Raw genomic sequence first — 117500 nt, 5'->3', positions numbered from 1 at the left:
GGTAAAGGATTGGAGCATCTGCAGATTTTGGTAGCTGGGAGTTAGGGGATGGTTGTGTGTGTGTGTGTGTGCGCACACACGCACTCGCCAGCGTGCATGTGCGCATACATGCATGCGTGCATGTACACTTGTAGAAAGAGAAAAATTGTTGGCCAGAACTATGAGGAAAGTTTCTGAACTTTTGAGTTCCTAAAGACTAGTAGCCCAATATCAACACACAGAGTAAACCTTTTGATCTATTGAGTAATGCTCAGAATTGTAGGGAATTAGGCAAAGGAGACATAAATCACCTAAAGGACATTGTCATGATGCATACATTTGTATCTCAAAAACTTGTACATTGAGATCTTTACTAGCCATACAACGGACAAGGGTCTCATATCTAAAATATACCTGAAACTCAAAAAATTAAGTCCCCCAACAACAAATCTTCAAAGAAACAACTGCTCAATAAATAAGTGGGCTAAAGACTTAAAGAGAAACCTCTCTGAAGAGGAAAGAAGGATGGCCAATAGACACATAAAGAAATGTTCAACCTCCCTAGCCATAAAAGAAATGCAAATCAAAACAACATTGAGATACCACCTCACCCCAGTTAGAATGGCTAAAATCAAGAACTCTAATAACAACAGATGCTGGAGGGGATGTGGACAGAAGGGAACCTTACTGCATTGTTGGTGGGAATGTAAACTTGTTCAACCACTTTGGAAAACAGTATGGAGGTTCCTCAAAAGACTCCACATAGAGCTCCCCTATGACCCAGCAATCCCACTTTTGGGCATTTACCCAAATGTTCACAAACAAGACCACACTAAAGCTACCAGCACGACTATGTTTATTGCAGCATTATTTACTATAGCTAAGATATGGAACCAACCCAGATGCCCCTCAGTAGATGAATGGATCAAGAAAATGTGGTATATATACCCAATGGAATTCTATGCCTCCATCAGAAAGAATGACATTGCCCCATTTGTTAGGAAATGGAAAGGCTTGGAAAAAATTATATTAAGTGAAGTAATCCAGACCCAAAGAAACATAGGTCTCATGGTTTCCCTTATTTGCAATAACTAGTATATGTCTGAGTCAAGCAGAAAAGGTCAGATAAGTGATGTTAGGGAAATGAACCCTAAGATATGTATTCAAATGTTTTATTTTTCTTTCATGTGATTGTTTGTAACACATTTATAAGATTATTTCTTTGTTGCTTTGTATGTCCCTCCTCCACAGTATAACCCCTGCTTTCACTGTATTTGATGTAGGTATAATTTGTGGAGGGGAAGGGGAAATATAAATCGTTTAAATAGGGATACAGGTGGACCCATTGGCACAATGAGATGTACGCGTTGTTATGTTGAAAAAGAACTTTACAACTTTGGTGGGGAGGGGGAGAATTGGGTGGGGGGCAGGGAGAGGATGGGAATGGATGGGAAGGGGAAACAAAGGAGGAGGCTACAATGCTTGATAAGAAATGTACTCCTTATCTTGTCCATGTAATTGTAACCCCTCTGTTCAGTATTTTCACAATAAAAAAATTGTACATTGTACAATGACAGAATGTTCCATTCTGTCAAATTCTGAGGAAGGAAGAATAAAGAGATATAGTATCTCAAGTATATTTTGTTATTATTATTATTATTTTGTCAGTCATGGGACTTGAACTCTGGGCCTGAGCGCTGTCCCTGAGCTCTTGAGTTCAAGGCTAACACTCTACCACTTGAGCTACAGCATCACTTCCAGTTTTCTGGTGGTTTTTAGAGGTAAGAGTTTCAGGGACTATCCTGCGTGAGCTGGCTTTGAATCATGATCATCAGATCTCAGCTTCCTGAGTAGTTAAGATTACAGGTGTGAGCCACCGGTGCCCAGCTAGTATCTCGAGTATATTTTATAAAGCCTAGACTTTTCTGATCAGAGGCCATTGTATTTTGGATCAAATGGGATGGGTTTAGGGTTGGGGCTGTAACCCAGTGGTAGAGCTCTTGCCTAGGATATACAAAATCCTGGTTTCAATCCCTAGCACTGCAAACCAAAACAAATAGGATATGTTTGTAGATCTAAAATCTAGACTATATTTTAAAAATAAAAGGGATTTATTGATATATCCTAAGTTACTGTTTCTCTCTCTCTCTCTCTTTCTCTCTCTCTCTCATCATGAGGCTTGAACTCAGGGCCTAGGTACTGTCCCTGAGCTTTTTTGCTCAAGGCTAGCACTCTACCACTTGAACCACAACACCACTACTGGCTTTTTCTGAATAGTTTATTGGAGATAGGAGTCTTACAGATTTTCCTGCCTGGGCTGGCTTTGAACCTGGCTCATCAGGTCTCAGCCTCCTGAGTAGCTAGGATTACAGGCATGACCCACTGGTATCCAGCTGCTTATTAGGCTTGAATTTAAATGAACAAGTAGGTTAATATTGTTCTTCCTGCCAGGGGCAGGTGGCTCATGCCTGTAATCCTAGCTACTCCGGAGGCTGAGATCTGAGTATCATAGTTCAAAGCTAGCCCAGGCAGAAAAGTCCCTGTGAAACTCTTATCTCCCTTAGCCACTCAAAAACCAGAGATGTAGCTGTGGCTCAAAGTGATAGAGTGCTAGCTGTGAGCAAAAGAGCTCAGGGACAGAGCCAGACCCTGCGCTCAAGCCTCACACCCGAAAAAATAAAATTGTTCTTTCCATTGATTTTGAAGCAATATAAACAAAAGTGTATCCTTTCTTGGAACTCCCACAAACTATAAAAATTGTTAGGCTATATTTTCAAGTAAGTATTACAGTGTTATCAGGAACTTCAAACTATTTAGAGGTGGCTCAGGCTTGTGATCCTAGCACTCAGGAGGCTGAGGTTGGACAATGTCCAGTTTGAGGCTACCCTAAGCCATGTCTGAAAAACCCTATCTGAAATAGTTTTAAAGATCCACTTTGACAGGGAACTAATGGTATGAAAAGAGTCCTGAACTAGAAGATAAAGGGTGCAATGGCTTTAGCTCTGGCTCCTTCCATTACAAGCTGTCATCAGGCAATTGCCTAACTCTTTGATCTTCAGTTTTCCTTGTCCATAATGCTGAGCGTTGTGAAGAGTAATTGAGATAACACATGGTCAGGGTCTTGCAAACCATAAAACTCAACACAATTGCTGGGTTGTGAGGCAGCCTTGTCTAAATCCCTGCTGCTGTGGGAAGACTGAAAACAAATGACACCATTTTTCTATTACTAGCCCTGTGCAATGAATAGGAGACTACAGGGACATTGAACAAGGTAGAGACTTCATCGTCGAGATATGGCTGAAAGAAGGAGGGCTGGCAATGAGTACACTTCATTTTGGACAATATCACCCCTTCCCTTGCTCTCTCCCATTTGCTCTCCTCCCATCCCCACCCACAAGTTGTGTAGTTCACTCTCAACAGAGTGTCTAGTGAGTACCACTGCTGCATTTGTTCATTACCTGACTTTAGTAACTGTAACCCCTGTGTATATCACTGTCGTAATAAAAACTAAAAAAATAAAAATTTAAAAAAGAAAAGAGGGCTGACACTTCACCACTTGAGCCACAGCTCTACTCTTATCTTTTTGCTTGTTAATTGGAAATAGGAGTCTCATGGAGGGGCTAGGAAGGTAGCTCAGTGGTAGAGTGCTTGCCTTGCATACATGAGGCCCTGGGTTTGATTCCTCAGCACCACATAAGTAGAAAAAGCCGGAAGTGGTGCTGTGGCTCAAGTGGTAGAGCGCTAGCCTTGAGCTGAAGAGCTTAGGGACAGCACCCAGGCCCAGAGTTCAGGCCCACAACCGACCAAAAAAAAAAAAATCTCATGGATTTTTCTTTCTGGGATGACTTTGAACCTCAATTTTCAGATCTCAACCTACTGAGTAGCTAGTATTACAGGCGTGAGCCACCAGTGTCCAGTGATTATCTAATATTTGTGTGTGTGGTTGGTCCTGGAGCTTGAACTCAGGACTTGGGTGCTGTCCCTGATCTTTTTTGCTCAAGGTTAGCACCCTACCACTTGAACCACAGCACCATTTCTTTTGGTGCTTAATTGGAAATCAGTCTCACAAACTTTCCTGCCCAGGCTGGCTTCAAACCTTGATCTTCAGAATACAGGCTTTAGCCCCTGGCATCTGACTAGTGTCCAATTTTAAACAAAATTTCCACTCAATTCACAAATGAATCATTGCTTCCCATCTAACCATTCCCTTAATAAATCTAGAGAGCAGAAAGAGTGAAGGGCTATGACTAGAGAGATCCAAGCTAGTGTGTTGATATGCATGTTCTCTCCCTCCTTTCAATGACAGAAGAAAGCTGGGTGGCATTCAGTCAGTATGCACATCTGGAGGAAGAGCTGAATGGAATGGAGATGCCACAGGAGGACAGTAGAAACAAAGGTTTGCCCTTTGAAGCCTGTGTAGACTGGAAGATTCATTTCATTCATTTCATTTTTGTGCTAGTACTGAGACCTGAAGTCAGGCCTAGACACTGTTTGTTTTTTTTTTTAACTCACTTAAGTCACAGGTCTACTTCCAGCTTTTTGGTAGTTAATTGGAGATAAGAGTCTCACTGACTCTCTTTCTTTCTCTCTTTTCTTTCTTTTTCTTTTTCTTTTTTTGCTTGGGTTGGCTTTGAATGACAGACCTCAGATCTCAGCCTCCTACATAGCTAGGATTATAAGTATGAGCCACAGGCATCAGGATAAGAGTCTGTCTTTCTACCTGTGTTTTGTTCAAGCAGGTAAGTCACAGTGAGGTTAAAGAGGTTTGATTTCTCCCTCTTGGAAAGACTTGTCAATATTTCATAGACAAGCAAAACAAGGCACTAATAGGGTCCTATTAAAATATTTTAATTACTTCTGAAAATCCAAAGACAGCTTCTTTTTCTTTTTTTGCAAAGCTTTATTCTCTTTTTATGAATTCCTTTCTTCTGATTTGTCTTTTGTGATTAATCTAAAGATTCAGGAGCTTAGACGTCCGACAGTCCGCTTTGTGGATCTGGCAAGGTAGCCTGCTGGTTTCCCTTCCCAGCTGTCAACCAGCAATTAAGTTGTCACACATTTTCAGCTAGCTACTTATTTTCAATATAAACAATTGGTTGTTGGTATCAAGCTATTTGTGAATACAGAGATTAAAATACACACACACACATATACACACACACACACATCTTTGGCTAAAGCAGCATCCTTAAAAGGAAATTTACAAAACAGTGAGGATTCATTAGAGATATGAAGATTTAATCTGAGTTATAATTTTGGACATATGAGCCAGACAGAGATTTGGAAAGGTCTGGGCGATTACATTGTGTTAACTGATGGATATGGGCATGATTGTATAACATCACCATCTCCCTAGATGTGGCTTCATGGAACAGAGCACTGAATGCCTTTTTGTATCACTGGAAGCTGCTAATCTGAGGCTTCTTCATTGGGTACCGCAGGTGAACAAATCCTGGGACTCTACCACTCTCAGAATCGCCCCTAAACACCTTCACTCTATGGAGAAATGTGCCCCACCCTTTTTTGTCAGTTCTGGAGTTTGAACTCAGGGTCTTGTGCTTTCTTGGTTGGCACTCGATCATTTGAACCATGCCTCTAGCCCTACTTTTTGCTGATTATTTTTGGAGCTGAAGTCTGATAGAGTTTTCTGCCTGGGCTGACTTCCAACCACAATGTTTCTGATTTCAGCCTCCTGAGTAGTTAAAGTTACAGATGTGAGCCGCCTGAGCTTGGCTTTTTTCTTTTTCTTTTTCAGCTCACATTTTCAGAGGTTTCAGTCCATGGCTGTCTGTCTGTCTGGGTTGGTTCTAGGTGAAGCAAAGCATCATGGGACAGGGAGCATGTGCTTGTCTCATGCTTGTAGCTGGGAGGAGGGAGACAGAGAGGATGAGAGGAAAATGGAGAATGAGAAGGATGAAGGGGGAAAGAAAGGGAGAGAGGGATAAGAGGTACTCTTCAAAGCCCTACCTCAGTGACCTTCCTCCACTCCAGTGTGCACCATCTCCTAATAGCCCAGCAGCTGTGAACTCATGAATGAATTCATCCATTCATGAGACTGGTGCCCTCAGGATCCAACCAGCTCTCAATAGTGCCTCCATCTGGGGGACCAAGCCTTCAGCTCACGAGTCTTTTTTGTATGGGGGTGTGAGTATGGAGGACTTCAGATCTAAACAGTTGGTCTGTAATCCCAGGACTCAGGAAGCTAGGTATGGTCCTAAAAAATCAAGAGTGATATAGACTGCTTTTTGTGTTTTTATTTTTTGGTGGCCCTGGAGTTTGAGCTCTGTGTCTTGTGCTTCCTAAGCAGGTACTCTATATCCTGGGTCTTTCAGTCCCACCCTCCCTTTTGAGAGATAGGCTCACTTCTAGCTCACTGTGTGGCTCAGGTTGGCTTGAACTCTTATTAGGACCACTTGTTGGTGTCAGGGCAGAACCATCTCTATCATACCCCCACCTCCTACCAGAGAGACCAAGATGTAGATACACTCATAGCACATAAAATCAGCACTTTAAAATGAGCAGCCCATAGCTTAGTCTCCTCCCAATGTTGTGTGACCACCATCTTTCTACCTCCACTATTGCCATGCCTCTTGGGTGATGGAGTTTCTCTTGGCTCTTCCTTCTCCCAGCCTCTGGCAGGACTTGTGACATGGAAGCAAGCTTTTGTTCCCACTATATGCCCTTCAGCCAATCTGCCAGGTCACAGCTCCATCCTGACAGAGGTGACAATGGGCCACTCATGGTCTTTTTCTGTCAGGTAGGAGGTGGGGTGTGATGGCAGGCAGTTCTGCACTCAGATTGTGTGTGTGTGTGTGTGTGTGTGTGTGTGTGTGTGTGTGTGTGTGTGTGTGTGTGTGTGTGTGTGTGGTATCCGGTGTTCCTCTCAGTCCTGAGTTACCATCAGTAGGTGGGGGCTGGGTTGGCACAACAGGGCTCACAGCACTGCAGCCTGGCTAGGAGATGAGATATCACAGCTTGTCTTTGTTTTCTCATTCTTTCATTTTTCTCTTTCATTCTCATTTCTTCTTTGTTTCCTCTGCTTTTCTTCCTTTCTTTTGGATTTGTTTTGTGGGAGGGGCAAGGGAGATGTGGAAATATATAAAGGCAAGAGAGAAGAAGCTGGCTGTATGAGGAAAAGAGTTGTTTATCAGGGCACAGCACTTCTGCACTGTCTGCACTGGCATGAGCAAAGCCTCATCACTCTCTCAAAATGAACTCTGAGCTGCACACTGGTTTCATAGGTTTAAGTCCTAATCCCCAACATGACTGCCTCTGGAGGTAATTTGGGTAATGAAATAAAACGTGGGGCAGGGGGTATAGTTCAGTGGTAGAGCATATAATCAGCCTGGAGTTCAATCACTAGCAACACACATATGCCCATGTGTGTAGGTATGTGCATGCCTAAACACCATCATCATAAGGATGGGCCTCATCCAACAGGACTGGGGCCTTATAAGAAAAAGACAGATAGAACTCAGTTCTTCTACTTCCCCCCATGAAGGACATAGCCACAAGGTTGCTCTGTGTCAGCCAGGACAAGCCCTTACCAGTAACTGCATGGACTTGCATCCTGATGTCAGGCTTATCAGGTCTTGGGGGACAGAGGTGGCAATGAATAGGTCTGCAGGACCCTTAGGAAGGCCACAGCCCCCATGGGGATGGGTGCAAAAAGAAAACCCCAAAAGCTTGGGATGAAAGACCTTTGCTCATTAGTATCTTTAAGCGTGGTCTGCCTGAGGCTTGCTCACTCTGCATCACTGTGAGCTCCGTTGGATTCCTCAGTCCTCTATATCCATCTGCACAGTTCTCTATCCTTCTTGATGCTACTTCCACTGCTTTTCTTCCTCTTGACCCAAGGTTGGCTCCTCACCTCCAGCAGGGCCTCAGGAAGCCTGTTCATTGGATGCCAGCCTTGACCAGGCCCTGCATTCTCTCATAACTGACCTCCCAACAGCAATGCTCTCTGGCTTCAACAGAGGCCAGATGGGTCTTCTCTCTTCCTGCTTTACCATCTGGTACTTGCTGAGCTTTAAGACCAATGACTGGACTCTGGATTCCTCTTCTCACCTTGTCTTTGTGGCAAATATCATTTTCTGTTTACTCTTACATTTTGAATGTTTATCATGTGTCACACCTATTTGAGTTCTAAGAATTCAAAGAGACAAAACACAAAAATTCCTCTTCTTCTAGAGCTTAATTCGATCAGTTAGAGATAGATAATAAGACAAATACAGTTGGCTAAAATGGAGGGGGGGGGAGAGCAGGGAAGGGAATGAGAAATGCTGAGAGCGCGGAGTTACAAGTTTAAATACAGTGGAAGAGGAATTCCTCACTAAGACCCTCTCTTGAGTATGGAGATAAAGAGTCACCCTGTGAACATCTGAGAGGCAAAAGGAGTCAGTGCAAAGGCAGCTGGGGAGCTGCTGGGAGGTCAGATGGCTACAGAAGTGGAAAAATACCGTCAAGGAAGGTGAGGGCTGCAAGCCTTCCACTGGCCAAGGATGCAACTAGCACAACACACACTGTGCAGGCTGGAGCAGCAGCAGCTCTGCCAGCCCTGCTTCACTGTGAGCAATGAACTGCTGTGGCTTAACACACACACACACACACACACACACACACACACACACACACACACACACACACACACACACACACACACACACCCCAAACACATGATACACACAAGCACAGCAAACCACATACACACCAAACGCAAGCAGCAAACATAAACCCAAATATGACACATACAACACAAAGTTTACCTATACCACATATACCACAATACCACACTACACATAACGTACCATATGCCAAACACAAGATATAACACACAACATATACCACAATACAATACAAACTGCATGCACAAAACATACAACAACACACAATTCACAACTCATTCACAAATACACAACACACCACATCCACCACATACCACACAACCACCCACAACACATACAAACACCACACACACACACCACCAAACACATGATACACACATCACATACTACATATCAAATACAATACACACCATACCACATACCAAACATGATGTACATCATACACACTCTAGCATACACCATAAGGAACCACAGACACACCACACAACCCCATATGGAACATACACAACACACTTATCACATACCACAGACACATCACGCATACCACACGCAACACAAATACCACACACATCAAATATACCATACACCAAAAACATGATGTACACACCACAGAACAAACTACACACACCCCACACACAACCCTGCATGTGACACATACAACACAAATACTACACACAACATACCACACACACTATACATAAACACACACCACATACACAACACGCACACACACTACATACATAGCATACACTCTAGGCTCCGCTCAGTCAGACAAAAAGCAGTAGGGTGCATTCTCTACTTACCCTTCCTGAATTTTCTCATCTTTTCCTTTTTTCATTTACGTCCTACTTCCTCTTCTTTCCCGTCTTCCTTAATTTTTTTTTTTTTTTTTTTTTGTTGTTGTTGTTTCTTGTGCTGTCTTGGGGCTTGAACTCAGGGCTTAGGTACTGACCTTAAGCTTTTTTTTTTTTTTTTTTTTGCTCAAAGTTGCACTCTACCACTTAAACCACTACTCTACTTTTTGCTCTTTTTTTTTTTTTTAATAGTTTATTGGAGTTAAGAGTCTCATGCACTTTCCTGCCTGGCTGGCTTCAAACCATGATCTTTGTGAGTAGCTAGGATTACAAGCATGAGCCTCTGGCCTTAAATTCTTCCTTAAATTCTTAATTTCTTTATCTAATAAGAGTCTTTCTGCTTTCCTCATACATACATTTTGATGTAAAGGGCTCTTGTTCTCACCCTGACTCACCTCCTCCCTAAATTTTCATCTTCATTTTTGTGAGTGTACTGTCAAACACAAAAACATTAAAAAAAAAAAAAAAAAAACAGATCTATGGAAGAGAAATAAACAAATAGCAAATTTTTGCCCTGGACAAAGAATAGTGAATAATATTTTTTTAATGTCTGAGTCCCTCAATGGTTCACAAGTATGCTTTACTTTGGAAATGGCCTGTGAAATATTTTCACACCTAAAGCTTCTTTTTTTTGGGGGGGGGGTTCGGTCGTGGGGCCTGAACTCTGAGCCTGGGCGCTGTCCCTCAGCTCTTCAGCTCAAGGCTAGCGCTCTACCACTTGAGCCACAGCGCCACTTCTGGCTTTTTTCTTTTTGCGTATGTGGTGCTGAGGAATCGAACCCAGGGCCACAGGCATGCAAGGCAAGCGCTCTACCACTGAGCCACCTTCCCAGCCCTTCTTTTGGTTTTTAAGGTTGTATAATGCTGAGGCAGAAATCAAGTTGGAAAAAGGAAATTCTTGCCTGAGTTGAATGTGAACATGAACGGAGACTTCTTTAAATAAGACTATTTCTTGCTTAGTAGCATCTTTAATTTCCCAAACGCTTGTCATCTGAGACCTTCCAATGACTAGCCAATCACATGGCTTCTTTTCAGGGGGCACAGCCTCCTTTTAACTTGCTGTGTAAGGAGTCAGATCTTCTGGGATCAGCCTCGCTCACCCCTGGTCCCTTGAGGCAGGGAGAGGAGTATGCACTTGGGCCAAGAGAACAGTCTTTTACCAACAGTCTGTTGGTAAAAGGAACACACAAATGCTAAGAGGTCAAGTGGCCTGACTATTTCTTAGATAAACAAATGGAGCAGTGGAGACCTCAGAGAAAAGCCCACATTTCCCTTCTGGGATAATTAACCATGAAGGGATTAAAGAAAAGGAAGTCTTAGTTTGTTTGTCCTAAATTGACAAGTTCCTTCATCTCTTAACCTTTCCATCATAGAGAATTATTCCTATTCTCTTCTATTAATTAGGATAAAACCACACAGATTGGTTGGTTCCTAGAGTTAGAATGAGTTTTCTGCCAGATATGGTAGCACATGCCTGTTGATCTCAGCACTCAGAGGCTGAGGAAGGAGGATCTTAAGATCAAGGCAAATTTGAGCTACATAGTGAGACTTAAAAAAAATTGGGTTTCTGAAGGTGTGGTTCAAGCATGTAAAGCACTTCGCTAGCAATCATGAGGTCCCGAGTTCAAACCTTAGTACTGCCAAACATATAAACTTTTCTGGTATAATGGAGAAAGCTATGTAGTGGAAACAGCAGTCAGCAAGGCGTGTTTGAGTCGTGGGGCCTGCCAACAAGCCAGCAGTGTACCCTGGGCCTACTATTGCTTGGTCCTGAGTCAGTTCCCCAACTATCAGAAGAAGAGATGGAGCCAAAAACTGACAAGAAAAGAAAGAATGACACTACTCTTTCGTGCTGTTGTTTGTTGCCAGGTTTATTTTATTTTATTTTATTGTTTTGAATCAAATTCACCATATTGCTCAGGCTGGCCTTCAACTCTTGATCTTTCTGCTTCAGCCTCATGAGTGATGGAATTATAAACAAATACCAATATACCTTTTTCTTTTTTTCTTTTTTTGTTTTTGCCATAGGTTCACAAGGGAAAACAGGGAGAGCTTTCTTTTTGATTTTGGTAGGACAACCAATTGTTCTTTTTTTTTTTTCTTGATTTCATATTTCCATACCAAAGTAGCCATTCAGCAGTCTGGGCCATAGAGAGTACTTCCCCACCCCCACATCCATACTCCACTAATGAGAGGAAATCCTTTACTCAGCAGAACAGAAGTGCTGTCCAGCAGGGCAGAAGCTGAAGGCCCATGTTGTATGTCCTTTCTTCTTCCTTGTTCTTGGCTTACAGAAAGCAGTCTCTGCACCTCCATGTGAGCCACCTTGCTTTGGTTAGGGCTAGAGAAATATGTTGCTTCTCCTCCCAAATTACAGCTTCTCCTCCCCTTTTCTTTCCCTCCTTTGGTTCCTTTGGTTGTGAAGAGCAGAAGACTCTTACACAAATGGCTCTTAGCAAAATGGAAGACTTCTTGATGGTTGTTGTTTTTTCCTGGTCCCGGGGCATGAACTCGGGGTCTGGGTGCTGTCCCTGAGCTTCTTCTACTTAAGGCTAGCGCTCTACCATTTGAACCACAGCACCTCTTCTGGCTTTTTCTGAGTAGTTTATTTGAAATAAGAACCTCATTGACTTTCCTGCCTGAGCTGGCTTTGATCCTCAGCTCTCAGACTCCTGAGTAGCTAGGATTACATGCCTGAGCCACTGGTACCTAGCTTCCTTGGTTGTTAACACTGAATAATTCAAGCATTACTGATTACAGGACTCAAAGATAAAATTGAGGTCAGCCTCCCCCTCCCCCTCCTTTTTTTTGGTGCCAGTATTGGTGCTTGAACTCAGGACCTCTTACTTTTGCCTCACTTTTTCATTCAAAGCTGGGGCTGTACCACTTGAACCATGCTTTTGCTGGTTAATTGGAGATCAGAATTGCTTGGATCCTTGACTGCTGGCTTCAAGCCACAATCCTCAGATCTGAGCCTCTTGACTAGGTAGGATTACAGGCATGAGGTCCCAGTGCCTTGTTGAAAGATCAAAGTTGATATCATACCAACATGCACTTCATTTATATGCAGCAAAAGAACTCTGGTTTCTTTGGCAGAGTGGCTCAGAGTGGGTAAGGTTGGTGGGGTGCCATTCCTGAGCCAGTCACTACAGGCAGGAGTAATCTGATTGACCAGGTCTTGTTAACGGAGGTGACACTGTGATTGCCTTACCCCTCTGAGCTACAGGAGCTGCGTGAGGAGCAGTAATGTTTCCAAGAAAACTGGCCAGGAAAAGCCCACTAGTAGTCACAATGTTCTCCAACATGAATCTTTTCACTCAAAATAATCAAGAGGCTGGGAAGGTGGCTCAGTGGTAGAGTGCTTGCCTAACGTGCATGAAGCCCTGGGTTTGATTCCTCAATACCACATAAACAGAAAAAACTGTAAATGGCACTGTGGCTCAAGTGGTAGAGTGCTAGCTTTGAGCAAAAAGAAGTTCAGGGACAGTACCCAGGTCCTGAGTTCAAGCCCCAGGACTGGCAAAAAAAAAAAATCAAGAGCAGAAGGGGCTCAGGTGGTAAAGTGCCAGCCTTGAACAAAAAAAGCCAAACAAGAACACAAGGCCCTGAGTTCAAGCCCCAGTACTGGTACAAAAACCATAACAAAACAAAACGCCTAACAGCAGGTGGAGGAAGAGATGAGATCAGGCTGGTTTAGGATAGATACTGCACTGACTCGGGGTTATCTTGTGCTGAGGATGAACTAGACCAAGTGCTGTATCTTTGTCCATCTCTGTCATATCTCCATCCAATCACAAGCTAGATTTCTTAGAAAAGCTGTTTCTTACCATGTGTTAGTACATTATTGTCGGAAATGTTGAAAAGCATTTCTCTCTTATCCGTCCTTGCATTTGGTTTTTCATAGTAGGCAATTTGGCTGCATTTATATTCATCACGTATTTTGTTCTGGAAGAATGTATTTTGTTATGAAAGCTTTTCATACCACTAGGAGAATTTTCAGTATCACTATCAATATATCAGCAAAACCTGGGTTGGCTTTTTTATTTTTTTCTGTCCTGAGAATATTTAAAATAAGTGACAAAACTCATATATATATATATATATATGTATATGTATATATACATGTATATGTTCATAATTGTAAACATATATAAATGTATATCAACTGAAAAAGAAAACTGAAACCCGTGGAATTCTCTCAATCAAGAAAACAATTAATTTGTTCATGACAATATTAGAATACTCAGTAATAAAAAAAAAGACTGGGTATATTATTGCTCTCTCTCTTCCTTTTACAAAGTTACAATTTAAATCGAGCTTTGTTTGTGATATAATACATAGAGCTTTTGCACAAAATGAGACAAAACTAACAAGAAGACTTTCTTATGAATAGGATAGAAATGAATGTATTTTTTAATTTAAAGGAAACCGTATTTAAAATGCAATTTTTGGAAAATATAATAAAGTGGAATATAAATATTGTGAGCAGATGTTTCTGAAGGCACGTCTGTGATGAATAGCACCACCTGGATCCATGCACAATGAGAAGAAGGTGAGCGTGCACCTGTTCCTTTCTTTAAGAAGATGTTATCTTTGCACCAAATAATAAACAAGTATGGTCGTTTCCATAAAAATGTAATATTCAATTTGCCAAACTGCTTAGAAAAAGAAATATTGATAAGAAAGTAAATGGCTTAGGATGTAGATGGCTTCTGCAAGGCGTAGTTGGATTTCGGATTTCTTTGTTTACTTGAAATAGTTTAAAGATTAAACTCTTCAGCATGGATTCATGTTTTACATAGTTAAAAGCAGGCACAAAACTGGAATGGACAGGACCACTACCACCATCACTGGCATTTCCAGGCTTCTATTAGCTCTTACCTCACAGACAGTCTCCGTGGGAGACGGGAGCCATGCATCCAGGGTGGGTGGGCGGACTGCCTTCATTCAGTTAATCATCTATCTGTGTCCATGCTCACTGCAGTATGGTTTTGCAGTAACTGGCAGAAGAGGCAGAGCTTCTTTTTCCATTCTCTGCCTGTAGACTGTGGAATAGAGGACAAGGGCTGGACATTGTGGGACAGACCTATTATCCCAGTTACTTGGGAGGAAGAGCACTTGAATCAACGAGTTCAAGACCAGCCTGAGGAAAGCCAAGCAGGAGCATAAGGCCCTGTGTTCAAGCCTCTGGATTGCCACGAAACACAAGCAAATGAACCAACCAGCCTGAGCACAGAACAAGAGCTCTGTCTCAAAATAAAAACAAGCATAAGCAAACAAAAAACAGTTTAAATCCAGGGTTTTATTTTATTTTATTTTTATGGTTCTGGGGCTTACACTCAGGGTCTGGGCACTGAGCCTGAGTGTTTTTGCTCTCAAGACTAGCCCTCTATCACTTGAACCACAGCTCCATTTCTGGTTTTTTTGTTTTGTTTTGTTTTGTTTTGTTTGGTGGTTAATTGGAGGTAAGAGTCTCAAGAACTTTCTTGCAAAGGCTCGCTCTGAACTTTGGTCCACAGATACAACCCCCTGAGTAGCCAGGATTACCAATACTCCCCACAAGTGCCAGGCTTTTATTTGTTTGTTTGTTTTTTGACAGAGTCTGGCTGCACAGTCCAGGCTGGGCCCAAACTAAGGCTCTGTCTTCCTTGGGTTGTTATTATATAGCATGTGATGCTGTGTTCGGCCCCAAATGTATTTCCATTCTCTCTTGTGCAGCATTGTTACTGGCTAGAGAGGTCACAGAGAAAGGAAGGAAGTTCTGGCTGCAAGGGCGTGTTCCTGGCAGCCTGTGGTAACCCACCCCTACTCATGTGAGAGCTACCCAGATCCGCAGAGCTGAGCCTTCCACAGGGGCTCAGCCCTTCACCACCAGCAGGTGGGCTTTGAATAGCTCATCTCAGGACCCATGGAGGGATCCAAGGTATTAAAGGATTTGGGGAACCTCCAGCTGCTGTTCTTGAACTCCTGGGAAACCCATGTGTGGGAAGGGACTTCCTGGAATGGAGGGAGAAGGAGACAAGGAGAACACAGTGGCAGAATGGAAAGGATGGCCAGACAGATAGACCTTTGAGAAGCCCCTGACACAGTGGTGCTGTGGCTCACACCTATAACCCTAGCCTTCAGGAGCCTGAGATCTGAGGGCCATAGTTAGAAGCTAGCCTGGGCAGGAACATCCATGAAACTTATTTTCAATTAACCATTTAAAGGCATAAAGTGGAGGTGTGGCTCAACTGGTAGTACATGAGCCTTGAGGGGGAAAATTAAGGAGCAGCACTTGGGCCCCAAGTTGAAGCCCCGGAAGAAGGAGAGGGAGAAGGGAGAAGAGAGAAGGGAAAAGGTGAGGGAATAGAGGAGAAGAGGAAGAGGAGGGGGAGGGAGGGAGGGAAGCAAGGAGGAGGAGGAGGAGGAGGAGGATAAGCTCCTTAGAAAACAGAAATAGTGGGCCTGGGAGTGTGGCTTAGTGGTAGAGTGCTTGCCTAGCATGCAGGAAGCCCTGGGATGCATTCTTCAGCACCACATAAATAAGAAAAAGCCAGAAATGATGCTGTGGTTCAAGTGGTAGAGTGCTAGCCTTGAGCAAAAGAAGCTCAGGGACAGTGCCTAGGCCCTGAGTTCAAGCCCCAGGACTGACAAAACCAACCAACCAACCAACAACCCCCCCACACACACAAAAACAAAACTAACCCAAAACCAAACACAAGTCTCTGCATCGGGAAGGGGGAAGGGGTGGACCTGCTCTGGTGAGGGGATTACTTTCCAACATTGGCTCTTTCCTTCCTCACCGTCCCTAGACAGGGCACTGTCCTCAGCAGGCTTGCCCCCAGCCGACAAGCCTGTGTGCTGGCCTGTGGCTTCTCTGAGAAGCAGACTTTTGGCTCCATGCTTTGTTGATGTAGTGACTATACCCAGCAAGACTTGTCTTCTGTCATCTGTGTAGAAATTCTGCAGTCCCTGTTCTGAAGGGACCCTGTGGGAGAGGAGAGATTAGGAACAGATGTGATTATCACAGTATGAAAGCAAAAAAGAAAAGAAAAGAAAAAAAATCCAAGGGTGTTAGATACTTTTCTGCACTGGTCAACACCCATGGAAATCAAGCCCGGCTTTTCCAGAGTTTGCCTTCTTGGCATGGGCATTTGGATTGGGGAGTGTCCCAAACAGACAGCAGGGGGCGCTCTTTGATGTTTCTCTTGAAAATAGATTCTGCTAGAACAGACAGTTTGCTGTGCAAAATATGTTGGATGAGTACCTTCTTGACCAGGTGTTTCCCAGACCAGTTCTTTTTTGGTCAGTTGTAGGACTTGAACTCACTGCCTGGGCATTGTCCTTGCTATTGCTTTACTGCTCTGAGCCATAGCTCTACTTCCAGTTTTCTGGTGTTTCAATTGGAGACAACAATCTCAGAGACTTATCTGCTGGGGCTGACTTTGAACTGTGATCTTCCTAGGTAGCTAGGCTCACAGGCATGAGCTACTGGCACCCAGCTAAGACTACTTCTTTTAAGTGTGAATGTCACAGCACAATATTACTGGATTTTTTTTTTAATGCGGTGAACTTGTAATTTTCCATCCTAGTTACAAGCCTTTTTTTAAAAACCAACTCTTGAATACAGCCATGTGGAAAATATTATTCTCCAAATTTCCTCTGCTGCAAAGCTTTAGATGACATTTTCCTTCAACCTAATGGTGTTTATCCTGCAGCCGACAAGGTACCTTGACAGGAGGCTCTGAGAATTCTCTAGAGGCCAAGAGGAAGCCTGGACACCACTGGGGGTGGTCTGAGCACAGGGTGTCCAAAAGCCAACTCTCCCGATCCTGGATCTGAAGGACATATTTTTCATCCTTCAAAGAGCAGTACTGCTGGCTGTGACAGTTTTTCTTCCAGAGCCTGAACTGGAATGTTGGCTTCACGTTCTCATTAAGAAAAGCCATGCCATTGTCACAGGTCTAAAAGGAGTGCTTCAATATTGCTGAAAAGCTTCCAGCTGGTTCCTGTCCTTTCTACAGTCTTCCCTGTTCTTCCCCTTCCAGCAGATGGGTTATGGTAAGTCATAGATAAGATGACTGAAGTGCGTGACTCAGTGACATTGTGAAGTTCTGGAGCGACTCAGTCAGGAGCTCCAAGGTTGGATGTACATTAGTGTGGCCAAGAAATGAGATTTATAGTAACTTTCACAAATTTCATACTCCTTTGCAGACAGGCTCTCCCAGAGGGTCTTATTAAATACATATGCTTATTTTGAAGCAAAGAAACTCAATGGATACAAAAGCAGAGAGAGAGAAAATCTGACCTTTATTTCCAAACATTTATTTAGGTTGCAATTTTTCCTAATAAAATAGCACATAAGTACAAAATTTCATATGCCTTTGTGAGCTTATTTATACTAAATTTTTACATTTAGTGTATTTGCTTTCTTCCCTCCCCTTTCCCTCCTTCCTTTCTTTCTCTTTCTTTCCTCCCTCTTTTCCTCTCTCCATTTCCCTTCTTTCCTTCCCTCTCCCTTTTTTCCTCTTTCTCTCCTCCACTCCTTCCTTCCTCCTTCCCTCCCTCCCTCCCTTCTTTCTTTCTTTCCTTCTTTCTTTCTTCCCTCCCTCCCTCCTTCCCTTCCTTCCTTCCTTTCTTCCTTTCTTCCTCCCTCCCTCCCTCCCTCCTTCCTTCCTTCCTCCCTTCCTTCCTTCCTTCCTTCCTTCCTTCCTTCCTTTCTTTCTTTCTTTCTTTCTTTCTTTCTTTCTTTCTTTCTTTCTTTCTTTCTTTCTTTCTTTCTTTCTTTCCTCCTCCTTCCCTCCTTCCCTCCCTTCCTTCCTTTCCTCCCTCCCTCCCTCCCTCCCTCCCCCCTTTCTCTTTCTTTCCTGACAGCATCTAGTTGTGTAACCCAGGCTGACCTTGAACTCTGTCACCAGGCTGGTTACATGCTCTTGAACCTCTTGCCTCAGCCTCGTACGTGCAGATGTGGGACACCATGCCTGGAGCTGTTTTTCTTAAGTGACAAAAATTGCTTCTATCTGTGGGGCATTCTCTAATCTTTTAAAATTTGGAATGGCTCTATTAGCATGTGCTTTGACTGGGGAGATCCATGTTCAGAGTATGGTGGAGAGACGTCAGAAAGGCCCCCCCGCGGCCCCTGGGAGAGCCATGCCCTGTGTGGCATGGAAGAGCTACTCCCCTCCTAGGGCAGGGGGAATCCTGTGGCGCTTGGGAAATGTGGTCCCCTGGAACACAGTCCAGCAAAGGCAATGGTGGTGTCTGTCACTGGGCAGTGCAGAGTGGAGACAGAGCTGGAACGGGACCCATCCAGGAACAAGCCTAGGACCCTCCCTACACGACATGACATTTATCTATGGATCTTTTGCTGGAGCTGGGGAGGGTGGAGGCTGTGGAAGTCTGGGTGGCTTACCTTTCCCTGCCTCCTTTTTGTCATCTGTAAGACAAAGCAGTGGTCATTCTGCCTAATAACCTGTCACAGGGCTAGAATGAGATAGTTTAAACACCAAAGCATGTGTAAAGCATCTAGCCTGTTCTCTTGTGTGAATTATGAGTTCTCTAAATACTATTATTATTATTTCATGGAAGACCTAAGTAATTTGCATATATGCAAATCATGCCTACTTGGTTATGAGTTCCTTGGGAGGAGGTCTGAGTGTGTTTATGTTTGTCTTTTTTTTTTTTTTGGGTCCGGTCGTGGGGCCTGAACTCTGGGCCTGGGCGCTGTTCCTCAGCTCTTCAGCTCAAGGCTAGCGCTCTACCACTATGAGCCACAGCGCCACTTCCGGCTTTTTTCTTTTTGCTTATGTGGTGCTGAGGAATCGAACCCAGAGCCTCGAGCATGCAAGGCAAGTGCTCTACCACTGAGCCACCTTCCCAGCCCGTCTTTTTTTTTTTTTTTAATGAACTAAAAGCTCCTAGAAGGCAAGGGATGCTTCTTATTCTTCTGCATCTCTGTTCCAAGCAAAGGGAAGAAACTATGAGTAAGTGAATGAGTGACAAAAACACAGAGGAATACAGAAGACAACAACAAAACACACACACACACACACACACACACACACACACACACACACACACGAGGAATGGGTGCATAGTGGCACACACCTGTAATTCCAGCATTCAGGAGGCTGAGGCAGGAGAATCATGAGGTTGAGGCCAGCCTGGGCTACACAGAAAAAGATCTTGGCTCAAAGTAAAATAAAAGAAAACCCAAACAATCACACAATATTCCCCCCCCACCCCTGAAACCATAAAGAAATGAAGAGAATAGAAATGAGATCAGAGTATGATTTCATAAGTCTGCTATGTTTGCACAAAATTCGTTCTCAGATCTTCTCTGCTGGGATCTTGGCTGACATGTATTTGCTGGGGTTGACTGGATTATTTAATTGCTGTTTTCTGTCTCTAGCTGCTGTGATTATGACTCAAGTAGTGGATACATTTCTGGCATTATATAAATAATAATTATTTTAATTACAGTTTGACCTGTACAGTATATGCTAACCACATAGCTGACTGCATTTGTGTATGGATAGTCTTGAGAGCCTTAGAGAACTCTCAGATTGAAAAGATACAGAGGAATCTCTCCTCCAAGCACTTGGTAATTTTAGAATTATAACACAGAGCTGTACAATCCCAGGTAATTATAGCAAGTTTGCAGAAAGAAAAGGCTTGGAGGAAGTATATAATCAAAATGTATTTAGATAATGTAAAATTTAATTTTACAGACAAGGTTTTATTTTTGGTGCCAGGGAAAAAGAAACTGGTATGTGGCAACTTTTCAGGTTTCTTGTGAGAGGGTAAAAGTATCTGGTAGATTTAAATGAGATGTGTGTGTGTGTGTGTGTGTGTGTGTGTGTGCGTGCGTGCATGCATGCGTGCATGCGTGTGTGTGTGTGTGTGTGTGTGTGTGTGTGTGTGTGTGTACACTGGGGCTTGAACTCAAAGCCTCAAACTCTTTATGCTGGTTAATTTGGAAATACGAGTCATAAAGGCTTTTCTATCTGGGCTTTGAATCATGATCCTTAGCTCACAACCTTCTGAGTAGCTAGGATTACAGGCATGAGCCACAGCACCTGGCTTAATATTTTATTTCAGAAAGTCGAATGCAATGAGTCAAGGAAAGAAATTGGTTTCATAGACAGAAAAGGGCCAGAGAAAGTAGAAACACAGGAAAAACTCAAATGGGTTTTTCAAAGTCACCTTCCTTCTTAGGCTAACAGGAAGAAAGGCAACAGAAAGATAAGCTAACAGCAGCTTACTTTAAATTACTTTTTCTTCCTGTATGGATAAGGTAGAAAGAATATCGTGAGCTTGCTGGTTGGTCTGCTCCTGTGGCAAGTGTATCTGTTATCTCTTTAATACTGTTTTCTCTGTGGGTGGTGGCTGTTGTTGGAGGCCAGGTGCTGGGGATGGAAGTTAGGATCTTGCACAAGCTAGGCTAGTGCTCTGTAAGTGACATCCTTAGCCACTTGGCTGTTTTAAGGCAGGGTCTCCCTAGGTAGTCCTTATTGTCCTTCAACTCTGCTTCCTTCTGCCCCTCAATGCAGGGAGTACAGGTGTGCACCACCATACCCACTCTCATGGGTGTGTGTTGGGGCGAGAGTAGAGTTTGAACTCAGGGCCTTAGTTCATGCTTGTCCCCCCCACCCCCCCAGGCTGGCACTCTATGACTTTAGCCACACCTCTACTTTCAGCTTTTTGCTGGTTAACTAGAGATAAGAATCTGTTGTGTTTATCTGCCCAGACTGGTTTTGTATCTTGATCCTCAGCCTCCTGAGTAGTTAGAATTACAGACATGATGAGACATCAGTTAGTGCATGGTCCTGATCTTCGTGTGTGTGTGTGTGTGTGTGTGTGTGTGTGTGCGTGTGTGCGTGTGTGTGTGTGTGTGTGTGTGTGTGTGTGTGTGTGTGTGTGTGTGTGTGTGTGTATTCTGAGGCTTGAACTCAGGGCCTGGGCACTGCCCCTGAGCTTTTGTGTTCAAAAGCTACCACTCTTTAGCCCCAGCCCCACTTTCTGCTTTTTATGGTTAATTGAAGGTAAGAGTCTCTTGGATTTTCCTGCCTGGGCTGGCTACTATCCATGATCTTTAGATCTCAGCCTCCTGAATTGCTATGATTACAAGCATGAGCCATTGGCCCCCAGCTCCTGTCATTTTTTTTTTTTTTTTTGTTAAGTTGTGGGGCTTGAACTCTGGGCCTGGGCGCTGTCCCTCAGCTCTTCAGCTCTAGGTGAGCACTCTAGCACTTGAGCTACAGCGTCACTTCTCATTTTCTGATGATCTATTGGAGAAAAGAGTCTCACAGACTTTCCTGTCAGGGCTGGCTTTGAACTGCGATCCTCAGATCTCAGCCTCCTGAGTAGCTTGGATTACAGGCATGAGCCACCGGTGCCCAGCCTTCCTGTCATTCTTTTAATCAGCAAAGTGAAAGAAATAAGACAATTACAGAGCACTAATAAACCTCTTATTAAGCACCTACTATATGTCAGGCACTATTTCCAGATGTTTTCCTCATTCTAACTCATGTAATTTCAATAGAGGAGGAAGCGAAATAGGGTGTCAGCACTAAGTCTGCCCGCTGTCCATTTTCCCTCCATTACCTTGTGTACATGGAACACCCACACAGAGTATAGATATAATCCAGGGTGGGTAAGAACACCTTTGGGGAGACATTCCAGTTGAGAAGTCCGGAAGACTCTCCAGGGATTTGGCATTGAACTGAACTTGACCAGACAAGAAAAAGAATCTCAATTAAGTGACAATAGCTCCCCAGAGGTTTTGCCTGACTCCTCCATCCAGCCAGGACTGGTTTGGATCCCTCCTTCTGGCTCCCACATCAACTACCATTGACCTAATGTTTAGGACAGAATACAGTTCCCTGTTCATTGGTCTCTGCCCAGTGGCCATCTTTGAATGCTAGGCATCCAGGATATGCCTCAGATTTGCTGACATGATCTGTTACCAATGAATTTGTTCTGAAATCAGCTATTTTATACAATCAAGTGACTACATGTTATTTAAAATACCAGATGTAGCTGTGTGTTGGTGGCTCACGCCTGTAATCCTAGCTACTCAGGAGGCTGAGATCTAAGGATTGAGGTTCAAAGCCAGTCTGGGCAAGAAACTCCCCAATAAACCACCAGAAAACCAGAAGTGGCGCTGTGGCTCAAGTGGTAGAGTGCTAGCGTTAAGCTGAATTGCTGAGGGACAGTGCCTAGGCCCAGAGTTCAAGCCCCACGACCAACAAAATAAATTAAAATAAATAAATAAATAAGCAAATGAACAAAATACCAGATGTCCTACACAAATACTTTTTTTTTGTTTTGCCAGTCTTTGGGCTTGAACTCAGGGCCTGGACACTGTCTCTAAGCTTCTTTTGCTCAAGGCTAGCACTCTACCACTTGAGCCACAGTACCCCTTCTGGCTTTTTCTGTTTATGTGATACTAAGGAATCCAGCCCAGGGCTTCATGCATGCTAGGCAAGCACTCTACCCGTCAGCCACATTCCCAGCCCCACAAACGCACATTTATATAGAGCTATGATACAGCTAGGATTTGAAACGTATTTTTGTAGCTAAATCAGTAGGATTACCAGAGCCACAGTAAACCTTTGAGAAGTGCATGCCTTGTTGGATAATTGCATTCTAATTATCTGCAAAACTGAAGGTGGAATTTCAGATGAAAATGACAATCAGTCCTGCTTTTGCTCTCATGGAAATGCACAGGGTTCTCAGCGAGCAGAGGGCAAGCTTGCTTACTCGGCCTCGGTTCCCACAAGTGACAGGGCAAAGGGCCTGTGATATGCTTGTCAGATGGCACATTTGATGAGACAGACTATATAGAAGGAAGTCTTGTTGGTTGGCACCGGAGAGACTGGCTGTATTTAGGAAATGCCCTCAATGATCCAGTTATGATCATTCATGTGTTCTCACAGCACTACTGTCTGCCTCCTCAAATTCCATCCCCACTGTTATGTAAATGTTAGGATAATTTTAGGAAATTAGGAAGGATTTTCCTTCTCACCTTGAGGTTATTCACTTGACAGCCTGGTAGGGAAATCAGATGGAAGAAAGAACATTCTTCCTGGAAAACACTAGGAAACTTCCTAGAGACATGACTGGAGGACTAGTTGATTGACTGATTGATTGACTGATTTTTCTGTTGTTCCTGCAGCTGGAACTCAGGGCCTAGGCACTGTCTCTGACCTTTTCTGTTCTACCATTTAAGCCACAGCTCTATTTCTGGCTATTTGGTGGTTAATTAGAGATAAGAGTCTCAGGGACTTTTCTGCCCAGGATGGCTTTCAACTGTGGTCCTCAGATCCCAGCCTCCTAGTAGCTAGGATTGCAGGTGTGTGCCACCAGCACCAGCTTACTTTTTTTTGGGAGATCCAGTCGTGGGACTTGAACTCTGGGCCTGGGTGCTGTCCCTCAGCTCTTCAGCTCAAGTCTAGCACTCTACCACTTGAGCCATAGCGCCACTTCCGGCTTTTTTCTTTTTGCTTATATGGTGCTAAGGAATCAAACCCAGGGCCTCTGGCATGCAAGGCATGTGCTCTACCACTGAGCCATCTTCCCAGCCCCTCCCAGCTTACTTTTATATTAAAAAAAAATTCATTTTCTCCAGTTGCATGTGGTGCTGCATTCCTGTAGTCTTAGAACTATGGAAGCTGAAGCAGGAGAATCATCATGAATTCAAGGCTAATCTGGGCTGCATAGAGAAACTATCTTAAAACAAATCACTCATTTTCAACAACAACTTCCAAAGACCCTTGCCCCTCCCCCCAAGTACTTTTCTCACAGCCTCAACTTCCTGAGTACTGGATTACAAGTGTATACTACCATGCCACATTTCTAAGTATATTACTTTTTAAGACTTTCTTTGCCATGCTGGGAATTGAATCTATGGCTTTGTGTATGCTAGGCAAGCATATTACCACTTGAGCCACATCCCCAGCCTAAGCATATTCATATAGAAATTTATACATATGCTCACCTGAAGACAATGGTAAGAATGTTCATGCCACTATTATTCATGATTGCCAAAAAATGCAAGCTACTCAAATATCTAGCAACAGTAGAATGGGTAAATAACTGATGGCGGGTTTTATAAACAGCAACCTGGATGGATTTCATTAACAAAATATTGAATGACATATAGCATGAGTCTGTCTTGGATTTACATAAAGTGGTATTGTAGGCAAACCAAAGAAATCTGGAGTTAGGAATTGGGGAGGGATACTTTGGAAAGGGTAATATGGAAGGTGCAGGAAAGGATTGGGGGACATATTGTTTAAGGTGCTAATCAAATAAGTGTATTCATTTTGTGTGCAATCACAGAGGTATCCACATGCTTCATGTGTCTTTCTGTATGTATGTTCTACTTTGGTCACATATGATTTGCATGAAAAATAAGAGTTTGCATTTCAAGAAGAAAAGCCTGACTTCTGTATGACAATGAACACACAGTAGGTAGGAAGGCAAACCAGCCGAGAGGTTGGATCCCTGGCTAGAGGAATGTTTTGGAACTAGATATCCTGCCATGAAAACACAGGACACTTCGAGAGGGAAAATCAATGACACTCCCTAATGTCTGAATAGAGAGAGAAGACCTTCTGGATTGGGGCAAACGATATCATTACATGAGAGGGGAGAAATTATGAGAAAATCAAGTTTGAGTGAAGATGTAGAGTTTATAACTCCAGCTTTCCTGTCTTGTCTATTGGTGCAAGGCTTGTTTTGGGAAAAGGGAGAAAAAATGATTTAGAGAGCTACAGCATGGTGGCTCATGTTTGTAATCCTAGTTATCTGAGAAGCAGAGATCAGGAGGATAACAGTTTAAAGCCAGTCCAGACAAAACATTGGTGAAACCTCCATTTCAACCAACAGTGAACATGGTTCAAGTAGTAGAGTGCCTACCTGGCAATTACAAGGCCCTGAGTTCAAATCCCAGCACAACAACAACGAAGACTCAGAATACATATAGCCTCATCATTCCTAAAACTGCTTGGACAAAAAGGCAAACATTCACATAAGGGCGCTGTCCCTAAGCTCTTCAGCTAAGGCTAGCACTCTACCACTTGATCCACAGTGCCACTTCCGGTTGTTTATTGGAGATAAGAGTTTCACAGACTTTACTGCCCAGGCTGGCTTTGAATATGATCCTCAGATCTCAGCTTTCTGAGTAGCTAGGATTACAGGCTTGAGCCACCAGCTCCTGGCTTCCCCTGTTTTTTAAGCCCTGGATCTAACAAGCTAGCCCTGGCACCACAAAGGTGGCAAGGATTAGTTTGCATTCCTTTCTTGTGGACAGAAAGAAACAGAACATTTCCATCCCTTCCTCTTAAGAGTGCTGCCCTGGAGGAAAAGAATATTCCTCGGGAGAAAAAAAGAAGGAAAGGAAAACAGCAACAAGAAACAAACACCAACCAAAGAATACAGAAGAGAAAGAATAGCATGTGTTAGAAAAGAATTGTGGGAAGGTACTGATTTGGACTAAGCTCTTGGAGGCTGGAAATATAAATGGAGTCATGTTAAAGCTGTAGGGCATCAAGGTGACACTAAAAATTGTGCATGAGACTTTCAGAGAAATTAGGATTAGAGAGATAACAATTCCCCCGAAAAGGAAGCTTGAATGGGCACCTCTGCTTCAAGCCTCACACAAAAGAAGCACTCAGATAATCTGATGTTAATGAGTGGGTTATTATACTATTGTTCCCTCTTGTAGTCCCTATCTTCCAAGGAAAGTCACTTTGAAATGATCAGTCTGTTCTTTGGTTTTGTTTTTCCTGTCTTCAGATTTTTCTCTGCCTATAATACGAGCAGTTTGCTTAGACAATCAGAAAACTTAAGTTTGTTTTACAGATGGTAAGGTTGCCCAATTCATCCAACCACAGTAAAGCCCACTGAGATAATTAACTCAGTGGTTGTAACTTTCCTTTTGACACACATGGCCAAAAGTTCTGACCCAAACAACAGGATACTGAGAGCTGAGCCTAGCAAGAGAGTGTATCAGGGAGGAATTTTTTTTTTTCTTTTGTCGAGGATTCTAGGACTAACTTGAGCATGAAACAGCTCTGGATTTGCAGAGCTGATGGAACCTTCCGATGGAAGCTTCTGGTGAAGAGCGACAAGGGTGTTACGATTAGAATTGAGAAAAGCAGTTAGAACCACTGCCTGGGCTGGAGCTAGAGAGGATTCCTTTTTGCACTGGAGTCAAGAAGGAAAGAAGAGATAGTGTGGAGAAGGATCCAGAAGATAAGTATGGAAGTCTGGGAACTGAAGAGATCTTGGTGGAGTAGGCAATGGTATAGGCGGGGCGCTCAGGCTAGAGGAGACTTGGAATGTCATCCCAATAACAAATAGAACACAGGAGGAGAAACGAGGTGAGTGGTGAATATTGGGTTAGTTGGGTCGGGGTGAAAGTTCCAGTCCTGCTTCTGACAGGAGTCTTCATACTTCAGGCTAGGGAAACCTACTCGGGCCCTGAGTCATGCCTCCAGTCATTGTTTAAGAGTTTCTTAGCAACTAGATTGTTTGTGCGGAGCAGGGGATTGAACGTAGGGCTTGGCCTGAGCTGGTCCCAATACCCTACCACTACAGTCTTCGTTTTTATTTTATTTTTGCGACTGAGTCTCACACCTACCTTGGCTAGGGCTGGCCTCTAACTCAGAATCCTCTGATTGTAGTTTCCAGGGTTTATTACCACATTCACTTCCCTTCCCCCAAGCACTTAGTCACATACCTTAGTGGCCTGAGGGTGACCTCAAAGGTCACAGCTTACAGTGGAACTTCTGCTAGCTGAAGACCAGGCTGGAACAGTATGCATTTCTAAGGGTGGCTGGGGAGGTTTGAGATTGGAGAGGTCCTTACCTAGGTCCTGGTTAAAACATTTGGGAATGTTTGGCTTGATTTCAGGTACTAATTGTGGGCTCTCCCAGATTCTGAGCTGGCCTTGTGCGCCCTCTGGTGGTACAAAATCACAGCCCTGCAGAAATATAATTTAACACAGAATCCAGTGTTTTTTTCCACCCAGGTTCAGCCCCTGAACATTTTAGACATCTGCTGTATGTGAAGTCAATTCATAAGCACACTTACAGACAATGAAATATTTAACCAAGTACACACAGTAAGAGACTTGGGAGATTATGTTGTGTAATCCTTGAAAAGCTGACTTTTGGTTATCTTATTTTTGTAGTGCAGACTCAAATAGGCTGTAATTACTTAGTGGATAATTGGAAATATACCTTAATCAAAGGCAATCTCTCTGTCATTGTTTGTCAGTGAAACATTAGCTCTTGGAGTTGGAGGACAGCACGAGAATTCCTCTTATCTGGCTAAGATAACTCCACCCCCAGAATGGCAGATTTGAGATGTCTCAGTTACATTCAGATATTTTGATAGCCAATCTTAGGGAATGAATAGGTCTCTCTTGAACAATAACAGGTCTTTAGTCAAGTGTGTTCACTAGTTGTTTGCTTTAATATCATTACTGGCCTTTGAAATCACTAAAACTGGTCCTTTCCAGAGATTGATGGCTTTGTTATCTTCGTACCTGCCCAAATATACACTGTTTATGTGACCTTTATTTAATTTTTTTTGGTAAGTCATGGAGCTTGAACTATGGGCCTGGGTGCTGTCCTTCAGCTCCTCAGCTCAAGGCTAGTGTTCTACCACTTGAGCCACAGCGTCACTTCTGGCTTTTTCTCTTTATGTGGTGCTGAGGAATTGAACCCAGGGCCTCATGCATGTGAGGCAAGCACTCTACCTCTGAGCTAACTTCCCAGCCCCTATTTAAGTTTTTTAAAATTGTTATTATAAAGGTGGGGGTTATAGTTACATAACTCAGGTGAAGGGTGCATTTCTTTTTAGACAATGTCACCCTTTCCCTTGTCTCTCCCAGTTTTTCATTTCCATTCCCACCCATAAGTTATATAGTTCATTTTCAACGTAGTATCCAGTGAATATTATGTGAACTTTGTGAACAACTTAAAAATAATAGTGCATATCAAGATGCTGGTGGCTCACACCAGTAATCCTAGCTACTCCAGAGGCTAAGATCTGAGGACTGAGGATCAAGGTACAAAAAGGCAATCTGGACAGAAAAGGCCACGAGAGTCTTCAACTAATCAGCAGTAAAGCCACAAATGGAGCTATGGTTCTTGTGCTAGAGTGCTGTCTTTGAACAGAAAAGCTAAGCAAAAGCAAGAGGTCCTAAGTTTCAGACCCAGAAGAACTTGCACTCACACATGATAAATAATAACAGCACAGCATGGCTTTTTTTCCTCAGAATGTTATGCATCTCTGAATATTATCTTCTAGAGGAGTAGTTAGGGCTTCCTGTGAAACCTGTGTCTGCACCAGGGTCCACAGAGCACTGGCCGCTCTGCCATTGAATCAGGACCCAGTTTGTTTGCCATCTGTCTCCCACCTCAGAAGCTGAGTTCCTTACAGTAGTTGTCTGTCATGGCCGGTCTAGCACCATTCCCAAACAAGAGGCATTGAATAAACATTTGTCAGCTTGTCCAGGCCAAAGAAGACAACTGACTTCATTCAATTCTTATCATTCAGGCTGGGAAGTAACCCTTTACTCAAATTATGAGCTGAGAAAAATCCAGGCTTAAAGATTCAGGGGTAACTCTGGGTAGAAGGCTGAGAGATTCGTGTTCAGATGGCCAATGTCATATTATTTCTGTGAGAGAGAACCATCGTGTCCCCGCTCAGCTGAAGTGAGCAGGAAACATCACCTCCAGATCACTGGAAGCCCTGTTGCTCTCCCAAGGGCCTGGAGGAAATTGACCTAAGCTTCATGGGGTCATTACCTCACCCAGTGGGGCAAGTTTACTTTTCTGATAGCATTTTTGGCAGGGAGGGTGTGGGGGGCTGTGCTGGGTTTGAATTTAGAATCTCAAGCTTACAGGCTTGATTCCAGCCTCCTGTCCTTCCATAGCCTATTTTGACTAACAGTCAAACAGTAAACAGCTTAAGGTTCTGGAGGCAGTCTTTACAAAAGATCATGGGAAGAGAATAAAGCTGGGAGCTAGAACTCTCAGGTAGAGTGTTTGCCTAGCATGTACAAAGCCCCAGTTCCCATCCCCAACACCACAAAAACAGACAAACAAAAAGTAATGTAAAGGTTTTCAACGCTGAACATTGTTTCCTAACGAAATCTGAGTCTATAGTTCCAGCTATTCCAGAGATTGAAGCAGGAGGATAGTTTGAGCTCCAGAGCTTGGATCAGTCTGGGCAGCCTAGCAAGACCCTGTCTCAAAAAAAAGTTATACACACACATACACACATATAATGAAAATATGAGACTAGAAGAAGAGATATGATCAAGATAACTGCTGTACACCTTCTTGAGTCTCCTTCCACTTCCCTTTTGTGTCACTGACTAGCTGAAGACAAATTTGGGTACCAGGTTTGCTACCTGTATTGCCCTACAGTCCTTGTACTTGAGAGTCTGAAGCAGGAGGATGTTCAGGAATTCTAGCTTAACCTGGGTTTCAGAGTGAAACCCTGCCCTATAAAAGAAAACAACAAAAACAAAACAAAACACACCTCCCTCCCCAAATATACAAACAACAACAAAAAACTCAAACAACAAATGAAGAACATAAGACAAATGGAGTTGGCTTTGCAATATTTGAGTTGGAAGTTGTGAAGCTGCACAGGAAAGGTTTTCTTGGGAGGAGGCCTCCGTGGTCTTTAGGAAGATGTCTCACTGCACTGTGTGTGTGTGTGTGTGTGTGTGTGTGTGTGTTTTCTCAGCCCCTCTGTCCCATTGGTCGGTTTTGAATGAAGGTGGGTTTTGCATTTGTAGTTAGGATGAGTAGGGCATTTCCAACTCTCAGGATTCAAGGCTGGTATAACAGAACCATTCCATGTAAATGTCCTAAGATGGAATTTTATTTCTGTCACCTTTTCAAGAAGGCAAGAGGTAGTCAGAGGAAAGTTTGAGGTGTCAGCTAATCTGGAATCTTCCACTGCCTTGTACCCTAGCACTTGGTGTCCATTTTTCAAGGTAGCCGCATAGTCTATGAGGACTGCTGAATCACATATCCACTTTCCCTGCATTCCCAATAAGAAGACTAGACTAAGAGAATGTCCTGTACTGTTAAGGACCCCTTCTAAAAGTTACAACTACAACTTCTGCTTGTATTCCTTTTGTTTGTTGTTGTCTTTTGTTTGTTGCTGTCTTTGGTTGGTTGTGGGTCTTGAACTCAGGCCTGGGAGCTGTCCCTGAGCTTTTTTGCTCAAGGCTAGCAATCTACCACTTTGAGCCACTTCGGTGGTTAATGGGAGATAAGAGTCTCATGGACTTTCCTGATCCAGCTGGCTTTGAACAGTGATCCTCAGATCTCAGCCTCCTGAGAAGAAAGAGCCACCAGCACCCAGCTTTTGCTTTTAGTCTGTTGGCCAGAACTCTTCTTGGTGACTACCAGTAGCTGAGAGAGAGCATGATAGGAAGATTTTATTCCAGTAAGAAGCGGAAGAAAAGCAGTCTCTAATACTGAGTTGGAAAGGGAGAAAAATACATAACCCCAGTCACTGCAATCCAACACCTATTTTGTTTTGTTCCTGAAAGGTAGCTCTGTCTGAGGCTGGGTGAGTAAGGGCCTGAGAAGTAGAAACATGGTATCTGTTATCCTTAGGGCAAAGACTTAGCTTTAACCCTCCTTTAGGTCAGTGGGTGACCTGAAATCCAAAAGTGGATATAAACATAGAAAGGCAATCCACTTTTGCCTGTCATATTAACTAAAGCTCCCATGTTTTCTTAGAATTTTCATGGTCGTTCATAAATATAACCTCCTCCACAAGTCTGGCTACAGTTTATTCTGCTTCATTTTTGATAGGGGTGGGGGTGGGGAAACCTGCTCTTTACATTCAAATAAGCCCTATTGTATAGGGAAAGCAGAATATTCAGGAGATAAAGATGCCCCTAATTCCTTGTCAACATCTTATCTTCCTAATGGGAAATACAGGACTTACCCAAATTTCTGTTCAGCTTTTTCTTCCAATTTTAATCCTTCCTGTGAGATCCCCGCCCTCCTCCAAATTATCACATTTAAAGTAGTCTTGTCATTTTCCTTCCCAAAACCCTTCCATGTTGCTCAACTAAGTTCAAGGTATCGCCAACAGCCTAGCCTCTGGCCCCCTCCCATAGATTGGGACTTCCCAATCTTCCCAATCTAATCACTTTTTACTTTCTCCAAACCTAGGAACCAATCAGGAGCCAGGGAAAGAAACTGCTTTGCTGGATCCCTCTGGTGGCCTCCACGCTTCTTGTCTAATTTCTACTCTGTGTCTGTCCTGCCATTCCTACTGTCTTGTCCCACATTTCCTTGCAATGCAGGTTGGATTCTTTTGTTGTTGTTGTTGTTATTGATCATGGAGCTTGAACTCAGCCCTGGGCGCTGTCACTGTGCTCTTTGGCTCAAGGATATCACTCTACCACTTTGAGCAGGAGCTCCACTTCCGATTTTCTGGTGGTTAATTTGGAGATAAAAGTCTCATGGACTTTCCTGGCTGGGCTGGGTTTGAACTGTGATCCCTTCAGATCTCAGCCTCCTGAGTAGTGAGGATTACAGGCCTGAGCCACCAGTGCCAGGTAAAGCCTGGATTCTAGAATAGAAGGCCTTCACCACTTCTAGGGTTCTTCCAGACTGGACTGCTGAAAGAGTGAAAGCTGTTATGAATGTCTTTACTTTTGAGAACTTTATATTCTCTCTCATCTGCAACCCCAAGTACAAGAGGAATGTGCTCCTTATTCCTCTTAATTTCTGGGAGAACGCCTCCCTTTTATAAGAAGCCCTTTCCAATGCCTTAGCTGAGGTTTAGCTTCTCCTCTACCCCCAGTTTTGCAACTTTGTTCAGCTGGTCCATTAACCCAAAGAAGCTGGGCTTGGCACTTAGCAGCAATCACCTTGAGCATCATAGGTGGGGCCAGTCTCTAATTCTTTGTGCTGGTATTAGAGCTTGAACTCATGACCTAGACTCAGAACCTGGGTACCATCCTTGGTGCTTTTTTGTTTTTGTTTTGTTCAAGGCTGGCACTCTACCACTTGAGCCTCAGCTCCACTTTGGGCTTTTTGGTGGTTAATTGGACATAAGAGTCTCACAGACTTTCCTGCTCAGGCTGGCCTTTGTACCTTGGATCTCAACCTCCTGAGTAACTAGGATTACAGGTGTGAATCACTGGTGCCTGGTTTCTATTTTGTTTCTATGTACAGTATATTATTGTGAATATAAGCTACATGATTTACTTTGGATATGATTCAGTCTCTGAGATAATACGGAGAGTTCCCTCCCACACACACCCCCTCTCTCCCCCCGGATTTTCTCATTTAAGAGATGAGCAAAGAGCCCAGGTTTCACGGTTGTTGTTGTTTTTTCTCTCTCTTTACAATGTGTCTCTGTAGAAGGTAGAAGACGTAGGGCTCTGCTGTCCTCCAGGGACTTCCGAGGACAAGGCCTTTCTTCAGCAAGTCTGACCTAAACAGAGCCAGCCCTCCAGAGCCCCTGAGCCCCAGCTGTGTGTTGGAAAGCTGGCTGGTAAGGCCCCTAATAAAGAGCAGACCTCCCAACCTCCTCCCCTCCTCCCTCCCCCACCCGCTCCACCGGCTTTTCAAATTAAAAGCAACTAAAACCTAAGGCCCGAAGACAAGGAGAGCGGAGCGCGGGACAACCTATTGTTGGGTGGAGGAAGCCGGGCTCTCTCCCCAGTGAAAGGAAGGGCATCAAAAAGCCAGATTCAGGGCCCTGGCCCTGCCACACCCATCCAGGGTTCCCAGAGAGTGTGTGGGCCACCTGCGCGGCTCGGGGCAAGCTCTGGTCGTCAGCGAGGACTATCCATCACAGGCCCCAGTCTTTGGAACGGAGGGAGCCTCTGATCACCATCGCCGGAAAAGGCTTTTCGGCTGCTCCCTGGGAAGACCCAGGGACCGCGAAGGAGATGCTGCAGCTTTCCCCCCTAGCCAGCAACCACGAGGAAGAGGAGGTGGACACGGAGTCTTGGAGAGAGGCTAAGAGTCACCCCAGACGACACAGGCCTGTTGGACTAACTTAAAAGGAGCGTGCAAAGAGACTTCAACCCTTTGACCCTCGGCTGGGGCAAAGCCCTCCTTCTGTCTTAAAGTGGGGTCCACACCTATGTGCTCGGAACCCACGATCCGTCCCCACCCCCTCCCCCAGTCCCTCAGCTGGGCCCTAAGGGGCGGCTCCAGAGGTAAAGAGGGTGGTGGTGGGGGAGAGGCGGGGGAGGGAAGGGGCCCTCGGCGCCGTGTTCTCTTGCCCACCACCAAACGGCCCCGAGTTTTCAAATTCAGAAGCCCGAAACCCCTTCCCTCCCCCCCCCGCCCCCGTCCCGCCCATCAACTTCATTGAAAAGCAATTCACAAGTTGGTTTGTGCAAAGTGATTTCACAACTGACAGCTTTGAAGGTTGTGAACACCTTTTAAGTCTTCGGCCAAAGGGGCCTTCTGCGTCCCCGCACCCCCCACCCGAGCCGTGGGGAGCGGAGGAGGGAGGGCGCGGAGCTGCTCCCACGCCGTCGGGGGACGCACGCAGCCCGGGGTGCAGGGCGGGAGGTGACCGTGTCGATGCGGTTGTAAGAAGCTGACGGCACCCTCTTTTCGAAGGCCAGCCCACGTACGGCTCCCCCTTACGTTTGGCACCCAAGTTCTTGGGCCCCGCGGGCCTGAAAGCGTAAGGCCCGAACTACCGCCCTTCTGGATCCCACTATTTCGAGGTTGGGCCTCCTTCCCCAGCGGGGTCCTAGACGCCCGGACTCTCCAGGATGTGTGTGTGTGTGTGTGTGTGTGTGTGTGCGCGCGCGCGCGCGCGCGCGTGCGTGCGCGTACGGCAGTGGGGGGCACTAGGTGGTTGAAAATCAAAATCTGGGTGCCAATCGGATCCTTCGCCCAGGAGCCCAGATCCACAGGGCGTCGGGGGTCCCCGAAAGGCGTCGGAGCAGGAGCCCAGCAGCTGATAAAGTCATCCTGCAGCCGGCTTCGCCCAGGCCGCCCAGCATGTCCACTGCAGCGGCCCCAGGACCACCCAGTACCCCGGGCGTCCCGGGAGAAATCTGGAAGGATCTTACAACAACAGGGGCATAGCTCAGCTTCTCCCCCCCCCCCTCCCAGCCCCCGCCCGGCCCCTCGACGCCCAAGAATGAGTGACAGGCGCACAGCCGACCTTTCCCACTGGCCAGGACAGGGGTGGGCGGACGACTCCATTCAAACCCGCCTATGGGCAGGGGTGGGCGGGGGCAGGCCTGGGTTCCAGGTCTCCTGCCTCTAGGTTGCACGGGACCACTTGGGTTTATTTTGCTTTTGCAAGGGAGGCAGATGTTGACCGGTCTCCATCTTTGCTCCGCTCAGACCGGGGGGTGGGGGTGGGGTGGGAGTAGGGGGTGTCTCCCCTCCCCCCCAACCATTTGGTTCTGAGTCACCCTCCCCCCCCCACCGGGGCGCTATCTGCGTAGTCAGCTCCCCCTCCTCACTTCCCCGGCCTTTAAACCTGGGAGAATGTCACACATGGAAACCTTTAGCAAATGTTTGTTAATGATCATAACAAAGGCATCATTCAAATTAGGCAGGTAATTACTACCAGAAGGACAAACTGGGGGCCTGCTGGCTCATCCATTTCTCTCTGCTTCAAACTCCTGAGTTTACCACCCCGGGACACCCTCCCCCCCCTTCCCAGCCCCTTTAAAGCTCTCCAAAATGAATTGTGCAGTTAGCATTTGTGGACCAGGAACGCTGGGGCCTTGGGTGCGGGGTCCCAGGCGGCGGGACAGAGCTGGTGGGGCTGTCTCCCCCACCCCCCCCGCCCAGGCTCCCTGCCTTGTCTCCCTCTCTTGGATAACATATATATATATATATATATATATATATACACACACACACACATATACACACATATATGTGTGTACATGTCTCGATAAATCTATATACATATACATACACGTTAAACGAATATATTCATATATATATATATATATATATACAGGAATATATGTCTATACATACACCCAGCTCAACTGATCTTTAATAACAGCACGAACGCCTGCCCAGCTTGGCCTGTCACTGCGCACACTCTCGACTGTGCGTTGGAGGACCGTGGTTCGCGGCCGTCCCTCATCTACAAGCATTACGGTATCCTGTTAGCATTCCACACAAGGGGCTGTTCATCCATTCGCCCTCAATGATTTCCTGAAGGCACGAACATGTGGAAGTAATAGCTAGCGCGGCAGCAGCCCGAGCCGAGGCAGCACCCGAGACGGGCGCGCGGCAAGGCACCGGGGAAACGAGCTCCCCGGGCCGGCCCACAGGCGCCCTTCCCCGCGCCCGGCACCCTCCCGTCCTTGTCCAAGTCAGGCACGTCCCCGTGCTCTTTAGAGGGCTTCCCTGCGGTCCCCGGCGTCCCCTACCCCGCGACGGTCACTGGAGGTGCCCATCTCAGCCTGCCCCTCCCCCTGCCCATTTTGAGTGGGGTGCGGGCGAGATGGTGGGGGTGGGAGAGGACAGGGGGTAAAGGATAACCCCCCCCCCCACACACACACACTGAAACAAGAGAATTCAAAATTAGAGCGCAGGACGCGAACGCCCGCCCCTCCCCCGCCTTGCTGGGAAGCCCCACGGGCCCAGGTCTGGTTCCTGGAGCGCCAGCGCCCCCTTTCCCTCGCCAGCGGTAGCGTCTCAGCCCAACACTCTTGCTTGGTGTCCTGGGGCCCTTAAGGTTGTGACCCAATTCTCAACTCCCGGGACTTTTGTAGGGTCGGATCCATTCAGGGAGTAGAGCTCAGGGACAGCCAACAGAACCCCCGTTCCTAGGATGCGAGGATACCCGGCGTAGAATCTCCAACCCTCAAGACTGGGCCTTTACGTGAGACAGAAGCCAGAGCGACCCCCCCTCCAAGATGACCCCCGAAAACAGAAGGTACGAGGTAACTAGCTCCTAAAGAGGAAAGGCATTCTGCGAGAGAATGTTCCAAACGTACGCAGACCCTCAGTCCTACTCGTAACCCCCTGTCAGACTCCAGCCAGCCTTTCAAAAACTCACCAAAGTCCTATTAGAATCAACAGTTAACTAATCCCATTAAAGGATTAGCAACGACGCGGCCACTTTCCCCGAGAGATCCCCTAGTTCAAAGACGCGAGGCCGCTGGGGAGATGTCTCCCCCAAATTCTGCTTGGCCCAGGAGTTTCTATCTAGAGAAGGGGCAAGGCTCGGTTCCAGATTTATTTTCTCTACTAGGCATTATCTGCAATTCGACGCGTTGTTTTTCTTCTGTGAAGAAAATACAAACTACAGCGACGTAGGAAAATAGCCCCCAAACTGGGAGGCAAGCTCATTCTGGAAATGATGGGCTATTTGTAGTTTCACGTAACTTCTTTTCCCGGCAGAGCGACAACCCCCGCCTCCACCCCCACCCCCACCACGCCAGCCACCCCCACCCCATCTGGTCTCTTTCTCCCCGCCCCCCAGTTGTTGTTGAAGTTTGGGGGTTGGGACAGGACCCCTTGATTGCATAAGAGCAAAAGGCGAAATCTGGAGGCTTGCGAGATTGAGTGCGCAGTGAGTTCGAGGGTAACTTTTATTTTGAAGAGGCTGAAGGGAGGGGGGGCTTCATTTCCTGACAGCTATTTACTTAGAGCAAATGATTAGTTTTAGAAGGATGGACTATAACATTGAATCAATTACAAAACGCGGGTTTTGAGCCCTTTACAGTTGGAGCTAGTGGGAGAGAAACGGAGACTGGAACTACGGAGAGGATTGGAGGCCTGGGGCGGACGGCTCTACCCCCATGTGTAGGATTTTCCTTGTGGATTGACAGTCGGAGAAGGTAAGGGAGGAAGGAAAAAAATAAATTTTGTTTCGGAGGGAAATCCTTGATCAGATCTTGGAACTGGAAGACACGAATGCTCTTCAAACTTTGAGCAATGAGGGAAAGGGAAAAAAATGGAGCTGATTTCTGTTGTGTTCCCAGAAGAGAAATTTTTTTTCTGGATAAACTTTATTGAGCAGGGGGCATAACCATAGAGTTAGAAAACCTGGAGATTAACACACACACACTCTCTCTCACACACACACATTCCCCAGACCTATTTTTAAAAGTAGTGTTTTTCTAAGAACCCTATGGCCTCCCCAAGAAATTGTTTAGGCTTACATTTTTGAGGTCTCTTTCGAGGTGGGGGTGGATTCTGGCATGAACACCAAGGGGCCCCGGGGAGTGGAGGCAGAGGTGTTCGCCCTCTTCTTGGCAGTGCGTTCTGGAAGCGACAGGTTTTTAATGACTATTTTCATTCCTTGCCCGGCAGTTTGGCGGGACAGCGCTGCAGTCGGTGGGGCTGGTGGGGTGCTGTAGCTCGGCGTTGGTGTCTCGCCGAGTGGGGCGCGGGGAGGGGGTTTGGGAGGCAGAGGAGGTGTGAAGGGCTCAGCTGGAGGAGATCGGACCTTAGGTGCCAGCCGTGTGCACATGGCGCCAGCCAAGCGCGCGTAATTACTGGACGGCACTGCTCCTTGTGCGAGCCCGGGGTGGAGGGGCGGGGGGGTGTGTGGGCAGGCCAGACTCTGCACGGCCGTGGCTGCTGCCAGGCCGGGTAGTGGGGCGCGCGTTGGGGGGGGGGTAGCGGGGAGAATTTGAGGCCCTCCCCGGTGGATAGACAGGGGTCCGGGTAACGGGCGCCCGCCCTGCGGTGCGCTCTGATTGCGCGCCCGTCCCGGAGGCGGCGGCGGCGGCGGCGGGGCGCGGGCGAGCGGTCTCGGGGTAATGACAAACACATTTGGCCCCGAGTGAAGAAGTCGTCGTCGGTGCCTCACATTCCAGCAACTGGGATTTGAGGAATTTGGAGCTGCACGCCAAGGGGCCCTCATTGTGCGCCGTGGTCCCCACCCCCACGCGTCTCCGCTCGCCTGCTTCCTCCGTGGAATCTGTCCCCCCCCCCCTCGCTGAGGGGCCCTGGGGCCGGGTGGCGTCTCGATCGCGGCCCCGAGGCGGAAAGAGGCGAGGTGTTTTGGAAAGCGTTGCCACCGAGAAGTTCGGGACTGTAGGAAACCGACACGCGGGGGGGGGGGGGAAGGTAAGGCAGAGAGGTGAGCGGCAAACGTCGGTCGCCGTCGGCAGGAGAGCCCAGGGCTCTCTTTCTTTCTCCCCCCCCTCCCCCGCCCCGGTGCTTCTCTGGCGCTGGGATGCGTGGCAGTGGCGAGGGCGCGCACCCGCGCTTCTGCCTCCTCCGCCTCTCAGAGGATCCCTGGGTTCATCTTCCCAGCTCCGATCTCGCGGCGGCCTGCCCAGTCGGCTTCCCGGGGGGGGGGTCTCTGCTCCTCTCCCCCCCCCTGCCTCCACCGTCTACCTCGAACGAAATCGGTTTAGACCTGGGAGGGGGAACTGCCCCCCGAAGCGCCCGGGGGCGCGGGCGGGGTCCTCCAGACTCTTGGAGGCCGCGGGATCGAGGTTCTGTTTGGAAAGGGAGTGCGACCGGATCCCAAGAAGCGGTGATCGGAGCCCGAGCGCCCGAGGCCAGGTGTGCGGGAGCTGCCGGGGGCTTGGCGACGCGCCTTGGTCAGAAAGGAAATGCTGTCTGCGCGCTGTGAGTCCCTCCCGCAGCCGGTCCGGCCGGTCCCGCCCCGGGATCCCTCTGCCCGGCGGAGACTCGAGGGTGTGCGGGAGTGCCTGGGGGGAGCCTGTCCCTCAGCTCGTCCCCGAGGACCGGAGTTTGAGAAGCCCGGCTGGGGAGAAAGCCTGGCTGGCTAATCCCCGTCGCGTCTGGCCACTCCGCGCCTCCTGGCTGCCTGGAAAAGCCCGGGACTGGGCGGTGTGGGAAATGGCTTTTTGGCTGCGTGGCCGAATTGCTCAATGTTTTGGATTGACTTGCTCTGTTCCTCTTAGAACCAAGGAACTTTTGGGGGGAGCCAGAGGCGTCCTCTAGGACCCTACATTGCGCCGGACTAACATCCCCAAACTCTGGGAGCCTCTAGAGGAGAGAAAGGGTCGCGCCCGGCCTCTGCACCCCATCTGCCGGGGGCCCCCCGCTGGCTGAGATTTTACACAACTCTTCTCTGGGTGGCAGAACGGGGACCCCGGCGTTTCCTCTCCCTCCCCTCCCCCACCTCCTTTCCACACTCCTTTAATTTGGCGGGGGGGGGGGGTTCACTTCTTTGACGCCTCAACAGGCCAAGGCCTGGCTGATTCCGCTCCGACACTCATCCCGCTTTGCTGTGGAGCGCAGCTATGGATGGTTCTCCTTGGGGGGTTGACTCCAGGACAGCTGGACCCTTGCTAGCCCTGCGGGGGTGAAAGCAAGAGGGGGGTACGCCCGAGTGATCCCGTCGCGCCCCCTGCCCCCCCCACCTCGACGTCCGGGTCCTTAGATCGGCAGGAACGCAGAGCCCAGCTCGGGCTCCGCCGTCGACGCTGAGGCTGCTTGGCTCTCTCGCTGGGGGCGGGTGGGGGGGGGAGTCACGGGGGGCGGGGCCTGGGGCCGGGGCCGTTCCAGCTGCCAAACGCGCCTGGCGCCGAGGCGGGCCGGTTCCTCTGCCTCCTGGGGACCGGCCGTGGGCGGCGCGCGTCCCGGGGACGCGGTGGGCAGCGCCTGCCCGCAGACCTCTGGACAGCGCACGCCCTCTGGCCTCCGGGGAGCTGCGTGCGCCCAGGTCACACGGTGCTGGCGGAAAATCTGGTCCATTCTGGAGAAAGCGTAAACGTTGGCCAGGTGACGGAGAGGTGCGGTTCCCGGTGAGCCTCACGTCCCGTCCCGCGCGCGGATTTACCCGTGTAACGGACTTTGGGGAAGCGCGGCGCAGGGGAATCTTGGGGGATCGCCTCCCGGCGGGGTGTTGCTTTGTCAGGGGGGGTCAATTGCTCCAACCCCCCCCCCCCATTGCACTGTCGTTAGTCCTCGGCTCGGCGGGTCGCCCGTCTTTACCTGAAGTGGCTCGGTGGCATGCTCTTTGTTTTAAACTGCCGGACGGAGTGGAGATGCTACTCGGAGGGGACGGATCAGAGCAAGCCCGGGACTTGGGGCGCCTCCTTCCTGGCCTCCTGCGGTTCCCTCTCCCGAGCGAACCGGGGGTGGAGGGGTAGGGGGCTGGCGGGCGCACAGTGTGCGCGGAGGCCAGGCGGCCGTTGGGTAAGGTGGGCGCCGCAGCACGCACTCTTGGAAAGGTGAAGGAAGGGCGCGCAGGCTGGGCTCGCCCGGGCGGCCCCGCCAGCCCCGGCCCGGGCCGTTGGTGGTGGGACGCAGTGTGACTCTCGGGCCCACAGGAGGCGCTGGCGGGCGCCTGTAACTCTAACCCCTCCACCCCGCCCAGCCCCTCTCAGGTCTCAGCCGAAAACAATGCAAACGCCCTGAGTCCAGCCCAGGGCGCGCCGGGCCTCCGCAGCTCCGCGGCTTCGGGCTCGTTGGGAAAAGAGGGAGTGTGGGGAAGGGAGGGAGGGGGTTCCCGGAGCTGGCCGGCCGGAATCGCCCCAATCTCAGGGCGATCGATCCGCAGAATTCGTGGAGGAGGTGGAAGGGGAGGCAGCCTACGCGGCGTGTATGTGTGTGCGCGCGCGTGTGCGCGCGTGTGCGTGTGACCGGAGGTGCTGGGTGCGGACCGTGGTCGGAGCTGTGGGTGTGGGCGATCCGGAGCCAGAGGTGCGGACCGCAGCCAGCCTGGTAAGATGCGCGGGGCTCCGGCGCCCCCTAGCGAGGTCCCCGGAGCGCTCCCTGCGCCCAGCCGGCCCCGGGCGCGCTCGGGCGCAGCTGTGCGGGAGGAGCGCAGCACCGGTGTCCTGTTGCGGGGCGCAGGGGCGGGGGCTGCTGCCTTAGATGTTCGGCTCATTTGGCTCTCGTTTGCTTTTCTTGGAAGCGTGGAACGGACGCTCTGCAGGCCTGGGTGGGCCTGGGGAGGGGAGGGAAAGGGGGAGACATCGGGTGGGCGAGGGGGGAGGAAGAGGTGGGAAACTTGGCTTTGGGTTGGAGACTTGGGGCCTCCGAGGGGAGCGACACGCACAAGTCCCCTGGCCTCGCCCGCGGCCTGTGTGGCTGTTGGTTTCTTTGTTTTTGTTTGGTTTACGACCCCGCGTGATGGTGCAAGTCGGAACATTTGTTTCCAGTCCGCTGGGCTGCCCCCACCCCCACCCCGGCGGGTGGGTTTAGGAGGGGGTGACCAGGGCGTGCAAACAGACCGGGCATTGCGGTCGAGGAAGGGCGGCGTGACGGAGCCCTGGGGTCGCGTCCCTGCCCGGGAGGGCAGAGACACCAAGCACTAGAGCGTGTGTTCCCCCCAAACCCGAGTGGAGAGTCCTCCATAACCTTCTCGGCCTAGGTGGGCAGCAGTGTTTTCCTGGCTCTCCCGTGGTCCGATTTCCTGGCGCGAGTGATGAGGAGGAGGAGGAGGAGGGTGATAAAGGTGATCTGATGACCGACCTATCTTGGGCCTCATTCTCCAGGGGCTCAAGAGATTTAGGCATTGTTCAACAACAGTTTTGTTATTTCTCCTCCCATGCTGTAGCTTGCAATTGAGGTCACCACGAAAGCTAAAAAGTACCATGGGAGAAAGGAAGAGGTTGTAAATTAAAAGTTAGGACGTTTTAGGTCAGAATTGGTCGCAGTGGCGCTTGCTTGTCGGGATGCTCCTCTTTCCTTAGGCCGACACTGCCATCTGCTGGCCACGCTGAAGAACTGCCATGTCCCCATGGGCTTCCCGGAGATCGCAAACAAGTAGAGACCCATCAGGCAGATGGATTTTTTCACCCACGGGCTTTACTCTCCTGCAACAATCATTGGATAGAAAACGTGTATTTTATGGACTTTTCTGTAATTTTATGCCTTTTTTGGAGGGGTGCTGGACATGAAATATAGGTCCTTGCCCATGCTAGGCAAATGCTGTACTACGGAGCTATATCCCTAGCTCCTTACTTTAATTGTTCATCCTTTTCATTTGTATAATGGACAAAGGGTTTACCTTCCTCCCTCCTCTGCTTATCGGGGCTGATCTGCCAGTAAGATAAGTGGGTATTTAGATGTCTGTTTTTAACTGAGTGGCTATTACATGCTGCTACTCTTAAGGTTGTTCATTTTCAGTTACATCAATTTCGAAACAATCAAAAGGAAGTGTCGTTTTTCTCCTAAGGCTGAATATCTAGTGCAGGGGGGAACGGAAAGGTTTATGGGCGCAGATTGTTCCCATAAAAGTTCTTCAGCCGCCACCCATTCCTGGAATGTGTAATGGGCTCCAGGAGACCAAAACAACAGCAGGGTCTGCTTGGGTGCGGGTCTGGAATCACACTCTGGTCTGGAAAACAGAGCGGTTGCCATTGACACAGACCTGCTTTGGGGTTGCCCAAGGCGGAGTAAAAGGCTTCTGAGAAAAAAAACCAAGATGTGTAATTTTCAGTTAGAATTAACTTTTGGAGAGCTGAAATTAACGCAACCTCGGAAATCTGAGCATTGAGGTCACCATGGCTCTCAAGCTGGGAGAGTCTGCTGTGGTCTTTAATTGTGCCAGGGTGGGGTGAAATTCGATAGGCGCTGGTTCTGCAGTGGGAAGCATTCATTGGTGTGGAAGCTGGTGTAGGAACCAAGTGGAGCCATTGCATTGCTCACCTCTGATATGCTTTTGCCTAACATGTCTTCTTTGTTTATAAAGTCACCAGTTCAGTAGCTCTTCACTTGTTTGCAGGGGAGGAGATGGCATACTTCAAGAGAAAGGGTAGTTGTATATGGTGGTGCTCACCTGTGATCTCAGCACGTAGGCTAAGACAGGAAGATCTCATGTTGGAGGTCAGAAAGAGAGCAAAGGAGAGAGAATAAAAATGAACAGTAGCTGTGATCAGGTTTGTTTCTGTGTATGGGACTGTTGGCTACCCCAAGGTGATCGCTGACACGTAAGAATGAGCTGCTTGCCTGAGGAGAATCAAAACTCAGATCCACTTTCCACAGAGCAAGTTGTGTGGCTTCCAGGGTTTTACTGTCTGTGTGTGTATGTGTGGGTGGGTGCGTGCGTGCATGTGTGTACGTGCATGCTCACACACCTGTGCCAGTGCTAGGGATTAAACTCAGGCCTGGACACTGTCCAGGGACACTGTCCCTTAACCTTCTTGCTCAAGGCTGGCACTCTACCACTTGAGCCACAGTTCTACTTCCAGCTTTCTGCTGGTCAATTAGAGATAAGAGTCTCAAGGGCTTTCCTGCCTGTGCTGGCTTCTCGATCCTCAGCTCTCAGCCTTCTGAGTAGTTAGGAATACAGGGGTGAACCACTAGGACCTGGCAAGGGCTTCGCTTTGTTAGGAAAGAGAGGCTGAAGTAGCCATCTGAAGTCACCATCTTCTAACTCATTTTAGGAACATGCAGAGGAAATCAACATGAAAACTCAAGTATATATGATAAAACCATGCAAGTTCTGCCCTTGCATGGTATGGTGGAGCAGGCAGGCTTCAGGTATCATTAGTTTGGTTTATAGAAGAGAAGTGGTAGATGAATGCCAGATCTATGATCCAATATGGTATCTGTGTGTTTTTCCTGAGAGAAGGAATACAAAGGGAAGAGGAGGGGGAGAAGTCATGCCCCCTGCCGAAGCTGTTTTCCTGACGCTCAGTTTCTCTAACCTCTGGCAATACTTCTTGAGATGTTAAGAGAGGATGCAGTTGGAAACCCCATGTAAATTTGGCATGAGAGGAAATAATATTTCCAAAGAAGATGTATGTGGAGTGCACTGTTCCCCTCTCTGTGGTGGTTTGCTCTTGCTGACTGCAGTACCTGTGTCGCTAGTAGCTCTCTGTACATCTGATTTGTGGCTCTGGGATGGGGGTAACTGACTGAGGATGAGCTACCACTCCCAGGGTAGAAAGGCCCTGAGAATAGCAAGATTCCCTCCCAGAGCTCCTCACTCCAAGCCTTCAGGCTTCTAGCCATCCTGGTACTGGCCAGCACCTCCTCGTGGGCAGACTGCAATTCTTCCTGAGGAAATGCACATGAGTAATGACATGAAACTTCACAAATAACCTGGGTTTCTAGCCAAGGAGCTGCTCTTATCAGAGACAGGAGTTTGAAATCTTTAGCAAACACATGTTGATGCTCAGGATTCATACCACTATTACTTGCTTGGGGGCCCTGTTTCCATTGCCCACTTTGGATGTCAGTAAATAATCCCTTTGGCTTCTGGTCCACTCTATCTGGACACACAGAAGGAAATGTGACAGGGGCCTGGCCAGGATCGCATGGTCTGCAGAGCCTGTTCTGTAAATGCACTGAGCTCAGCAGTACTTGAGAGATGCATCATTGGCTAGCCTCGAGGCAGAAATCCGGATATAAATGTGATAACACACGAGAGAGAGTCAGGCTGGTGCTGCAAGCTTCTTTGAAGTTGGCTAAGTGGATTATCAGCTGATGTGTTTGTGAATAAACTCACCATCTCTACTGCTAATTGAGGTATACCAGGCCACCAGCATGCCTCTGCGACCATAGCAATATGGAAATCCCATGTCCTGACACCTGCCAGGATCCTCAGAAGCCCTACTTCAGTCAGCACCGTGCAAATAGAGCCTGGGTTCACAGCTCTGCCATTGCTTTCTTTGCTCTGGGGTGAGCTGAGAAGGCATGGAGCTCCCGCTGGCATCAGGAAACAGTGGGGCGCAGACAGCAGGACAGGGCTGAAGCAATGACCTTTCCTTAAGCGAGACTCTATAGTAGAGTAGTAACAATATGGCCTTCTCTTCTCCCAGATTTGTGTTGGAATCCTCCCTCTGCCTGAGTTATTTGCTAAACTTCTCTGGGCCCCAATTGCTACTTACAGTCAATTATGTCTCTCTCTCTCTTTCTGTCCTCTCTCTGTCTCTGCCTCTCTCCAATGACCCCCTCCTCCTTCTCAGCATTGCATCTCCAAATAAACTCAGTTCCTTCCGGACTTTTCTGAAGTCAAGATCTGACTTCTGCATCTAAGCCTATGTAAAGCATGGTCAGGTACCATCAAGCCTGCTGAGGCCTCTTCATCAAAAAGAAATAAAGGAACACAAAACAACGTTAGCTAAACAAGGTGGATGTCGAGCCCTTCTTCCCTAATTTAAAGGCTAGTCACTCAAATCATGTGCACATACCTTACTTCTAAAGTCAGTGAGGGATGGGCTGGGTGTCATCAGCTCACTCCATTACATGAACTGACTTGCAACAGGACCTGGGTTCTAGGATGTATGGGTTATCTTTGATTTTGTGCTAGTATTGGGGCTTGAACTCAGGGCTTTTCACTCTTGCTTAGATCTTGGGGGGCTCAAGGTTGGTGTCATGCCTCTACTTCTGACTTTTCTTTTTTTTTTTTTTTTTGCTGGTTAATTGGCGGTAGGAATCTCATGGGCTTTTCTGCCCAGGCTGGCTTTGAATTTCAATCTTCAGATCTCAGACTCCCGAGTAGCTAGCATTTGCAGGTGTGAGCCCCTAGAACCTGGCTTGGATTATCGTCAAGCTTTTGTTTCTGCTCAGGTCCCAATTGTAGAGGAAATGACTCCTGACGAGTTGAAACATGAAGCAAAAACTGCTGCACCTAAAAGCAGAAAATCCATCATGTTGTTTGCATTCTTAATTTAAATTATCTAGAGGAAGAGTTTTTCTGTATCTAGGAGACCCTATGTCAAAAATAACTAACGGCAAGATGACATGCCTTTAATCCTTGTTGGGCAAGAAGCAGAGGACTGGATTCAGGCAAAAATATGAGACCCTATGTCAAAAATAACTAAGCAAAATAGGATAGGAGGCAGGGCTCAAGTGGCAGAGCTACTTGAGTGAGTGGGAGGTCCTCAATTCAAACCCAATGCCACCACCACTAAAAAAGTGTTTAAACTTTAGATCTATTCTGTCTCAAGGCTTCAACTGGGCTATTTGATTCTTTCTGCTTAACATATTAATCGAAGGTCCAATTTTAGACCAAAATGAGGCCAGTAACATTTTCTATTGTGCAAGGTCTGAATAGAACCAACATGAAGGTTCTTTTTTTTTTGGTCGGTTGTGGGGCTTGAACTCTGGGCCTGGGTGCTGTCTCTGAGCTCTTCAGCTCAAGGCAAGTGCTTTACCACTTGAGCCACAGCACCACTTCCGGTTTTTCTGGTGGTTTGTTGGAGATAAGAATTTCACAGACTTTTCCTGCCAGGGCTGGCTGTGAACCGTGATTCTCAGATCTCAGCCTCCTGAGTAGCTAGGATTACAGGCATGAGCCACCAGTGCCCGGCATGAAGGTTCTTTTCTATTGGCTAATTCTGTTTCTGTTTGACATTTGCAGTTTTCCACAGCTATGGGGACTTCCCATCAGGCCTTCCTGGTCTTCGGCTGTCTCCTCACAGGTATGCATCTTGTCCTCTAGGTCTTGGTCCTTGGGATCCTTGCTTCTAAGTTCTGTGACCTGTGGGTCTGTTACCTGCACGGTGAGCACAGGCCAACCCCTGGGGAAGAGAGATAGAAAGTTCTCTGAAACCACTGCAAACTTTCATTTCCCTTTCTATATTGCACTAATTCCATTTCAAAAGAGTGCCCTCTAGTGTCGGTTTGAGGCTATGCATAGTCCTGCCATCGAAACTGTATAAGCCTAAACTTCATAACTACCCTCTTCCCTGCCCATGGCCTGGCCTTCCTGAAGAGGCAGATCAGATCAATTCAAGCATGACCAAAAGAAAAAAGGACAGAACATTCCTGGGTTGAGACGTGGCCGAAGTGGCAGAGTATCTGCCTAGCAGGTGCCAGGCCCTGAATTCAAATTCTTGTATGGCTAAAAAAGAAAGAACAGAGCTCTCTTGTCCTCTCCAGCCTGCTTGCCCCAATGAAGGATGCTTTCTTAAATAAGTTGGTACGTGTCATTGACAGAAGAGTGTTTGGCTCATGGGAAATCTTACCTCTTTCTCTGCCATGCCTATTTGTTAAAACATTTTTCAGATTTTCTAAATTTTCATCCAGGTCTTAACTACAACTACCAATGTTTCCCCTAAACTTGGCTGGGGTCCCCATATTAGGGTCTTAGGAAGAGTGGCGGCCATTAACTAATAATGAATTAAGTCATGCTACTATCTCCTGTTTATTTCCTAGATGAGAAGCGAGACTGAACTTTGAGATTTAGGATGAACTTACAGTTCGGGTTTTACTTACTGTTTGAGAATTAAAATCCATACCTTCCTGCTTTGGTCTCTGAAAGTCATTAAAGAGAGACAGCTTGCTGTGGGCCTGTAAGAAACAGATTTGCCCTTTTTTTTTTTTTTTTTTTTTTTTGCCAATCATGGGGCCTGAACTCTGGGCCTGGGCGCTGTCCCTCAGCTCTTCAGCTCAAGGCTAGCGCTCTACCACTTGAGCCACAGCGCCAATTCTGGCTTTTTTCTTTTTGTTTATGTGGTGCTGAGGAATCGAACCCAGGGCTTCATGCATGCAAAGCAAGCACTCTACCACTGAACCACCTTCCCAGCCCCTGCACTTCTATTCTTGAACACGAATCTGCTTTGTGCCTTCTTCCTCAGCCCCTCTGACTTTATTTTCAGCCCAGACCCCCTGTTGTAAGCCTGGGGAACCCTCTGTAGGGCATGTGCCCAATAAAGACTCCATATGTACTCCAGCCCAGGCCATCTCGAGATATTTTATAGGCACACATAATTGTCTGAAATATGGAATTGGAATCAGACATCCTCTATCCATTTAAGTGTTGGAGGGGTGAATCTGGGGGGGCGGTTGGTGGGGTATCCAGGCCTTTGGAACACTCGTTGTTCTCAGCAGATGCAGCCGCTGTTAGAATGGAGGCCCATTCATGGGCCTCCAGGCTAACGGGCTTTTGCGCAAAAACGGTCGTTGTTCATATAAGGGGCTACTGTAGCTCCTCTCCGGGCTCCACTGAGCCCTCCCTTTCTGATCGCATCCTATTCAGAGCCTGCTTTTCTTTTGCAGGGCCGAGCCTCATCTTCTGCCAGGTTTCATTACCCTCCATCCTTCCAAACGAAAATGAAAAGGTTGTACAGCTGAATTCGTCTTTCACTCTGAGATGTTTTGGGGAGAGTGAAGTGAGCTGGCAGTACCCCATGTTTGAAGAAGAGAACCCCAGCGTGGAGATCCGAAACGAGGAGAACAATAGTGGCCTTTTTGTGACGGTGCTGGAAGTGGTTGGGGCTTCAGCAGCCCACACGGGATTGTACACTTGCTATTATAACCACACTCAGACAGAGGAAAGTGAGATCGAGGGCAGGCACATCTACATCTTTGTGCCGGGTGAGTGGGATGGGCTTCCTGGACACCAAACTTCATCTCTCTTTCTCTCTCTTTTTTTCTCTCTCTTTCTCTCTTCATTAAGATATAAAATTGTAAACCTAATAAATATTTGTGGAGGGGAAATTGGAAAATATTGACCACAGACATTTATTGTTATTTGAGATAAGGTCTCCCTATGAATTCCAGGCAGGCCTTGAACTTGTCATCTTCCTGCCTTAACCTCTTAAGAGTCAGGATTGCAAGTGCACTCCACCATGCCTGGAAGATACAGAATAAAATCAAGATTGTTGGCAAATGTTATTATTTTTATTTTTTTTTGTTGGTTGTGGGGCCCGAACTCTGGGCCTGGGTGCTGTCCCTCAGCTCTTCAGCTCAAGGCTAGCGCTCTACCACTTGAACCACAGTGCCACTTCTGGATTTTTCTGCTTATGTGGTGGCTGAGGAATGGAACCCAGGGTCTCATGCATGCAAGGCAAGCACCCTACCACTGAACCACCTTCCCAGTCCCGGCAATGTTATTATTAAGAAATAGACATGTTTAACATTTCAGAGTTGGACTGAGTTTTGAAAATAATCTTTTTTATAGCATGTTTTTATTGGTGTGCAAAAATGTGAAATATACTCATTCAGGTCAGTCAGGTTCAATAATTTTTATATTAAGTCAGATACTTTACTCAGCGATGGATACAGAAGAATGAATAGGTAGGGTTTGTCTGGGATTACTTTATAGTTCAAGCACAGTAGATCCTAAATAGCCACCTAAATGTTCAGATTTATACAAACCTGCATTTGTGTGTGTGTGTGTGTGTGTGAACACATCACCATACTGTAGCTTGAGCTCAGGGACAAACTCTTGCTTGCCTTTTTGTGCTCAAGGCTGATATTCTACCACCTGAGCCACATCTCCATTTTAGGATTTTCTCTTCCTTCTGGCTTTTTGCTGGTTAATTGGAGATAAGAGTGTCTCAGATTTGTCTGCTAGACTTGCTCTGAACCTTGGTCCTCAGATCTCAGCCTCTTGGGTAGCTAGGATTACCAGCTTGCATTTACTGTTGGTGAATTGGAATAGGTTTCTTTTTGTCTTCTTAATTAAAATTTAAAGAGAAAACCCTATGGGAACAATCCTGTCTTACGTTCTCTGAGTGGTGGATGCAAGATGCCATGAGGTGCACAAGGGTTTATTAGGGGAAGGGCCTGTAGAGTAAGGAGAGAGGAATCCTATGGAGGTGGAAGAGCCACATGACTCCATAGTAACTTGTTGAAGGCATAGATGCCCTTAGACTGCTGTGCTACCTAAGGAAGGTGTTGGATCCCAAGCCTATGGACTCCAGTTCTATTTAGCTATTGGCAGGAAGCATAGCTGGGGAGCATGACCTTAAGCTGAGATGGTTTTCAAGGTCAGACCTTAGTCAGTTAAATCCTTTGTGGTTTATAGGATACATAGGATTAACAGCTACACTAATTTCAGACTTGCCATGATCATGGGAGAATCTGTTCTACCTCCTACCTTGCCTTCACTGTGGACTGTCCTGTAATTCTGTAGTTGGTTTCTATCTGGATGTATTGTCTCTGTGTGGGACATTGTTCATAGGACCCTGACTTACTTAACCACTGTGTGGATAGTGCACGATGACTTAGAAGATTATTATTTTAACGGAATGCCTGGGATGATATGTTAGGAACATCAGGCTCTATATTTGAACTTGAATTAACTGTCAGGTTTGTTGAAATCTTTACTAACACGGTTTACGAATTGGAAAGTGGACCCAAATTTGAGTGATGGCAATTAACCAAACAAACTGTTCACAATGCTTTTTGTCTGTGGTTATCATTGTTATTTTGGCTTAGGGTAAGGTAGGGAGGGCTTACAAAACAACACATGTGCCTTCCTTTCTCAGCTTTGACTCAGCTCCTCCTCGGGAGCTCCGTCACCATGGGCCTCCCCGGCCACACGTGTGTGTGTGTGTGTGTGTGTGTGTGTGTGTGTGTGTGTGTGTGTGTGTGTGTGTGTGTGTGTGTGAAAGCCCTCTCTCAGAAGGGGAAGCGATTTAGAATTTCATCTTAACTTCACCCATAATGCTACACTTAGCTCCCTTCAGTGAAATTCTAATTCTGGACAGCTGTTTTCCTTCCTGTACAAAGAATGGTGGCAATGTGGGCTTCTTATGGGTGAGTCCTCAAGTTCTGAGTCTTCTAAACTAGTCTGAAATGGTTTCCCACTTGACCTGCAACATAAACATCACCCAAGTGGCTCCTGAATTGTCCCACAGGGACCTTTTTGTCAACAGCCATGAAACCCAGGGCACTTTTTGGAGTTTGTGCTTGAAACAAAGTACTACTTACCACAGTGGATTAGGTAGTGAGCTCTTTGGAGAGGCAAAAGTCAGGTTGTGGAATTAAAGCATGCTTGCGGGGGGGTGTCAAACTCAGGGTATTGCACAAACAAGCACGGTCCCTGCCACTGCACTTCGCTCCCAGCTTTATGTTATTACTTGGGAGCTCATTTCCAGTAGATTCCTGGCCTACTTTTTAATAAGACTGGCTATATGCATTAGGGTTTTCTAAAAGCATTTCATAATGTAAGAATTATGACCATGTCCTTTGGAACAGAGTTGAACTCTATTCAATTTTCCATTTTCCTTCTTAATTGCGTACATTTTGACTTGGATTCCTGGCTAATAATTCTCTATTTCTCAGCATTTTTTTTTCATTAGGTATAGGCAGTAGAATATTATTGAGACTTGAAAGGCTCCTGCTAGCTATTTCAAGTTTTCTGCTAGCCGGATGTTGGTAGGGATAGCTCTTCAGGATCTGTATATAAATGTAAAATTCAGCCCAGCAGTGCTGGCTGGGGGGTGGCTCCTTGGTTGAGAGTCTAGCAAGTGGAATCAGCTGCAATCTCCAGCACAGCAAACAATGAACAATAATAATGTCAATGGGATCATCCTTCTGCATGTATATGTGAAGGTGAAATGAATGTCTAATAGAAAGTCTTCTCCTTTTTTGTTTCAAACCAAAACCACAGACCCGGATGTAGCTTTTGTGCCTCTGGGCATGATGGATTCTTTAGTCATTGTGGAAGAGGATGATTCTGCGATCATACCTTGTCGTACCACCGACCCAGAGACTCCAGTGATCTTGCGCAACAATGACGGGCTGGTGCCTGCCTCCTATGATAGCAGACAGGGCTTCAACGGGACTTTCAGCATGGGGCCCTACATCTGTGAGGCCACTGTCCAGGGGAGGACATTCCAGAGCACTCAGTTCAACGTCTATGCTTTGAAAGGTGTGTGCCCCTTCTCTTTCCTTCTTTAAATCAGAGGAACATAGAAACGAGGAATTCTTTTCATTTGAATCACAGTCACTGGAAAGTGGAGGTGTGGAGTTGTATACAGACTAGCTGACCTCTGTGGCTCTAATAATTCTAGGATTAAAGCTTGCTAAAGGCTAAAGCTTGCTTATCCATGTGAGCAAGTTGGTGGGTTGACTTCAAAATACTGTAAGGAATTCTTTGATTGCATAATAAGCCTCTTACTATTGGGCTCATATTTTTGATTACAGAAACCCTGGAAACAAACACACAACCCAGGAGGTCAGATGCCTAGATTATGATCATTAATTTCTTTTTTTAGTAACTTGAAGAATTAAGTGATTGCAATCTGTCATGACCAACTTTGGGCTGTATCTCTTTAATCTGGATGGGAAAGTATGACAGGTGTGGGAGTGGGGCTGGCAGATACCTACAGAGCACTTGCTGTGCATGGAGGAATAACAGCAATACGAGTAGATCATTTAGCTCTTTATTTTATTTTTGGTTAGTCATGGGCTTGGGTTCTGGCCCTCAACTCTTTTTGCTCAGAGCTAGTGCTCCACCGCTTTGAGCCACAGCACCACTTCTGGTTTTCTGGTGGTTAATTGAAGATAAGTCGCCTGGACTTTTCCTGTCCAGGCTGGCTTTGAACCATGATCCTCATATCTCAGCCTCTTGAGTAGCTAGGATTATAGGCATCAACCACCAGTACCCAACTCATTCAGCTCTTAATTAGGGTTTTACTTTATGCCAGACATTGTGTGAGGTACTGAGAAAGTGCTAAGAGTAACTGAAGCAGAGTGGAGGAGAAAAGAAGGTCTGGGCCAGGAGTAAAGGGCCTAAAGTGGTGTTGGCCAGGAGTAGGGGGTGGATAAATACATTATTAAGTATACCATTCCATGAGGAATTCAAATGTGTGGGATTCTGCTATGTTGGAATTCATTTTTATTAGTGTTACCATGTGGTATTCCTGTATGATAGCTCCATGCCAAGTTATGTAGACCAACTCAAAAATCAAGGCTTGATCAGAATGGTTTGCAAAATATTATTTTTTCAGAATTTTCTTAAAAAATACACCCAAACCTTATATGATCCTAACGATATTATTGAGGTCCTTGTATTTTTTTGTTTGTTTTCTAGCCACATCAGAACTGGATCTAGAAATGGAAGCTCTTAAGACTGTGTATAAGTCAGGGGAGACAATTGTGGTCACCTGTGCTGTCTTTAACAATGAAGTGGTTGACCTTCAATGGACGTACCCAGGAGAAGTGGTAGGTACTCTCAGGACTCCAGGGGGCATGGAGCAGGAGTAGCAGGGCTAAGATGACCTTTTGTGTTCAAGGTACCTGTCACTGAGGGGCATGAGCCAGAGCCTCTGCAGACCTCAGCTTCTATCTGTACAAGAGCACACAGACTTTATGGCCTCTTATAGGGACTGTTAAGGCTCCTTGATCAGTGAGACAGTCTGAGATGACCGCAGTGGACTAGGCCTTCAGAAAGACATACAGATCCTTCACTGAGCCTGCTTTTTCACAAGTCAGAAAGGAACAGGAAGGTTTTATGGCTCCAAAACAGCAAGCAAAATGTTAGAAGAGCAAGAAACAATGGAGATGAAACATTTGCCAAGTGCTGAGGCAATCCTTCATTCTCATTTCTGGCTTCCATGCCTTGGGGTTCTGCGGCATAGCATAGTGTTGGTTTTCCATCCTCCTTTCTTCTTTCTTGGTACCCAGAATTCTCTGTCCCTCCTGTTTTGCTTCCTGTGGACCTGGCTCACCTTCAGTGAGCCAGTATCTCTGTTATCATTCAGCAAAGAGGCAGTGTGGATGTGCATCCATGAGAGATAGAAAAACGTTTTCCAGCCCCAAACCCATGCTGTTTGGCCCACAAATATATCATCTTGGTACTATTTTATGAAATTTTTTTCATAACAGCAATGCAAATTTATCATAGAAGCTTCCTAATATCTAGGGAAACAGAGAGAAAGCTGTTTTCCAAAGCATCAATGGTTCTGATTTAAGGAAGATAAATGCTTACCAAATACATACATAAGTGTTTAATAATAGATATTATTCTTTTTAAATACGTTTTTTAGTGTGAAAATACTGTACAGAGGGGTTACAGTTTACATGAGCAAGGTAATGAGTACATTTCTTATCAAGCATTGTTGCCTCCTCCTTTGTTTTTCCCCTACCATCCCTTCCCTCCCACTTGTTGTGATATTATTCTTTAAGGAGTACATTGTTAGGCCTCTTTTTCTTCAGCAATGTAATAGAGGCACCTCACTGATGTCATTCAAAATTTGCTTTCCTTTATTTATTTTCTGATTTAAAATGTTGTCTTTTCAGTGTTGGGGATTGGACCCATGACCTTACATATGTTATGCATGTGCTTTACCACTAAGCTACATTCTCAGTCCATTGTCCTTTTAAAAATTTGGCTTTCTAATGATCTGGATTTTTTTTAGCCCTTTTAGTACTTTAGAGCAGCTGTAGGTTTACAGGAAAATGGAGAGTTTCTGTGATTTTCCCAACTAACTCCTGTCCCTATATACATGAAGCCTCCCCCATTTCTTTTTTTTTTTGGGGTCCGGTTGTGGGGCCTGAACTCTGGGCCTGGGCGCTGTCCCTCAGCTCTTCAGCTCAAGGCTAGCACTCTACCACTTGAGCCACAGCGCCACTTCCGGCTTTTTTCTTATGTGGTGCTGAGGAATCGAACCCAGGGCCTCGAGCATGCAAGGCAAGCGCTCTACCACTGAGCCACCTTCCCAGCCCCCTCCCCCATTTCTGAGTTCCTCCAGCATGGTGTATCTCAGATTGCCCGATCACAATGACAGATCTTTACTCTCCAGAGACCAGTTTCCATTAGGAACCACTCTTTAAAAGACAATTTTCTTCTCCTCTATGTAGAAAGGCAAAGGCATCACGATGCTGGAGGAAATCAAAGTCCCGACCATCAAATTGGTGTACACTTTGACAGTTCCCGACGCCACGGTGAAAGACAGTGGAGATTACGAATGTACTGCCCGCCAGGCTACGAAGGAGGTCAAAGAAATGAAGAAAGTCACCATTTCTGTCCATGGTACATTCTGCTTTCTAAAATGTCAGTCATCCATGCTGCTCGGGATCCGAATGCAGTGATGATTGTGTATAACAGAAACTTCCGTTCTATGCACAGAGAAAGGGTTTGTTGAGATCAAACCCACCTTTGGCCAGTTGGAAGCTGTCAACCTGCATGAAGTCAAACATTTCGTGGTGGAGGTGCAGGCCTACCCCCCTCCCAGGATATCCTGGCTGAAAGACAATTCAACTCTGATTGAAAATCTCACTGAGATCACCACTGATGTGGAAAAGATCCAGGAAATAAGGTAAAGAATGCCTTTCCCAAGACTGCCTTCTTAATGTGTGTCTTCCCAGACAGACTGATGATGGTTATATGCAAAAAGTCTACCTAGAAAACAGCAATCTGGGGCTGGGAAGGTGGCTCAGTGGTAGAGCGCTTGCCTTGCATGCCTGAGGCCCTGGGTTTGATTCCTCAGCACCACATAAGCAAAAAATAAAAAGCCGGAAGTGGCGCTGTGGCTCAAGTGGTAGAGCACTAGCCTTGAGCTGAAGAGCCCTTGAGCTGACAGTGCCCAGGCCCAGAGTTCAGGCCCCACGACTGGACCCCCCCCAAAAAAAAAAAAAAAAAAGAAAACAGCAATCTGAGTTAAAACCATCTTTTGTAATAACATTGCCATGAACTAATAACATGTTGGTAAGTATTTAAGGATTAAATGAGAAGAAAGAGTGGTAGACTACTTTCACCTCTTAGTGAGGTGAGTGGGGAAGTTTTGGGTAAGTAAATCCTTGGCCTCTATTTCTTCATTTATAAACTAGGGTGAGGAATACTTTATGTTCTTCAAGGCAAGATACTGGATCACATGAAACCTTGAGGTCACTCGTAGTAACCTGTCTTTCCTTTTCCTCCCTCTCTCCCTCCCTTACTCCCTCCATCCCTCCCTCCCTCCTTTCCTCCTTTCCTCTCCTCTCCTCTCCTCTCCCCTCCCCTCCACTTCCTTCCTTCCTTCCTTCCTTCCTTCCTTCCTTCCTTCCTTCCTCCCTCCCTCCCTCACTCCTTCCTTCCTTCCTTCCTTCTCCTCCCTCCTTCCTTCCTCTTCCCCTTCCCTTTCCCCTTCTCTTTCCCCTTCCCCTTCTCTTTCCCTTTTCTCTCCCCTGCTTCCCCCCTCTCCTCTTCTTTCCTTTCTTATGCTGGTACTGAGGCTTGAACTCAGGGCCTGGCACTATCTTTTAGCTTTGTTGCTCAAGTCTTGTGCTCTGCCACTTGTGCCATTTTTGCTTAGGGCTTTTTAGTGGTTAATTGGTGATAAGAATTGGTGATAAGCATGGACTTCCATGCTTGTACTGGCTTTGAACCATGTTCCTCAGATCTTGTTCTTTTGAGTAACTAGGATTACAGCTTGCTGTTCCTCTCTCACCGGCCTCTCTTTCATGGTGCTAGAGATGAAAACCCCCAGGGTATCTTACATGATAGCACTTTAGGACTGAGCGACACCATCAACCCCTGGTGTAGTTTTATGGTATGATTAAATCCAGAAATTAGAAGATAGAGGGCCCAGTTAATTAACTCATATGTCCTTTTCAGAAATCTTCCCAGGAAAAATAAAGTTAGTCCTGTATTTGAAGCCTGCAGGAAAGGGGACATCGGAACTTTCCCCATCAGTTCACTTAACTCTAGGATTTACTTTCTTTTCGCTGAACTATATTTTCCACATCTAATAATTGAGAAGAATTTTGTGTGATTATGGTGATAAGAATTGTGTCCAAGACATAGAATTTTATATCCTCTATAGAGCAATGGTAGAAAATGAAAAGGATGCTGGGCACTGGTGATTCATGCTTGTAATCCTAGCTACTCAGGAGGCTGAGATCTGAGGATCATGGTTTAAAGCCAGCCCAGACAGGAAAGACCATGAGACTCTTCTCTTCAATTAACCACCAGAAAACAAGTGGTGCAGTGGCTCAAAGTGGTAGAGCACTAGTCTTGAGGTGAAGAGCTCAGGGACAGTGCCCAGGACCAGAGGTCAAGCCCCATGACCAACACCAACAAAAAAGGAATACTGAATCTAAAAGGTCCTTCTTTTCCTTCCTTCCTTCCTTCCTTCCTTCCTTCCTTCCTTCCTTCCTTCCTTCCTTCCTTCCTTCCTTCCTTCCTTCCTTCCTCTCCTCCTCCTCCTCCTCCTCCTCCTCCTCCTCCTCCTCCTCCTCCTCCTCCTCCTCCTCCTCCTCCTCCTCCTCCTCCTCCTCCTCCTCCTCTTCCTCCTCCTCCTCCTTCTCCTCCTCCTTTCTCTTTTGTGGTGCTGGGGATGGGACCCAAGGAAGGCCCCTCCCTAGCATGTTAGCAATTTTTCTACCATTGTGCCACACCCCAGCCCTAGGAGGCCTTCTGGTGACGTGAAATGAAGATACACATGAGGTGGGCAGCTTTCCACTAGGAACTGTGAAGCCCAAGAGGAACAGGATAATCCTGGACTGTTCATATGGTCTAAACAAGTTCTGCAGGCTGCAGTCAGTAGCAATGACAAATCAAGCTTGCTAACTGAGTGGGTTTGGAAAGCTGACTTTTCCAGTGATTCTAGAGTCCTTTAAAGTCTTTTGTATGATTAAAAAAATTCTTCACCACATATTTTTTGTATCCCTATTGTGGGACAGATATAGTGAAGGGGATATTTGGAGTTAAAACCAGTGGTCTCGCAGGCTGAATATACATAGATAATATATATCACAGGATCATTTGGTCACCAGCTGCCAAGTGTGCCTGAGAGAGCTCTTAGGAATTCTAGTCCCAAAGAAAATCTAATATGGTGCAACCAACAGGAAAAGTCAGCCCAGTCTCTTTTTATACAGGTCCTTGGACCCAGTATTTGCAAAATTATTTTTGAGCCTATAGAATACTTCTCTACAGGCAAACTCACTTAATGAATCCTCAGAATTATTGTGTTTGTACACAGTAAACAGGCCAGGGACAATTCAATAATGCCCAACATCTTCCCAATGACCAAGGCTCTTCTTCACAATTCCATTTGCATTTGTTGTCAATTGTGATGTTTTACAAAGGACAATCAAATGGGAACATATTATCACACACAGCAAGCCAAATACCATGTATACTATATGTAGGAACTTTTTCAGGAAAACCTATTAATAAAAGTATGAAACAGTGTCTTTTTTATAATTTACCTTTCTGAGTTGGTGGTGGAATCCCATGCTTTACAAATAAAATCAAGCAAGAGGGGCTGGGAATGTGGCTTAGTGGTAGAGTGCTTGCTTAGCTAGCATGTATGAAGCCCTGGGTTTGATTCCTCAGTATCACATAAACAGAAAAAGCTGGAAGTGGCACTGTGATTCAAGTGGTAGAGTACCAGCCTTGAGCAAAAGAAGCTCATGGACAGTGCCCAGGCCCCAGGACTGGAAAAAAAAAAGAATATCAAGCAAGAAGAGGATGTGAGGAAGAAACTTCCCTTCTATTCCTGACCCCAACTGTCCAGTTATCTGCTCCTCTCCACAGAAAAACACTTTTGTTAAGTATCACTAGGTTCTTATGAAAGCTTTCAGTGTTTCTATAAGTAAATGTAAAAAAAAAATAAAAGCAGGACTGTTGAATCCTTCACTCCTGTTCTGATCAACATAGAGTACCCTCATTCTCCTCAACATTCCATTGTTTGGCAGAATCATCTAAATGACAGTTATGGAAAACAGGTATTTTGTTTAAAAGTTAATAAGTCATGGATTTTCTTTAAAAAAGAAAAGCTGTGGGCAGTGTCTATTCCTATTCCTAAGTGACGTCTTGCCACTGATAACTCTTGCAGATGGTCTTTGCTTATCTCAAAACACCTGGTTTTCTTTGGTGTCTGCATTCAGACCTTCAATACATGGGAACTATATTGAGAAGTGCAGAAAAAGAGATTGATATGTATAAGAAAAAAATTACGAAAAATGGAATTCAAGTTGAAGATGATAATTGAGTTTATTTAGTTATTGCTTACTCGAAGTTCTCTTCTTTGAAGGTATCGGAGCAAATTAAAACTCATCCGTGCTAAAGAAGAAGACAGTGGCCACTATACAGTCATAGTTCAAAATGAGGATGATGTGAAGAGTTATACTTTTGAACTATTAACTCAAGGTATGTAACAGTGTACAAAGGCAAGGCCAGCTTTCAGAATGGCTGTCTCCTAGACAGCTTGGCATTCCTTTCCCAGGCTGTGGAGGAAAACAACACTTTACAGTTGGAAGTGAAGATGACACATGTCAGGGACAGCTTTGCTGTACCTCCAGATGCAGGGAGAAGTTGAACATTCCCAATCCAAAACTCTAGAATGCTGCAAAGTCTGAAACTTTTTGAGCACAGATGTCATGCCGCACAACCCGATACCTGACATCTAGGGGTGGGTCACTGTGAAAATGCAGGGACACACAACTACTGAACAAATTCATTTCCAGGATATGTATAGATGTATTCAGAGGGGAACAATGGAAGGGATGACAGTGATCAAACCGACCATGCCCACACCAATTTTAAAAATTGCTAGACTCTGGTGGCTTATGCCTATACTCCTAGCTACACAGGTGGCTGAGATCTAAGGATTGTGGTTCAAAGCCAGCCTGGGTAGAAAAGTCTGTGAGAATCTTCCTTCTAGTTAACCCCCTTCCCCCCCAAAAGGTGTATCTATATAAATGAATTTAATATTGAGACTAGGTCCCATCTCTACAAAGTATCGTATTGTGTTTATGAAGTTTTCTAAACTCGGAGATTATCTGAAATCCAAAGCATTTCTGATTTTTTTTTTTTTTGCAGTGCTGAGGCTTGAACCCATAGCTTTGCACATGTTAGGCAAGTGCTTTTACTACTGAGCTCCAACCCAGTCCAAAACACTTCTAATCCCTAGTATTTTGGATGATGGATGCTTATCCCACAATCCCAGAGGGTCAGTTACTCTGAATGCTATGAGTGGGAATGGCTTTTTTAGGTCCTGTTTGTGCCTCTCGTACTGAGAAGGACAAAGTGATCCTTTTTTGGTCCAGATGACCTTTGATGACCTTCAGCCATCTTGGATGATTTTGCTTAGCTTCCCATGCTGATGTTGCAGAGTGGTCCCTGCCTGAACAGAGTGCCTGGGCCTGCTTACATTCAAGTTCAGCATCTATTCATGCAATTCCTCTGTGGGGCAGGTGCTGTTGTAGGTGGGCGCTTGATCCTTAAATCTGTGATAGAAGTATTAACCTATCTCTCTAACTTATTTGACCACAGATTATTTTTAAAAAAAGAGTCTTTAAAGCCTAATAATGTCCCACAGATGTGCTTTAGATCATACTTTAGTTGAATCCATTAGTCAAATCCTAAACTCTAATTCAATTTAAAGACTCTCTTTGTCTGTCAAGCCAAATGACCATAGGCAATTTTCACTTTCCTCATTCTGGTTTTAAAATATCCCAGAAAATCCTCCTAACCAAGCATGTCTGTTAAAGCAGGACTAGTACTCAGACAACTGGGTCCAGATTGTGGTATGAATGCCACATCTTCTGAACTTACATGTCACATAAGTCTCCATAAGTTCTGGGATACCAACTGCCCAATTCTGACCTCTTTCTACCTCTTGTAGTGCCTTCCTCCATTCTGGAGTTGGTGGATGATCACCATGCCTCTGGGGGAGGACAGACTGTGAGGTGCATGGCCAGAGGTGTGCCTCTTCCTGACGTTGAGTGGATGATCTGCAAGGACATTAAGAAGTATGTAAAGCAGAGGTCTCTTTTCCTCTATACTCAGACTGCTCCCTACTTGAGACAAAGGACTTCAAATGCCTGCTATTTGTTTGGCTGGCCATTATATGTATTTGCAATTCTTATTTAGCCTAAGGCTCATGCTACTCATAAACTATAAGGAAAGGCTCTGAATGTGGACCCCAGTGTCCAGTGTGTGTGTGTGTGTGTGTGTGTGTGTGTGTGTGTGTGTGTGTGTGTGTGTGTGTGTGTGTGTGTGTGTGTGTGTGTGTGTGTGTGTGTGTGTGTGTGTGTGTTCATAAAGAGCTGTAGGGAGAAGACCCATGGCTTTCTTTGGTTCTCAAAAAGATAAATTTTAAGAACCACTGTCCCCAGAGGGTTTTTCATACTGCAGCCCATAGTTTTTACATCATAATTCTTACTTGGTACACTTTGCTTTGGTAGCTAAAGTGGCATGTGAATCTAAATGAAAACAATTTCCTTGTGACCAGAGACTCCCTCTATTCTGCCTTACCTCTCTTTTGCTCTCCCCTCCCTTTTTTTTAAATGAGATAAGGTCTCCCTATATTTCAGGTGGACGTGGAGCTCAAACTCTTCATTCCTTAGCCTCCTCAGTGCTGGGATTACAGGCATGTTCCACTGTACTTGGCTATATCTTTAATTATTTTTAAATTAATGTATCTTAATTGAATAAAGCACTGGGTTTCATTATGACATTTTTGTATATGTATCTAATGCATTTTGATTATAGTCCTGCTAATCCTCTTCATTTCCATCTTCCTCTATCTTCTTAAATGGGCATGGGTGATCTGGGTTGCTTCTTCCCCATGGTTATTGTTGTGTCCAGAAATCTGCTTCTCCCTAAAGGCTGAGATTCTTTGTCCTACCTTCCCCTAAGGCTAAGACTCTAGGTCTTAAAACTCAATCCAGAGCTTTCCCAATTCTACTGACACCTAAGAAGCCCTTCCCAGTGTGAGTGCTGGGAAGGGAGGGTGATAGACTTTTTTCAAGGATTAGATAGTTGGGATTGTCAAACAAGCTTGATGTTCAATTGCTCAGTTTGTTCATATGCTCAAGATTTAGGATCAGTAGTTTTCTCTTTATTGGCTTATGTTTAGCTTCACCCCCTTCACAAACAATTAATTTCAGTTATTTAGTTGGGTGTGTACAAATGAATCTACTGCTCACATAATAAGAGAGACAACCTGCAGTATCTACAAGTGTAGGTCAAGAAATAGACAAGGTCACAGATGTGTTCCTCTTCACAACTCCCAATAATTGGCTCTATTTTTATGTCCTTTTCCTCTCTAGATGTAACAATGAAACTTCATGGACATTTCTAGCCAACAATGTCTCTAATATTCTCACGGAGATCCATCCTCGAGACAAGAGTACCGTGGAGGGCCGAGTGACATTTGCCAAAGTGGAGGAGACCATTGCAGTTAGATGCCTGGCTAAGAATCTCCTTGGGACTGGGAACCGAGAGCTGAAGCTGGTAGCCCCCAGTAAGTTGCTCACCAGTCAGGACAACACCAGGCCATCAGCTGAGCCCTGCCTTCCTCAGGTGGACCCAAAGACCTAGATAGGGCCCTATAGAAATGAAGGTCCCAAGTTAAAAATTCTGCTATGAGGGGCTGGGAAGGTGGCTCAGTGGTAGAGTGCTTGCCTTGCATGCCTGAGGCCCTGGGTTCCATTCCTCAGCACCACATAAGCAGAAAAAGCCAGAAGTGGCACTGTGGCTCAAGTGGTAGAGCGCTAGCCTTGAGCTGAAGAGCTGAGGGACAGCACCCAGGCCCAGAGTTCAGGCCCCATAACCAAAAAACAAACAAACAAACAAAAAAACAACAAAAAATTCCACTATGAATGCACTTAAGGGGGGTACCTCTGAATATCAGAACGTTCCTTGGAGATGCATTCACAAAGCTGCATTTTGGAGAAGCCCCTGAGAATTTTGCTTGTTTAATAGTATCATGACTGAGTTTCTAGTCTAAACATCCCTGTGTGTGAGGAGACCCTTATTTCATTGCTCCTTATAACAGTTGAGACAGGTTGAATTCTTCTTCTTCTTCTTTTTTTAATGCTGGTCCTAGGATTTGAACTCAGTGCTTGGGTGCTGTCCTTGAGCTAGTACTCTACTTCTTGAGTAGCTAGGATTATAAGTGTAAGCCATGGGCACCTGGAGATAGATCTCATTTTTTGAAAAATATAATTTTTATCATTATTAAGGAGCTGTACAGAGGGGTTACAATTCCGTAAGTCAGTTAATGAGTACAGCTCTTCTTAGACAGTGTCACCCCTTCCCCTTCTCCCAGTTTCCCCCTTCTGTCCTTGTCCACCAGATGCATAGTTCATTTTATACATAGTATATATTGAATGCCATGACTTAAATAAATTGAATAAATGGAACCCAAAGGAATAGGAAAAAATATAATCTTTCAAAAAATAAGTTTTGTAATAAAGCTTATGCAGTAGAAGTTTCTGCAAAATCTCTCTCATCGATTAGTCTTTATTGTTCCTAGTCATACTCTATTTAAGAGATTATACTTGGAAAGTATTGGTTTCCTGGATTGAATTTGGCCCCTTACTTTTGCCAAGAGAGAGTTGTATGGTTTGGTGGGTGCAGGTGTTTGTTTGCAAGATGGTATTGTCTATTCCTCCAGTGAATAGACAATTCTCACACTTCTCCTCCACCACTGAGAAATATCCAGCTAGGCCTCCCCACCCCCTTACTGTGTATCTGCTGGAAAAATATCTACCATACCTATTTCTTTTTTGTCTCCCAGCCCTACGTTCTGAACTCACGGTGGCAGCTGCAGTCCTGGTACTGTTGGTGATTGTGATCATCTCACTGATTGTCCTGGTTGTTATTTGGAAGCAGGTACGTATTTTCTCAGAGCATTGAACATCTTCAAAGCCAGTCAGAATGAGAATAGCAGCCATGTTCAGGGCTTGGCCCAGAGAAAGGGCTCAGGGATGCCAGGTAGAACAAATGGCATTGGTCCTTCCTCTGTCTGGTCACTGTCACTGCTGCTGCGATTGAGGATTTGGTGCCTTGAGATCTTTGATAACTTACCAACTTTCTGTTCTGGTTATTTATAGAAACCAAGGTATGAAATTCGCTGGAGGGTCATTGAATCAATTAGCCCCGATGGACACGAATATATTTATGTGGACCCGATGCAGCTGCCTTATGATTCAAGATGGGAGTTTCCAAGGGATGGACTCGTCCTTGGTAAGATACCACCTCCCAAGACTCAATTCTTGCTTGTATCCCTTACTGTTTCCAGGCCTGGGTCACATTAAGGGATCTGAGCTTTGCTTTGTAAGGAGCATGGAACAAAAATTTTCTAGCAGAACAACTTCCATCTATTAAAAAAAAAATGGTGGCAATATGCCTCAAACTTAGGGCCTTGAGCTCTTGTTAGGCTTGTTTGCTCATGGCTGGTACAGGACCACTTGCATCCAGTAATGTACTCTGCTGGTTAATTTAAGATAGAATCTCTTGGATTTTTCTGCATAGACTGGCAGTTTTCTGCATAGACCAGTTTTGGTGGTCCTCCGTGTGGCCAAGATTACAAGCATGAGCCATTGATGCCGAGCTAAATATTTCCATCTTGAAAACGAGTTGCTTGGAGATGAAGGCAGGGGTATTTAGGGATAGAGCACATGCCCTGCCTTGGGTTCTACTCCCAACACTACAAAATAAAAGTCTCAACTAGCTTGGTGGTATACATCTATAAACCCAGCCACTTGGGAGGTAGAGATCAGAAGAATCATAGCTCAAGTTCAGCATGGGAAAAATATTAGAGGCCCTCACCTTATCAAAAAAGCAACCATGGTGTTGCATGCCTATAATTCTAGCTATATCTGAGACAGAAATAGGAAGATGGCAGTCTTCAGCTAGCCTAGTTAAAAAAGTGAGAAATTGGCCAAAAAGTAAAACAGAAAAATACAGATATGGTTTAAGTGGTACCATGTCTGTCTTATAAGGCTCTAAGTTCAAACACCAGTACTGCCACACATACATAAGAGGAGTTAATTGTATCAAAAAAATCATATACCATAACAAATTACAGCCAAAGAAAATTTTATAAAGGGAGAAGAGAATATGAGAAAGCCTGACAAAAAGATCAACCTTTGAAAATAATCCAAATTAAAAAGGAAATTCTAAGTATAAAGGACAAAATAAGAAATGAATGAAATAGCTACAAAGTATACTTTGAACCAGTACAGAAAATTCTGGGTCATGTAATTGTAACCCCTCTGTACAGTATTTTCACAATAAAAAAAAAAAGAAAATTCTGGGGACCCATAAGGAATTCCTTGTATATGGAATACAAAAGTATACATACATTTAATATCAAAACAGAAAAATAGCCAAGTCAGCTTTTAAAGATTTAAAATATTTTCTTCCTGGGCCAAGAACAATGCATGAAGTCCAAGGGAGTTCTGTTTTTGTTTTTCAAATTACATTCTGAATGATTGAAAACAAGACAAAGGGAAATAAAAGTTAGAGCTCCAGGATGCTCACAATGAATAATCTCACCAAGTACAGTTATATTTTAATTACCTGCCTACACGTCTCATTCCAGAACACTGCAAGGTGTAGGTTTAAATAACTCTCTAAGAATAAGTCATCCTTGTGGCTTCCAATTTCAAATGCTTATACTTCAGCTTTCTTTATTATATTTTTACTACTGTTTCCCAAAAAGGGATGAAGTGCTTATAGAAGTTAAAAAGTAATAAAGTATGGGGAGCAGGGGAGACAAGGCCAAACATCTCTGACAGGCACTGCTTTGGGTTTGTGTTTCTGGGTGAGGTCAAGGTGTTTGTAGGGGTGACTTATATGAGTACAGTGTCAACAGCAGACCCAGGGAGTGGACAGTGCTGGCTCTGTGTGTCCCTCATGAGCTGGGTCATTCCCTACCTGGGCTGCACATGGTCAAAGTTGGCCCCTGGAATATGATGGGAGCTTTAGGATGGGCTTCAGGTTCTCTTTTCTTTTTCTCTGCATGAGGGAAAGGCTTGTTCTCAGGGCATGCTTATAGCCCAGGGTTGAGGCTCTCTGTCAGAGGCAGCCACAGCTTGAAGCTTTCATTTGTGCATTCCATGCAATCAGTGACTGTTCCGAAGTATTGCCAGTGGTTAAGGATTTATGTTATGCAAAGGATGCTTCTATTTGCACGCAGAAAACAGAAGGGTAGAGAACCAGGGGATTTGGGTGGAAGCCACAGAAGCAAGTGCAGAAGAGCCCAGGGCCTGGCCAGCACCTATAGCGGGGAGCCAATGTTCGCACAGGGAGGGCCACCCCTCCTTTCTCCCGTCTGTTTTCCTTTCCATTGCAAATGTTATTTGACAAAAACAATTACACTAATTTCCTCCCCTGTGGGCTCTATTCTCTTTCTGACATGATGACTTGGAGGAATAATTAGGCTTACTCAATATGGGCAAAACACTCATTCAGCGGGTACCTCTGAGTGCTGGCTGCACTCAGAAGCTGAGGCAAGGCCTGGGGGTGGCGTGTGTTCATTGTTCTGCTTGTCTGCAGGTCGGATCTTGGGGTCTGGTGCATTTGGGAAGGTGGTTGAAGGAACAGCCTATGGATTGAGCCGATCCCAGCCTGTCATGAAGGTGGCAGTGAAGATGCTCAAACGTAAGTGCTGCTGGCTGGTCCTATTTTGAACAGAGAGCTACTAGACAGTAAATTTAGGTTTGCAACTGGGTTATTGACTCTGTGTGTGTGTGTGTGTGTGTGTGTGTGTGTGTGTGTGTGTATGTGTGTGTGTGTGTGTGTGTGTGTGTGTGTGTGTGTATGCACATATGCTAATACTGGGGTTTGAACTCAGGGCCTTGCACTCTCCCCTGGCTTTTTGGCTAAAGGTTGGTGCCCTACCACCTGAGCCACATCTACACTTGTTTTTGTTGGTTAATTGGAGATAAGAGTCTCATGGACTTTTCTGCCCTGGCTGGCTTTGAACTATGATCCACAGATCTCAGATTCCTGAGTAGGTAGGATTAGAGGCATGAGCCACCATTGCCTAGCTGGGCTCTAGGTTTTATATGTATTTAGATTATTTGTTGATGAGGCTGTTTTCTTTTTTTATTGCTATTGTCACTCATATTTTTGGAAATCAGGAGTTGTTATTTCTCTAGTAGCTTCTTTTTCCCCTAAAGACTATAGAGTAGTCATTAAAGTCTAGGGTGAGTGGATCGTCTACTCTTCTTCTAGACTCTTCATAAATAGAGTCACAATTTTTCTGTGAATGAGAAGTAGGTAGTTCAGTTAAACTGATACATGATTTATTTCTTCCACAGCCACAGCCAGATCCAGTGAGAAACAAGCTCTCATGTCTGAACTGAAGATAATGACTCACCTGGGACCACACCTGAACATCGTGAACTTGCTGGGAGCCTGTACCAAGTCAGGTAGGCTCCCTGACCTACGATGAGAGTTGGCATGAGTTGTGTGAATTGGCAATTCTCCCCTCCTTCCCTCACCACCCAATTCTTTAGTGGAGTCCATTAAATTGATAGAAACTCACTGCTTTGGAGAAAAAGCTCTTGACTGTCCACACACAGCAATTCATGGCCATTCTGTTCCTCTCCTAACTGATTTTGGTCTCCACAGGCCCTATTTACATCATCACAGAGTACTGCTTTTATGGGGATTTGGTGAACTATTTGCATAAGAATAGGGACAGCTTCATGAGCCACCACCCAGAGAAACCAAAGAAAGAGCTGGACATCTTTGGATTGAACCCAGCTGATGAAAGTACACGAAGGTGAGTATGAAAAGAGACTGCTGTGCCATTAACTTACAAACCTCACAAATGAAGAAAACTCATGGCCTTAGAGATTCTGTGTCATAGGTAGCAAGACTAGACGGTTTCTGTTCAGTCATCCATGACTGTGTGGATGGATGCATGATGTCTGCAGGTGTTTTGGACATCATATGAGAAAGCTGTGCTGACAGTCTTGAATGAGAATCAGAGTGAGAGTTGAAATCATTTGAGGAGCCATTCTGCTATTTACATATAATCCATTAGGATGTGTAAAATACATCTGTGGTCAGCGATGCCTGAGTTTTTATAGCTTGAGGATCTCCAAGCTTGAGCTATTGCTCCTTGTTGACTTGGGCCTATAAATTAAGCCAATGAGAGTGTTTCCAAACAGAAACTTGTAAGTGATAGTAATGATCTATGCATATGAAGTCCTGTAAGATCAGAAAGGACAATGAATATACTTTGTATTAAATTACTTAATGGACACCAGTTATTTATTTATTTACTTTCTTATTTACTTATTTATTTATTGGGTGGTAGGATTGTCTGCCCAAGCCATGGGGCAGTTGAAAGATAGAAAGAGTAATGACAGATTTAATGTCATGGAAGTCCCCAAGTGGACTTAACACTCTATAAGTCTTTGGGAACAGAGCCCTCTGTCTTCAGTGTGGTTCTTCAGGAAGTCTGTGTTCCTGCTGACAGGAAGTATGGAGGAGCAACACTGAAGACAATTTAGGCACATCAGTAAAGAAGGATCGTGGAAGCAAACATTTGTGGAACCCAGATATTCCCGCAACGTTTCCCACCTTTGTCAATGGGCTTCATTCTTTGGAACGTTCAGGAAGGTGTTTCCTTCCCCAAGAATTCATTTTGCTAGCAAAACCTCTTTACTCTCATAGAATAGCTGGATTTGATGACTGTATATTTGTGCAATTGATTCCTGCTCATCTCCCAGCCTCAACCACTTCATGTGAAGGGCACATACTGATTTTGCATCTGCTCTACCTGTGACCCCCATGCCTTTCTCAGTATCTGCATATTATAGGTGCCCAAATCAGCATCTTCTGATCCATCTACTGGGTGCCCTCTCCAGAGGTCACCCTGGATAACATTGCTTCATCTGTTTTTACAGCTATGTGATTTTATCTTTTGAAAACAACGGTGACTACATGGACATGAAGCAAGCTGACACCACTCAGTATGTTCCCATGCTGGAAAGAAAAGAGGTGTCTAAATACTCAGACATCCAGAGATCGCTGTATGATCGGCCAGCCTCCTATAAGAAGAAATCTATGTTAGGTAATAGTGTCTTTACTCACTCTGGGTATTTTGATTGTCTGGTGGTTGAATATAATGTTAAGACTTCTCAGAGGAAGTTGAACAAGGATGATGGAACTCATGGAGCACATGGTACCTATGCAGGACGGGCTGGGTGTGTGGCTCAGAAAAAATACTTATCATTGCAAAAATAACTAAGTAAACAAATAGATTCATGTGATCTGTTTCTTAAACTTTAAATATAATTAATTTTTCTCCCATCACTCATGGGGCTTGAACTCAGGGCCTGGGTGCTGTTCCTGAGCTCTTTCGCTCAATGCTAGCGCTCTACCACTTTGAGCCACAGTGCCACTTCTGATTATCTGGTGATTAATTGAGATAAGAGTCTCACAGACTTTCCTGCCTGGGATGGCTTTGAACTGTGATCCTCAGATCCTCAGATTTTAGCCTCATGAGTAACGAGGATACAGGCATGAGCCACTGGTGCCCAGCAAAATTTATTTTTAATACGACTTTCTTTTTTCTTTACATGTCTTTTTACATTTTTAACAAATGAAAATTGTTTTTATTAAATGCCGTTGGTAAAATTGAATGCTGGCAATCTTATTTTTTTGTTATTGTGGGTTAAAAATTTTTTAAAATTGTTATTGTAAAGGTGGTACACAAAGGAGTTGCAGTTACATAAGTCAGGTAAAGAGTACATTTCTTTGTGAACAATGTCACCTCTTCCCTCCATTGTGTGTGTGTGTGTGTGTGGCTGTGTGTGTACTTTTCTCAAGCTTTATATGATTCTGCTATGTGTGCAGTAATTCTTGCTTTTAGCTTTGCTAGCATCCAATGTGGTAGATGCTGTAGAGTAGGCAACTTAAAGTTGTATTTCCTGACAAGTTTTTGTACTGACTGTTGTTTGAAGACAGGTCTGTCTGTTTTCAAAACAGAGGCGTATGTGGTGTGGTTGGAAGTCTTTATGAACTCCAGGGTAGTTACCTAGCTGGAGGCATACCAGAGGGAGCAATGTTGAGCTGTCAGGAAAAGTGATTTGGACATCACTAAGGTGCTCTGAATGCTTCCACGAGCAAGGTACAGCTCATTACAAAGAAAAAAAAGAAAAGAATGTGCCTGTTTTGCAAAGCTCAGTACATAATATTATTTTCCATTTCTCCAGTTCCAAGTTCCAGTCATTTCACCTTGCCAAACTGGTGAACTTCCAAACACTTTTTAGTTTACCCAGTGAGAGCCATCAGAACCAGCATTTCCTCTCCCCTCCCATATGGTTAAAAATAGTTTATATTACTTCCTAGACCGCACTGTGGACTGAGTCATGCTCAAGCCCAGGCCCTGTTGGCAGGCAGACCATGGTTTTCTGGCCTTCCTGTATGTAGCTGGCTGAAAAAAAAATGTGAATGGTGAGGGCTGCTTTTCACTCCCCTGAAAATTCTCAGAAAGGATTGAGAACTGCTGGCTGAGATTGCCGCCTTCTTCGAAAACCCTGGGGCCTGTCCAGATGGCATGAGTTGGGAAAAGTAGATTTGTTGCACACAAAAGGAAGTCCATGTGAAAGGGTCTGTAATGGTAGTTTGCTGCATCTTCTGTTTAATAGACAAATTATAACCACAGTACCCTGAGGGCAGCTTTAAAAAGAAAACCAATCAACCCCTAGAAACTTGGTCTTTGTGCCAATAGTAAGGGCTTGAACTCCCATTCCTGTTTGGCTTTTTTTGCTGGAAGTTGGTGCTCCTGAATCAATTGAATCATACTTCTTCTGGATTTTTGGCGGTTAATTGGAGATTAGAGTCTCATGGACTTTTCTGCTTGAACTGGCTTCAAACTATGATCCTCAGAGCTCAGTCTTCTCAGGAGCTAGGATTATAGGCATGAGCCATTGGCTTCAGGCCAGAACATTTTTTTCAAAGTGTCTTCATTTGTGATGGAAAAATTTAGTGTGTATGTGTGTAGGTTTTCAATATGGCTGAGGCGACGGCTAAGGTAGAAAAGAGAAATCTAAGGGGCGAACAACAAAAAAATTCTGTGTGGAGATTGGTTTAGATTGGGCCTAGTACTATAAGTGTAAACATGTATGTGCATACACAACCTAGTATGTTTTTCTGCATGCAGGTTCAATGTTGCTTATCCCAAAATGCCTGAAACCAGCAGTTTGGGATTTTTTTTTTTAGAATTTGGAATGTTTACGTCTACATAATGAGGTATCTTGGGAATGGGAGTCAGGTCTAAATACAAAATTCATTTTGGTTCATACATGCCTCATGCACATTGCCTGATGATAATTTTATGCAATATTTTTACTGTGTCTGTGTTTTGACTGTGCGCTGTCACACGAGGTCTGGATTTCTAAAATTTTGGTGTCACATTGGCATTCAATAAGTTTTGGATTTTTGGAGCGTTTTGAATTTCAAATGTTGGGGCTAGGAATACTCAACTTGAATAAATTTCTCTTTGAAGAGAGACACGTTTTGTTATTTATCTGTTTATTTACTTATTCATTTGCAATGCTGGGATTGAAACCAGAGCTTCATGCCTAGGCAAATGGCTCTACTATTGAGCTGTATCCTCAGCCGCTTCCTTGGCATAGTTTATGTATTTCCTTGTGAGGTATAAAAACTCTTAGGAGGTTCTTGGGGAAGTGGTCTTTGGATGAGCCTTTGCAGGTTGCAATCCAGCCCCGTGTGGGTTTGGAAAGCAGGATAGGTGAGGTCCCATGCCGCCCTCCAGCTCCAATGCTTTTCATTCTATTTCTGCAGACTCGGAAGTCAAAAACCTCCTCTCAGATGATAACTCAGAAGGCCTTACTCTGTTGGACTTGCTGAGCTTCACGTACCAAGTGGCCCGTGGAATGGAGTTTTTGGCTTCAAAAAATGTAAGTTCAACAAGGCACAGACCTCTTTAGAGGTGACCAGTGAAGGCTGTGTGGAAAGGGACTCTAGGGGGTGATCTTGGAGCAGCAGGGATAGTAACTGCTTCTCACCTACTTCTCTTGATTTCTTCCTGTAAGCAGAACTGGGAGCTGTACTCTAGAGCTTTAGGGCCATTTGGAGGGTTAGAGAGGAACGCTGGCTCTTCATGCCAGAACCCCCTCCTGCAGTGCATGCTGGGTAGCTGACTTAGAGTGGCCAGTCTGGCGAGAGGGGGTCTGGCTATAGCTGGGTTGACCTTACCCTTCCCATACAGTGTGTCCACCGGGACCTGGCTGCACGCAATGTCCTCCTGGCACAAGGAAAAATTGTGAAGATCTGTGATTTTGGCCTGGCCAGAGACATCATGCATGATTCCAACTACGTGTCAAAAGGCAGCGTATGTACCATCCCATATTTGGTCCCCTCAATCTTGGAAGTCATGTGTTGCTTGTTGCTGTTCATGCCTGTCATTTTAAGAGTATAAAGCCTCATGAGTTGGCTCTAGAAAGTTAATTGAAAAAGCCTAACTAGCTCCATCCTGCTCTAGGGCTGAGGTTTGGGATTAGTTCCTTGTCTGTTCCATGCCCCAGTTTCTTTCTCTATAGCACATAAAGTGCTATACAGGGTGTCTGGCACCCAGTAAGTTTTGACCTTATTAAAATAAATTGTGTATCTGTGTGTATAAGCATGCATTTCCAAGGAGAGCATCTCTAGTTATTAAACTTCAATAGATTTTTCAAGAGGATTTTAAGGCTTTATTTATTTATTTATTTTTGTGCTGGTCCTAGGGCCTGAGTTCTGTCCCTGAGCTTTTTTTTTTTCCCTCAAAGCTAGTACTCTAACAGTACTGGCTTTTTGGTGGTTACTTGGAGATGAGTCTCTTGGACTTTGCTATCTAGGCTGGCTTTGAACCGTGATCCTCAGATCTTAGTGTCTTGAGTAGCTAGGATTACAGTTGGGAATCACCAGTAACTGGCTAAATTAATGGATCTTAGAGACACTTGTCGTATAGTCATTGGAGCATCCACTAGATCTATCTCTCCATCCCTTTCACCTGTAAGCAGATGAAATGGCTCAAGCTACACCTGCCACCTATAGGTTCAATCCCTGCCACTCCACGCATGGTGAGATAGCTCACTGAAGATTGCTATATCCACCAAGAGAAGGACAATGGCTTCAATCCAGACTCTGGCCTCTGGTTCTTCTGTGGCCGTGACATTAGCTGTGACATTTTCTAGCCCTGAACAAATAACTGAACTCTCTCACCTACTCACCCAAGGTTATGCATCTCTATTATCTGCCTAGCAATCTTGGAGGCTGAAGGATGCTAATGTGTCTACTTTATGCTGTTTAGTATTTCTACTGAACCAATTTCTAAAAGAGGCTGCAAAATTTTTATTTTAATAGCTGACTCTTTGTAGTGGTGGAAAACTTACACATTGCCTTATTTAATTAATTTATTGTTAATAAGTTCAAACTAGGGTTTGAACTTAGTCCCTTGAGCTTGCTAGGTTGGTGTTCTATTACTTGAGCCCCCACCTTCAGCCTGGCTTTTGGTTGGTTAATTGGAGACAGAGTCTTGTAGACATTTTTGCCTGGGGTGGCCTTGATCTATGATCCTCTAGACCTCATTCTCCTGAATGCATCAGATCTACCAGTTGTCAGGTTCTGAGAGCATACTCATGAGAAATACAGTGTGAGTAAGATTGTTAGCGGAGGTCATTGGCAGTCTGAAGAGGACACTTTTCCATTTCACTGCTTCAGATGATCAGTGTATAGTCTGAGAGGTTAAACTCCTCCCTCTTTTTCTGCAGACCTTCCTGCCTGTGAAGTGGATGGCCCCTGAGAGCATCTTTGACAACCTCTACACCACCCTGAGTGATGTCTGGTCTTATGGCATTCTGCTTTGGGAGATCTTTTCTCTTGGTATGAGCCTGACTTCTGATTGCTTGGGTTGCTCTGGAGCAGCACTGGAAGGGAAATATTTGACCCAGATGCAGGATGGAAGTAATGCTGCTCGCTATAGTCATTTTACCCTCACCCTCTATCCCAGTATTGACACTTACCTGGATCCTAAGGAAAGAATAAGACATGATTGTGATCTCTTGATGGTTCAAAAAGGATAGCTAGACTTAAAATTGTAATATGAGTTTAGATAGGAGACAAGCAGCCTGTGTTGGAAGGTTTCAAAGACGGAACTGAACTTGACCTGACCTTGGCCATGAACATATCAGTCATACCTCCCTGGTATAACCTCCTTTTCTAGATCCCTTCCTCTGTGGAAGATCATCCCAGTTTGTGGCTTAATGGAGTCTTGTACTTCTTCAAAGCAGTAATTACCTAGACATTTCAAGCTCCAACTTGAATTTTGTATGTTGTGTGTGTGTTTCTGTGTGTGTGTGGGTATGTCTCTCTGTGTGTGTGTGTGTGTGTGTGTGTGTGTGTGTGTGTGTGTGTGTGAGGCTGGTGCTTAGCTTTTTTACTCAAGGCTGGCACTCTACCACTTGAGCCATACCTCCACCTCTGGTTTTTTGGTTGTTAATTGGAGATAAGGGTCTCATATAGACTTTTCTGTCTAGGCTGGCTTCAAACCTGGATCCTTAGATCGTGGCCTCTTGAGTAGCTAGGAAAGCAGGTGTGAGACCCTAGTGCCCATCCCAACTTGGAATTTTACTAAAATGATTTGAACATGTCTGGTGAAAATGAGTTTCTTGCCTTTGAGGATTCAGAATTTCTCCTTGCTTTTTTTGTCGTTTGTTTTGTTTGCTTGGGTGCATAGCCCCAGTGGTCAGAAGCACAGAGAACTACTTCAGTGCTTCTCTTCTAAAGATGTACAATTTTGGCTGAAGGTGAGGCCTAGTTAAATTTAAGATCCAAGCAGGCTTCTGAGAGAGAATGAGGAGATCATAGCATGTAATTTCCTGGAAAGAACCAGGACATCAGAGCTTCATGATTGTCCCTGCTCCCTTGTGTATTCTGTCAGTATGCCAGCGGTGTGTGGCTCATGTGTTCACATAGAAGCCCTTTGTCATCCTGGTTGCTGTTTTCCTTCACTTTTTAGGTGGCACACCCTACCCCGGCATGATGGTGGATTCTACTTTCTACAATAAGATCAAGAGTGGGTACCGGATGGCCAAGCCTGATCATGCAACCAGTGAAGTGTGAGTTCCCTCCCCATCTGTGGGCCTATATCTTAAGGGCACACGGGGTGAGAGGGCCCTGTACTCTCTCCCCGTGCCCACGCTAAGCTCAGTGCCTCTCCTCCAGCTATGAGATCATGGTGCAGTGCTGGAACAGCGAGCCTGAGAAGAGACCCTCCTTCTACCACCTGAGTGAGATAGTAGAGAATTTGCTGCCTGGCCAATATAAAAAGGTTTGTCTGGGCCCATTACAGTAGGCTAAAGGCCATGGGGAAAGGGAGGAGAGAAGAGCTGGTATTTGTTCCTGTTTGAAAGGAGAATTTTCAAAGGAGGGCATAGATGGTGTGTTGCTGTCTGGGGCTTCCTGGAGTGCTCCATGGTCCCTAGTAGCGATGATGAATGGGAACACTTCCCTTCCCACAAGGTTCCCGGTTCAGGTCACAGGCGTGACACCTGTAAGCCCTTGATTTTCCAGATGTTTGAGTTGCTGGAGCTACTTTGCAGTTAAAAGTCTCAGGATATCCAGGGCCTTTTATTAAATTGCTAATTTGAATGCACTCAAATCCACAAGAAATTGACTTTCGTCGGCTGACTGGAAGGGACAGCCCAGCTGTTATCTGTAACTCCAGCTGGTTTTCCGTGACGTAGGAGGCATTGTTTAAAGGAACATATGTAATTTCATGGACCCAGGCAGGAGACACAAATGAACGGAACAAGTTTCTGCTGAAGCCTTGAGAAGCAAACCCAAGCGAACTTGTATCTCATTTTAGATTCTCATTAGGCTCTGTGAAGGCTATTCACACTTCCTGCTTCTCTTCCTTCTCACTGGAGTACAGCATGAGGGGAGGTTATCCTGGACCCTCCCTTAAGCTGAGCTAGAATACAAACACTGAGTCTGTTGCTCAGTTCAGAGCCTGACTCTCACAAATGAGGCAGGAAGAGGCAGAATGTAATTAACTTAGCCTGGTCAAAGACATTGATTGATGGAGATGTGTTTTGGGCAGGGACTGAAACTATTGTTGAAATGTGTGTGTGTGTTTTCATATAAAGTGCTAGACTTCCTTAGTATTTGGGACTTGTGAAGGTGTAGGGTATTAAGTCCCCAATGGGAGACGACATCCCTTTCCTTGGGGACCAGTGTGAGCCCTGGAGACTCACTGTGATTGCTTCAGAAGGCTCCATGCTTGTCTTGGTGGAAGGCCCATGATCATCACAACTGTGTTAGAGAAGGGATATTGCTATCTGAAGATTTGTGGGTAGTAATTCCCTACCACCAGCTATCTCTCCATCATGTCCCTCATTTCTGGGGATGATTAACATACGACTCTCCTTCCGTTGTCTAAATCCCACATGCTTGTGGGATATGTTGGCGCGTATAGTTTTTGAGCATCCGCATCGTTATGACAAGTCAGTCAGTAACCCTTGATTATCAACATGTGTCATAAATGCTTACAGAGCTATGAAAAGATTCACCTGGACTTCCTGAAGAGTGACCATCCTGCTGTTGCTCGCATGCGCGTGGACTCGGATAATGCTTACATTGGTGTCACCTACAAGAATGAAGAAGACAAACTGAAGGACTGGGAGGGGAGCCTGGATGAGCAGAGACTGAGCGCGGACAGCGGCTACATCATCCCTCTCCCCGACATCGACCCTGTTCCTGAGGAGGAAGATCTGGGCAAGAGGAACAGGCACAGGTAGATGTGGGTGGCCACTCCGGCTGCTGCCTGTCTTCCCTGCTGCAGCCTGAAGGGGAGACACAGGTGATGGATAACATTGTCACACCTGGGTGGTGAACTGCCCTTGAGCCCCCAGAGGCCCCACCCCTGTGTGTGTGTGTGTTGGGAGGTGGAGGTGATAGAGAGTAATGCTTCTCTGGAAGAGAACTCTGTTCTGAGTTATAACTACTGATCCCTGAATCTTTACCTCCCAAGTAGTTAGGATGACAGACTTGAGCTACTTCTGATTCTCACTCAATCTTTTGAAATGAAGTAGGAAACTAAGCTACTTCACCCCCCAGGATCCAGCACACATGTCCTAAGAATTAAGAATACTCTTCTGCATAACCCTAGTATTGTGATCAACATACCAGAAAATTCAACTGTTTCCTGCTTTCATCTGATATCTAGGCTTTATTTGAACCCAGGTATGAGTTTAAATAATAATGGCTTGCTAGGCATGGGTGGCTCATGCCTGTAATCCTAGCTACTTACGAGGCTGAGATATGAGGATTGCAGTTAGAAGCCAGCCTGGTCAGAAAAGTCCCTGTGAGACTCTTCATCTTCATTTAACCACTTAAAATCCCAAAGTGGTACTTTGAGCACAAAGAGGCTCAGAGACAGTGCCCAGGCCCTGAGTTCTAGCCTCACAACTGACCAAAAAAAAAAAAAAAAAAAGAAAAAGAAAAAGGCTCACATTTATCGAATATGTATGTATTTCATGGTTATTACCTTATTTAATCATCTGAACAAGTATATTGTTAGGCATTATTGTCAGGCTACATTATAGGCTGGGAAACAAGGTCATGTTCTGGGGGTTGTGTCACATGTACAAAGTCCATTCTAGACCTAAGGCTTTCTTACTCTAAAATTCCCCCTTTCAGCCAGTATTTGAGTAATCAGCTTTCGCCTTGGAGTCACCAAGGATACTAGGTAATGAGAAGTGGGAGGAAGTTGCTCAGATGAAATCATGAGCACACAATCTGCAGACTCAGGAGGTTCTGGATAGAGCAAGGGCTGGTGTGGATGCATTTACAACCGATTTCTCTCCTGTGCTTTCCCTTCCCCACGCCTTTGCATCAGCATGATTTTTCCTTCCACTTGACTGGGTAGGGCATGAAAAGTGGTTGTAGCTGGTTAGCCACTTGGATTAAAAAAAATCAAAACCCATAAAACGAAGAAAGTCTTGGCATAAAGGGAGGAAAGGTGAGGTGGAAAAATGGCCTGGGTACCTTGCTTTCCACCGGCCCTGTGCAGCCATGGGGATGGGCAGCTTCATGGCAAACTTGCCACCCACACAGCCTGGGTTTGAATGTAAAAGGATGTTTCAGGAAGAGCTCCTTTGCCTAGCTTCCCTGGAAGTGTGGCTAGAGTGTAGTAGGTCTGTATGTGGCCTGAACTTCTCTTTTTCTCCTTGGCAGTTCACAAACTTCAGAAGAGAGTGCCATCGAGACCGGTTCCAGCAGTTCTACCTTCATTAAGAGAGAGGATGAGACTATCGAAGACATCGACATGATGGATGACATTGGCATAGACTCCTCAGACTTGGTGGAAGACAGCTTCCTGTAATGGGCGGGAAGTATTGTGGAGGTAGCTTCCTTCTATTCCTGGAGCCACTTTTGGATCTCTGAGAAAACCACTTTATTGCAATGCAAAGGTTGAGAGGAGGACTTGGAGGGTATACTGGGAGGTTTCCAGCCAAGAGCTGCAGGGAGCCTTGTAAATCTGAATGAATGGAATACTTTGGAATGAACTTCTGTGTTGCCTTTTGCAATGTGTCAGTAGCATCTCAGTGGTGTGTGAAGTTTGGAAACAAATGGACAGGGGAGGAGAAAGCCTCAAAAGACTTTTGTGTTTCCAGGGCATTGGTGAGATTTCTGTGTATACAAGTTGTCCTGCAACAAAACTCTAGCATTGTAATTATGTAAATAACTAACCAAGGATGAGCTTAGATTTGTATGAACCTATCTCCTTTGGACTTCTGAAGAGACCACTCAATCCATCCATGTACTTCCTTCTTGAAACCTGGTATCAGCTGCTGTTGAACTTCCATGTGAAGTGCATGCAAAACCACTTTTTGAGCGTTTAAAGGTACTGGTACTATCACATTTTGCTACTTTTTTTTCTTTTTAGTGATAAAAGAGATAAGCAATAACAATTAACCAACCTTTTTAAAAATAGATTTGGGTCATTTAGAAACCCAACAATTCATTTGCATATTGTAACCTACATTTATAATACTACTACTGTTATCAATAATGCTGAATATGTAATGTGTAACATGATTTCCCTACAGAGAAAGCACAATTTAGGAAAAAAAAAAAACCACCTTACTAAGTAGGTAACAAGTTTGACAGTTTTTGACATTTATTTTAAATAATCTATATTTCTCTGTGAAATATGATAATAGCTTTAGCAGATTAAATTTAGTAAACATAGCAAGCAAAGTATAAGTAGTGTTGTCCAGAAAATCAAAGTTTTTTAATTATGTACTAAATATATTTCCTAATCCATTGTACTAAACACAGTTAATGACCTCTGAGTAATGGGATTAGGTACAAACAGAACCCCAGAAGCCGAAATGTTCTCAAAGCCTGTGATCTGTGGGACTCTATGCTGTGACCCTGTAAGCAATTGGAAGCGTCAGCAGAAAAACTGGCTGTGTGGGGGTTTCTTTTCCTGCCCAGTGATAATTTTGGTAGATTTAAGCACATATATCCTTTAAATCTATGAACCTTAAGAGTCAGAAGGATGCCCTCACATCATGTCCATTCTTTCCTCTCTTACCTCAGAGGAAGAGTTAGCAACTCTGAGCCCATACCGGTGCTGTTCAGTGGGACCCTGTGAGTGGGTTGCCTTTAGATTCTGGGTTGCCTTTTAAGAGATTGTGAATGACTTAAATCTGAGGGAAACAGGAACCTCAATTTTTATGAACTCCCTGGCTTAGGCTACAGGTTGCCGTGGTGGTATGGGTGAGGAGGGGAGGAAAAAGACAATAACAACTTGAAATTTGGAATTGAAGTAGAAGTTAAGCCCTAGAGGAAACCTACAATTTAAGTCCTTGGCTTCAGGTCAGTGACATTTAATACCAAGCAATTGCTACTCTTAATTTCACTTTTCAAGTCTTAGCAGAAGCCGGATGATGTCTTGGTTTTGGTATGTCTTCCCAAAGTATAAGACAGAGTAAAGACACTACTTCCCATGGCATGAACTTGTCCACCCTGAAGAAAAGCATGGATGAAAGGGATGTAACTGTGTGCCAAGTCTCTGTATTGCAGGTCAATATTTTGGTGAAAATGATGAATTTTCCTGATGTTTTAGATTCAGAATGGCTGATGGATTGTCAAGCTGCTTAGTGTGGGTTCATTGGCATTCTTTGCAATATGCTTAATTGCTGCCACCCTATGAATGAAACATGGGCTGTGATTGCTGCAATCACTCTGTGCTTCCGGCAGGTGATGCTTTGCAAAAAACAGAAGCAATAACAAGGTACTTGACGACCTACTGGTGTAATCTCAATGCAAGCCACCGACTTTCTTACCTTCCTCTCTCATAGGAAGTGTGAAGACTGAGCCAGATTAGCCAATTAAAAAGGAAAACCTGACTAGGTTCCTTAGAGCCAATTAGACTTGAAATACATTTGTGTTTCTAGAATCCCAGCTCAAGCATTCTGTTTATCATCCACTCTCCCTCATATAGCCTTATTTTATGGGTGCTTGGCATTCTGATATTCTGAATCTTGCATGACACCTGTGGGTCCTGGACGAAGCTTCTCAGACCAGCAGCTTCCAGTCCTAATACTCCCAACCAAGATTATGTGGATTGCATTCAAACAAACAAACAAACAATATCCTAGATGCATTGTCTTTTTTGCTTTCTTTCAAAATCCCAGAAGAAAATTTGCTAATCCTTTCTGCTTTCTATTTTTATGATGACAATCAAAGCTGGCCTGAGAAATGCAATTTGTGACTTTCTAAATGATCAATGCGGTCCTTAAAACGTGGTCTGCCAACCTGTACAAAATGGTCCTATTTTTTTGTGAAGCGGGACAGAAGATAAAATGATGTTATACATCAATATGTATATATGTATTTCTATATAGACTTAGAGAATACTGCCAAACATTTATGACAAGCTGTACCACTGCCATTGTTTATATATTTTTTTAACTGTGATATTCCCCACAGGCACATTAACTGTTGCACTTTTGAATGTCCAAAATTTATATTTTAGAAATAATAAAGAGAAAAATACTTAACATGTTCCCAAAATGGTGGTGTGGTGAATGTGTGAGAAGGTCTGACTTGATAGGAAAGTCTACTGATACAAAATGTATTGCAAATGCCCCTGTTCCTTTTCAATTAAAATCCTGTAAATGAAGATCTTTATATTTCAATAAATGATACAACTTAAGTAAATGATACAACTTAATAAATGATACAATTTATGTTATGCTGAGGTTACCACATATTTTGTTTTCAGTTTAGTCATAAAATTAAAGTAATCCTGTTTCACTTCCTTTTTTTTTTTTTTTTTTGCCGGTCGTAGACCTAAACTCTGGGCCTGGCTGCTGTCCCTCAGCCCTTCAGCTCAAGGCTAGTGCTCTACCGCTTGAGCCACAGCGCCACCTCTGGCTTTTTCTGTTTATGTGGTGCTGAGGAATCGAACCCAGGGCCTCATGAATGCAAAGCAAGCACTCTACCACTGAGCCACCTTCCCAGCCCTCCACTTCCTTTCTTAGCAATATTTCAATAGGACCCTATATTATGCCATTTTTACTTATATTTTTATTAGGTAGTTATACAAAGGAGTTACTATTAATCAGATCAGTCTGTTTATCTATCTATCTATCTATCTAGCTAGCTAGCTAGCTAGCTAGCTAGCTAGCTACTTTTTTTAACTGGTCCTGGGGCTTGAACTCTGGACCTGGGCACTGTCCCTGAGCTCCTTTTGCTCAACAATAGCACTCCACCACTTGAACCACACCACCACTTCTGGATTTTTCTGTGATTAATTGGAGATAGAGTCTCATGGACTTTCCTGTCTTGGCTGGCTTCAAACTTTGATCCTGAGCTCTCAGCCTCCTCTGTAGTTGGATTACAGGTGTGAGTCACTGGTGCCTCACTATTTTTGTTTGTTTGCTTTTTTTGTTGTTTTGCATTTTTGGTGGGTTTTGTTTTGGGAGGCAGGGAATGTGATCTTTGTGTTTCTTCTGCCTCAGCCTCCAGAGTGTTTGGGTTACAGGTATGTGCCACTATATTTTACTTCTATTACACTTTTGGTGAAACAATCGAAACTTTATGATTTAAGATAATATTTGAGTAGCCAGGCACAGTGGCCTGCACCTGAGATTGGCACTACTCACAAGGCTGACACAGATTGATCAGCTGAACCTTGAAGCTAAATACTTGTCTGGAAAACAGATCCTGTCTCAAAGAAACAAAGACATTATTTGAGTTATGGCTAGTTCTCAGACACAGCATTTGTGAAGATGATTTGTATGTGGCTCATCTTTGGTCTTGTCTTTTTGTTTTTGTGGCTTTCTTGTGTGGTGTTTTCCTCCCCTACATGAGGAATACAGGACCCCATTTACTCAAACAGCATCGATATGGGCTGGGAAGGTGGCTCAGTGGTAGAGTGCTTGCCTTGCATGCATGAAGCCCTGGGTTCAATTCCTTAGCACCACATAAGCAGAAAAAGCCAGGAGTAGCGCTGTAGCTCAAGTGGTAGAATGCTAGCCTTGAGCTGAAGAGCTGAAGGACAGTGTCCAGGCCCAGAGTTCAGGCCCCACAACTGACAAAAAACAAACAAAAACAAACAAAAAACCTCCAGCATAGATGTATACAAAGTATAATACTAAATAAAGCCATTCTTCTTCATTGAGTCTCTTTCCTGTCCCTGAAACAGGGACTTGATATGTATTCTTTATTCTTCAGTCCCTTCTATACAAATCTGTGTGTACATTTGTATCTCTAGTTTTACTTCAAACTTTGCCTTTGCCTATAAGGAACCACAATTTACATATGACTGTGTAATGTGCCCTTTTACTTCCCTCCCTCCCTCCATTCCCCTCCTTTTTCTCTTCTCTTCCCCTCTTGTTTCCTTCTCCTCTATTTCCTTCTTTCCCTTCTTTCTCTTCCCCTTTTCTCTCTCCCTCTCCCTTTCTCTCCCTCCCTCATTTAGCCCAGGCTAGCTTTGAAATTGTCATCCTCCCATTTTAGCTTTCCAAATGCTGGGGACCACTGGTGTCTGCAAGCCACTACATCCGGGTTTTCTTCTTCTTTTATTTTTATTTATTATTTTTTTTAATTTAAATTTTATTTTATTTTATTTGAGAACATACTGTACAGAGGGGTTACAATTACATTGGCAGGATAATGCATACATTTCTTACCAAGCATTGCAGCCTCCTCCTTTGTTTACCCTTCACCTCCCTTCCCAGCCTCCACCCTCCCCCCCATCCAATCATACCTCCCTCCCCCCCCCACACCGACATTGTAAAGCTTGCTTTGACATGACATTTTGTAATTCTCCTTGTTGCAACAGGTCCACCTGAATCCTTAAACGACTTGTTTGTCCCCATCTCCTCCACATGTTATACTGACATCAAATAAAGTGAAAGCGGGGGTTACACTGTGGGGGAGGGACATACAAAGCAACAAAGAAATAATCTTATAAATGCGTTAGAAACACATGCATGAAAGAAACGAAAACATTAAAATACATATTTAAGGGTTCATTTTCCTAACATCACATTATCTGACCTTTTCCGCTTGACTCATACCTATACTAGATATTGCAAATAAGGGAAACCATGGGACCTATGTTTCTTTGGGCCTGGCTTACTTCTCATGTCTATAATCCTAGCTACTCAGGAGGCTGAGATCTGAGGATTGAGGTTCAAAGCTAGCCCAGACAGGGAAGTCTGTGAGATTCTTTTTTTTTTTTTTTTCTGTGAGATTCTTATCTCCAGTTAACCACCAAAGAAATGGGAGTGTGGCTCAAGGGGTAGAATGTTTGCTCTACGTGCAAAAAAGTTCAGGGAGAGTGTCCAGGTACTGAGTTCAAGCCCCAGGACTGCAAATTGATGCTAAGCAAATATTTCTGCAAATGGATGGTAAGCCCTAGTTTTCATACAACTACTGCACTAAATGTTTGGACATCTGCATATGAATCATTGGCTTGCAGTTTCCTAGTCTCCTCTTCCTTACATTGCTCAGGAATCACAGTCATCAGAACAGGACTGGTAGAGATGAATTGGGGTAAATGTGGGAGTATTAGGGGGTTTGTGTTCTGTTCTGAGGCATGTTGAGGCAAATGAGTGTGTGTGTATGTGGGTGTATGTGTGTGCTAGTACTGGGTCGTGGGCTTGGCCTTGAGCTCTTAATTGTCTTTTCCACTCAAGGCAAGGTTGGTGCTCTACTATTGGAGCCACACCTTCATTCCCAGCGATTTGGTGGTTAATCGGACATGAGTCTCATGGACTTTTCTGCCCAGACTGCCTTGAAACTGCCATCCTCAGATCTCAGCTTCCTAAGTAGCTAAGATTACACAACTCGCTTTATTTTCAACTCATGGATAAGGGAAATGACTAATAATTTGAATATAAAACCTGATGCCAATGTAATTCCGTATTACTCTAATTCAGATTTTTTAAATAAGTTTTTTTATTGTGAAAATACTGTACAGAGGGTTACAATTATATGAGCAAGGTAATGAGAACATTTCTTATCAAGCATTGTTGCCTCCTCCTTTGTTTTTCCCCTACCATCCCTGCCTTCTGATCTTCATGACTACACTCCCCTCTCCCCCCACCAAAGTTGTAAAGTTTGTTTTTCTTAGCATCTTGTACATCTCATTTTTGCAATGAGTCCACCTGTATCCTTATTTAAACAATTTGTTTTTTCCTTTCCCCTCCACAAATTATACCAACATCAAATACAGTTAAAACAGGGGTTATTCTGTGGGGGAGGGACATACAAAGCAACAAAAAAATCACGTGGTACCTTATAAATACATTAGAAACAACAGCAAGAAAGAAAAAAACACATATCCTTATCTTGGGGTTCATTTTGCCTAACATCATCTCATCTGACCTTTTCTGCTTGTCTCAGACATATACTAATTATTGCAAATAAGGGAAACCATGGGACCTATGTTTCTTTGGGCTTGGCTTATTTCACTTAATATAATTTTTTCCAAGTCTTTCCATTTCCTAATGGGGCAATGTCATTCTTTCTGATAGAGGCATAGAATTCCATTGTATATATTTAGCACATCAGATATTTGACATTGCAAATCAAAACCTGTGTCCTTGGGCTTTGAAGATTGGGGATTTTCCTACCTTGTTCTGGCCCCAGGAAGGAGGTGCATCACTGGGAATATGATGGCCATTTAAACAGCAGTTGCCTGATCAATATCACTACAGGGCACCCTGGGCTGTCTGTTTGGGTTTTTATTTTGGGTCCGGTCGTGGGCCTGAACTCTGAGTCTGGGCGCTGCCCCTCAGCTCTTCAGCTTAAGGCTAGCGCTCTACCACTTGAGCCACAGCACCACTTTGGGATTGTTTTTTTGCTTATGGGTGCTGAGGAATCGAACCCAGGGCCTCAAGCACGCAAGGCAAGCAGTTTACCACTGAGCCAACTTCCCAGCCCTTTTTTAAACTTTTTTTTTTTTTTTTTTGTCGGTCGTGGGGCTGAACTCTGGGCCTGGGTGCTGTCCCTCAGCTTTTCAGCTCAAGGCGACACCCTATCACTTGAGTCACAGCGCCACTTTCGGCTTTTTTTTCCTGCTTATGTGGTGCTGAGGAATCGAACCCAGGGCCTCATTCATGCAAGGCAAACACTCTACCACTGAGCCACCTTCCCAGCCCCACCTGGGCTGTCTGGAGAGATGCTTTCTCCTCCTTTTTAAATGTATAACACTACATCTTAATACACTACAGACAACTCTGCCTCTCTTGTCAAGTCAGTATGAATTCTTTTTAAAATACAGACTTCTCTTTGGTGCTGGCACTTAGGGTTTGAACTCAAGGCCTCACACACTTGCTTGTTTTTTTCCGGCTAATACTCTACCACTTGAGATTTAGCTTCACTCCAGGTTTTTGCTAAATATTGGAGTTAAGACTCTGAGATTTCTGTGCCCAGAATGGTTTCTACCCATGATTATCAGTTCTTGATTAGTTAGGATTATAAACATGAAACACTGGTGCTTGTTTTTTTAATTAATTAATTAATTATTTTTAGAATAGAAATTCTATAATGGCAGGGAAGACATCTGACATGAGGAGACCAAGGTACCACAAGACAAATGACTTTTCTGAGAATCTGATACCGTATAAGGCTAAGACTGGGATCAGAGATTCCAAATATCCCAGTTTCACTGTCATTTATATTGCAAGCCCAGAAAATACAATGGATAACTGGAAAAGATCTGTATTCAGAAGTAGTTTCTTTTGCTACTTGGATATATCCAAAGACAAGTGATGGACATGTCAGTTCTTAGAACTGTGCTACACATTTGTTAGGAGAACAATTTCTTTTCCAAGCTACGGCATGCAGTTCTAATAATGGGCATTATGACTTTAATAGTGATATGCTTCATGAAATACAGCTTAGGAAAATGACCTAGAATATATGAATCCATCATAACTAGGCAATTTTCCCTGGGATAACAGCCATAGAAATGCTTCATTATTTCTAGCTCCAAGTATGATAAGGATTGAATCCAACTGCAGAATTAATATGCTGTGTTCATAACAGACAGCGTTTTCACCCCATCCCCACCCCAATGAAAATATACATGAAAATACATATGTGGTCTTAATTAGCAGATTCTATCTGTTCCACCTGGTTACATAACTAGCACCAGGTCTTAAAGAATAATGAATGCAATCTCCCAAATACATTTATGCATGGGTCAGGTTTCCATCACCCACTTTTTTGTTTACATATAAAGCAATGAAGACATGGAGGACCCAGGGTCCCACGTGGCAGGGGGAACACATTTGCTCCCTGTTTTCTGGTTTATAAGCTAATTGGAATTTTTAAAAGATTTGCCACATTCTCCTGGCAGATGGCATTTTGCTTTATCATTATTCATGGGTATTAATGACTTCCCTCTGGAGCATGTGTAGCCCATCTATTTTGAATTTCATTACATTTCATGCTGACAGTTCCAAACAGAATCAGATCTAGTCTTTTCTATGTGATGCTTGAGCTGCAGATCTTTGGTGGGTCAATGATTTAGTCTTGATTATTAGGATTAAGTAGCTCTTTGAAATGAAGAAAAGTTTTTTTTTTCTTTTGCTTGTGTCCCAAGTATTCCATCTTACTTTTCCTTTTGTTCAGCTCGCTCTCCCACAGGGCTGTGGGTAGGATCAGGTGTGTACAAAAGACAACTCCAGAGTGGATGCATCATTCATTAGCCTGAGATGATTAGACCTCCTTACTTTCTCCCTAGAAAGGTTGGGGTTTGGTTTCCAAATGGAAAAAAAAAATGTACGAGGACACAATGGAATGATAGAGTCCAGAGAAAGTCATTAAAATTAATTTCATCCACAAATGTTTATTAGAGAACAGTCTTCTCTTTGCAGAGTTGCTCTCTAAAAGGCTTACGCCTAAGTGAGGCAGCCGGTAGAGCTCCGTCCTTCCAGCTTATTGTGTCACAGAGCAGAGCAGAGCAGAGAATGGTGTGGGGTACAGGCCACAGGCCTAGAGTAACAGGAAGCTGAGGAACAGGGCGGGCAGCTTTCTGAAGGCTGCTGAGAAAGCTGTGACTGGGCTACAACGGGGTCCCTGGGTGGGGCAGAGCATATGCGAGTGGAGAGTCAGGACTGGGCAACTTTGCTCCCTGCAGTCTGGTCCTGGCTGTGAATCCAGATACTTGCTTTGTCTCCTTCACCGCTATCCTTCCTTTTCTACTTTCTATTCTTTAACTTTATTGAGATGGACATCACATAATGGAAACAGTGCAGCTGTGTTTGGGACAGAGTATAATGAAGACAGGGAGTCTCTGGGATGTTGGAGGAGCATAGTCATCCCTCTGGATCCATGGGTCTTAGGCCTAGGTCTCCATATAAACCCCTAGTCCATGAATACCCAGTTCCTTCAAATAAAAGGTAGCTTTTACATATTACCCATACACACCCTCCTGTGTACTATAAATATCTTGAGATTAGTTATAATACTTATGACAGTGCAAGAGCTATGTACATAGTAAGGCCTTGTTATTAGGAAATAATAAAGAAAAAAATGTCATGTTCAGTACAGAGCCAACCATTTTAGATATAGCTACATAGGATATTAATAAAATGTAAGAGGGTTGGGAGTGGAGGAGCACAGCTGTAATCCCAGGACCTGAAGGGCAAAGGAAAAGATGATCATGAGTTCAAGGACAGCCTGGGTTTGAACCTGGACTTTGAGAACCTATCTTAAAAAATTCCAACAAGTTGGAAGGTGAGCAGGCCCACATAAGTACTGGAGAGACTGAGGGAAGGTGTATGAAACACAGGAAGGCTCATAGGATGTCCCTACACATTGTTTCTTTTCCTCTCAGTCATGGGTCTTGAACCTCAGGGCTTTGGCACTGTCCTTGAGCTCTTTTGTTCAAAGCTAGTCACTCTCTATCACTTTGGGCCACAGTTCCACTTCCAGGTCTTGAGTGGTTACTTGGAGCCCAGGCTGGCTTTGAACCAAAATCCTTAGATCTCAACCTCCTGAGCAGCTAGGATTGCAGGCGTGGTCCCTACACAACCTTTCATTTGCCTGGGTTTGGACTGGCACTCCATAAATTCAAGTTTGATTCTGTTGGAAATTTCTAGAATTTTTTAAAACGTCATCCATTGTTGTTTGAGTCTGTGAATGTGGAACTCACGCATCCAGACTGCCAGCTATATCTCATAGGTTTTTTTTTTAAACTACATTTCCATACTGTTTATTTATAAGCAGTTCATATTTTGATGCTTTTTAAAATGGTATTTAAAAGCACTTCTATTTTTATTGTTTATAGAAATGTGCTTAACCTTATATTTGGCCATCTTGCAATTCCTTAGAAGTGTTTTTACATAGCAATAATGTCATCTATAAGTAAAGACTTATTCCTTCCCAGTGTAGCCTTGTATTTCTTTTGTGTACTTTATGACATTGGGCTGAGAACTCCAGCATGAAGCTGAGTGGAAGTGGCAAACACCACTACTTGATTCCTGGTATTAAGAGGAAACTATTCAATTTTTTGACATTAAATACAATGTCGGCATAGGTTTTTCACAGATAACCTTCACAGGTTAAGAAAAACTGTTTCTATTCTTAGTTTGGTGAGGATTTTTAGCTGTAAGGAAGCTGGGTTCTGAAAAAGTGTATTTTTTGCATATATTGAGATCATCGTATAGGTTTTTTCTTTTTGAATTTGTTTGTATGGTGAATCACATTGACAGATTTCCCAATGCTAAAGTAATTTTGCATTTCTAAGTTAAATCCTCATAGGATTTACGATCCTGTATATATTAAGGAGTTTCCAGTCTGCTCCACATGATGGATGACTTCTGATCTTTGCTTTCATTGGGTATCAAGATAATGATGGCATCACAGAAGGATTTTCAGACATGTTTTCTTTTCTATTTTCTGGGATTTGTGTAGAGTGGGTATTATTTTTCTTTAACTATTTTACATAACCCCTTTTCACATCTACCTGGGCTTGGAAACTTCTTTCCTGGAAGATTATAAATTACTAAAGTAAGTTTTTACTCCATATGGGTCTAATCAGGACATATATTCATGAGGAAGATTAGCACGAAGCTTCTGATAACATTCTTTTCTTTAAAACTGTGGGGTCTGTTTTGTTGTCCCTCTACTCACTCATGGTATCGATCATTTGTGTGCTAAGTCTTAAATTGATCATTTCTCCTAGACATTGACCACATTTGTTGATGATTTCAAATCAGTTTGACTTTATTATCTATTCCCTGCTATACATTATATTTGTATTTCATTGATTTCTACTATTTATTCTTTTTCTTCTGCCTAATTATGGTTTAGTTATGATTTTCCCTTACTTTTTTAATGTAAGGATTTTAGTCGTAATTTTCCCTCTAAGCATTAATGTAGCTGCATCTTATAAATTTTGATTAAATATACTGTAATAGATAATTCAAGTATTCTCAGAGTACAGAGAAAAGAGCTTTCTTTCATTAAGTGTGGGGAAACTGAAGGTAAGCATTAGAGATGGGCTTTGAAGACTACATTTTTTTCTATTTTTTTTAGGCAAAGAAGATAGGTGTATTCTAAGCCAAATGAAGAGTCAGGATTTATTAATTGGTCTTCCCCTTATAAAGTATGTTTATCAATACTTAATGATGATAGCCAGCAGGTAGAACATGTCTTTAAAAGGCAGGAGCAGAGCCTGTCATTCCTATAATCAAAAGTTATGCTGGAGCTGAAAACTATTTTGACTCTTGAACTAATTCTACTGGCTCACCCTACTTCCAGGGCAAATGGTATTGGTCCAATATAATGTCAAAAGGCTGTCATGTGTGAGTATTGATCAGAATAAAGACAATGAAAGTAATAGGACAGTTGTCTTCATTAAGGAATCAAAGTCATTACACACATTTACTTATCAGAGAGATTTTTACATTGGATTCTCTAACTTCCTATTTTACAGTCATGAGATCCTACCTCAATAATTTCTTACCATCTGCAACAAAACATATATATATATATATATATATATATATATATATATATCTGAGGATATATGCATATTGTCATTTCTAAATATTATTTGTATTGATTTTTTCTAACACAATTATTAGGAAACAAAATAGTGAAATTTCCTTGCACCTGGAATTGGATTCTGCCCAATGAAATGGAGGTATAGTTTCTGGGGAGGATTTCTCCAGGACAAAGCCTTTATCAAATTTCCTGTTTTTCTCACATTGCTCTTCTCCATTCTGCCTGCCTAGAGCTTACATACACTGTATGGAGTTGCAGTAACCCTTTTGAATATGAACTGAAAGATCACAGGCAGAGGCTCTGTAATCATAGCTACTCAGGAGGATGAGACCTGGAGGATCATGGTATAAACCATCTTGGACAGAAAAGTTTGAAATTCTCCATCTCCAAAATAACCAGCAGGGCTGGAGATGTGGTTCATGTGGCAGAGTGCCAGCTTGTGAGAAAGGAGAGCAAGGGAGAGAGAAGAGGAGGGGGGGGGGATGGACGGACAGACAGACAGACAGACAGACAGAGGGGGGAAGGAAGGAGGAAGGATGAAGGAGAAGAAGGGAGAGAGAGAAGGGGAGGGAGAGAGAGGGAGAAGTACCAGTATCAGGGTTGGCAACTACTTTTCTTGCTGACATCCCTGGGTACCATGCTTAGTCCATGGTAAGTGCTGGGTTGAATTAACTACTCACCCACAGAGGGTAGAATGATAGGAGGAGCTTCAGAACCTAGAATAAGAAAAACCACTAGTCTCTGGCTATTTCTGAAGCCAGATTCAATGTTGACCCAAAGCTCCGGCCCAAGAGCATCAATGCAAAATCCCTACTGCCTCATAGTTATACTCTCCTTGAGTGAAGAAAAGGACAACATTGGTGACAGGGAACATTTGGGAAGTTTTTAGCAGGACCACATCTGAAAATCATTACTCATGTTTAGAGATTCTCCTGAATCAAAACCCAAACATTCTCCACAATGCACTCATTTACCCCCAGATGTAGAGGGAAGAATTACATACGCTGTTGTAAATGAAATCAAGTTGGTTTAAAAATAGTTAAAATACATTTTTAGTGTTTTTCTTCTTCAAATATTAATTCTCCAAGACCACACTTAACATCAGTAACTTTTCCTTATCATTTTATTATGGTAGTTTTCAAACACACAGAAAAGTTGCAAAAAATTATACAGTGAATCCCCATAGACTCACCCACTGAGGTCTATAATTAACAAGATACCAGACTTTTATTGGCCACTTGTCAGAGGCTGTGATCAGTGAGGAGTGGGAAAAAGAATTTGAGCAGCAACCAGCCTCTACGTTCAATCTTGACAGAGAAGATGCAAAATGTGAGAAACAAAATTGTCAAAGATTGCCTGTGTTTAGGGCATGGACAGTTAAAAACATTACACTGTCATGGGCACTAATGGAATGAAGTACACGGGTGGTCTAGGCGTGCTTCTTCGTAGAATTTGGGCTAAAAATGTTCAGAAACACTGTCTTTCAGCTCATTGAGATTACTGAGAATTTGCTCCACTTCTGTTCTGAATAAGCCAACATTGTCAACTTCAATTCCTCTTCAGATTCAAGATTCTGGGTAGGTTTTGATGGGAGCTGCTTGGCAAGGGACCCAGTCTACCATAGAGGCTTGCTTCAGCTGTGAGGATAGCACACAATAGTCCACATTTAGATTAGGCTACAGCTGAGGACCAGACACTTCATAGATCTGCTCTATGTCAATGACTTGAGAATGGAAAGCCTTTGTCTTACTTAGTAGCTGTGCTGTAGGGCAGGGGGCATGGGCCATGTTGGGGAATCTCAAATCTTTAAATTTTGTATTCCACATACCTCACCTGTCTTACCCACATTGGGGTCCTTCTGTAATCTGTCCTCATTGTATACCAAGGGGAATTTGCCTCAGGTCCTCCAGGAACTGTCTCTTGTCTTACTCCTTTGAAAGTTACCATCTTAGTTTCTTTCCTCTGGCTCACTGACAAGCATTTCCTCTTGAGCATTTTGAACTTGGCCGGTGGGGTGGGTAGGGAGGCTCTCTGTGGGAATGATTACATTTTACCCCTCTAAACAACAATGATATCATTCAGTAGCTGGACAAGACCATTTTGCTCCTGTTTCCCTTTTGTTTTCCCTTCATAGATTACCTTTCTTTCCAAAACATCATTTATTCCATTTTTGTTTCTAAATTATTGTATTTAGAACAAGCTAGCAACTGGGTTTAAATGAAAACTCAATAATTAAATTCTTATTAGTTGATGCCTGAAAAGTTCTAAATAGAATGACCATAAATCCCACTCTCTCACTCTTTCTCTCTCTCTTTTTCTGTGTGTGTGTGTGTGTGTGTGTGTGAGAGTGTGTGTGTGTGTGTGCGTGCGCGCTAACGGTCTGAACTTAAGACCTCATTTTCTCTCTTGGCTTTCTTGCTCACAACTGGTTCTTTGCCTAGTGAGCTACATCTCCAGCCCTGCTGGTTATTTTGGCAATTGAGTCTTCCAGACTTTTCTGTCCAAGCTGGCTTTATTTTATGATTTTCTAGGTCTCAGCCTCTTGAGTAGCTAAGATTATAGGGCTGAGCTACCAGTACTCAGCCCCAACTACTTGTTTTTATATATCAGGAAAGTCTCTTTTTAAAAAAACGGATTTTTCTTTTCTAAATGTAGAGTTTTGTGTAAATTATGTAAGGTAAGACCAACCAATCCATCCCCTTAGAGTTCTATATCTGCTGCTTTTGACAGATCACAGAAATTTACTTCTCACTTGGATAGGAACAGTGTCCCATGAATATAAATTCATTGCATCTCCAAGAATCACATTATTTTTCTGGGAAAAGTTGTAGCTGATTAGATTCTTGAGGACTGATGACAAAAAGGAACATGCTTATTATGTTCAGTCTGCTGTCATATATTTAAGATTAGCTTCATGACAATCACATGAAATAATTCTTTGCTATTATCCTATTGTTGGTGTGAGGAATGAAACCTTTTTCATACTAAGAAAATGCTCTATCACTGAGCTATACCCCCAAATTCCTACAGTACTTATATATTTTTGATGAGCAAAGAGAAGTTTATAAAAGATAATAATTCATCCATAGCTACCATCTCTTAATATTTATTTATGCCAATGCTGGGGCTTGGGCTTGAACTAAGGGTCTGGGTGTTATCCTTGAGCTTTTTTTGCTCAAGGCTAGCACTCTACCACGTGAGCCACCAGCTCCACTTCTGGCTTTTTGGGTGCTTAATTGAAGATGACTCTTATAGACTTTCCTACCTGGCCTGGCTTTGAACCATGATCCTCAGATATCAGCCTCCCGAGTAGCTAGTATTACAGGTGTAAGCCACTGGCACATGGCTTCTCTTAATTTTTTTGTTTTTGGGTCCAGTCGTGGGGTCTGAACTCTGGGCCTGGGTGCTATCCCTCAGCTCTTCAGCTCAAGGCTAGCGCTCTACCACTTGAGCCACAGTGCCACGTCCAGCTTTTTTTCTTTTTTGCTTATGTGGTGCTGAGGAATTGAACCCATGCATGCAAGGCAAGCGCTCTACCACTGAGACACCTTCCCAGCCCCTTCTCTTAATTTTTAAAAGGGCTAACTGATGACACAGAAAGGCCAGGGTCATTGTACAAAGATAATTATTATTTTGCCAAGAGGAGGCACCCAAGTTGGTCATGAGGTAGGAGGAGGAGGGAGAGCAGAGTCTATCACCCTTTTGGTTATTCTTTTATAAAGGCAAGGCAGGGAAGGGCAAACAGTCTCAGATTAGTGAGTATGGATAATTCTAGCTGGCTTTGGACCCTGGTATCGGGACCTATGGTTCAGAGAGCACCCTTGCCTATCTACTAAGATTATAGGCCTGAGCCACCAAATACTTGTGGGTGTGTTTTTGTTTTTGTTTTTGTTTTGCCAGTCCTGGGAACTCAGGGCCTGAGTGCTGTCCCTGAGCTTTTTGCTCAAGGCTAGCATTCTACTACTTGAGCCACAGCGCCACTTCTGGCCTTTTCTGTGTATGTGGTGCTGGGGAATTGAACCCAGGGCTTCAAGAATGCTAGGCAGACACTCTACCACGGACCCACATTCCCAGCCCCCAAATGCTTGTTTTTATATATCGGGAAAGGCTCTCTCTCTCTCTCTCTCTCTCTCTCTCTCTCTCTCTCTCTCTCTCTCTCTCTCTCTCTCTCTCACACACACACACACACACACACAGGGGAAGACTCACTTGGTGCATAGATATCAGATGCAGAATCCTATGGATTTGAGATTGGAGGGTTTGTAGTATATTCTCAAATACTTACCCAACATGAACTGTGGGGAAGATTCAAACAACCTTGGTTGTTAGCTTGTCCCTGTGGTTGGGGCACATCAGGCAAACAAATAATAGCATTGAAGAAAGCTCATTTGGACAAAGGGGCATCAGGGAAAGACCCTGGCTCCAGACACAAAGCTTTTTCCCCAACCACCTAAATTCACCATATACTTTTCTTCCAATCTTTCACCCTGATCTTGCTGCAAACCTTCTCAATTCTCTGCCACCACAAACTCTTTAGCTGCTTGAGTTAGAAGCCTGACTCATTTGTGAAGTCCATCAGTTCCTCTCTAAGGTACCTTTTTGGATTGTCCTCTTCTTGCTCTGTACCCAACTCCTGCCTTGGGCCAAATTGCCTGGGCCAAATTAAGCTGAGATGCTTAATCCAGCATTCTATCTTCACATTCAACCAGATCTTTTGTACATGACAGATGTGGTTACATCACTTCCTTGTTATATCCCTAAATTCCCTATCTCCTTCACTTTCTCAGCAAAACATAAAAGGCTCCTCAAAAGCTGACCCTTGCTTATCTCTTAGCTGAGTGTCCTATAAAACTATGATATTGTGACCATATATTTACCTGAATGATATTCTTAGGGCTGGCACATAGCAGAGGAGTGAGAAAAAATAGTGATAGATGTAGATGACAGATAAATACATACAAAGATATATGATAGATAAATACACTGTTAGCAGGCATTCTGAACCCAGATGGTTCTCAACAATCTAGTTTCATCAATGTGCATGAAATAGACTCATCAATCATTTATTTTTGTCATTGTGCACTATTGCAAAGTCCATGAGATTCTCCCAACTAAAACAGAGATTATGCATTTGAGGCATCATCAGTTTCTTGAGTTGAAACCTGTTGTAGCTAAGAGTAGAGCCTCATAGACACTGGGCTGCAAGTTATCCCAAGTACCACTAGGGGCTGCTGGAGAGCAACATAAGACCCAAAAACGTGTTAATATTTCCTTCAGATACTTTCTTCCTTTCATGGTGATATTTATTTAGTGGATAGGGTTCGGCTCTATGTTATTACACCAATTCCTCAAAGTCTTCTCTGCCGTTTGGAGGGAGAGTTCTAATAAGTTTTCCTGTTTCTCAGCTTCTTGAATGCCATCTAAATCAATGTGGTATTCAGGAGAGGAACAGGTGGGCCTCAGGGGACAGTCTAGAACATCCAGCATCTTTGTGTGAATCCTTTGCCAAATGATGTTCTTACGGGTGAACAGATTTCAAAAAGTGTTGTTGCCTCTCTGCTGATCCAGCCCTTCTGGAGGGCAGCATTGGGAGGCAAGTTCAGGCTTACTTTTTGAGGTTTATTTTTTTTCTTTCACATCAAGGACATCCTGGTTGCTACCCGAGTGGCTATAGCAGTTTTTCATACAACAGGGACCCAGAAACTCTCTCTGCTCAATCCATTTTTAAGCTTACTTTCTGGTCCAAGATGGCCACTGGAGACACAGTCATCGTGTTCAAATTCCAGGGAAGAAATAAAGGAAGATAAAAGAGTAACAGGGTATATGCTTCATTGTTCCCCGAGGAGTACCTTTTTAGAAGTCTCACTCAACAACTTCCATTTCTATCCCATTAGCTAGCAAATGGTGCTGGGAAGTGTCTTGCTAGTTCAACCCACTGAAGCCTTTGACTATACAGAAATCTGTTATTCCTGGAGGAATAGGCAATTCACAGCTTCTACCCTGAATGAGAATTCAATTCTCTACTACTCTAAGAGATACTTAAAAAACTGCTTTTGCTAAAAAGCATTGGTTCCTTACTTGGTCCCTCAAGTTAAGTAGCATTAAAAGCTGGCATCCCCACTTCCATTTTACATCTGTCTTTGCTCCGAGCCATCCATGCCACAGGTACCTTGTGGCCACCTTGGGATCCAGGAAGAATAAGACTGATAATAACCTGTGGCAAAAGCCAAGACTACCCCCCCCCCCCCAACATAAAAGACTTCCTTAAAAGTCCTGACATCATGATCACCTGGACCATACTCCTAACCACTGGACCACACTTGGGACTAGGACTACTTAATAAGAATGCATACCTATCATCTCTTGTCCCAAATCTTCCTTCATGTCTACAATTCATGTCTCTAGGGGGCAGATGGGTTCCCATAGCATGCCCAGGCCCACTGATAGATCTCCTTTCTCTTCCCTTTACATTCCCCCTTCTTTGGACCAGAACTGGGGCTTGATCTCAGGGCAAGGGTTCTGTCTCTTAGCTTTTTGCTCAAGGCTGGTGCTCTACCTCGTGAACTACCACTCTTTGGTGGTTAACTGGAGATAAGCGTCTCATGGACTTTCCTGCCCAGGCTGGCTTTGAACTGCAATCTTCAGATGTCAGCCTCCAGAGTAGCTACTTATCTCTTTATTTGGGATATTGGGGGAATTTAGCTCTGACATCTGTAACTCAAAGAGTTGGGTCTCTGACTGGGGCTTCTGGTTATAATACCTGAAGTCTTCCTTTGACATCAGCCACTTGCAACATGCAGTAAAGCATCTGTTGACAGCCAATCACTAGTAAATCTCATAGACTAGAACACTGATACATCTCCTACCTGGAGATTTGTGTAGAGACTCCATTTTGTAGATCCTCATCTTTGAACATATGAATTTCTCACAAGCAGCCTGCCCTCTGGCTACCTAACTTGCATGGGAGAGGAGAGTGAATGGAGAAGACAGGGTTTCCATGTGAAATCTGTGAGCTGAGAGCCTGAGAGAGTCCACCCAGACCCAGGCTCTGGCCGCTTACCTGAGAAGGTGAGTATCCCTAGGCATGGAAGACCTGTGGAAATTCTTTACTTTCCATCCAAAGCACAGGTTGGCCACAAGAGGGAAGCAGCACACTGAGCTAGGGCTTGACAACCTGCTCTTTGTTCTGGCTTTCCCATTGTCATCCCAGCTGGAAGGCAGGTGAGGGTTCACTGCAGCAATATTGTTCAACCAATGGCTGTGACCATGCCGGCTTGGGCTCTGTGTGTGTGTGTGTGTGTGTGTGTGTGTGTGTGTGTGTGTGTGTGTGTGTGTGTGTGTGTGTGTGTATGGGGGATAAGAAGGGTGAGCATAGCCTTGCTGTCACACACAGAATACCACTGATGAATATTCAAGAATTTCATTTATTAATGAAATTAAGTAAGTCACTGAGAAAAACAAGTCTTGGTGGCAAATTCTTAGATCCTTAAGATTCATTATGTGTGGAAAATCAAGAATCAGGAAATCTGCAACCAGTGCTGGTGTGACTCTATGTGTATTCCTGAGCTGGAGAGTGTGTGTGGTGTGTGCACATGTGCGTGCACATGCATGCTTGTATGTGTGTGTGACTCAACTAAGTTTAAATCTCCACTGTATTTAGAGCTTGACACAGAGTTATATCCTTATAACTATACTCCCAGTTACTAGGGAAGTAGAGATTAAGAGGATTATTATTTGATACTAGTCCAGGCAAAAAGTTAACAAGACCTCATATCAACCAGTAACAGCTGTCATCTGCCAGCCCAGCTATGTGAGAGTTGGTAGGTAGGAGGCTCTGTGTCCTGGCTGCCCTGGGTATAAACTCAAGACCCCCCTTGAAAAATAATTAAACAGGGGCTGGGAAGGTGGCTCAGTGGTAGAGTGCTTGCCTTGTATGCATGAGGCCTTGGGTTCGGTTCCTCAGCACCACATAAGCAGAAAAAGCCAGAAGTGGTAGAGCACTAGCCTTGATCTGAAGAGCTTAGGGAAAGTGCCCAGGCCCAGAGTTCAGGCCCCAAGACTGGAAAAAAAAAACTAAAGCAAAGGTACAGTAAGTCAGTAAGAGGTGGGGGAGGGGGCCTGAGCTGGGTGCTGGTGGCTCACACCTATAATCCTAACCTCACAGGAGACTGAGATCTGAGGATAGAGGTTCAAAGCCAGATGGAGCAGGAAAGTCTGTGAAATTCTTTATCTCCAACTAAACACCAAAAAGCTGGAAATGGAGCTGGGGCTGAGCACTAGCCTTAAGCAGAAAAAAGTAAAGCCCAGGTGACAGCACCAGGCCCTAAGTTCAAGCTCTAGGACTCACACACACACACACACACACACACACACACACACACACACACACACACACACACACACACACACACACACACACACACACACACACACACACACACACACACACACACACACACATCCTGAGCTCAGGAATCTCCCTACTCTGGGAAGACCAAGAGTCAGGCTCAGTTCAGATCTCTTGGGCATATTACTCAGAATTTCTCTCTTGTTTTCCTTCCTTCCTTCCTTCCTTCCTTCCTTCCTTCCTTCCTTCCTTCCTTCCTTCCTTCCTTCCTTTCTTCCTTCCTTCTTTTTGTTGATCATGGGGATTGAACTCAGGGCCTGGGCGCTGTCCCTGAGTTTTTTGGCTCAAGGCTAGCACTGTACCACTTTGAATCACAGCATCACTTTGGGTTTTCTGGTGATTAATTGGAGATAAGAGTCTCTGGGACTTTCCTGCCCAAGCCAGCTTCAAACCTCAATCCTCAGATCTCAGCCTCCTGAGTAGCTAGGATTACTGGTGTGAGCCACAGGTGCCTAGTGGCTCCGACTTTCTGAGCCTCCTATCTCCATATTTCTTCTCTAGTAGGGCAGAGGAGCCTTGGTCTGTGTGTCACAGTGGAGTACTCTGGATCCTTCCTGCCTCCCTCCATGGTGGTAGAACTCATCATCTTTGCCGATAGCATGGGTTTCTGCTCTGGGGAATCCCTGGTCTTTGGCATTTGGATCAGAGTCTCCATCTACTCCATATCCTTAACTTAGTCCTTAGGCCAGTCAGCAGAGGTCATGTCCTTAGCCTAGGCACTTAGTGGCCACCTGCTCATCATTGGGGAGGACTTGGGTAATCAGAAATGCTGCCTTAGGCTCATGTGGCTATTCACCTGTACAACAATTTTCACCATAGTGCTAATCTTAGAACTGGTTTGCAGTGGGCAACCTCCCAGAGAACCTCAGGGGAAGCAAGTACTAGCCGGAGATTCTCAGCCCTCCTTATGCACAGCTGGGTGCTCATGACCACCTGTGCTGGCAGAACTCCGAGTTGACACCCAGAACATCCAGCCCTAATGTACTCACACCTTTGTCGAATATTCAGCCAAACATTAACCTAGAGACTTTGCAGATGTGATTCAGGTATCACATTGGTTGACCTTGACAGGTGATTATGATTACCCGTGTGTGTTAGACACAGTCCTGGAATCAGGACAGAGAAGCCAGCAATATTACAAGTGTGAGACAGTCTACTTAGGGTTGTTTCGGTGTCAAGGGCCAACTGTGGGTGATCGCCAGTAGGTTAGCAGAATGCAAGCTAATGAGACAGAGACCTACAACTGCAGGGAAGAATTCTGCTAGCTATTGGAATGAGCTTGAAGGTAAATCATCCCTTAGGTGATCTTCCAGATAGAAATATACAGTCTACACCTTGATTCTGCCTCATGAGATCTTGGGCTTAGCAGCTAGCTGACATGTTCCAGACTCTAGACCCATCAGAATCATGAGAGGATAAATTTGTGCTGTTGTTGAGCCATTCTGCTTGTTATAATTCTGTACTTGGGTAATAAATAAACCCATAACTCTTGATAAAACAGGATATTAACAGGTGCATTTACAACAATCCAAACAGACTTGGGGTCAGGAGTTGAGTGATTAAACATGATCTCCCTGTAGGAAAGCGAGAAGGTTGTGGGGAGAAAGTTCATACCATTAAATAATTGACATTTAGGCCATAGTTGCCTAATATACCTCTGTGCATGTTCAATGAGCGTTCTTTGATTATGACATCTGTTTCTCAGTGCTGGAAGCACTCACTGTCCTATTCTCACTGTTTTCACCGTCTCCTACTGCAGATTGAACACTGATTTTGTTTCTTACACTGGAAAATTTTATAATTTAATAATTAAGAAGAGCAATAAACTGGGCATGATGGACACACTTTTAATCTGGCAATGCTGAGGCAGAAGGATGGTGGGTTTGAGGCTAGCCTAAACTACATAGCAAAACCCTGTATGTAAAAACAAGGATAGTAGTAAACTTAAAAAAGTTATATACCCTTATGATAAAGCCTTTTTTTGAAGCACAAGCCCTACTTATATTTATTTAAAATTTTATGTGCATTATACTACCATTAATTGTATATTAAAATGAAGGTTTCTTTCTATAAATGAAAATCTTAATTGAAATGTGAATATATATCCTATAATTCAAATTTTTTTGTCCTCTTCCCTTAGAAGCCTTTGTGTTTGTGCCAAGTCTAGCCTAGATCAAGAGCAATATTTTAGTCACCCGTGCTTTTGATTGGATTTTCTTTCATTCTTGCGTCCATCTTTTGAGATGGGTTATGTAGATGAGCAGGAGCCCTTGATACCAAGTTTCACATTGATTCCTGTTTATATACTGATTGCTAGAAGAAGTTCCCTGTAGACTTCTAAGCACTGACTCATCTTGCCTGTGAGTTAATGTTCTGTGCTTATGCTTCTGTGAGATATCAAATGGCTGGAGATGTGTGTGTGTGTGTGTGTGTGTGTGTGTGTGTGTGTGTGTGTGTGTGTGTGTGTGTATGTGTCACAGAGACACACGAGAGGGAAAGAGAGTGAGAAAATGAATGTATGTGTGGGCGACTCTTAGAACAAATATGGGTTAAAGGCAACAATATGGCTGTGCACGTAGCAGGAATTATCAAGAACCAAAGACTATCAACAGCCAGCTGCTAGAAACTAAGCATTGTGCTCTTCCAACCTAACTACACCCAGTTATGTGTTGATTAAGGACTGTGAAAACTCAGAGGAACTGATGTGAGGTTGAATTTCTAGGGCAGAAAATTCTCTGGTCATAAATGAGAGGCATCATTATTAAGAGATATTAATAAATTAGAATGTGAGAGTCCTAGAAAGAACACATTGTTTCATTCTTTTTTTTTTTTTTTGGTCGGTCGTGGGGCTTGAACTCTGGGCCTGGGCACCGTCCCTGTGCTCTTCAGCTCAAGGTGAGCCCTCTCCCGCTTGAGCCACAGCGCCACTTCCAAGAACACATTGTTTCAAAAGAAAGTTTGTTCCCAAGTAAAAAGAAATGTGTTTCCTGAGAGAACTGTACTTTGATCATATTCACCACTCATCATTTCTACTTTTCCCCTTCCTTCCCACCGTTCCTCCTCAACAACATTTTATGTTAATGTATTAATATTAGTATTATTAACTATTATTATTACTCAGGTCTCTCTATAAAAGAGTATGATATTTGTCTTTCTGATTTTAATTCATCTCACTCAACATGATGATTTCTAGTTCCATCCATTTTCCTGCAACTGACATCATTGCATTCTTTTTTATAGTTTAATAGTACTTCATCATGTATATATAAAATATTCTCTTTACCCATTCATTGATGGTTTGCCACCTCCCATAGCTTGGCTATTGTGAATATATTATGAATAGTATCACTATCCACATTAATGCGTAGAGATCTCAACTGCATATTGAGTTGTATTTCTTTGGTAGATGGCAGGATCATAAGGTAGGTCTTCTTTAAAATTCTTAAGGAACCTTCATACTGACTTCCATGGTAGTTACACTAGCTTCCATTCTCATGAACCATGTATGAAGGTTCTCTTTCTCTCTGCATCCTTGTCAATGTTTGTTTGGAGTCTTTCTATGAGAGTAATCCATCATTATTATGTAGATCCGTTTAAGTGGTTCATGTGCTCTTGGTTTCATATTGGTAAGATAGGATCCAGAACCTTATCCATCACTTCTGGATTTTCTAGTTTAACTTTTTAGAGTATTCCCTGATGTTCCTCTAAATTTTATTGTTTTATTAATATATTCATTTCTAATTTTATTAATTTGGATTTTCTCTCTCTTTTACTAAGTTTAGTTAAGGGCTTCTCAATCTTTTCAAAAAATAAATTCTTTGGTTCATTTATTCTGTTTCCAATCTTTGTTTTATTTATTTTTGCCTTGATAATCAAATTATTATTTCTTTTTTTGTCTCTATTCTTGAGTTTGTCTTGTTCTTGTTTTTCTAGGGGCATGAGGTGATCACCCTGTTACTTTTTTGAGAACTCTTATTTTTTTCAGTGTAGATACTCATAGCCATAAACTTTCCTCATAGCACTGCTTGTGTGGCATCCTGAAGGTTCTGGTAAGTTATGTTTTCATTTTCATTTGATTCTAGGACTTTCTTGATCCACCCTTATTCTTCAATGACCCACTTGTAATTTTAGCAATGTACTGTTGAGACTACATGTATTTTTCTGCAGTTTCTTTTGCTTTTGAATTTCATTTAATTCCATTGTGTCTGATACAATAAAACAAGCAATTTCAATTTCATTTTAGTCTTGATCTGTGTATGGTGTATTTAGAAAAAAGTTCTCTGGACTGGTGGGAAGAATGACTGTAGCTACTCCTGATTGCTTTTCAGGGTTCATTTCCTAGGAATATCTTTCCATCTTTTCACTTTAAAGTTGTGTTCATCTTTGTGAGATTCTTTTCTTATAAGCAACAAATGGTTCAGCCTTGTTTTTTTTTTGGGGGGGGGGTCCGGTCATGGGGCCTGAACTCTGGGCCTGGGCACTGTCCCTCAGCTCTTCAGCTCAAGGCTAGCACTCTACCACTTGAGCCACAGTGCCACTTCTGGCTTTTTTCTTTTTGCTTATGTGGTGCTGAGGAATTGAACCCAGGGCCTCAGGCATGCAAGGCAAGCACTCTACCACTGAGCCAACTTCCCATCCCTCAGCCTTGTTTTTTTGTTTTTTGTTTTTTGTCATGGAGCTTGAATTCAGGGCCTGGGTGCTGTCCCTGAGCCTCTTTACGCTCAAGGATAGAGCTCTTCTTTTTGTCATGGAGCTTGAACTCAGGGCCTGGGTGCTGTCCCTGAGCCTCTTTATGCTCAAGGATAGAGCTCTACTGATTGAGCCACAGCACTACTTCTTGTTTTTGAGTGGTTAATTGGAGATAAGAGTGTCATGGAGACTTTTCTGCCTGGGCCAGCTTTGAACTGTGATCTCAGAGCTCAACATCCTGAGTCACTAGGATTACAGTTGTAGTCTGTGTCTTTTGACTACAGAATTGAGGCACTTAATGTCTAGAGTGATTACAGAAAATGTATGTGGTAATTTCTGTCATCTTATTGTTTTTGTAATGTTTGATTCTTTCTTAATCTTCATTTGCTTATTTACCCATCTAGTATTTACCCATCCTGTATTTTCATAGTTGCATTTATATTCCTCTTTTGTACATAGAATTCCTTTAAGTATCTGCAGTGCTGGCTTAATAGTCATAAGTTCCATTACTTTTTATCATGGAAGGTTTTCATTTCTTTTTTATTTGTAAAGGAAATCATTGTACAAAGTACAATCATCTATGTTGGCGATTTGTTTTTCAGGGTTTGAAATATATCATTTTATGAACTCCTTTCTTTTAGGGTTTCTGTTGAGATATCTGTTATTTTGATGGGTTTTCCTTTGCATGTGACTTGACACTTCATTTGAACTTCTCAATATCTTTTCCTTGTTCTTTTATTTAGTGTTTTAACTAGTTATGATTTTAATAATTTATTTTCTAATCTTGTCTATAGGGTGCCTTAAAAGTCCACTTGTCACTGGGTGACCATTTCTTAAGATTTTAGAATTTTTTTCTCCTACTACTCGATCATGGCTTTGGTTGCACATCTTCTTCCTTTTATGCCCATTTTTTGTATGTTTGGTCTTTTAATAATGTCCCAGAAGTCTTGGGGGGGGGGTTGGGAGGCAGGTGGAGGGTGTGGAGGAGATGAGAGAAAAATGAGGAAGGAGTAATCATGTTTGACAAGAAATGTACTCATTATCTTACATATGTAACTGTAACCCCTCTGTACATCACCTTGACAATAAAATTAAGAAATTTTTATTGCAAAAGTTATGTACATAGGGATTACAGTTACATCAGTCAGGTAATGAATACCTTTCTTTTAAAAAAATTTAATGTTTTTTTATTGTGAAAATACCATACAGAAGGGTTACAAATACATGAGCAAGGTAATGAGTACATTTCTTATCAAGCATTGTGGCCTCCTCCTTTGTCTTTCCCTTACCATCCCTGCCCTCCCATCTCCACAACTACACTCCCCCCCAAGTTGTAAAGTTCATTTTTCAACATAGAATTTTGTACATCTCATTGTTGCAATGGGTCTACCTGTATCCCTATTTAAACAATTTGTTTTTTTTTTCCCTTCCCCTCCCCAAAACATAGGTCCTATAGTTTCCCTTATTTGCAATAACTAGTATAGGTCTGAGACAAGTGGAAAAGGTCAGATATGTCGAAAACGAACTTTACATCTTTGGTGCTGGATGGGAGGGGAGGGCGGGGAGGATTGGGTGGGGGGGTGGGGGGAGGATGGGAAGGGGAAACAAAGGAGGAGGCTACAATGCTTGATAAGAAATGTACTCATTATCTTTCCCATGTAATTGTAACCCCTCTCTGTACAGTATTTTCACAATAAAAAAATAAATTAAAAATCACTTTTACACTAAAAAAAAGATGTTAGGTGGAATGAACCCCAAGATAACTACACAAGTGTTTTTTTTTGTCTTGCTATTGTTTCTCATATATTTATAAGATGATGGTTTTTGTTGCTTTGTATGTCCCTCCCCCACGGTAAAGCCCCTATTTTCACTGTATTTGATGTTGGTACATGTCTTTTTGAACAATGTCAACTCTTCCCTTGTTTTCTCCCTCCTGACCTCTCTCCTGCACAAGTTGTATAGTTCATGTTCAGTATAGTGAGTATCACTAATGTATTTGCTCACTCTTTGTCCTACCATTTCTGTGCTTCTCCTTACCCTCTCCAAAACAGATAAACTTACATGCAAGACAAAAGGTACAGAAAACAAAAACAGTGATAAAGGAGGAAAAAAACCCAAAATCAAAATGAAAAGCAAAATAACAAACCTTCCTTCCTTCCTTCCTTCCTCCCTCCCTTCCTCCCTCCCTCCCTCCCTTCCTCCCTCCCTCCCCCCTCTCTCTTTCTTTCTTTCTTTCTTTTTTTTTTTTTTTGCAAGTTGTGGGGTTTGAACCTGGGTCTGGGCGCTGTCCCTGAGCTTTTCAGGTGAAGGTGCATGCTCTACCACTTGAGCCACAGTGTCACTTCTGGTTTTCTGGTGGTTAATTGGAGATAAGAGTCTCATGGAGCTTCCTGCCTGGGCTGACTTTGAACTGCAATTCTTAGATCTCAGCCTCCTGAATAGCTAGGATTACAGGTGTGAGCCACCAGTGCCCAGCTCTTGTTTCCATTTCTTGGAGTTCTTTTTTTTTTTTTTTTAATCTTTGAATGCTTTAATTTCTCTCTCCTTTTCCAAGCCTCAACAGTTTGTCTTCAACTTGGTGCAGTCTATTGGCAAGATATTTGGGGCTGAAGACCTGGCTCATGGTAGAGCACATGCCTAGTAAGCATGAGACCTTGAGTTCAAGCACCAGTGCAGCAAATAGTCGCTAAGACTTTCAAGTGAATTCTTTATTTCATTTCCAGAATTTCAATTTGATTTTTTGCAGAATCAGTATATCTTTGTTGAGTTTTCCTTTCATGTTCTGTTTGGTTTATTTCATTCAGCTTATTGTATTCTCTTGGAATTCATTCAGGCATTCATTTATGTGGGTTTTTATTGTTGATCTTTCTTACAATCTTAACAAAAATTCTTTATCTGAGATTTCATTCATTTTATTATTGAAATGTTGATTACTTGGAGTTTTTGAGTTTCTCTCTCTCTCTCTCTCTCTTTCTCTCTCTCTCTCTCTCTCTCTCTCTCTCTGTGTGTGTGTGTGTGTGTGTGTGTGTGTGTGCTGTTACTGGGACTTAAACTCAGGACCTCCTTCTCTTGCTTCCTTTTTTTTTGGAAGGTTGGCACTCTACCACTTGAATAATGCCAGCATTACTAGCTTTTTGGTGGTTAATTGGAAATAAGTCTCAGGGATTTTTATGCCCGGATTGGCATTAAACCAGGATTCTTAGATCTCAGCATTTTGAGTAGTTAGGATTACAGGTATAAATCTGGCTGGAGTTCTTGTCTTTTGGAAGAGTCATATTGTCATGTATTTTCATAATTTTTGTGTTTTCTGCCTTGGATTTTACACATGAGAGGCCAAGTTATTGGTTGAAAATGTTTATCATCTGTAGTTTTTCAATTGAAGTATTCACTATGAGCAAGCAGGATTGTTTAATGGCAGGGCTGAACTGTAGGTTCTTAATGCTGGACTGGCAGAGGGTTGGAAAAGCTCAGTTGCCAAACATTTGCTTGTGTGCTCCAGCACTACTCAGATAGAAGAAAACCAGCTGGAGTCTCTTGTAGTTCTAAGTTATAGGCTGTTGCTATATATGGGTTCAAGGTAGGGTCAGTCAAGAGTAATTTGTCTGTTTCTGTGCTGCTCTTGAACCTTAGAAGCTCCCTTTATTTGTATACTGAGAGCCACCACTGGTCACAAGAAGCTTTGCAGACTGTAGGCCAATGATTTCCCACTTGGTGTGCAGGCCTCCCTTGAAGCAGCAAGTATTCAAGTCTAAGATTATCCCCTGATGAATGCATCAGGGAGAGAGAGGGAGCAAACACCACACTGAATTCTGCTGTGATTGTGGAGACCTGAGGGATTCAAGATTTATGCCCTTTGGTTTCTGTTTTCTAGCCTCACCAAGTATTTCCCCAGTCTGTGTGTGTGGGAGAGGATTAGAGGAATTATGTGAGCCCTCACTTCTAGACTCTGAGTTCTCAGCCTCTCATGGCAGCAAACTACCAGCCAGTAAAATGCTGGAGGCCATGCCACAGGCTGGGTGATCTGTTTCTGCACCCATTCACAGCCAATGAGTTTGCTCTTACAAGGGAAAATGGAGCCACAGGCCACTATACGCTTCACTGCTCAAATTCCCTGATAATTAACCTCCTTAGCAGGTCTAGGTCAGACTCTTTCTCTTTCTCCTTGATCTCTTCTCATACCCATCTTTCTCCCATACCCTGTGGGAGGTGTCCCTAGACTCCATATGCTATGATTGTTCCTTGTTTTCAAACCTCTCCTTGCTCCCAGAGTAGCTCAGTCTCAAAAAAAAAAAATAGTTGCTCAGTCAAGATGGTGCTTGACAATAACTCAAAGATATGGGGAGCTCTAGTAAGATTTTCCTCAACCAAACAAAGATCATTTAAAAAAAAGTCAATCACCAAAACACGTTTTTAAAAAAATCCCAGCAAATCCAACAACAGGTAGAAAAAAGTAACTTTAGCTAAATAAACAAAAACAAAAACAAAACAAGAAATGAAATGGTAACTTGCCACTCCAGTCCTCTGGCCTCTGCTGAGTCAAAGGAAAAGACTGAGTGTTCAGAACACATGATTGGGCTACTAGTGGCAGTATAGGGATGGTGGTAGGATGGCATGATCTCAAGTCAGTGGCTCTTAATGTTGGTCGGAATCATCTGTAGAATTATAAAACTACTGATACCTCCATTGGAGATTTTGACTGCATTTATCTGACTAGGCCACTAGGATTTAAAGCCAAATAAAAATCCCTTCAGATGATTCCAATGTGCCTCAAAAGTAGAGAAACCCTGAACTAGAAGGTGGAAGGATGAAGTGATCTATGAAAACTATGGGAGCAAGCTGAGGGGGAGAGGTGAGATCTGGAATGGACTGAGTAATCTTGGAAGGCTGAATTGTTGAGCTTTCCTTGACTTTACTCATCAGATTTCCACAGACACTGGGAAGAGAAGATTTGGAAGGGAAAGGCTGGGATTTCTGTGGTCTATCAGGAAGGTGGCTTAGAGCTGGGGCATGGAACCTTCTGCCTGGGGGCTAACCTCAGCCTTGGGTACAATAGTATCTGTGGCTCAGTGGGGCTGTATCAAAGCTCAATGCTGGACACAGAAAAGTTGCTTCCTAAATGGTGGCTCTTGTTGGAAACTTTGCCTTCTTCCTTCTCTTGGTGATTCTGCTTACAGTGCCCTCTGGACCAGCCTCTCCTTTCCCTTCATTCTGCCACTTTTCAGGCCTAGAACAAAGACAGGGAATGGATTCTTTTCACCTAGTAATACCTAGGATGGTCTGGTGGATGGTTTGTGGCAGACATGAGTATTCTGGAGCTACATTTTCCAGAGGGCATCCTGTAGGTGCGGTTCCAGGTGATCTCAGCATCTAGGTAAGCTTGGGAACTGCATCAAGTTTCAGGGCCCTTGGAGTGGTTCACGTTGCTGTTGGTAGTGTTTCTTTGAGATCTGAGGAGAAAACACAACAACAACAAAAACTCATAGTTTTTCTTTAACCATCATGTGGCCTCAGCTGATTGTTATTTTTGCTTAGCTCATTAACATTTTGCTTCTTTCTCATGACACACTTTTGGGAAACTGCCCCAGAAACTACAATCAATGGCTTTATTCAAAGGACAAAGAAAGCAGCTGCACCCTGCACTCATGAGGGAAGCCCTGGCCTCTCACTGTCATGGTGCCCTTTTCCCACCCCCTCTGCTGCCCCTTACTGTTGCCATGGTAATGACCCTGGAGAGTAGGGACCAGGCCTGCTATTGCTTTACTACAGCTCCCCCCACCCTTTGTGTCTAGAGGAGAGCTGAACATACCGTGGTCAACATTTGGCAACATTGACTGATGGAGAGCTTGGAGAGTTCATTTGGAGCATCTGCAGGTGGGCTGGGTTGGATGAGAAGGCCTCCCATAGTTTGCTTCTATCTATCTGGGTAGAGGAGTTAGCCAAGAGGGTGGGAAAGGACAGGCCTCCATGCTCACTCAGCCTTGGCACTGTGCTTTTCTTTTTTAAACTTTATTGTTATTATAGAGGTGGTATACAGAGGGATTACCATTACATGAGTCAGGTATTGAGTACATTTCCTTTCATACGGTGTCTTCTGTTCCCTCATTCTCTCTCAGTCACTCCCTGTTTTCTTTTTTAAGATACAATAATCACAAATATTTCTACACATTAGAAATGGTAAAAGGCACGTTTCTAGATAGAAAATATTTTGATTTCTTAGTAAATTTGGTTTATTAGCAAAATTTTCTTTTGATAAAAATGTCTGATTCTGTTTGCTTCCATTGATGTTGTTTTGTAATAAATTACTTTCTTTTAAGTTGGAAAAGAAAATAAAAGCCTATTCTTTACCACTGTCTCTAAATGGAAACCAAGAGCTCCAGGTTTACTATAGAGCATGACAAAATAATTGAAATAGGGAGGCTGACAGAAATGAGGATGTGAGGTGCAGCTTTCTGTCTGTGAACATCTGGTCTCCTAGCTGTTGTGCCCCATCCCTCAGGAGTATTGTCATTTCTAAATTACAGACAGTGAGGCCATTTGGGGCACTCATTGGTGAAAGTTGTAGATCTACATATTTTCTAAATTGCTATCCACATACTAAAACAGTATTTATTGTTAAAGTCAAGAGAGCCAATGCTTAAAAACAACAAAAAAAAATACAAGCAAAAGTAGATAATCTCATCAGCATCTGAGTACATGAAAGACAAGGCTATTTATGGCCTGCTGTGCTGTCCAGTTTAGGATCAGGGGCTCTGTGAATGTCTGGTCTGTAAGCATCTACATTGAGCTAGAGACTAACATGCTGAAGACTGAGGGTTTTGTCTTCTGGTTGCCCAAAGAGGTTTCCCAGGGCCAGAAAGTACTGCTTCTTAAGGAATGAGGGCTGGTAAAAGATGATCATCTCAATCAGCTGGTTTGTATTTTCTGAAGTATGGAGAAAGGAGAGTGGTTAGATGTATATGTGCAAGTGGGGGTGTAATGGGCTTGCATTTGTGGAGCATCTGCCATGTGTGGAGAACTTGATATGAATCTCAACATATAAATTGCTATCTATTTATAGTAATTTAATGCCCACTTATAGATCGCAATTTGTCCACAGACAGTGCTTGACTTACAATATACTAACATCTTGATTAACCCATTGTAAGTGAAAAGTTATTGTCACCAAGGCAGACTTACATTAGTCTACAGGCAAGAAAATAGCTTGACACGAAGCCCATTTTTATAAGGAAAATGTTGCAGATTTCCATGTAATTTACTGAATAATGTATTGAAAGTGTAAAACAGCATTGTATGGGTACAGTTTGGCACTGTTGGAAAGTCAAAAGTCACAATTTGAACTATCATAAGTTGAAGACTGTGCATCAGTTTTATACCCAGATATCAGAGATTTGGATATTTATCAATCTATCCATATTTATATGCATGACTTTATTCTATGCTTATAACACCATTTTAATACCTTAGTATTTTGAGAGTGGGTAGATAACAAGTCTTGTCTGGGCAGGTATGCAGTGGGCTCTGTCTTACACCCAAGTCCATCTCACTCCAATGTTCTTTCCACTACATGTTTTCTACCACCAATCTTTAGAATCACGATAGTATCCTGGATTGCACTGGAATGAGCCTATAAATATGAGTGAAAGGATAAGGCCTCAATCCCAGTTCCATCAGAGATTCCCAACCTAAAATCTCTCTCCTGCCACAGTCTTGTATCCTTTGGTGCACTTGTTTAGACCTTAAGTGTTGCAGCTACTCATTAACCCCACCTGCTCCCTCCGCTCTTCTCCCAGCCCTTCTCCTTTCTCATCAGCTTTGCCATCTTCCTTCCTTCACTCTGGTGCTTCGATTTCCAACTTACAACTCCTATTATTCCAGCTCCCTCCTTCTGTCAGCCCTTAGTGCTGGCTGCATTACAATTCTGCCTGCCCTGTGTCTGTTCACACACTGTTGAGATTCAGGAGTAAACCTAGATTGATATCATTTCAAATATCTATACTATAATGATGTCAAATAATCTCAACAGTGCCCTGTAATATTATTGTGACTTCCTTCCTTTCCTTTCCTTTCCTTTCCTTTCTTTTCCTCTCCTCTCCTCTCCTCTCCTCTCCTCTCCTCTCCTCTCCTCTCCTCTCCTCTCCTTTCCTTTCCTTTCCTTTCCTTTCCTTTCCTTTCCTTTCCTTTCCTTTCCTTTCCTTTCCTTTCCTTTCCTTTCCTTTCCTTTCCTTTCCTTTCCTTTCCTTTCCTTTCCTTCCCTTCCCTTCCTTTCCCTTCCCTTTCTTTATCTCTCTCTGCCTCTTCTTGTCTCTGTCTGTCTGACAGTCTGTCAGTCAGTCTGTCTGTCTGTATCTCTTTGTATCTTGAACTCAGGGCCTCAGCATGTCACCAAACTTTTTTGCTCAAGGTTAGTGCTTTACCACTTGAGCCACAGCTCTACTTCTGCCTTTTTGGAGGTTAATTGGAGATAAGACTCTCATGGACTCTCCTACCTAGACTGATTATGAACCTTGATTCTTAGATCTTAGCTTCCTAAGTAGCTAGGAATACAGGCATGGGCCATCAATGCCAAGTTCATCTACTTTTGCAGTACTGAGATTGAACTTACACTTTGTGCTCTACCGATTGAGCTATACTCCTTTAATAAATCAGATAGGCTTTTATGCTTTTGGTCAAATGGGAATGTGCCACCACCCCTAGTTTTAATTAGCACTTTTAGTGATACTGGGATTTGAACTTGGGGCCTTCTACTTAGTGGGCAGGTACTCTAGCACTTGAGTCATACTCTCCACCTTATTTTCTTTAGTTTTTTTTGACAGTGTCTCCCACTTCAAGTTTTCTCATTCCTTTTTTTCTGTGTTTCCTATTTAGATGGGATCAACTGTGACCACTATGCCTAACCTATTTGCTCTTTAACTTTTTTCTTGGACTGACCTCAAACTAGGATCCTCTCACTCTCTGCCTCTTAAATTGCTGGCATTGTAGGTGTGACAACCATGTTTGTCCCTCTAGTTTGTTTGTGAGATAAGATTTCACAAACTTTTCCTGGGCTGGCCTCAAACTGTAATCCTTCCATCTCTGCTTTCTAAGCATCCTCAAATGCAGGCCTGTATGACCACACCCAGATTACAATAGTATTTTGGATAGTTGTTATGGTTGTGATCTGAAATGTCCCCTAAACACTTATATGCTGAATACTTGGTCATCAACGCAGCCATGTTCAGATGTTGGGGAAGTGCTTGGATTGGGGAGGGGGTTCTGATCTCATTATTAGGTAAGTCCATTGATGGGGTTTATAATGTGAAGGAAACTTGGGAGGTAGGACCTAGTTAGAAGGAATAGGTCCTTGAGGGCTTGCAGTTAGGGTTGATATCTTGTCCTCACGCTTCCCTCCCGTCCTCCATGAAGTCAGAATTATGCATCACCACATATTTCCCGCCATCATGTCCTCCCTTACCACAGGCCCAGTTTAATGTTGAATTGCTTACAGAGTAGAGATGGGGTAAAAGGTAGTAACTGGAGTCCAATGCACACTGGCCAGTCTGAAAGGATTCTCAATGAATCAGACCTGACACTACTTTATAAACAAATGAAAAGGCCATAGGGGAACACATATCAGTCTGCTTTTTTTTTTTTTGCCAGCCCTGGAGCTTGAACTCGGGGCCTGGGCACTGTCCCTGAACTTTGCTGCACAAGGCTAGCACTCTACCACTTGAGCCACAGTGCCACTTCCAGATTTTTCTGAGTTGTTTATTGAGATAATAGTCTCATGGACTTTCCTGCCTGAGCTGGCTTCAAATCACAATCCTCAGATCTCAGCCTCCTGAGTCGCTAGGATTATAGGTGAGTTACCAGCACCAGGCTCAGTTGATATATTATCTTGGAGCTCAGGAGAGAAGTCAGGGCTAGAGAGAAAACATGGAAATTATCAACAGACAGGTTAGTTTAGGCCAGGAAACTGCTGAGATTTCCAACTATAGAGTCACAAGCAGAAAGACACTATTAGGACTGGGGAAAGAAAGTGTCTATTGGTCAGCTTTTCACCATGACAAAATGTCTTAGAAAAAAAAATCAGCTTTAAAAGATGAGAGGTTAATTTTGGTTCATGATTTCAGATGCTTCAGTTCATGGTTTTGGGGCCTATAAAGAGGCAGAACATCATCGTGGGGAGCAAAGCTGCTTACTTTATGGAGGTGAAAAAGAGGAAGAGAAAGAAGAAAAGGAGGAGGAAGAGGAGGAAGAAGAAAGGAGACTGGGATCTCAATATCCCTTTCAAGGGCCTGCCCTGCCCTGCCCTGAGCTACTTTCCTCTTACTAGAAAAGGAAGGTTCCAGGGCTGGGAAGGTGGCTCAGTGGTAGAGCGCTTGCCTTGAATGCATGAGGCCCTGCATTCTATTCCTCAGCACCACATAAGCAAAAAGAAAAAAGCTGGAAGTGGTGCTGTGGCTCAAGTGGTAGAGTGCTAGCCTTGAGCTGAAGAGCTGAGGGACCGCGCCCAGGCCCAGAGTTCAGCCCCACGACAGGACCCCCCCCCCAAAAAAAGAAAAGGAAGGTTCCACCATTTCTGTATAGTGCCATGCATGGCAGGATAAACCTTCACATAGAGAATCTTTGAGAACATTTAAGATCCAAGCCATAGCAAAAAATCTAAAGAGGTGAGAAGTGATGACTGAGACCGGAGTGAAAAACCAAGAGGGCCGTGTCTTGGAAGCAAGGAAAATATGTGTGAGTGTGAGTGAGACCATCAAATGCTGCTGCAGGGTTAAAAAGTGCACTCAGGACTGATCAATGGATTTGAGAATTTGGGAGCTATTGGTTTGGACAGGGCAACTTTAGTGCAGTGGCAGAGATGAAGGGCTGCATGGAGTATGTGCAAGACGGAATGAAGGGTGGTCCCAAATACTTGGGTGGCACAGCTAAGAAGGTCACAGTTTGGAAGTGGTGCTGTGGCTCAACTAGTAGAGGGCTCGCCTTGAGCTGAAGAGCTGAGGGACAGCGCTCAGGCCCAGAGTTCAAGCCCCATGACCAAAAACAAAAACAAAAAACAAAAACCAAAACAAGAAGGTCACAGTTTGATATGCAAATGTAGCATTGAGACCATATCCCCCAAAATCAAGGAAGAACAAAGGACTGGAGTAATGGTCAAGTGGCAGAGCACTTACCTAACAAGTGTGGGGTCCTGAGTTCAAACCACAATACTGAATGCCAAAGGCCACAGCGAGAGCCAGGGAGTCTTTGAAGATAGTGGGTATAAAGATGAGTAGATAAATGATGCTGAAATGAGAGAGGGATATGGAGGGCACAAATGTTTTCTTATATTTATGTTTCTTTGTTCTGAGAACTTGAACAAGATGAAAATGCTAGTATGTCTGCCTGCTGATGGAAATAATCTGGCATGGGGAAGAAGTACCAAGGAAGTAATTGTAGAATGAGTCTTGGAACACATAAAGAGAAACTGGGTGAGGTGCTGAGTGAGCAGTGGAAAGAGGGCCAGTCTGTCCTTTGCACCAGGAAGGAAGGCAGAGCTCTAAGACACAGATGTGGGGCTGGTAGGCTTGGTGAGGGGGGAGTGTGGAAATCCTCCTCCTCCATTTGCTCAGTGAAATACAAAGCAAGACCATTCCAGCAGGAACGAGCTGCTCTAAGTGTTAAAAGTGGTTTCTTGGACGCGTGGATTCACGGCCATTCTAAACGATCTCCTTTTTGCTTTTGTAGTTTTTGATTTCTCTCAATAAGCATGTCACAGTGTACATTTTTCCTTAATTATAGGCAGCATTTCTGAGAGCTGTCCATTTCAGCTGCTCCTGAGGGCAGTGTAGCCAGTCTTGCCACTTACAATTGTACGTCCTTGAACTAGTTACTTATATCTTCTTGTGTGCCTTTTCTTTTTCTGTTTTTTTTTTTTTAAATTTGTAAAATGAGGTTGATAATGTCTGCAGTATTCAATCCACTCAGTTAGAAGGCTCATCAACGAGAAAATGTATGCGAAAATAATCTGGAAAGAATCAGCACTGCATGGAGATAAAATGTTCTTATTGTGGCTATTTCTGACTAGGCAGGGGACATACGAGGAGGGGTAGAATTAAAGAACAGGGCAAAACCATTGGCTCACCTCTTATAAGCTATCACATGATCTTAAGAGCAAAAAAAGCTCTTCTGAGTCACATCATGCTGTATCTCTTTTATCCAGGTTCTGATAAAGATGAAAAGCTTTGTGCCCAACCCTAGAAAACAAACTGATAGAACACATTTCCTCTGCGTTTACATTAAGTTAACTTCATTATTTGATACTCCAAGTTAAAATGTTTCCTACTGAGCCAGGTTTTTTTTTCTTTTCTGCTTCAGATACATTAATTATGAACGTTCCTCCCAAATTTTTGCATTTGTATTCAAAATCACCCAGAGAATATATAGCCATGATTATTCTTTTGTTATTTTTTCAAATTACTATGATTGTATTGTTCGATACACTTTGGCACATGGGGGCTGCTGGTCTGTCACCATTAGACACATCTATAGAAATCCACTAAATACAAAAAAAATCACCAGATGAAGATCAAACCATTTATTTAAAGTACTTTGTATGAATTAAATAATAATAGTGGAGTCCCATAACTCTTTCTCAAGTATAATTCAGAGATGCTTTTGTGTTGCTCGACATTTGAATATTTCATTGTCAGCCTCAAGGATTACAAAATGAAAAGACAATGCCAAGCCTTTACTGTTGTTCAATGTGTATATTGTTGAAGATAAATGCTCATTAATCTTTGCTTTTGACATATTTATATTCTTACTTGTTTATTGTAAGACCGTATAACCCCAGCATCAAAGAGCATTTTGAAATATGAGGAAAAACACAACCAACCATTTCACCATCTGAATGTAACTCTTTTCCCTTTAGTGGATTCTTGGCCCAGCTTTGTTCCTTCCCTGTGCCCTTTCATGGCTGCAATTATACCATGCATACAGTCTCAAATATGCATTTTTAGAATCTCATTTAAAAGAAGGGGTTTCTTGGGATACAGAAAAATAGTTCCAGTTGTCATGTTTCTACCTTTTGTTGAAACCTGATTATGTCAGAAAAAATCTGAGATCAAGATACCTTGTTAAAATATCCAAAGCAACTTCAATGATCTCTCCAGTCTGTGTTCTGCAAGACTGAATATTTTCCAGCCCCCAACATGGATGCAGAATTTTAGTCTGAAAGGATTCGAGACTCTGAATTATCTTCCTCAGAGTCATCAGGAATCTCAGGGATTTTCCACTAGGGAGAAAAGCTCTTGGAATGATGGAGGAGACACAGATCTGAGGTAGTGCCAATGCCTTCTCAGATGATCCTTGATGATAATTCTGAGTATATTTTTTGACCTCCAACTTGATGAAAATCCTATGATTTGCCCAGTCTCAGAACAACAGTAACAATGGCTGGTGTTCATTTCTCATCACCTTATGTTTCAAAAGTTTGTAATAGATTGACTGCAAATGTGAGCCTCATTTTTCACCCTTCCTGTGGCCACACCCTTTGCAGCCACCCTTATGTATGGAGTCTGGGCTGGTCTGTGTTATGCTTCGGTAGATAGCATACAATGGAAGGGGTAGAGAGTCAGCTTTGAATTTGCCACATCGCGGAGACTGAATACATTCATTCTTACTCATGGGTCACTGTCCAGTCACATGTAAACTAGCCTGGCCTGACCTGCCGGAAAGTGGTGAGAATGTGGATTAGGTCCAAGACAACCTGGCTGATGTGCTACTCCTAGTCAGCCACTAGCTGCATGGGTGAGCCCAGTTATGGTTCAAAGAGCCCACCAGGTAAGCAAAGCTGCCCTGAGAAATCATATGTGATTGTTATCTTAGGCTACTAAATTGTGTGTGTGTGTGTGTGTGTGTGTGTGTGAGCGTGTGTTTATGTGTGTGTGATTTTTTGCATGGCATCATTTTGACAACACGTCTTTAATAAGAGATTCTATCACATCTTGAACAATTCTGTGTTTTCCCTCTTAGGTTTCAATTGTGACAAGAGGATACAGAGATGGCATATTACCCCTCGATCCCATTGCGTTCCTTACCTTCCACGAGATACTTGAGATCTGTGATGTGTAGACT

At 44.0% G+C, this 117500-nt stretch overlaps 1 protein-coding gene across 2 annotated transcripts; it reads left to right on the top strand.

Annotated features, from left to right (window-relative positions):
• The first annotated feature begins 37031 nt into the window (after positions 1-37031).
• Positions 37032-81026, top strand: Pdgfra (platelet derived growth factor receptor alpha). Of its 2 annotated transcripts, none has more exons than XM_070012894.1 (23): positions 37032-37292; positions 46700-46760; positions 48340-48657; positions 51683-51943; positions 53108-53238; positions 54877-55048; positions 55145-55334; positions 59034-59149; positions 60627-60753; positions 62056-62249; positions 63528-63622; positions 63844-63976; positions 66293-66397; positions 67060-67170; positions 67373-67526; positions 68659-68825; positions 71564-71679; positions 71991-72113; positions 73531-73642; positions 74778-74877; positions 74984-75089; positions 76312-76553; positions 77996-81026. In XM_070012894.1, the coding sequence occupies exons 2-23, from the start codon at positions 46712-46714 to the stop codon at positions 78141-78143; spliced, it is 3270 nt and encodes a 1089-aa protein (XP_069868995.1). In that variant the 5' UTR covers positions 37032-37292; positions 46700-46711; the 3' UTR covers positions 78144-81026. The 2 variants fall into 2 exon arrangements, with proteins under 2 accessions (XP_069868995.1, XP_069868997.1); XM_070012896.1 differs by lacking the exon at positions 37032-37292 and adding an exon at positions 40109-40184.
• The last annotated feature ends 36474 nt before the right edge of the window (positions 81027-117500 follow it).

The sequence above is a fragment of the Dipodomys merriami genome, unplaced genomic scaffold (genome assembly GCF_024711535.1).
Source record: "Dipodomys merriami isolate MVZ:Mamm:240054 unplaced genomic scaffold, mDipMer1.0.p SCAF_9, whole genome shotgun sequence".
Classification (NCBI taxonomy): domain Eukaryota; kingdom Metazoa; phylum Chordata; class Mammalia; order Rodentia; family Heteromyidae; genus Dipodomys; species Dipodomys merriami.
Note: the sequence above shows the minus strand (reverse complement) of the source record. Positions and strands in the feature narration are given on the sequence as shown.

What these genes read in the sequence shown, in the direction of transcription:
- Pdgfra (XM_070012894.1), top strand. Translation starts at nt 46,712, where the DNA reads ATGGGGACTTCCCATCAGGCCTTCCTGGTCTTCGGCTGTCTCCTCACA. An exon ending in GGGAGCCTGTACCAAGTCAG is followed by an intron (nt 67,171 to 67,372) that starts GTAGGCTCCCTG and finishes TGGTCTCCACAG; the next exon opens with GCCCTATTTACATCATCACA. An exon ending in TAAGAAGAAATCTATGTTAG is followed by an intron (nt 68,826 to 71,563) that starts GTAATAGTGTCT and finishes CTATTTCTGCAG; the next exon opens with ACTCGGAAGTCAAAAACCTC.